At 52.4% G+C, this 142694-nt stretch overlaps 4 protein-coding genes and 2 long non-coding RNA genes across 14 annotated transcripts in view; 3 read left to right on the top strand and 3 right to left on the bottom strand.

Moving 5' to 3' along the window:
- Nucleotides 1–1435, top strand: part of LOC122373715 — a 4363-nt gene extending 2928 nt beyond the window's left edge. The window contains exon 2 of the long non-coding RNA XR_006255097.1: nucleotides 416–1435. This is a non-coding gene — a long non-coding RNA (uncharacterized LOC122373715). The remainder of the gene's footprint in view (nucleotides 1–415) is intronic.
- A 28475-nt stretch (nucleotides 1436–29910) lies between these two features.
- LOC122373718 lies at nucleotides 29911–79213 on the top strand. Of its 2 annotated transcripts, XM_043352056.1 has the most exons (9): nucleotides 29911–30152; nucleotides 35260–35317; nucleotides 66154–66710; nucleotides 74169–74308; nucleotides 75512–75608; nucleotides 75793–75927; nucleotides 76336–76438; nucleotides 76946–77084; nucleotides 77410–79213. In XM_043352056.1, the coding sequence occupies exons 3-9, from the start codon at nucleotides 66247–66249 to the stop codon at nucleotides 78642–78644; spliced, it is 2313 nt and encodes a 770-aa protein (XP_043207991.1). In that variant the 5' UTR covers nucleotides 29911–30152; nucleotides 35260–35317; nucleotides 66154–66246; the 3' UTR covers nucleotides 78645–79213. The 2 variants fall into 2 exon arrangements, with proteins under 2 accessions (XP_043207991.1, XP_043207990.1); XM_043352055.1 differs by lacking the exons at nucleotides 29911–30152; nucleotides 35260–35317 and adding an exon at nucleotides 63118–63319.
- Nucleotides 79214–84003: 4790 nt separating this feature from the next.
- LOC122373719 (PR domain zinc finger protein 8-like) lies at nucleotides 84004–86262 on the bottom strand. The gene is made up of 2 exons (XM_043352057.1): nucleotides 85712–86262; nucleotides 84004–85445 (listed from the first exon to the last, which is right to left on the bottom strand). The coding sequence occupies exon 2, from the start codon at nucleotides 85428–85430 to the stop codon at nucleotides 84840–84842; it is 591 nt and encodes a 196-aa protein (XP_043207992.1). The 5' UTR covers nucleotides 85431–85445; nucleotides 85712–86262; the 3' UTR covers nucleotides 84004–84839.
- A 13320-nt stretch (nucleotides 86263–99582) lies between these two features.
- Nucleotides 99583–101827, top strand: LOC122373717. Its single transcript, XR_006255098.1, has 4 exons — nucleotides 99583–99726; nucleotides 100984–101084; nucleotides 101329–101397; nucleotides 101580–101827. It is a non-coding gene; the product is annotated as an uncharacterized LOC122373717 (long non-coding RNA).
- A 201-nt stretch (nucleotides 101828–102028) lies between these two features.
- LOC122373716 (phosphatidylinositol-binding clathrin assembly protein LAP-like) lies at nucleotides 102029–120901 on the bottom strand. Of its 8 annotated transcripts, none has more exons than XM_043352047.1 (17): nucleotides 120633–120852; nucleotides 117109–117250; nucleotides 116530–116672; nucleotides 115756–115825; nucleotides 115379–115390; nucleotides 113372–113474; nucleotides 110877–111085; nucleotides 110204–110310; nucleotides 109409–109533; nucleotides 108161–108308; nucleotides 107633–107824; nucleotides 106893–107004; nucleotides 106224–106316; nucleotides 104463–104752; nucleotides 104084–104158; nucleotides 103644–103743; nucleotides 102029–103161 (listed from the first exon to the last, which is right to left on the bottom strand). In XM_043352047.1, the coding sequence occupies exons 2-16, from the start codon at nucleotides 117245–117247 to the stop codon at nucleotides 103684–103686; spliced, it is 1878 nt and encodes a 625-aa protein (XP_043207982.1). In that variant the 5' UTR covers nucleotides 117248–117250; nucleotides 120633–120852; the 3' UTR covers nucleotides 102029–103161; nucleotides 103644–103683. The 8 variants fall into 8 exon arrangements, with proteins under 8 accessions (XP_043207982.1, XP_043207984.1, XP_043207986.1 ...); XM_043352049.1 differs by having other exon boundaries at nucleotides 108176–108308; XM_043352051.1 differs by having other exon boundaries at nucleotides 108161–108251.
- A 551-nt stretch (nucleotides 120902–121452) lies between these two features.
- LOC122373720 (mucin-19-like) lies at nucleotides 121453–140759 on the bottom strand. Its single transcript, XM_043352058.1, has 13 exons — nucleotides 140612–140759; nucleotides 135563–135622; nucleotides 134500–134670; nucleotides 133950–134074; nucleotides 133254–133371; nucleotides 132426–132690; nucleotides 131968–132010; nucleotides 131508–131673; nucleotides 130309–131304; nucleotides 126031–130053; nucleotides 124210–125722; nucleotides 122313–123834; nucleotides 121453–122022 (listed from the first exon to the last, which is right to left on the bottom strand). Exons 2-13 carry the CDS (start codon nucleotides 135600–135602, stop codon nucleotides 121918–121920), a joined length of 9087 nt encoding a protein of 3028 aa, XP_043207993.1. The 5' UTR covers nucleotides 135603–135622; nucleotides 140612–140759; the 3' UTR covers nucleotides 121453–121917.
- Nucleotides 140760–142694: the final 1935 nt, after the last annotated feature.

Here is a 142694-nt window from a genome sequence, read left to right as displayed (position 1 = left end):
TGTTTGTTGGTTGATTGTGTGTTGAACCATATAAAGTTTTTTATCGTAAAAAACCAATAGTTTCTGAGTTATAGGCCGCCAAACATAGGGCTGCAGCGCGAACTCCAGGAATTGCCCGAGGCTATATCTCGGAAACCGTTGTTCGAAGAAAAAAATCCTTGCCACAGCTGGCTTCCCTGCCCATCACAACCCATTATACCAATTTTAAGCAAAAAATAAAATATGAGGGTGCAGGGCACTTGTCGATTTGTCGTGGAACGCCCCAATGCTGACGAGTTTTCATTTGAGACTAACTTGTAAATATGAGCTTACTTGTAAATAGTAAACTGACTAACCGGATACCTTATTGATAAGTCAATGTGATCAGGACAAACTACCAAAGCGAAAGGTGACCACCATTGGGCCAATGTTACAGCGCCACTGCCGACGACGAGATGTGCAATTTCTACATGATGTACTGGACCGAGCAGTCGCTGCTTTCCAAGGCCTACTGCTTCAGCTGGGGGCCGCCGCTCTCGTACTGGCACCGTGTGCCCATGGGCTTCTGGAAACTGTTCTCCTTCCCGTGGCTGACCGGGATCCCCGAGGACAAACGCGCCTCAGAGATCGACAAAAATGAACTGCGCTCCTACTTTTTCGCCAAAATGCGAAACACGTAACTTACTCAGCCTGAAACAGGAATTACGTCACTCTCAGGATCAGGATAAGAGTCATTTGATAATCACAGAAAAACACGGCAGACAAGGCGTAGTTTAAACATTAAAAAATGCGAAAAATGCGAATAAAAAAATGCGAAACATTAAACGCTTAGCAAGCTATGATGCATTTTCTGTGAAAATGATATCCATGCACGCTTCATTCACACTGTTATGATTTTTAATGTTTTTACTTTGGTTACCTATGCCGCGACTATGCTGAGTTGTTACAGTTTTGTTACATAATTGTTTTGTTGAGGTTTCTGCATGTTTTTTTGTGTTTAGTATGCGAGTGTTTAATGCCTATATATTTTATATATTTTCTAACGTATTACTCCTTTTGTGTTCTGTCAAATAACGAGTGAAACTCCTGATCACGTTTGTAACGACCATTCAGTGACGCGGACATTGAGTCATTGAGTCTGATAACTGACGCGCACGGGGCGGCGCCCGTTATTTGTTAGCCGCCCATGTTGCCGTCCATTGTCAGCCTCTCCTGTTTGCTGGCTTACATTGTTAACCACCCGAGTTGTTGCCCCGTTAACGTTGGCCGCCCCTGATGCTTCCTTTAAACGGAGGCAGTATTGTTACGGTTAGCTGTAAAGGTACCCCTTCCGCCGTTATGTAGTTGTAGTCGTTCCTGTTATCGCTTGGATATGGTGCAGGATTTATTAGTTTGGCATGCTGTCTGGTTATTTTGTGAAAATAAATTTCAATGTTCGTAGGGACACATGTTGACAGTGCTTTGTTTAATGAGTTAGATATCATATGTGGGTATATATGTTACAGGCAAAGTGAAAAACCAGGCATTTTGCAAAATGCCTAGGCAATTTGCAAAATGACTGACCCGTCAGGCATTTTGCAAAATGCCTGGGCAGTTTGCAAACTGCCTGGCCCACCAGGCATTTTGCAAACTGCCTGAAATTATTTTATCAGGCAGTTTGCAAAATGCCTGACATCGAACTCACACCAGCGACGATGCGTAAGCATCATTGTAAGTGCCGCTTACAGAGGTTTATCACAAGCGATGCGCACCAAGTGGGAGGACGTACAGTGAGACATTCTCCGGGTAGCGCTGCCGAGTTCAAGGTCACTGAGCCCCAGGCAGCGGCGGCCCGGCCTCCGCGCCGGCTGCCGGGCGCCCGGCGCGGTTTTATCGGCAAACACGCGTTAAACACGGTTCAGTGAGAGCCTTGATGATTTTTTGAAAATACTTTGGGTTGATATTAATCAGAAAAGAATGTGCTTCCGATGTATGGTAGATTGATTAGCGGGCCACACGTCTGCATTATCAATGCATTATGACCGTGTAATGATGAACATACCCGTTGCATGTAAAACTTATAATATGTAGGTAAGCGTCTTTTTATTATAAATGCACGGCGGTCGTGGACGACCAAAAACTTCATTTCTTGAAAAGACACATGCTCTTGAAGTCCATGGAATGCATTTCGTCTCATTACATTACAATGCATTGTTTTTAAATGCCAATGCTTTTCCTGAAATGCACCAAAAATTGCCGATTCCTCAAGATATAGAGACTATTTCTTTCCGCGTGACACGTGACTAACAAAAATGCTTATTGGATACGCTTATCTCTTCTATCGATCGGTGGCAACCCCGTGTCGCTGCAGCCCTCCGTTGCCGTGATGTAAGCACGGGAGGCGAGGAATGTCGGGTCAATATTCGGCCGGTCGCCGTTTTTCCATGTCCATGTTTCTCTGTGCTCTGCTCTGCGCCCTATCGCAGCTATACACACGGCTACAACTCCGTATACGAAAGGTAGGGAGACGTTGGCTCAATCTACACAGTCCATTCGGTACTAGCTCCATCTCGACGAAAGTGGCGCAAGACGTGGGTATATTCGTAAATATTGAATGTGTTTGGGGCTCAGGCACATGGGAACGTTTGTGGTCAACGCCTGCCGTCAACAAAAACGGTAAAATAAATCAATCAAAACTCGGACATTTTGCAAAATGCCTGACCCGCCAGGCATTTTGTAAACTGCCTAGGCAATTTGCAAAATGCCTGGTGGGTCAGGCAGTTTGCAAACTGCCTAGGCATTTTGCAAAATGCCTGGCCGGTCAGGCATTTTGCAAATTGCCTGGGCATTTTGCAAAATGCCTAGCCGGTCAGGCATTTTGCAAATTGCCTAGGCATTTTGCAAAATGCCCGAGTTTTTACTTTGCCTGTAACATATATACCATAGGTCGAAGCTTTTGTTATCAGCTTTGATAGTTCCCTGCTGATAGGCATGCTAGGACAGAGAGGAGACTTTTGTTCCAAGCTGCATGTTAGCTTTAGGTTTTATTTTTATGTGCTTTTACTCAAATACATGGGTACACTCCCCATCGTGCATGGTTTTGTTGTTTTCATATTATTTTTGCCGTTTTTGCTCATTTTTGTACCTTTTGTTGCTGCACGTATTACTTTTCAACCCCAAAGCGCTCTAAGCATAAACTATATGTAATGTATGTACGAGTATACCTGTTGCCGGCGGCTCGCTGCGCGCGAGAGAACGTGGACTGTATGTTAACGTCAGCAAAGAAGGTACAAGATACCTGTGTGGCTGTGCAGTTCTCGATATACCCCTGAACTGAAAGAATGTATACAAAATAGGTCTGTATTGTCTTTGACCTCGGGCATTCAAACGTGCGGGCAAAGAAACATGCGGGCAAAACGAACGAGCAATAATAAAATGAACGGTAAAATAATAACAGATGCTTAAAAACCCGGAGCGATATCCCAGGTTTTTAAAGGCAGAGGATAGCAGCCTTCATGGTACAAAATACCAATTCAGCCGTAACCTATCAGGTGGGTAGCGGTCGGGGATCGGCGGGAGGTGGTGTCCGAGTCAGTACTGAATACTAACTGACGCACCGTCCGGCGGGAGACCCTGACCTCTGCTCGGCCTAGCACGTGACAGCACACTCGTTTCACATACGCGGGCACCCGCAACGGTGGCCGCGCGGAGCGACCGCGCGAGCCGCGCTCAAATACAAGTGCACCCCGCCACAGCGCCGAGCGAAGTCGCAATCGCCGGACGGAGAGCGTTACATAACCGCAACAATACCCATGCCATGGATGAGATAACCTTCTCATCCATGCCCATGCATTACCTCATCCACTCGCTGCACAATTTACACATCAACAGTTCGACAAGCAATGAATATAAGTTGCGATGTTTATTTTCCCGCACATGACTGGGGAGGGGTCTAAAGAGCCTCTCAACTCACTTTTTCGCAATATCTTCTGAAATACTACACGTACAGGGTGATTTTTTTTACTTGTTAAAAAGTAATGAGGTTTAGTGGCGTTAAAATGCAAATATTTGGTAAAATTATATACCAGCATGACGAGCATTCTGGGACATTTTGATTTCATGCAGACACGATGTGAAGGAACGTCCATCGTGTATTTTACTTGTGCTTGAAGTTACCCCCTCTCTCATCGACACGAATCAGCCCGCCTGAGCACGTGTTAAACAGTACCATGGATTCCCATGCTCATTAGGCGGACTGAAAAGGCTCCTATCACCCATTTTCAGCTCTGCCAGATATTTCCAATGTTTTCTTGTTATACCTATCTGCCATACCTGGGTCCAAAAACTAGAAGTCTAGAAAAGGCAGGTCGAGGATTTTGCTACTGGCGGCCCTGGTGGTGTCTGATTCGCTGTTTTTTGTTTCTCCCTGAAGACTGATTCTTCAGAGGTTGCACATACGCCAGATGGACCGTTTGAAGGTCATTTATGACTACAAGCTTGTTCCTGCATTATTTAACGTCTTTCTGAGGTATCTCCTTGATGATCGTATGCTTCGAACTGCCTCAATGCTTCAAAATCATCGTTTTGTGTCGTTCCTTACTGAACGGCGGTGGACCATGCGTGCCCGATTGGTGGGACATTTTCAGGCTCCAATGGGGCCGAGGCCTTCGGTTAAAGGGACCCTCCCACCTTCAAAAAAGTTATTGAATTGGCATAAAAGTGATGTAGCGTGAATCACAAAGAGCGAAAATGAACATCTACCAAATTTTACCGGAAAATATTCACCCGTTTTCGAGATATAAGACTTTTATTTTTGTTTACTTTTTGGGAAATCCGCTGTTTCTATGACGTCACATAAAGGTTTTCTTTACGTCGGCATTTGGAAGCAACATGACATGACGTTTATTTGGGTAATGCCTTTGCAGCGGCCCCCACAAACACAACAGTTTTACATGACACGACCAACACGAACACGAACACATACTACAAAGTAGGTATCAAGTACCTATTATGACATTTTCAGTGATGTTTTTCTCGGTTTGTTTTGTTTCATGTTATTTCTATGTAGTTGGCTTTAATTGAAAATATTGTTTTGAAAATATTGTTTTCGTAATCTTTTTCTTTACATTCTTTGTCATCATTTCATAGTTTTAAATTTTCATAGTTGCACTGTTTTGCTGACACTTCACTGCCTCATCCTTTTTGTTCTTGCTTCCCACATCTTGTAAACACTATGTTTATTTTTCTCCATTTGCTTTTCATCATTATTAAATAAAAGGTTTGCCAATATTTCGGTGCTATCAATAGTTTGGTAGCAATAGTTTGGTATCAAAGTGCGACAAATATTGCGCGAATGATGCGTTTATTACGGAGCGAGCGAAGCGAGCGTAGTCTTTCCTTAGATTAACGGAAATTTCTGAGTATGAGCGGCCGGCCGGCCGGCCGGCCGGCCGTGGTCACGCTTTTGCGAGGCTTATATCTCAGCAACCACTTGACCGATTTACATGCGGTAAATTTTGTAGGTTAGCTTCATTCCTTCTACCAAGTATTGGACTATTCCCGATGCATGTGGGTGACCCCTTATGCACGTGCCACGTGCAAAACGAAGAGGTGTCAGTTTTGTAATTGTTGCAATATCTCGGTAACTACTTGGCCGATTGTGCTGAAAGTTGGCATGTAGGTAGGCACCCACTAGGCACTGCATATCCATGTGCCAGAGTTGGGGTGCTGCTGCACGTGCGCACGTGCAGGGGTCGTTTCCAGATCTCGAGAACGGCTCGACCGATTGCGCTCAAATTTGGTACACAGTTAGGGACCGGTTAGTAGGGTGCCGTGCACAAGTCAGTTGGAACCCATTTTGCACGTGCGCACGTGCAGGGTGCCGCTTCCAGATCTCGAGAACGGCTGGGCCGATTGTGCCCAAATTTGGCACATCGCTAGAGACCGGTTAGTAGGGTGCCGTGCACAAGTCAGTTGGAGGTACCCCCTCGCAATTTCGCACGTGCAAGGCCCACCCTCTCGCTCGCTCCGTTAGTCGCCCCAAAAGGCGTTATACTGGTCTTATCAAGGTCAATATATGATGGCCAATAAAGGATTCCAGGACAATTCTTATGGCATTTCTTCGTATCGCAATTCTTCGTCTGCAAATCTTCGTCAGGGCATTTATTCGTACCTATCGCATTACTTTGTCTCGCACCAGGGTATATGAAAATCGGCTCGCATTTCTTCTTCAACGCAAATATATGCAAGAGTAAGCATTGAGGGACAAATAAATGCACCGACGAAGATTTGTAGACGAAGAAATGCGGACGAAAAATTGTGCTACGAAGAAATGTCATGCGAGGATTCGTTCGGGTACCATGACATTTATGTGATTTCAAAGTCAAGGTTCACAGCTGATCTGCTAAATCAAGCCAAGAATCCAAACTATCAAAAACTATAAATATTTGTTTGTCTGTCACAGAGGTCTCAAGCAATATAAGGTTGACATATGTTGAATCAAAAATCTACTGCCACAACTCACATCTCCTGCCTTAGTTTATCATTGTTGTTTTAACTTGCTTTCAAGAGAAACAGAAGCCAGTATCTGATATCACTTCAGATGATTGTTTCAAGATCTGAGTTCAAATGGAACTAAAAGCAAGATCAAGATGAAACAGGGATTATTGCTGTTAAAGTAGTTTGGCCATGATACAACAAGCACATAAATCATTAGCCAAATCAAATACTGGTTGGTTTGTCAAGATGTTTGTTGTCTGTCGTCTGTCGAGCTGCTATGAACACTGAACGCTCTCACTCTTACTTTAAAGAGAGTAGTTTAAGTTGAATGGTAGTGAGCTGTAATTAGACAAAGCAGCTATTCAGTGCTCACATCAAGCCAGGCTAGGAAATGGCATCAACTGTGGTGGGAGGAAGCAGGTTCGGCAGCCCTATGTTGTAAACTTCTGTTATGTCTTGTCTTTGATCAACTGATGTTTTCTGCTCTGTTTTGTGCAGTGATAGTAGCAGGTAACTGCATGCTTGTCAAATTATGTGAATAAACGAATTCATAACATTGCATTTTTCTCTCCATGCAAGGAACAAGTAAGATGTTGTAGAAAATGTAATAGAGGGCTGCATTGCTGATTTTGCACTTTATCAGAGCTTTATTTAGAATTGCTTTCCTGAAAGCTACACACAGGCCACAGTGCTGAAATTCACAATGTCATAGCTTTTGGCAGAAAAAGAAAAGACTTACCTAGGTAAAATTGGCTGAAAGTATGGCAGAGCAGGTCTTGATGCGTATGCCCATCCGTGTGCTTGCCGAAGCCGAACTGACTGCAACACATTTAACTCTGACCCACCATGGTGGCTGGCATATCCTGAACTTTCACCACTCTAAACAAGACAACTTTCAGCCCTCAGCATTGTATTAAAACACTGTACAAAACACTCAAAATTTGTTTCAGTGCCATCCACGGACAACATCAGTTGCCATTCACCAGGCCAGTAAAAACAGAATAGATAATAGCTTCAAACCCATGTAGTCAGAGTTACTAGGTCTGCACCTCAAAACAAAATCCAGGTGACATTCACCACGCCAGTAAAAAACAGGTACTTAGGTAACGTAACAGCTTCAAATCTGGTAACATGTTGGTCGGACTTTACACTACCATATTTACATGGAATAATATGATACCAAACAATAGTGCAACCATTCTGGACAACAAAAGTGTATGATAAAATTAATTTAGAATACTCTGGCACTGGCAGCATGATTTACGAGCACAGGCAGGTGTTACCTACCAGCCTTCTCAATGCTCGTAAAACCAACATTGTAGTTTTGATTTTACCTTACATGATAACACACTTGGCTGCAATGGCACATTTAATTTAATACTGTGAAAAGACCAGTTATAACCACTTCACAAGCACAATTGCACCTCATGCCAACATCCTTTTCCAAAGACAGTCAGCAGCGTCTTTCGTCAAAACTGGAAGATAAATCCCCTTTCAACTGTTAACATCAAAAATATTTCTTCATGGTGTGACTGTGATCTCCATATGGAAACCTTGCAGGAAAAGAATTAATGTCAATTGTCAGCTCTTCAAATTTCTTTGGACTTTAACTTGCAGTACCATATCCAGTTTGCTTTGATATTTTGTTTTTTATTCCATGTTGAAGTTGAACACCAAGCTCCAGATATAGCAGGCAGCTTGATCATCTTCGGCCTTGGTATAATATCAGTCCAAGTTCCAGTGGTGGGTATCTTCTAATATTCAAATTAAAATGAAAAGCAATAGGCTTTCTCAGCGCCGACGACGGATTTCACGTTGATAAAAAAGGGAGCTCAAGGTCAGCAAAACTCGGGTTCAAGGAATGGCGGGCGTTGAAATGACTGCTGACGTCATCAAGAAACCGCTAATGGTTAAGAGATAGGGACTAAGCTGGTCCCACCCTGCAAGTAAAGGGAAGAAATTTCTTGAACACCATAAAGCTGCGGCAGTTGCGACCAGGATAAATGGTGGTTTCTGAGCCTGGCCGCAAACTTGGCTATCTCAACTCAAAACTAATGTTAAGGTGGGATGGTCCCTTTAAAATGGACAAATCATGACACCATACAAAATGTCCCAGATTTATCTATCACGTGCATTGCTTTTTTGCACAAGATTTTTCTATTTAGGGACCACCATTGACGTTTACTTTTTAACAGTTAAAAAAAATCACCCTGTACACCTAGCACGAAACTTCCAGCACATTTAACCCTCGCCGTGGCAGGGCATTTTTCATAACACGGCCTGGCAGGGGGGGGGGGGTCGATGCGACCCCCTCCCCTCGCGATTGGCTCCTATGCCACCTAGAAACACCAAATTTGGTAGGTATGTGGGCCCTCTGGAGTTCTCTTCCCTGTGCAAATTTGGTTGATCTAGGTCAATATTTTGGGGGTTTGGGGGGTATAATTGTAAAAATTTCGCTAAAAACAGGTCAAACGTTTTTCGCTTATAACATTTGATCTAATTAAGATAGAGAAAAAAGAAAAGCACCAGTGAACTCAGCACGTCAAGGCGCGTCGAATGATATACTTTTGCTTTCTTAAGTGTACTTAAAGTTTTTCTTCATTTTTAAGTAAACTTTAATTAATTAATTAATTAATTAAGTTCAAGTTAACCAAATTGCATCATATCGCATATCATTCGATTCGGCTGATCACCAGGAACACAATGACACCATTTTTTAAGCTCTAGCGTCATCATGTGCCAAGTTATTGGTAAAAAAGTCATTGGAGTTTGGACCTCAGTTGACCTCATTTGACCTGACCCATGGATAAGTACACCAAACAAAGAAGCACCAAGTGACCTGCTGTTAAGTACTGTGGTTTCAAAGCACAAAAGTGATAGAACGAAGCGGATATCTCCAGTATTTTCCGAATTTAGTATTTTCCCATAAGCTTAACATTACGACGTAATGACCTCTAACTGACCTCAGGTCAGTGATATAAAAAAAACGAACTATATGTTATACAACTCGGTGAACTTAGCACATCCTGAAAGTTTGAGGGAAATCAGTCCAAAACTGTGAGTTGGACAGGTGCAAAAAGAAAATCGAAATTTGACCATGACCTTGTACCGGTTTTTCTGACCTGGTGACCTGACCCAAGGTCACCCGGACCTGAAATTTTCAGGTCATATGTAAAAAGGCTGCCCCATAGGCTGTGCCAAATTTGGCTGCGCAGCGCCGCCGTTTTTACGCTATCTTCGAAAAACCTTAGGGGTGCGACCCCCCCCCCCCCTGCCAGGGCGAGGGATAACTCTATCTATTCGCCACCTTGTACCCAAATATTTTCTTTTTCTTTTAGAAACAAAACACGTCGGCCGGACATAACGTTATAATAGCGTACTTTAGAAGCCAGATACGTAAAAGTGAAAACATATTAGCCCTCGCCAGGCGAGGGCCTTTTTCACAACACGGACGGCACGGACGGTTGGTACGCCCCCCCCCCCCCCCCTGGCGATTGGCTCCTATTGGCACTTAGAAACGCCAAATTTACAGGGTAGGTGGGCCCATAGGAGATCTCGCCATCGTAAAAATTTGGTGACTCTAAGTCAATCTTTAGGGGGGTTTTGGGGGTATAAGTGCAAAAATTTCGCTAAAACATGTTAAAAGTTTTTCGCTTATAACTTTTTATCTAATAAAGATAGAGCAAAAATAAAGGCATCATTGAACATATTGCATATCATTCGAATCGCCTGCTCACAAGGAACACAATGACGCCATTTTTGAAGTTCTAGCCTCATTGTGTGCCAAGTTATTAGAAAAAAAAACGTAGTTTGACCTTAGTTGACCTCAGTTGACCCGACCCAAGCGTTCTTGCATCTTGTAAAGACCAACTAGATGTAAATCAAGGTAGTACAATACAAAAACGTTAAAATAGAGCACACATCTCTCATCTTTATACATTCGGGCAAATATCCTTAAAATTTGTGATGACCTCTAGATGACCTCAGGCACAGATAACAGTAGTACTGGATTGGAAACAGAATATTGGCAGTTGCAGTAAGAGGCCGAATGTTTTTATGCGACGGCGCCAAAATGAGATTCTCGCGTGCTGCTGGGTGGATAATTTGTGTGTTGTGTATTGCAAGAAATCGTCTTTTTTGCGTTTTGTCGTTTACGTTTAAAATCGAAGCTACCAAAATTACTTTCATTTGCTTGAAAATTAAAGTATTTCACTTTTAATTTGATCATTTAGAGGGCACAATGCGTGGTGTTTTCTTTTGAAAAAATTGTGGTGCAAAGCCTTACATACGTATAGGTACATCAACAATGGAGGAGGGGAATGAGTGGTAAAAACCTGCCGTTCTGGCTACAACCCAACGAACCAAGAGGAACAAAAGATTAGAACAGGAGATGTCTCACATGCCACCTATTCGCTTTTCTCACCGAAACATCTCTACGGGCTCAGTGGGTTGGCGCCATGGGTCACCGTGACCGGGCTGAGTGGGATCAGGACTATTCCGCTGTGTGTGAGCTGCATTTCAGAAAGGAAGATTTCGAAGAAGATCGGTCATTTCGCACCGGCATGCAGAGACAGCGCCGTCGGCTCAAGAGCGGCGCAGCCCTGTCAGTATTGACCAGCGTGGATTACGCGATGCCCCCTGTGCACGAGCGGCCAGCGAAACGCCATGGCATCCGCACGCCACTCACACCAGAAGCAGGTTATGAAGGGCCAGACCGATGCGTTTTTCACGAATGACAATATCAGCTATCAGGTGGCAACTACAACTGGTCGAGTGTCCGACAGTTCCTGGAGAATGAGGCGGTACTCCGGGTCACTGGTCACGTTTCAGCCCGACCGACGCCTCCGCCCGAATGGCACCATCACAGCAGGAGTGACAGCAGGATGGTGCTCTTGTCATCCAGGAGCTAGTGGCGGCGGTGGCGAAAGCCACTGAAATGGAGGACCTGGATGACAGCGCCAAGGCCTCCCTGGGACACAGCTCCGGCGCCTTGGCACGCTCGGCTCTGCGCTCGGCCACCAGGCGTAACAAGTACGGTGCCTCCGCCAGCCTGCTGATCTATCATGGGGCTACGCCGCTGGAGGTACGACTGGAGAAAGACAAGGGAGACATCGACCTCACCGTGAGGATCTGCCAGATTTGGAGGCAACTGCCGAAGACGGAAGCTAACAGGTACCAGCTGCTGGTCTGCGATCAACCAAGAAGTGACGCAGAAATGACGAAGATAGTCGTAAACCGAGATGTCGAACTGACCGGAAGTCGTTTACAATGATAGCCACGACGTCCTTAGGAGCCTCCTTCCAGAGATGTATGCGACGGTTTTCAATCTATTTGCTGGAAAGTGTGGAAACATGTTAACTGATAAGTGAGACAGGCATTCAAGACAGCGCTGTCCATCGAAAGTCAGGAAGCAGACACCCCAGCCACTGGTGCAACCCGATCGAGGACCGACAAGAGGCCAAAGCTCAGCAGGGTCAAGAAGATGTAAGGCGGGGAAGTAAGGTCGCTGACGAAATTGGGAGGGCAGGCGAAGCGAAGTGACACTTGAAGGGGTGTTTTGTGACGTTGGTTTGAATCGTGACGTTTGGATGGTTCGTTGTGACAGGACTGGTATCGATTAGCATGTAAATAAAGAGATCAAACTCCCATGTATGTACAAGTACTTTTTGTGGATGAGAGTGAGAAATCATTATAATCAAATCAGTGGCATACGTTCCCTCACCACGGTGAGGAAAGTGTAACCAGCAACGTTTAGTAAAATAAGTTGCCATTATGCAAAAATGCAGCAATAAACACAAGCACGGCTAGTCGATTGCTTCTTTGTTTCATTCACATAAACCAATATTTTTTGTTGCCTGTGAGAGGAGATATCGAAATATGGGCACGATATATTCGGTTCTGTTTTCGGCCTCTTACTGCAGCCACCGGAATCCTGTTTCCAATCCAGTACTACTGTTATCTGTGCCTCAGGTCAACCGAATTTGAAAAACTTGGGTGCATATGATGGCAATCGGTGAGCTAAGCATATTCTGCAAGGTTGAATCAAATCAATGAAGAACTCTAGTCTTCATGAACAAAATAGTGCATTTTTAGTGCTACTAGGGTTGACTATTAAATAATGGAAGTGCCCTTTGCATTGCAATGAAAAGTTTTTGTATGTGAATGCACTTTTTTTTAGTGCGAACACATGCGCCGATGTTTTGTCTTTCCATGATGTTTTGTCTCTTTGTCATATCTCACTAGCTCATACCTCATTGTCATATCGCGAATGTATGCCTAAGCGCCTATCGCCTATGATCATTTTCCCCACTTGGTCTCGCGCATGCGCCATGTGAACGCTCTTGGGTGCCCCCGGACGCTGCCTGTCCGCGATGTCGGCACCTCTCCCCCTTTTGAAATCGATGACACCACCTACATATCATTTGTAGACAGGCTACAGTCGCTCCTTACATTAATATGACATGTCCTATCTCGGCAGAACTTATTCCTACCACGAACTGACCTCTGAGGACCTCGCGCCGCGCTGGCACGCGCTTTTGTCCATTTTCAGGCTTCTTTTTTTATGGTGCGCCACAGGTTTAGGGGGTCTCTTGGAAAAACGGTGATAGCCGGTTGCATCAATCCCCTCGCTGGGCGAGGATTAGGAGAAACTCTTTAGAAGGTTTAAAACTGATATTTATCTTCAAAAATGAAAAAGTTATAACGTGTAATTAGTTAAACCTCGCGGGCCCGGAGTATCGCTTTTCGCTACCCCCCCCCCCCCCTCCCCTGGCGAATATTGGCGATGGCTCCAGGGGCGGTTCTCCCATATAGGCAAGGTAGGCAGTGCCTACGTCAATTGCCGTCTCCCCTGCGTCTAAATCATCCCTATATCGTGGCTTTTGTTTGCTTGATTGCTTTTGTTAAAAATCTTTTGTTTCTCGTTTTTCAAAATGCGTTGAAACGACAGAGAATTTCCTAAACTTTTCAAAAAACGTCACATAAAGATCGTACTACAAGAACATTGACGAAAACCTTTGCCTAAGTTGTGCCTACCTCGTCCTACTAGATTATCGACTATTGCCATGCTGAGGCTATTGAGCCTTTTGGTAGAAAAGGTCTAGATGGTCGGCACATCGACTAGGTGCTACCTTCTAACTCTCAAACCTAACTTTTTGATATGTCCATTTATCGTAAAATAAAGCACTTTTCACTTTATCAATTTTTATCATAAGTTCAGCGTACGTAGCGTTGTTATGCTTGTTGTGTTATTCTATTGTTCCTTAAAAATTATATTGAACGAACTAGACTCCTACTGAGAGACTAGTTTGCCTCTGGCGGCAGACGTGTAAGCTCTAGTTAAGTTGATGGTTTTTGTAGATGACGCTGCTGTCGCTGCTTGACGCATCCCGACTAAGCAATAAGGCTGTCTCCCCCTCCCCCTTTTACCTATTCCGTATTCAGCTTTTCTGCCTTACCTACCAAGTGCCTACCTACTTTCAATAGGTCAGCGCCGCCCCTGGATGGCTCTCGAAGTTTTAGGGATAGAAAAGCGAAACTTTTTTCAGTAAAGATCCTGAATAGCCAGACCGATCGTACGATAGAAGGTTTAGAAGTTAGATGGCCAACGTGAATGCCAAACCGATCGTACGATAAAAACGGATCGTACTTACGTCGACAGGAATACGGGCCAGGCCTACGAAACCAAACTAGATACCTGCATATTGATCATTTTCAAGAATACAAACAAAACTTAGTAAATTTATACGCTACACAAAAAAAACTAGCACAGTGGAGCTCCTGAGCTTAAACTGCATCAGATAGAAAACTTTTTGTTGATATTCCGCCATAAACGTTTGGCATTTTCGGACCTGGATGACCTTGAGGTCACGTGACTTGAGGGCAACCTTTGACCTTGACCTTTCGAGGCCAACATATATACATATGCTTCGATGCGGATTGACGAGAGGATCACGATGGTGCCATTAGTTTGCTCCTAGCTTGATTACTTCGAAAGTTATTTCAGAAAAACTCCCTGCATATCTAGCGCCGCTATTTTGACGTTTTTAGTTTTTACCCCTGTGACGTCTTTGACCTGACCTGAAAATGCCCTCAGTAAAAATTGTAGGCCTTGTCCGTGTTTACCCCATGCCGTTTACCGCTTGTCGCTATCTTGCTTCGTTCTCTATATCTCAGGGGGCGGATATCCGCCCTCCCACACCCCCCCCCCCCCCTCCTTCGGAACTAAGTTGGCGTGGACCCCCGTCGGTGCGCGCGCGGGTTAAATTTTCCGCGACCTTTTGTGACCTGAACTGGCCTGGGAAAGAGAGAGAGAGAGAGAGAGAGAGAGAGAGAGAGAGGGGGGGAAGATAGGGGACAGACAGAGACAGAGACAGAGACAGAGACAGAGACAGAGATAGAGACAGAGACAGATAGAGACAGATAGAGCCGGAGACGGACACGGATACAAAGAGAGATAGTATAGAGACGGAGTCAGACTTCAGAGACGGCTAAAGTGACGGCGACAAGATGGCGACAGAGACAGAGCCAGAGACAGACAGGCAGGCAGACAGACTGACACTAATATAGGAAGACTATGTGACACGGGGGTGAGGGATCGCACACAATCGGTCCATCGTCCATGCTTCCCCATATTCAACAGCTGCTTATCTTACCTCTGAGATTGACGTGTGACAGATCCTCGTTGCCAAACTAATTAGTGTCGTCAAGATAGCAACGAAAAAGCTTCGTAATACCGCGCTTTACGTTTGCGACAAGGCACTGCCAGGAAGCATGTACACCAGTACAGCAGTACCTAAAGCAGTACAGTAAAAGGATACGGTGCGTTCACATTACCACGATTCCTATCTCCAACCGACGACTGAGTCACTGACCCGCCTGTTCGGGTCGCCAGGCCACGCACTCACCCTCCTCCCCCCCCCCCCCCCCCCGCCAGCGCCCCAAGGCCCAGGCAGTAGGCTGAATGAACAAAAAATGCGTCTCAGTGCGACCCTGGATCAGATTTCAAATTTCAATACGTTACGTGGGCATCCAGGGACGGCGCCACGGATTTCGCCTTGCGGGGGCAGGTTTTCAGAAAAAGGGCCCAAACAAGATGGGGGCCCAAACTTTCCGAAATATCGTCAATACCACCAATACTGTGCAAGCCTTTATTTGTACCTTGACCCTTGACCTACCATTCCCACAACCGTTGCCTTCTACACAATAACTTTTGTGTTAAAAGACACACTCTTAACCCTCGCATGTGTAGGGGGGGGGGGGTCCATGGACCCCCACGGGTTTTCGCAAATAACTCGCGCAAAAAGCGGCCGATCAAGACGAAACTTTCAGTACCCTCGATTTGATCAATTTTACATCTACTCTTAAAATCTCATGACCCTGACCCAAGTGACCTTTGACCTGTGACCTATTTTCCGAGACCATGTTTGGCCGGAATCGCGATTCGGCGTATGTCGGCTCGCATTAGCCGCGCGTTTGCAAGCTGACCTGGAAGGTCAACCAATGACCTAGGACCTTAAAACTAGGTATCATCGGCTTCCTTTCGTCACGGGCAACACGCTCGTTTTTTTTCGCGAAGCTCTAGCTCGATCAGGGGCCAAACGGCAAAGGGGTCCAACCGACCCCCCCCCCCCCCCCCATACACATTAGAAGCTGGCAAGCGCTGCACACATGCGAAGGTTAACCCTCGCCCGTATTGGTGTTTTTCCAGCCACGAACGTATAGGGGGCGGGAGTCCGTTGGGCCCCCCTTGCCGTTTCGCCCCTGATCAAGCTAGACCTTCGCAGAAAAAAACGAGCGTGCTGCCCGTGACGAGTGGAAGCTGATGATACCCAATTTTAAAGGGACTATCCCACCTTCTAAAATGTTGTTAAAACCATTTAAATTGTGCCCGACTTTATAGATTGGATGACCAGGAACACGGTTCTGGCATTTATTTTTCATTAAACATCTTAGGCTTCCCATATTCCAAACACAAACTTTCGAATATGTGACGTCACAGCCCAAAATTACCTCCTTCCCCAGGCCACATTACTGTCATAAAGCTGATTCTTTTTACTCTGTAGGCACCACAACAAAGTTCAGACCAAGTTTTAAGCGATTTTTCAACGAACAAACCCATTTAAATCAGAATGACTAAACGAGGTGACGTCACACTAACGGTCGCTCCATGTTGAAGATAGGGCCTTGTACAAGGCCCATTTTCAAATGAAGGGAACGAATTTCTTCAACACCAAGAGGCCGCGGGGGTTGCAACCTAGATAGATAGTGGTTTCTGAACCTCGCCGCAAACTTGGCTATCTCAACTCAAACCCCATGTTAAAGGTGGGATAGTCCCTTTAAGGTCCTTGGTCATCGCTAACCTTCCAGGTCAGGTCAATGATCCAAAAGTCGGAAAATCGGGACATGTTAGAACGTCGTAAAGGGTGGCTGCTGTGAGGTTTTTCGCGGTGGTGATCACGAATCTCATGTTAGTTATGATCATAGATGATGTCTTCATGCATTTAGACCAGGTCGGGTCAGGTCAGGTCAGTTCAACCAGTAAGGGTTTTGCCGGGTATTCGTAGTAGAACTGTAGAAGGCAACCGCCTCTGACAGCTTCGTAGTTCGTAACATGTTATGAAGGCACCACAATTACTTCGTAAATGTTCAAATGGTTGCTAAATTCGAATTCAGCTCCAAAAACTAGCCTAGATACATGTAAAACTCGAAAAAAGTGAACCGAGGTCATCAAAGGTCAATGACCTGCCATGACCTTCCGGTGACCTTGACACCCACCCTAATGCATCTCGAATGGGCATTCGGAGACCTGTTACGCCCCATTAGGCCTATTGTGGACATGCTGAAGCTTGGTATAGGCACTCTGTGGCTTGATACGGGACTTCCGAGGTCTGTTACGGTCTATGCGGCCTGAAATTGACCTTCTGAGGCCTTGTAGGTGCCCTCTGCGGACTGGTCTGGGCCTTCGGAAACCTTTCAGGTCCCCATTAAGTCTATTATGAAACTTCTAAGACCTAGTAGAGGCCTCAGAGACCTGGCTTGGCCCGTTGAGACTTGATATGGTCCTTCTGAAGCCTGGTTTGGGCCCCTGAGGCCTGGTATGGGCCTTCTGGTGTTCGGTAGATCCTCAGTTTGTCATGGCCATTGGAGCCTGGCAAAGGCCCTTTCTTGACTGGTAGGGACCCTCAGAGGCTTGATATGGACCTTTTTTATACTACTAGGGGGCTTCTAAGGCCTGGTATGGACCCTCTCAGGCATGATACGGGCCCTCCCAGTTCTTGCAAAGGCCCTCTCAGTACTGCTGCAGGCCCTCATGGGCCCTCTCATGTATGGTACGGGCCCTCCTAGTCATTGCAATAGTCCTCTCAGTACTGCTGGGGCCCTTCCATGATTGCCATTGACATAACCCCCAGTAATATGTCAGGGTATGGGCCCTCACATAACTTGTGGTGGTCCCCTCAGTACTGTTATGGGCCCTGCTGTGGGCCCTCTCAGTACTGATATGGGCCCTGTCACGGCTGGTATGGGCCCTCTCAGGCATTTTACAGGCTCTCGCACTCCTTCCACGGGCCATCTCAGCACTGCTGCGGGTCCTGTCATGACTGATATGGACCCTCTCCTTCTCAGGCATAATATGGTACCTCCCAGACCTTGCCTGGGCCCTTTCATATATTGAATGGGTCCTCTCAGACGTGGCATGGGCCCTCTTTGACCCGGGCGGGCCCTTTCTACAGCCTGGAAAGATAGGACAGGACCACAATCACCCAAGATACAAAATAAATGATTTTCTTTCACCTTTTTTGCTATATTGGACCCTTTTCCAAAGACATGGGCCAAAGCCCGTAAGTTTCATCTTGGCGGCGGCACCTTGAGAAGGCCCCCTTTGGCTTGATTCCCCACTCCTGAAGTCATTTCTACAGCTCTGCCCAGAAGTCTTCTTTCTGCACAGCCAGAGAGTATTCCGTCCATACCTGACCTGCTGGCTGAAAGAGGGCCCCAGTGTTCAGAGTTGGGGGGGCGACTGCCCCCCCTGCCCCCCCTGTGGCGCCGTCCCAGGGCATCGTCGCCAGATCAGGCCATTTCAGAAATACTGTACTGTATTATTGGTCGGCGTTCATGTGATTGAAGAGTATCAGGGGATGCTTATTGTATATGATTGGCGGAAAACCACCGGCTGTGGAGTGAGGTAAGGTGCCAAAGTTCGGTCAGTTTTAAACACCAGTCCAGCCGCCTGACCATCTCCAGACTGAGACGAAGAGCTGATAGGTACGTCTTACACTTCACAATTCATAGCAATTTAATTATACTTACCGGTGGCCGTCCGAAGTCCGCCTTCGTTGGAGCAAAAGCAAGCAGGATTACTACATGCACATTGCACATCGCGCCATTGCAGCACGCGTGACGCGTCCTTTTCAATCACCGTCGCACCGACCACCGACCGCCCCTCGTTTCCATTGCAGCGACACCGGCCGCGACGAGATGTGCAACTTCTACGTGATGTACTGGACGAAAGATGGCGCTCTAAGCACCAACAACTGTTTCCGCGAGGGGCCGCCGCAGCTGTTCTGGACCGACATGGGCCTGGACAACATCCCCGACTACGAGGCGTCTCACCTGCCGGTGGAGATGGAGGAGCTGGCCAGGCAGCACCGGCACAGCCACCACGGCTAGCTCCGCCGAGCTGCTCGGTCCGGCAGACAGCTGACGGCTGCCGCTACGGGTCCGCCCGGCAGTGCGATACGTGCCTCTGCGGCACGCGGGCATGGGCGCCCAGTCCACTGCACGGTCTATCGGTCCACCACTGGGCTGGATATGTAGCACATAGTAGTCCGTTTTGTTGTCACAATTCGCATATTTAACTGTGCTCGCTGTCGCACGCGTCCTGTCGCTATATATCGTTGCGCCGGATAAGTAGGTAAACGTTCATTGTTGCGCTTATCTGAAAATAATTAGGTAAATATTCTTTAATATTTTGTCCCTCCCGTATTTCTACAATGTCGTATAAGCGCTTGGCGAGACATTGGCGAACTGGCCTCCAAAGTTGATAACATGTAATTTTGACCCTGGGCCTCACCGATCTGGCCCAGCTACCATACACTCAAGGGAAACTATTTGTGTTTATAAAAATATGTCTCGGTAAGAGTTATCGAGTGCTGTTTGCACTGGCTTTGGATTACCATCCGTTGGGAAATTAGACGGTGGAAAGACAGAATCGGTCCACGCCAGCGGAACGCGGGCTGCGTTCCTACAAAATGTTATGATCATTTGTTAGGAGCAGGTTGTAAGTGCACGCTTGGGTCAACGCCGACTGCCGAGATATACTTTGTACCATACAATGTTAAGAAAATGTGCAATTACCGACGTGGTGTAATTGCAAGCCGAGTCACTGACTAAATTAGCATAAAACTGTCTACTTTTCGCTTGAGTAAGCGATGTCTATCGTGTCAGCGTACATATTTACATGCCGACTATCGAGCTTATATGTCATAACATCGTAGCATATAACTACAGTGTGCACTGTGCATTGCATTGTGACTGCTTGTTACATCTGCTACGTAACCGAAATAATATTTTCATGAATATGAGCGCGAGTGATGTCTCAGCTAAACGCAGCTGTTGCGTTGGCCATGTATGTAACTACATATATACCACGGTGACTATATATACCTTCTACGTGCATAAATGTACCAGTGGGCGCACCAGGGTCCGTGGGCGCACCAAAAGTCATGCTGGTGGGCGCACCAAAAGTCGTCATGCTGATGTATCAATGAATGGATGATGTGGTCGATTCGAAGAGTCAACAGTCACAGTCCGGCGGGGAAGGAGCACAAAATGAACATGAAACGTAAAACGCGACTGACAACTGACTGTACCTATACTATGTTGCCCGGACGAGCATCATTAGTTCATGAAAACATGCATGAACTTTGATCAGACACATGTGTTTCTATGTACAATCAAACCTCATTTCCTTGGTCATTTGTCAACCGGGGAACAGGCATGTTTCGGACCTTGAACATTTTTTTGTGCCAGCGGCGCTGTAGTATACCTATGTAAAGGTTACTTCATGATCCCCTATGTATATTGCTGCGTCATGTAAACGGAACAGCCGACATAATAAAATCATATATGGTTTGCATGATGTACTTACCTTGAAGCATGGTTATTTTAAAGTCAGTGTCGGTCTCAATGGACATGGTGGACACCTATTAGTAGGATTGATACAGAATAAAATAGCCAAGCCTATTATCCTGGGAATGTTTTCAAGATCCGGCATCATTCAACCCTCGTCCGCATTGGTGTTATGCCATCCGCTAACCTGCATACAAGAGGGGCAGAGGGGGGGGGGGCGTCGTTGGACCCCGTCGTCTCTTTAATGTCATATGGGGTAGGTATTGGTTGACCTTCCAGGTCAGGTCGATGGCCCAAAAGTCGCGAAAATAATAACTTTCTAGTTTTCGAGGTCCTGATTCCGAATTGCATATTGTTTGAACAGTTCAAACAGTTCAAAACTAATTTCGTGCAATTGGGATGGGTCGGGTCAGGTCAGGTCCGGTTATAACCAGTAGGCGTTCCGCCGGCTATAGATAGATAGATAGATAGATAGATAATGTATTAGACCTTCCATGACATGGATTATATAGCGTCTACGGTCAGTACAAAAGTGATGGTTAAACGCACACCAATACAATACACTTCGTGTGATAAAAGGCGATAAATGAGACAGTAAAAAACGGCCCTTACTATAAAATCGCACCCAATCGGTGAGCTCCAGCTACATCGTAGCATTCAGAGCCTTCACCGCACGGTAGAGGAAACTGCGCTTGGCAAACTCAGTCCGTACTCGGGGTAGCTCAGCCTGCCCGCTCTCACTGGCGCGTGTGCGGCGAGAGGACACATCGGACCGCGCCAACACTCGGCGGCGCAGCATCTCAGGAGCGTCGGGGCAGGTGATGAGACGGCGCATGGTGGCAATGTCACTATCCGTAGTAGGTGTCAACCACCACTGACAGCTTGGCAACATGTTGCCTGTTTCATAGGCGTTTATATTTATTTCTCAAATGTTCAAATAGGCGCCAAATTTGAAATGCATAAGCTAATAAAATACGTATCTACGTTAAAGAAGACGTAAAACTTGAAAGAAAAAAGTCACCCTAGGTCACCAAAGTTCAATTCAAAGTTTCAGATTCAAAGTCTCCTATTCAAAGTTCGAGAATAGGAGGATGCACAAAATACCTAATTAGAAACATGCTTTCCGCCCGCCATAAAATCTTTCCTCCTTACCTTACCACCAAAGGTCCACTGCCTTGAACCGGCTTTCAAGTGACCTTGACATCCATCAAAGTTTTAGGGACAGGCATCCTTTCACATGTTAGCACATTCCTTTTACAAAAAGACTGGAAGTGGAACCGAATAATGTGCGCCCTACACCGAATCGCAATTCCGGCCTGACATGTCTCGAGAAACAGGTCATCAGTTCAAAGGTCATCTGCTTCAGAGTGATGAGATTTTCAGAGTATGTGCAAAATTGTTTAGCTCGAGGCTAGAAAAATTTGTCGTCAGCCGATTTTACCGTGAGTTATTCGTGAAAAACCGAGTGGGTCCATTCAACCCCAGGTGACAGGCACCTTTAGCATACCCTCGAGGGCAACCTTTTGGCACCTATCCTGAAAATAACTCTAGACTGACCGTATAGAAGACTACTAGACTAAACTAGTAGTCTTCTACGGTACGGTAACCGTAGAAGACTAGACTAAATTCTAACCGATAGAAGAAGGTGGCTGAGGTGCCAATCCGATGTCCTCCATCCAAAAACCACCTAATTTCTAAATGGTGGCCCTCCACAGGTCATCCGTCTGTGTGTCGAGTTAATTGGCGCGTCTGGCTCATTAGACTTTCGAGAATAGGAGGATGCATAAAATTATACTTTATTCACGCCTTCCCGTGAGTAAAGGATATTTGATGCACGAGTGGGATCATTTAAACACGAGTGTGTAAATTTCACGAGTGAAACGAGTGAAATTTACACACGAGTGTTTAAATGATCCCATGAGTGCATCAAATATCTTTTACTCACGGGAAGGCGTGAATAAAATCTATTTTAGTATGATTCCCTGTGTCGTTCAAGTTCTTAGCATTGAGTATTTCAGCGCTCCGGTCAGGATTGTTAAAGGGTTTTTTTTTTGGGGGGGGAGTTAAAGAAAAAAGGGGCTTGGCTTTTTGGGGGGAGCAAAAATTGATTCACGCGTCAATTAAACGTATGATTTAGCGTATATATTGGTCACTATTCCATCCAACTTCTTATGGCACCGATGTAAGAAAACTCATGCATTTGCGCCTGCCAAAGAATCGTGTATTGCATTAAACCTGCAGTAACAAACCTATGGAGAGAAATGCTACGTGGCATACTAAACGAAGGCAACTGAACGGCGCAGATCCCAGACAGCATTGTAGGCTCGACCTCACTCTTGTTGATATCAACTTTTCTTTTCGTCATCCAGTCTTCGAATTTTTTCAACGCCCATTTTGTTTGTCGGGCTGTTCCTTTCTGTTCAGCTTGTCGAACCATGTTTTCCAGCTCTTCTTCTCCCATCTCTGAGCTGCTCCCATCATCATTATCAATATCCATACAGCTAGCTGATCAGAAAAATAATATAAAGAAATTCACAAATATGTAGAGCAAAACCAGATAACAATCACTGGCTTTTGACGAGCAGCTTGAATGCGCTCGTCAACAAGAAGCAAAACCTGTCGAGAGTAAAACGAAAAAATTGACGCGTGATTTATTTTATTGACGCGTGCAGTCTTTTCTGCACTGGATCTCTTACTTTGATTGCAGTAAAAAAGCCGAGAACGCACGGGGAATCATATTAAAATATCTAATTAAAAACATGTTTTGCGCCCGCCATAAAATCTTTCCTCCTTACCTTACCTTGTAATCTTGTATGCATGTATGTAGGTATGTATTGACAGTTACATAAAACACTCTTCGATACAATACCGGCTATTCTGAGCGTCGCGTCACTTGTGTTGGTAAAAGGGAGAAAACATGCTAAATCGACGCGCGAAACAATCACGTCTCACACAAAAATCAGCTAAAATCACATAAAAGTGTCCACCGCATAGATAAATCATGAGAAAACCAATAAAAATGACGCTATGTGGCGTTTACAAGCACGCGGACATGTCGCGGAGATCAGGTGACAGAAAGTTGTATAGAGATGGACTGCATAAAACAAGAAGCGGTGCCTGCCTGCGTTAGTTCTCACGCGCGGGAGGGCCAGGGCAGCGTCCTGTCGAGTGTCGGGTGGATTTAGAGCGAAGCTCATGGTTTGCTGAAAGGCTTATCCTTAGTCCTTACCTTACGAATACAAAATGTTGAGGCCTGTAAGGCCTGATGGGGATCTGATCTCATCGAGCTGTTTATTGGAGACAGTCTTGAATTAAATTGGATGCCATGATTTGAATCTTGGACTCCTAGGTTTAACCCGTGTAGGGGGGGGAGGCTCGGATGGACCACCCAATAGTTTTTCGCGAATAGCTCGCGCAAAAAGCGGACGATCGCAACGAAACTTTCGGTACCCTAGAGGTGATTAATTATACACCTACTCTAAAACTGTCATAGCCCTGACCCAAGTGACCTTTGACCTGTGACCTATTTCTCGAGGCCATGTTTGGCTGGAACCGCGATTCGCACGGCATATTTTAACAAATTTTTACTGCATCCCAAAGTTGAGCAGAGGGCACGTGCTACGACTAAGGGCACAGAGCAAGGAACAGAGTAAGGTACTGACTACTGAGGAGGACAGAAAGTAGGGCACGGCAGGTTACAGGCATGACACAGGACATTTTAGAGGGAAGGGTACAGGTGAGGGCAGACAGCAGGGCACAGGTTAGGGAACCGGACAGGGCACAGTGCAGGGACGCAGTGGGTCAAATCAGCAGGGGCTACGTCCCAAGGTGAGTGAGCTGCGTCCCAAAATGGGACGCAGTAAGGTAAGTGCCTTAAAATATGCGCTGGCGATTCGGCGTATGTTGGCTCGCACTTAGCCACGCGTTTGCAGTCTTTTCGTGGTTTCAAACGTTCAAACATGTGATTTGATGCTGCTCCCATGCATTAGGGTGGATGTCAAAGTCATCTGAAGGTCAGGTCAGGTCATTGACCTTTGGTGAACTCGGTTCACTTTTTCGAGTTTTACATGTTTCTAGGCCAGTTTTTGGAGCTGAATTCGAATTAAGCAGCCATACGAACATTTGCGAAGTAGTTTTGGTGCCTTCGTAACATGTTACGAAGCTGTCAGAGGCGGTCGACAACTACACCTTTTTGCACTCAAAATAGGCATCTTTTCATTCAATTTCGGCGAATTGCATTCAATTTTAGCGATCTCTCATTTGCTTCGAATAGAGAGATCGCTAAAATTGAATGCAATTCGCCGAAATTGAATGAAAAGATGCCTATTTTGAGTGCAAAAAGGTGTAATACGAATACCCGGCACTGCAGGGCTGCGGAGTCGATGGATTTTCGGCGACTCCGACTCCGACTCCGACTCCGGCTTTCAAAAACCAGCTCCGACTCCGACTCCGACTCCGGGCAGAATTGTCGACTCCGACCGACTCCAACTCCCGACTCCGACTCCGCAGACCTAGCAGGGCTGCGGAGTCGACAGATTTTCGGTGACTCCGACTCCGACTCCGGCTCGGGTTTCTAAAATCGACTCCGACTCCGACTCCGACTCCGGTCACAAGTGTCGACTCCGACCGACTCCGACTCCGACTCCGACTCCGACTCCGCAGCCCTGCCCGGCAGGACCCCTACTGGTTGACCTGACCTGACCTGGCCTAAGTGCATGAAGACATCATCTGTGATCTAAACTAACATGATATTCGTGACCAGCACCCCGAAAAACCCCATGGCAGCCACACTTTAACCCGCGCCGGGTCGGGGGATGTTTGGACACCCCCCCCCTGCGGTTTTTCGTACCTAGATATCTCAAAAACGGAGGCGCTCCGCGCCGCCGTGATTGGCACACCTGTTTGTGCATCTTTTCCGCACATGTGAAAATTTCAGACCCAGGTCGCCTTAGGTCAGGTCACCAGGTCACGCCAAGTGACATCATCTCAGAAAAAATAAGAATGCTCGTCATAGCTACACCAACTGATCGATTGCCTTGAAACTTTCAGCGATGGATTAGAGCAGCCTTATCTATTAAATGTACCTATATCTCGGAATTTTGATATCGGTGACCTAAGGTCAGGTCAATTTTGCGGCCTCTCCTATAAGGTAAGGAGAAGATTGAAAAGCGTCTGTTTTGCACGAACGCTATTCTAGACACTCTCAAACATCGAGAAGTAGGTAAAATTGACACACTGAGCCGGAAAATGGCAACTGTGACCCCTCGTTATGTCCCCGAGGTCATCTCAGGTCACGAACAGAATCTAACAGTTTTCCGCTAATAACTTCTGATAGAGGCGTGCTAGAGCGCTGAAAACGCCTTAGATGTGTTCGTCTTGACGTTGCGGATCGACTGATATGCAACATGACCTTTTCCGGTCAGGTCATGACCTTGACCTGAGGTCAAATTTTCAAGTTGACCTTTCAAGGTCAAATTTTAGATCATTCGACGCGTCTTGACGAGAGGAACACGATGCTGATAAAAGTAATGTCATGGCTCTTTTGAGTCAAAAGTTATTGCCGAAAAAACGTTTTTCGTAAAAACGGCTTTTTTGGAGTTTTTGCCCTCTGGAGGCTAAACCGTTGACCTGAGGTCAAATCTGAGAACAATACTCAGAAAGGTCTGTAAAAGGGCTATCGAATACCTACACTTTTCCGCGGCGATGCAGCTCTATCGTTTCCCGAGATAGCCGTCGGCAGTTTCCAAAATGTTGAAATAGTCAACATTTTACCTCTGGTGACCTCTGGTGACCTGACCTTTGACCTGACCGAAAAAATGATCGAAGTGTTTTCGTCCTTATTTTGGACGTTCTTTCGATTGCCACTTACCGTGTGTCGCTACGTGGCCCAGGAGCCGAGTTAGAAGGGGGGTGTTCAGACACCCCCCGGCCCGGCGCGGAATCTCGGAGCACCGGCCCGGTGCGGGTTAACGACGTTCTAACAGGTCCCGATTTTCCGACTTTTGGGTCATTGACTTGACCTGATCAACCAATGACCTAGGACCTCAAAATTGGGGTCATCGGCTTCCTCTCGTCACGGGCAGCACGCTCGTTTTTTCCGCGAAGCTAGCTTGATCAGGGGACAAACGGCAGTGGGATCCAACCGACCCCCCAACCCAACCCCTACATGTTAGAACATGGCAAACGCCGCAAGTGAGTGCACATGCGACTATCGCGAGAGTGTCGGCAGAAGGTGCATTTTGCGACAACAGATGTACCTATATACCTGATGAAACCAATTGCATTTGAATGGTTATTGAGCATTGAAGGCTTGGATTGGAATATCAAGCCTTGACGCACCTTAAATTCGGTTTGGGATTTTTTAGGATATGGTGGTCAATTTCGAGATATTTTTGCAGCAATCTTGGGATTTTAGTGGTAGCGTCGCTAAATTCTAACTGGCAGCGCTGGGTGGCAGCCTTCAGCATTCGGCCTTCGATTAGCTGTGGCCAAGGCTATATAAACCAGGTAGAACGCTCCGGGAAAAAAGTTGGAAACAATAAATTAGTTGCGGCATTCCCTGATGACGCGAATGTGGGTCAGCGGCCGGCGGCCGGCGGCCGCTAACACTGTATGAGGATGAATGCACGGAACTTTTGCTTGTTGGAGATTGCGCTAGGCAGTTAAATGTTAATGTTAGGATATGTTTCGAAAGTAAATTGAACGACGCTTCGAACGCCGTCAATGAATTTGCGATACGACGACTATTTGTTTAGTTAGAGCCGGCGAACTTTTACCTTCCGACCGCGCGGGGAGGCGATATGGTGCCACATTGACGGTTTTTACGACAGCTCAAAATTCTTTTGAGCTAAAGAGCTGAAATTTGACATGTCCAATCTTTTGATCAAGCTGGATCTTCTGGTACAAGTCGCATATTTAAGGTACGTAAGGTTGTTGAGCTAAGTTGTCGCTCGTGAGCCTCTACATAGTCCAAAAACAACGCAATTTCTAAGCACTCAGTGCCAAGAAATCCTTCACAGAAAGATGATACTTGGCGGAAAGAATGGCTGTCGGTTTCTTACCGTTCGCATGTATCGTGTTTTCACAAGGTCAGGTCCCTCACGTCACCTCCCCTCATAACTCAATAGGACTAGGTGTACTATCATAGAAGCGTTTATCAATCGCCGGAAATCTTAGCCAATCCCACTGGACACTGGATCCATACCCACATGGGGCCCTCCTGACTGGCCACTCCCTCTGAAATCCACAATAACATTGGGCTGCGGCCATGGTTATGTATTAATGCTTTTTACTAACAGAAATACAACAACTTCAACCAGCACAATGCACGCCGCCACAACAGTCCGACCAACGTCCCTGATATCGACTAGCACTCGGCCGGATGCACATATGCGGAGCCAATTAGTCCGAATGTGACCTGCAGCTTACAATGGCTGTGTCGCATGGCGCATGGCACAGGACGATTCCTAGCAGCTGTCGGCTGGAGTGGAGAAACAGCACGTTGCGACACACCGCGCCGGCGACAGAGCTCAGCAGGGCTGGTTGGAGGCTGGAGACGGAGGTAAGGGCGGACACAGGCACAGACATTGCAGGACAAATAACAGGATGTCAGTTAGGGATATAATTCAAGACGAATGATTCAAGACGGACTGAAATAATGCACATTTTGCTCACTTGGATACCAACTGCAAACTTGACGTTTATAGCACCACGGAAACAATGGCCACACAGGAAAGAATCAAAAGATGAGGTGTTTTTAACTCAAAGTAAATAGAGGTTGCATATGATGGAACAGCCCGAAGTGCAGACAAGCACATATTTTTGGTAATAGTTATCAACTGTCCTACTCCTCTTCTCCCTTCATCAACTACTGGACACATCTGAGAAAGCACCAATGTCCATAACAAAAGCTTGCAAAGTAGTTTTATGAAGCCAAGGGAAATACCTATGCCTACATAATGCATGTAAACTCAAAATTACACATGCATGACAAAGAAAGCTTATGTAAAGAGAAGAGTTGGCAAAAGCATTTCATAGTTAAAATTATTCAAAACTGCACACAGGGCAAACATAAAAAGCAGCAAGTGTGCTGTTCTGTTATGCTAAGAAATAGTCCAAAACAAAATACATCTTTTCATGTTTGAACTGGTTGTTCTTCTATGCCACTTCATCCATATCTTGATTACAGATGGGCTGTTGCTGCAGGCTGATGAAGTGACACTTGATTGCCTTTGTGCGAGTTTCAGTTGCAGCCTCCTTGGGTACTGCACTGGAAAGCAGATTGAATTGAATGCCTCTGAAAGATAGGAATACAGGCACAGTTAGCTGTAGTAGTGTCAATGATAATAGACATGACATTTTTGTCCTTTGACATACATTTTGACATACATGAAGTACAAAAAGGTACAAAATAAATTGGTTGGTTTGTTTCAAGACACGCGCACTGCACAAAGCCGCACAGACATTACGCAGGGATATGAAATTGGTACACATAAAACTTGATGATTAAAAAGGTCAAAACTTGCAATAATAATTGAAGTAAAAGTTACAATCACAATCATTTGATTTAAAATGACTTGACAAGTCACAAGACGCAACGCTCCTATTCACTTAAGAAAGGTTTTTATGCTTTCATTATCCTCCACATATCAACCAGCTTGATACCAGGCTGTGCAATAGTGTGTACATAACCCCATGTTACCATTTTATTAGAGCAAGTGGGGTACAACAACAATGCTGATGTCAAACCCACATCTGCAACCCGTACTGCAGTTTCAATCACCTTACAAGCACACCTTCTGGCAGTTTAATAGGCAGAATGGTCATTACTACTTTCTCCTCATATTCAACACATATTCCCTTTATACAGATATAGTTTAGACCTGGTTATGGCAAGCATTTTCGAGAAAAGATATGATCAAAGTCCAAGACAAAGGTCGAGAGAAACAACACCAACATAAAACACCGACTATGTAGCACTAATACTGTCAAATTCATAAAAATATATACATGAATCGATCAGAAATTCACTGTAGATTTCGAAAATGGTGTCAAATGCCACTCAAATACCTCCATTCGCATGAACGAAGCAATAAAACACCGACCTTCAATTCCGCGTGCCATTCTCCATAGGCCACTGTGTATTAAATAACGCGTTCACTGATAGCAAAAAATGAGACCCACATATGACGCGTTTGCTACCAGCCAATCAGCGCTCGAGATGCCGAACGCTGATTGGTGGAAAGGGCCGTCGTTAGCAGTCCATTACACGTTGTTTTCCTTGAACATGTGCGTGAGCGCTGATGCTGCTCACGGGCTGTTGCCATTTTTCGTAATGCTGAAGGCACGGGAGCGAACCCCCCTGGCTGTGGCCTTGAAATACGTTTGACAGATTTGGCGCAGAGACGTGTGAGGTGCTATGCATTGGTGGATGTAAAATGATAATAATTAATACCTACAACACTTTCGACGTGATTCTCTGGTCTTAGTACTGGGAATTCATTTTGTCCTTTCTTTCATCAAGCTGATTCAGGTTCAAATTGACAGGAAGATTCAGACCAAGACAGGTGAGTCAGATAGTCTGATTTTGTCGTTTTTGTGCCTTTTATTTTTTAATTTCAATTTAGCTTTTTGGCTGAGATCACATTCACCTTGCATTCACTGTCATTGTGGCATTACAATCAGTTCAGCTGTGGAATTTGGAAATTTAGTATTGATATGGCCGTGGGCATTACCTAACCTACCTACCTACTTATTTTGTCAATTGAACTACGTACCAATGACCAATAGGTACCAATACTTTTTGAGGACATGCCAACGGCAAAATGATAGATACCTGGTGCGTAATATTAACGGGGTGTGGTATGCCCTCAGATACGACATCCCTCTAAGAGTGTGATGCTCTTGCAAAAATTTGTGACATCTGTATTCACTGCTGAGTGCTTCATAATGTTATATACCTCTAAGTGATGGATGGCACGACATGCCCATGGCCAGGTTGTAAACCATGGCAGTAGACTGTAGAGTCGATGAGCCACAGCAGCCAGAGTGGCAAGTGTGCACCAGGCACCAGCTCATATTAACCAAGCTAGAAATCCATACCAGCATGCACCAAATATAAAACAATACGTAAATTTTGCGATTTCATAACAAAAAATACTTGTTTCTGTTGTGGAAAACTGCAGTGATGCAATAAAAGGGTAATGATTCTCTGGTTGACCTGCTAAATGCTATCTCACATGAATATCATGTTCTTAGTAGTTGCATAGCACTGCACCCACATAGCAGTTCAGCACAGTGAAGATTTCAGACCTGCACTGCTCCAAACAAAATCTGCACTGTACCACAAATCTGTGCTTTTCTACAACCTGCTGAGTGCCCCCACATTGACAAGATGTTGTAAGATTGTGATGCTTTGCAGCTTGGACCCCATGGCCCATGGTTATGGAAACATTTTTGAAGAGATTGTAATTGTGAGGTTGGCCATATGCAACCCAGTTTGCATAACAGCCTTGGATTGGTATTTTTACTATGCAATGTGTGCCTAGGTGGAACTAGCTCACGTCATTTTTTCAACTTTCGCTTCAATATTTTTTTTGTACTTCATTTAAACATTACAGAACCAGAACTAAAGTGCATAGGAACTAAGAACTAGAAGGGTAAAAATGAAAGGATTCAAATAAGTTTGTGTGTAACATCCACACCAAATGGGACAGTTTTGGCTCCCCAAACAAGTGACATGTTTACAAAGTATGCCAATGAGCAATGGGCATGTCCTCTCTGATACCTAATGTGATGCCCCTTTTGGATGTTCCTGTTGTGATGCCTCTCAGGATTGTGATGCCATTGTTGTTGGTTGTGATGCTGATGCCCCATGGAGATCGTGGAGTGACTTTTTGCAGATGGATTGTTGGACCATGAAAAATTATGAGTAGTCAAAGTTAGCTTAAGCTACAAAAATGTTCTCATAGTTTAAAGCTTTGTGTTAACCCTCACCCGTAAACGGCGATCTGCCACCTTCGCCCATGCAGGGGGGGGGGTTGGTGCGACCCCCCCTTGGCGTTTGAAAACGGAGCGTCGTAGAGCTTAGCGGAAAAGACCAACGGATTGCTCTCGCCGAGATCTCGCGATTGGTGGTATATTTTTTGGTCCTAGGTCAACATTTGACCTACTTTTGACCGGTCAAAGGTCAAATTTTCGGAAAAATAGACTTTTTCAAATTTTCCGCGGCGATTGCGGCAAAACGGTGGGAGATATCGACTTGAAACCTTCACTTTCGTGTTCCTTGATCAATTCTCTATCGTTTGGTATGTATTTCGTTTCCCTAGCTCTAAAAATGGCGTGTTGGGAGCGCCGGAAGTCGGCAAGGTCACAGTCGGCGGCAGAAATTCAAAAAATCAAAATTTAAATTTTTGAAATCTGATTGTATTTTTGGATTTGGGATGTCCATTTGCTCCCTATAGAAGCTAATATTGCTGCATATTCCCATTGAGGTGACAAGAATTAGCAAAATAGTGGTTCGGGCGCTTTTCAAAAATAGTACCGGACGCTGTTCCTCTTGTGACGTCATAGCTCCGTGACCTGACCTGACCCGGTCAAGTTTCTTATACCATATGATAGCCAATACTTGCCCCAACATGCATGGGAAGTTTCATCACGATCCATCAACCGATGTCCGTACCACCGGCAGGAAACCTCGGGCGTTGGCACTCAGTTTGTGAAAATCCGGCCGGAGGCTGTTCCCTTTGTGACGTCATAACTCCGTGACCTGACATGACCCGGTCAATTTTTTTTTATCAAAAGATGCGCAAGGTTTGCCCCATAAGGTACCCAAAATTTGGCGGCGCTGCGCGCCGCCGTTTTTGCACTATTTCCGAAAAACCTCAGGGGGGGGGGGGGTTGCACCAACCCCCCCCCCTACATGGGCGAGGGTTAAAATTGTAGCATTTCGTTACACGTAACAAAATATTTTAAATGGCAAATCGATCTGAATCATTGACTGCAGCGACTGACATCTTTTTCTTACTTTATAGCATTAATATTGGCACAGAGGTATTTCAAGAAACAAAGCTATGCTTCAGACTTGATGCTGGATATTAGAGTATACACATTCATATTAAAGTTCATCAGTATGCTGCACCTGCATTATTAGATTAAATTTGTCGCCTTTGCCTATTGTTAGCATAAACTTATCTCTGTTTATGTTACATGTTGCCTATTTCAAATGCACCCCTGAATCCATTTGTGCAATTCTTACCCTCTAGCTTAGGTATCAAGGCAGAACGGCCGATGTTCTGTAGGTTGTCTTTGTTTGCTATTGTTTTTTTCCACGAGGAAGACTCAAGGAGTCACCGACGTGACTCAATTTTGTTTGATTGATTAGCCGTTAGGTCTCATCTAAAATGCTAAAACAGCACGTGCATCCCTTGCGTCCGGCAGTGCATGACTTGTGCTTTCTTCGCGGTCACTTTTTCCAGCCACCGGCGATTTCTAGTTCTCCTTGCAAGGACAGTGGCTGGTTTTCCTGGGTGGGAAGCGTGTGAGTCCCCGCGGTGCACCGCTCGCCACTGTGGGAGGGAGGCCGCACCGCCGTCCGTCACCCTGACCGCACCGCTGACCATGACCGGTGCGCCCCTCTCATCCGGGGGGGGGGGGGCGCACGGTCCGGCGCCCACGAACTGATGGCTGCCGGTGGGCAGACTCCCGAGTCGTGTCGGCCGCTGACGTGTATTCAAATGTATTGAATGCGGCGTGCATCGTATTTGTGGGAGATCGTGACTGCCGGAGTGGACAAGAGGATGTGCCGCGGGCCGGCGGCGCCGCGGCCCGGCCCGGCCGGCAGTGGGCCTGTGACCATTTGAGGAGCCTCGCAGAGCGGGGACGGCAGCCGTGCCAGAGATGCCTTTCACGATGCCGACAGTTCCTCGGCCAGATCGTTTGCCATGAATTCTATGGCCGACGCATGACCTTAAGGAGAGTTTTATTACCGGGCCCAAGTTCTCGGAGCTCCGTGTGCGTCCTTACCCGGAGTTTGTTCCGATATTAAATCACCATTACAATATAAAACCCATCTGGGCTGCATGGTGCCATAAGCATAAATCAGCCGAAGTTTAGATGGATATGCTAAGGAGCACATCGCCTGTATTTCTTCAACGTGCTTGCAATCACCTGGCAAATCCCGTGGCTTGAGTCGATAAATGCCGAGCGTTTTGTGATATGTCCACTTCTCTCGCAGGTGTGTCTGTTTGATGTGTCTGCTGACACCGTGTGATGTTGCGGTCAGTTTTGAATAACGTCCGTTCATGCATGCTATAAATCTTGGTTTTTGCGCAGAACTGTTCTGACCGCCAACGGGAGGATTCCGGCTGTTGGCTGTCGCGTCTTATGTTGATTGTGCCCGCCTGGGCCTCCCGGTATGACAAGCCTTGCGGATGCTCCAAAACGCCGCAGTAACCGAATATAATGATCAGTGGAGTGAGTCGTAGTAGGTAATAGGTTTGTGTCGTCTACGTCGGTTCTCGAATGCGTCTGGCATTTTGGTCAGTTTTTGTTCTGTCATACTGTGCTAACTGTCATACTGTGTTAGTTAAATGTGGTGTTATCCACTGCCTACGCACAATCGTGCTATGTCATGTCCCTCCTTCAGTGCCGTTGTCAATGAACACTTCGCTGTCATAATTGTCGTTTCTAGCTCTTTATGTCGTGATCTTGTGGTTTCTTGTCAATTTTCATATCGCTGTTATCCTGTTGTCTTATACAATATCCCGTATGACATTTCCCATCGTTCTCTGCCGTACCTTTCTATGTGGCATCCTCCGTGACTTGCCGTTCACTGTCGTTCGTTGCTGTGCCGTTGTTATGTGCCGTTCAATGTCGCTCGTTGCCTTGTCTTCGCGATGCACCGTTCCCTGCCGTTTATTATTGCTCGTTGCCGTGCCCTTCCATGTGGTGATATGCCGTTCCCCGTTGTTCACTGCTGTTCCCACCCGTTCACCGTCGTTCTTTGCCGTGTCGTGCTGCGCTGTTCCCTGCCGTTTACTATTGTTCGTGTTCGTGCTGTTCCATCCATTGATGCGCCAATATGTTCCGTACACTGCCGCTCGTTGCACGCAGCTTTATGCAGTAATGCGCCATTCCCTGTCGTCCCCTGTCGCTCGTTGCCGTGTCGTTGTGCTGCGTCGTTCCCTGCTGTTCCTTTCCGCTCGTTGACGTGTCGTTCTACGTGGTAGTACGCCATTCCCCGCCGTGCCCTATCGTTTTCTGCCGTGCCGTTCCATGCAGTGTTGCGCCGGTCCATGTGTGGTGTGCCGTTTACCGTCGCTCTTTGTTGCCGTTTGTCGTGATGTGCCGTTCCCTGCCATGTCATGTTGTGATTCACCGTTCCCTGTCGTTCACTGTAGTTTGTTTCCGTGCCGTTGTGATACACCAATATCTATTGTTCGTTGCCGTGTCATTGTGATGCGTCGTTCCCTGTCGTTCGTTGCTGTGTCGCTGTGATGTGCCGTTCCCCATCGTGTCGTTGTGCCCTGCCGCTCCCTGTCGTTCTTTGCCGTGCCGTTGTGATGCGCCGTTCCCGCCGTGTCGTGCCGTGGCCGTCGAAGCCGCGCCGCGCTGCCGGCACGACCGCCGTATGGCCACGTCACGTTCTGATGGCTGGCTTCTGTGTGGCCGCAGGCGCCTGGCGACTGCTGCAGCCGAGCGCCGGCCGCCGCGGGCGGCATGAGCCGCACAGGTAAGTGACATCAGCGAGCGTCGGCTGGTCGTGACGCGGCGCTCTGCACCCTACACGGCTCGGAGAGGAGCCCCGGGACTCTCTGTGGCTCCCGGACAGAGCTGACGGTCGCCGGGCGCGATTGATGGCTCACCTGTCCGCGCGGCTGAGCTGTGGCGGCTCCCGAGTCCGTGTCGTCCGCGGATGCCGTCCGCTGTGTGTCCCCACCTGGCTGCCACAGCAGCTGTGGGCGTGTCTCCTTTGCGGCCGGGCGGCGGCGCGTTGATGTGGTGCGGCGCCGTCGGCTGCTCGTCCCGGCCGGCCAGGTGGGCCCGTTCCGCGAACCGGCGGCGTACTGCGCACCGCGCCCTCCCAGAGACAGCCGGTAATTGGCGCCGGGTCGCCGCGGTCAGGGCCAGTTGCAGATGCTCCGGCGTGGCCATTGTTCTGACACCGGCCCGGCTGATGGGAGCGCCGCTCATGGCTGAAGGGTGGCGGAGAATATCGGCCTTACTCCCAGAGGTAGCCGCGCGGGGTGTTTATATTGTGGGAGGGAGACGGCGCTTGGTGTTTGTGAAATTATCGCATGGCTCAGAGAAGGCCGAGTTGGTACGAAGGTTGATGATAGGGCATAGGCGAGCACTGTGGTGTACGCTGGGAGCACGGTGTTCTATCGGGCTGAGTAATAGTGTTCGCTCCAGCTGCGACTGTGGGAGCGGGCTCGTCCCGGCGCCCGCCACAAGGCCGGTCCCTGGTCTCAGGCGGGGTCAGCTGCACAACTCAGGGTCAAGAGCGGCCCGGAGGCCGGGGCGTGGACACGGCTGAGAGTTGAGACTGAGGGACAGTCACCGTGTGGGGATGGACCGCCTACTGTGCAGTCTCCCCGGCTCACTGGCTGAGGGGAAGGGATTTCACGGGACTTCCTAACGGCTTCCGACACGGACTGCAGCCAGAGTCTCCATCTGGATGGTGTGCTTCCACGGTCTAGGATTGGATAGCGCTCGCCGTCATCCGGAGCTGAACGAAGGCGGAAGGGTCACGGGCTCTGAATTTCCAGGCTCAAAGAAGCAGATGCCGCATGGCAGCGAAATATTGTCTGGGTAACGTCCATTTTATCTTCTTGCATGATTCTTATGATATCAGAAAATAACAAATTTATCGGATTATGTTCATCTTTCGGTAGATATGTTGAAAAGTATGTTAGTTTCGGTCTGATCTTCATTGTAAAGGTTGGGGAAATGTTTCCTCTAATTTCACGCTTTTTTGGCCCGGTTTCAGAGCTGCCGACGCACTTGAGCAGTCTGTCAAAATCGTACGAATTTATATGTTACAGCCAGTACAGATTGCCTAAGTATCTAAGAAGAGATGGCATCGATTTTTTCCGTAGCTTAGCTACTTACCGGCGTAAAAGCCGGTCCGGGAGTGTCCCGTTCCTAGAGGTCGGTCGATCGTCCCCAGTGCTGCAGTCATCGGCCTCATCCAGTGGCCGGCGACACTGGCACCTTGGCGTCACGAGCCGATCGTCAACCGTGATGGCACACCCTTTCTCCTGGAAATTGGCCCAGGAACACTCGTTTTATCAGCTGATTAGTGATAGTAAAAAGTCGCACTACCGAGAAGAGGGGACCGCTCTCGTCATCGGTGCCGTTTACGGCCGGCGGCCGTGTTCATTTTTGTTGGCCGGTTAAGGTGAGCATCCAATTAGCGCCCGCGAATTGGCGGCCGGGACTGGCTGATTGGCCGACGGCTGGTCAATCGGCCGGGATTTTTCACTCGCTGCCGCCTTCACGCTGTGCCGACTGCAGACGCCACTGGAGGGGAATTTATTCTGTATTTGACCTTGATAAAGGCAAGTGGTCGTTTTCAGTTTTAGCATTCTTGACTAATGTCTTGGATGCTTGAATATTGCTAATTAGAGAACTGGTTTCTGAATTTGTAGTGACATATGCAGTATGCACTATGCAGTAACTTTGTATCTTGGTACGAATCTCATAATGCATTCGTGTCTGGCCTGACGTCCCCGATCCCATGACTTGCTGTCTGCTGACGTCACGGTTGTAGGTATTCCAACATGTGCGATCGGCGTGCCTGACGCGACTGGCGTCATTGCTAAAATAGCCGAATGTTTGGGGATGTTACTAATGTAAAGATTCTTATCAGCTATCATCACTATAAATGGAGCTCGGTGAGAGTGCCATTGTTCTTTGAAGCACATTATCAGTTGATGACTGGGCCAAGACTCTCCACTTCGAGATGGCTCGTGATTGAACTCGCGCTATCTGCAGAACAGTTCCTTTATTGGTCATATCTGTCGGGCCCACCGTGAATGTCGATGGGTTGACGTTTGCCTTGGACCAACAGCATTACGCTCTGCTAATCTGAGCCCCTCTCAGCAGTTGGCCCCATTGTGACCGTGACGCTCTCCCCTACGTCACACTTGTAACGTGCAGATAGTGCAGCCTTTCTCGAAGGCCGCTGCGTGGGCTGCGTCTGTTTCTGCCATCATGTGCGCTCTCGCCGAAACAACGGGCACCGCGGTGTGGGATAGCACGCGATGTGTCATTAGCGTCACGTCACTGTCTCGTCACGTCACGGCGTATTGGGCCGAGGTGCTACGTCACTGGCTGCTGTGACGTCACTGTCGCAGATGCGTCACTGCAGTGCGCGGCTGTCGGCGCCGTCCTTCTCACCCGGGCGGATACTGCTCGGCTGCTAATGACGGCCTTCAATATCGCTCTGAGACCCAGTGACGTCACGCACAGTCTGTGCGGCGGACGTTCACGTGTGCGTAATGCGTCACTGGGTCTTTAGGCTGTCTGGGTTCGACGGAGGGGCCCGGTGAAAAGGACCGAGATGACGGAGGCGAGAGGAGATGAGCTGGAGGCGACGCGATCGGCGGCTGAGTGGAGTGACTCATGGCGAGCGGAATATACGCTGGATGTGTCACATCCTTGCAGAATGTCAGTTGGACCAGATAAAACAGATGACATGTGTTGTACGAGCTCAGCTGGTGTTCCTGGGCACATGGTTCCGTTATTTGGTATAATAACCATCTTGCATCAGTTTATTAGCTGTGATTTGAAACATAGTTAACAAATCGGTATTGAACACATCTCCATCCAATATTTGCTTCCAATTAGCTATTGCCACGCGGTCGAGAACATTGTTGGCTGTTGCCTAAAATACCCGTGCGCTTATACTATAGCATTCAAGCTGTTTAAACCTGTTATTATTCTCCGTTCAATGTTGGGTGCAAACAAATGCTATATTCAAGATCGCGTCTCCAAGGTCCCCAAATGCCATCATTTTCTGGAAGCATCGCCAGCTGGCGCTGATGTCCTTGAATTGCTTACGCCACAGGTAATGCTCCATCAGATCCAGCCTGTTTGGTAGCAGCTGTCCCTGTCACGGCCGGCGGTGCTACAAGATTCTGGAGGAAGGGGTGTACCACGGGACCCGGTACCGGAGTGCCGGTCCGTGTGTCCAGTCGGGGAGACCGAGTGACCGGTCGGTGCCGAGCCGCCACTGATGTCACCGCAGGTGTCTGAGGAGAGGAGTTGGGGGGGGGGGGGGGGGGTTGCAGCGGCTCGGGCCCCGCTGAGAACACCGTCTGGTAATTCATAAGGCGCGCGGCGAGCCTCTTGGCTCTAAGCGCCATGAACCGATCTTAACAGCCGTCTGAGCGCAGGGAATACCGGTCTAGGCCGCGTCCAAGCCGGATGAATGACGCTGATGGCTTGTCTTTGTAATTAAGTCGCTTTAAATCTGGCCAAAGTCCATGTGGATGGGTCAGATATTAACCGCAAATCTGGGAAACTCCTGCACTGACTGTGCCCCCAGTCGGCTGGTTTGGAAATTAGCGTTCTCGGCCGGCCGATCCTTCTGCCATTGGCTCTGGTGTGTCTGATTGTGGCGCTGCCGCCGATGGTATCCGGCGCCGATGTTTGAGTGAATGACACCGGCCCACGATAGCGGCCTGAGCCGGCCGCCGCCGCCGCTAATATGGCGCTGCATACTTAGCGAACATCCGGGATGCACATTAGCGCCGCTGACAACGCTCGGTGATAGGGGCCGCCAACTGGCGACCCACTCCCATAAATTCTACTGTTTGCGCGATAAAGTTAGTCCCCATTGCAGGCATTTTTCCTGCGATCGAAGTGAATGTATATGGTGCACTTGCACCATATACTTTGGTGTAAGTACGATGACTCGTTTCACTTGTCTCTTGAGTATTCAGGAGTGGTCTGGTCATGTAGCAGTCATTTTGTTGCATTTCTTCCAATCAATATACACAAAGACAAAGAACGTGCTTGTGTAATTATATCGTGAAGTTTAACATGTTCGCTACATTTTCTGTTATTTTCTGCTTCGTTTGTTCAGTCCAAATGCATTCGTTTTTTACGTCGAGACAAAAAAGTCACGGCGAAGGAAGCGGTGCTACGGCTGAGGCTTTCGTTTCTGATCCCTCCTGCTGCCTCCGCTGTATCACCTTGGGGATCACTGGCTGCCAACTGCAAAAGTTACCTAAACTCGGCTGGTTGTTTTCCTGACTGTCATTTTAAATAATACATAGATCGTCTTTTTTCTTCTAATAACTAATTCAGCTCTATTGGACTTGTGCACACTACGACGAGAAGACCATCAAAGTGGTAGCGAAGTCTTGCTGATCCAGGTGTCTTGTAATGCTCCTACCGCTATGCTATTGATGCAGCAATAATATTACTATGAAGCAATTGAGAGGTGGCGGCTCTAGATAGATGCTGCCCCATCTCGTAAGCACGCATCAATTAAGCCAAATGATTTATGTATGTAATAGGAAGTCGGTGCAAAAAGACGTGACCTTCGCCCGAGCGGGTCCATGTGTTGGCTTTATGCCACGGGCGCTGCATTATTCGAGATCAACATTGCGCCCTCGGTTTCATTTTCTTATGTCGGTGATATCATGGAGGGTATTACCATAAACATGCGACTGACATCATCTCTGGCATACATCCGTGAAGCCTCTGTGGTTTTCTCTGGTGTACTGTAGGTACGACACACGCCAGTTGTCTGTTGAGGCTGTCATCCTGCCGGTGTGTCCGCACGTGCCGACCGGCCGGCGGTGACGGATGGCTCTGATCGCCGCCCGTCCGCGGTCGTGTCGCCGTGACTGGTGACGTCATCAGGTCGTGACCCGGTGACGTCACCGACGTGTCGCGTCCGCCGTCGACCTCAGGCCGGTGCGGGCACGGAGCCTGTTCGGGCTTCCCGGCGGCACTGATGGACCACTGGCTCCGTTGTGGGGATTGCCGCCCGTCGGGCTGTCATCACAAACTGCGGCGCTGGGACTTTCTCGTGGTATTTAAACGACAGACTGGTTTAGTTGTTGATTATGGGTCGAAGACTGACGGAACAGGCAGCATTTGAATTACAATTCAGCGGCAGAATATAATGCAGTTGTATGTTGATTCTAAAGCACGGTTAATGCGTTCGTTTGAAAACAAACGAATGTGTTTCAAGGAATAACGGTCCCGCGCTTATTTACGCATTCTGGAAACCGCTTCGATCCTACTTGTGCTTGGAGTCTGTGAATACCTATAAACTATTTGGTTGCATGTATTTTGCGCTTTGATTTCAAAGGGACATGTTCTGTTATACTTTGCTGGTTATACGTTTATTTATCAGATAAAATTTCACCACACGGATAAGGCAGTGACAGGCTTACCTTCATCTCTTGGCACAAAAACAGGGATATTTTGACTTAGCTTCCGAAGAATCTGTCTTCATCCTATTATCTGGGAAAGCCCAAAACTGCTGCGCAGTCCATTTTCTTTTCGGCTTTGACATCACGCTGTATGTAGCTCAGATCCCACTGCATTAGTTTGGGGGAGGGTGTCTAATCATGGCTTGAAGCTTTGCCAAGCAGCTTGTGTTCAATGGCCATGGCAGCAGGAAAGTGGCACGAAACATTTGTCTTTTTGCTTAGCCTTGACATTCAGCTTCTTTTAGGCATTTTGATGACGTTGTTCATGCCTCACTCCAGGGCGGTATGTGTTTCCCGCTGGAAAACCTGGAGATTGCGCTCAGCCAGCTTTACAATTTTGACTGAGCTGGGTTTAAAAATTGTTATGCAAGGTTCTTGTCGTGTCCTGACGTAGTCGCACTGCGGATGAACGATCTGGAATATTAGACACCACTTTTCTTATATGGGTTTTGCATTTTCATCACTGAAGCCGGTGACGCCTACGCGCTGTTTTCGTACTGCCGTGCCGGATGTTGCCGCTTCAGACGCTCGCTCCCAGTGGACCAAAATAAGCCGGGATGTCCTGTGAACTTCGTCGGAAATGCCTTGTGCGGCGCTAGTTTTTAGCCGGGCTTCTAAATGTGCTCTCAGGCCAGCGCTTTTAGTTCTCAAAGTTGTGACGAGCGCTCTCCCGTGAGGCACAGCCTCTGTCCTCTACCAAGCGTGCCCGCAGCAGTGCCGTCCTCAATCGAATCGAATTTATAACGCACCGACTGACTGGCTGGTTACTTATACCAATGCAATGCGCAGTTCCAAGTTGCAATGCTGATTTCTGATTAAGTGAGGTCAGGTTAGTTTTTTATTTATTAGACTTCTGTTTAGTCGTATTCGCCGCTGTATACAAGGTAGCGGTAAACATCGCGAAGTGACTTATCACTGCCAACGCTGAGCATAGGTATTGCCAAAGATACATTCATTGGCCAACACGAGTTGGCAATTACTGCAATAGTATGCTGGTGTATGATCCAAGGGAGTGCTCGAGTGAAATGAATGCTCTAACGCACCGATATTGTGTTTTAATGCACGCACATATTGAGTTGCTCGACATCCGCCACCCGCCATACTAATCAATCAGAACATCCCAATAGGACCGGCGATAATGTATGAGCTGCGAATGTACCACAGTCCGCTGACTGCGTGGTACGCGCGTTTCCGTCTCCCTATCCTGTTGCACGGTTTCGCTTAGGCCGGGGAGGGGCGCCACCGCGTCTGTAGCACAACCCCTTTGAAGGGACGTCACCCCGTCTGTGGGGCAGCACCCCTCCGCAGGGCCCGGCGCCTCCCCTCCTCGTCCGGTGTGAGCGTGACGTCACTCCAGGATGCACGGCGGCCGGATCGAGGCCGCTCTCGGCGGCGGCCGCCCGCGCCGATCCAGGTCACCAGGTGAGACTCTGGCCGGACGCGGCGCGCGCACCGTCCCCGGCCAGGGCCGCGCCGCGCCGGTTCCGGGTGCGTGTGTGCGCTCTCCACTACCGCCCTTCTCTCCCGGAGACGGTGGCCCATATGGTGTGTGTGCCGATATCACTGGGCGGACCGGCAGCGAGCTCGGATCGCCCGCGGCGGCGCCCGCCGTGTCCGCGGACCGGGTCGTGACTCGCTGCCCCGGCCCGCTCGCCGTATCCGATGTCCAGCCGGCGGCGTGGCGCTCGACGACAGACGCCCATATTGTGGCCGCGGGCGGCAATCGTGACCCCGCGACACGGATGCTGACCGCCGCGGCGGCGCTCCGATCGCGGAGCGGGCTCAGTAATGCTGCCGACAACAGTCGGACAGAGTGGCCGATGGCTCTCGAGAGGTAGCCGAGTCGCTGGTTCCCAGCTCTGCCGTGGCTGTGACGGCGCAGCCGAGCTCGTCGGCCGCACCCTCGCAGCCGCCGAGCGCGGGTACAAACTGGTTCCGACCGTGATTTAAACCGGCGCCGCGGCCATCCTGTGCGGTCGCCGTGTGTCCGACTCGGAGTGGCCTCCCCGAGTGGCGCACTCAGCGACCTGCCGGCACTGCGTACAGCCAGCGATTGGTGCTCCTGCCACGTGTCGAACGTGACGGGGGCTTTGCGCCGATCGCGCCGGTCTGAGCCTCCTCGCTGCACTCGCAGTATAATTCGTTCCGGAAGATGTGTGGTAATTGGTGAATCTAGCTAATGCTTGGTTGACTGCAGGCAAACTCATAGATGTAGCGTGCTAGAATACTACGTAAAAGGTGTCGATCAAGAGTGCAGCGACTCAATTGGATGGCTTTCTCCTCCCCCAGTGCACAGAAGGTATAAATATTGGTGAATATTTTCAGAAAATCTGCAGATTAGTTGTGCTTGCGGCTCTGACAGGCTCCAAGCATTCGAGGGAAAGTGATCTCGAACGTTTCGTAGGCCCACTATTGCGCAGTAGTTCTTCGATATTGTTCGTAGAATTGATGATTGCGGAAGACTATTTCATCAGATAAAACTGGATCCCATATTGATAGATTTCAACACAAGCCGTGCATTTCTCTCATCCGAACGCTAGATATCAGATATGATTCTAAAGCATAGTTTTTCTTTGTGAAAGATGAATGTTTCAGTCCACTGATGGAATATTCTAAATGTAATTGTTTTCTGTTCCGTGGAAAAGTAATGATAACACTCATTTTTGACACCCTGACTTCCATGACCCTACCAGTACGCCCTGGCCTGCGCCTGCACCCCACCTGGCCCTTACTTCTACCCAACCTGCCCCTTATTTCTACCGTGCTCTGTCAGCTCTGGAGATGTTGGTGCGCCAATTAGTACAGGACAACTCCACCATTGCTTGACATACGCTTACCTACATGATGATTGATGAATCTGACCGTCATTCCGAGCATGCTTACCTAGCACCACTGGCTACAGCTGCGTTTCTGACTTTTTAATATCTCGGCTAACATTAGTTTGCTTGGTAGCGTCGGGTTTCCTTGACGACCGTCCCGGTGCCGATTGCAAACGGCTTTGTTCTGTCAGGTGATAAATGCTATCACCAGACACTGGCGGATGTCATTACACGAGACTGCTGCGGGGATTCCTCCGCACATTTTTTAATTTCGTCATCCTTGTATCGAGTAACGCATTACCGCGAAAACTTGGTATTTTTCACCTGCAGCGCTGCCCTCATTGCCTGAAAATAGCGCGCCGGAAACATCCGGGAGATTCATATTCCAGAGTTCAACTGCTCGGCTTCGGTGTTTGACAGCTAATGGCTTTTATAATTATTATCGTCCCTTTGATGCAGGCTGCTTGACTACCCACTATTTTTGCTGTGCCCTACTGAACTATGAATTGAATCCCAGTGTGGGAGACGGTATGTGTTCTATTTAGTGGCTGTGTTCTACGAGGTCTGGCTTGATGACGGGACTTTGTTGCTGAACCCTTTCGTACGTTTGTAGAGCTTGCACTCGTTTTTCAGAACAGTGGCTTCTAAGTTCTAGTCCGATAAAACTGGCCACGAACGGAGATTGCTGAGATTGTTGGCCGTCTTGTTCAGACACTGGAGTGTTTCAGATGCCAGGGAGCATAGCCGTATTTTTCGGTATTTTAAGGAAGATTAAAGAATTGGGGCGCATTCAGCAAGGATTTGGCTTTCTTTCTAATCTCAGATTGAAACGCTCACACAAGCATGTATAACGGGCCGCCAGCCAGCGGCATCATGCAATATACAGATTGTGCGCCCCTCTGATCACATGAGCACTGTTAACTCTCCCGTTGCTGGGCAATATGTGGCTTGATATCACCGTGTGAACACTCGCCTGACTTAAATATCTAATAACGCTACCACGCTACTTTTCTTATAGAAACGCTGACACCTACGTGTGCCGTATTGCTGCTTCATATCTTATATGACCGATCTGCGGCTGTTGTCTATCGTTCATTCCATTGATATTGATATGTCACGATGAGTTGTGAACATCTTAAACACATTCGCTTATTCATAATTGTCTAGCCGTTCCATTGCCGTATTAAAATACCTCGCGTTTCTTTAGGTCAAATGGGGATGAAACTGCCACACGATAGTACTGCATAATCTCGTGTTCCGGCGACAAGGCCCGGCCATGGGCTTCAGCAGCCGCATCTGTCCGGTGGGTACGCTGACCACCGGAATGTGGCACCCCAGTGTCTAAGAAGCAGCGATGCAATATGCATACTAAACAGTCTGGGACATTATCTTACATGGAAAATGTCCTTATTAATAACCTGAATTGCTGATGAGAACCTCCGCACTGGTGTTGGCTTAAAGCCGCTTAATGGCAGTGATTTTACAGCTGGCCCTCCGGGGACCCATCCGTCAGCTCATAAACTGTGACAGTGGTGGCGGTTGTGTCACATTCCCCCGCCGTCGTGTCTGTTATGCCGCGGTCCTTTGTGGCTGGTCTGAGGCGCTGCGTGTCGGCGCGGCCGGTCCGTTCCCGGATCTGGGGCGCCCGCATCTGTCGGCGGCCGCCTCCGCCGCCGCACGCCAGTTCCGGTTGACATCGATCGCCCCCTGCCGTCGACCCTGCCCCTCCCGGCGGCGCCCACACCCTGGTCGGTCGGTGGAGCTGTCGGTAGGCACGGCACGGCGCCGGTGACCGGCCCGTGTTGTCCGGTGACACGGCTCCGCTCCTCCCCGGGGACACGCACGCACTGGACCGCCGCACGGACCGGCGGCCACCATTCCTACGTGCTCTGCGGTCCAGGGGCGCCCCGGCGAACGGGTGCGAACTGCGAGCTGCGTCGGCCGATCGGTGGGACTTCCCACGCCGGCTGCCGAGACGGGGTGTCGGCCGCCCGCCGCTCTCAGGGTCGGCGGCGCCGGTGACGCAGTCCAGGTGGGGCACGCCGATCGGCCCAGCTGCTCGCCGAGCGCAGCCGGACCTGCGTGACCTCGCTGCCGCTTAGCGCAGGACAGCCCGCGTACCTCAGACGAGGAGGCTGAACTGCTGGGTAAACCCACTCCCTCAGCGAGCTGCGCTAAATGTGAAGCAGGCTGGTATGCTCCTTTTTCAGATGACCGTTCCGTTCGCGGATCCTGTTTGCAGATCAGTACATTACTAAACGCTCTCAGACGACGATGACCGGTGAACCCGGCGTCTGTAAATCCCAAACATGATATCATGGGGCCGGTGTTACAATTTCAAAACATCACACTGCTAAATCACACAGTGAAAATAATGTTTGATGGGACCGTCTGAATTCATCCTGCTAGACTAGCCCCTCTGTGGTCGAGCTGGCGGTCTCGGTCGGCTCAGCTGCAGCTCGGCGCTGTCGTCTGACCGCCGCCGCCGCCGCGGCCGCCGTGTGTGGTCGTCACCAGTCGCTGACACGGGGTGTGGCCGGACAATGCACCGACGTCGATCGGCGCCGGCCGCCCGGCGATTTGTGGCCGGCCGCCGCCGCCCCAGGGTGAGGGATGGCCGCGCTCCGGACACCGCCCTGGCGTGACCGGAAGGCTGCCGCGGTGACCCTTCTCTGCGGGATGCGGCGGCCGGCCAATCCGACCACTCGCCAGCTCTCGTCATTGATTGATGTGGGAGACTCGGATAAAAGACAACGGTGATGAGTTTTGGGAGGCTGTTCGTTTGTTGCTCTTCGTATCACGTGTCAATTGAGTTAAGTTTAGTTACGATGTCTTTCGAGACGAATATTTTAAGTTCTGCGAAGCTTTTATGAATGTTTTAACCTCTGGGAAATACGTTCTGTGATTGCTGTAGGTAAAAATACGCGCTCATAAAATACGTGGAGCTGCTAGGGTGATACGGTTCAGCGATGTTTCAGGGTAATACCGCGACATAATCCGTTATGTTCTTGGTGCAGCCCTGCCTGGCTCAGGGAGAAGGTGCGGCCGGGCTCTATTTCGGATTCTAGAGGACGGTCATTCTGAAGGACAGATTGCGAGGTGGTTTGGCCGTAGTTCAAGCGTCATTCTGCGGATTACGGTCTGAATGTGACTGCTTTAGCCGCCCTTAGAGATAGTGAGATGGTACTGCTCTGATTTGAGACGGCGGCCTGTGAGGTTGTGTGGCTGTAGGTTTAGAGAGCGGCTTGTGATATGTTGCGGCCGTGGTTTCAGAGAGTAGCTTATGAGATGGTTTGACGGAGCGCTGAGATTAGAGGGCGGCCTGTGGGATGGCGTCGTACGGACGCCGCCCGGAGCAGGGTGAGGGTCAGAGCCGGCGGCTCAGACTCGGCGGATCCTCCGGCGCGTCTCAGTCCATCCGGCTGGGGGCTGCTTAGCGCGGTCACCGCCCGCCGCCACGGTTTGGGAGGCCTGGACTTTCCCAGTTCAAACAGCACCGCAGAAGGTCGGCGAGTTGTTCGTGGGTCACACAGTGCGCACGAAGAGCCGCTCCGCTTGGCTAAAGTAGCTGCTTCACCCCGAACAGCTGGCGAGCTTTGAGTGGTTCGTGGAATTAAACATGGAATGCGCGGCTGCTGGCAAGTCATTAGTTGCTGAAATGATAATTTAAGGTCTCGTTGGGCGTATTTGGAGGCTGGTTATCCAGGGTAGGTAAGTGAAAACCAAGTGGTCCGCAGCAGCTGTTGTCGTTTTGCTTACGCGCTCATTGCACGGCAGTCAGCCGGGAAGGGCTGCACCCGAGAAACGAATCCATCTCTGCAGAGAATGACACTAGAAGATCTACCTGGAAAAAGTTCAGCTCGTAGCGACATCCCCTTAGCTGACTGTCGGCACACCTGTCTCCAGTTGGCCAAGCCAGGGCTTATGCTTGTTTGGTGGTGTGCTGTATTTTTGTCGTTTCTGTCGCCTGGCCGCCTCGGTGGAAGCCGGATCGGCTCAGAGCGCCGGTGGAAAGCTGAGCCGCTCTGCCGCCTCTGCATCCGTCAGTGTCCCGGCCGGCGGCTCCGGGTCACCGGGCTGGAAACGGATCCTGGCTGGGAGAGCGGCCTGGATGGGCGACGGTGATACGCCTGGGACATCGAACTCTGCTCGTCCGACCCTGCTGGCGGGTATCTAAGGACTTGGGCGACGCACCTACCTGACACGATGTGATCGGTACCTTTTGTCTGAAGTCACTCGTCAGTCGTCACCACCTGCCGGTGGCCGGGACGTTCACGGGTCGATAGCAATACCAGTACCGACCTACGTTGCTGGAAAGAAGGACGTTGGAACCTTCGTGTGTAGCTATTCGGGTTCTGCATGAGGAACGAACGCGTCACCCTCGCGTGAAGAAATCAACACCATGTTCAAATGTGACCTATAGCATGCCACCTTCAAAGTCGAGGTGCAGGTAAACGGGCGGTTAATTACCTGATTCCTGGTAGGACGAGGTTTTCTTGGAGGATGGCACAGGACCTTGCTTTCTTCGCAAGTATTTTGTTTGTCAGCTACCTGTTCCATTGTTCGCGGGTTCCTGGTCGTCCTGCATATCTGCCAGGGTGAGCCGGTTAGCTTCGAAGGTGCCCCGTGACCACTGCTTGTCACGCCATCACTAGCCGCGCACATTGCCCCAACAGACGGTAAATAACTTTTGAAAATACCCGTCTCCAATTTTAGTGTTTTCTGGACCAAAATTTTGCGAGGAATCCGATGGTGTGGTCCCCGAAATCTGAAAAATTTCCTTTTTGGAGATAGCACCTATTTTTTGAAAAATAAATATTCGTCAGGCATAATAGTCAAATAAATTGGAAATATAATGAGTTAATTTTTGTAACAACACTAGAATGTGTCGAACATGAATTAGAGATATATTTTAGCTGAGATGATACTATATCTGCGCATACATGTACATGAACTAGTACATTAACCCTCGTCGGCCGAGAAGGGGTGGGGCGGGTGCCGCCTAATAGGGCTTTTCGCGATAGCTTAAAACTCGCTAAGGGTAGATAGCTGAAGCTTGGCATACCTAATCTTTTATTCAAGCTGGATCTTTTGACCTCAACTGCGTTTTCAGGTCAGGTCAGGTCACTGACCTATGACGTCATAAATGAGCCTCTGCGACGTCCTCAGATGTTGCAACTTTGCAACGCCCTCAGTGCCAGAGGAACTTTCACAGGAAGATGAAACTTACAGGACGTAGTATCCTTCAGAGGTCTCACAACTTGTATATCTCGGATTTAACCTAAATGTCACATGAGGTCAGGTCGGTCACGTGACCTCACCATTATAAGTCAATGGGGTTAATACGAAAACTGTTATTTTGGCGCCGGTAATGATCTAAAACTATCCCAAGCACATGAAATCGTGGTTTCATGATCGGACCTTACAAAGAGTACATGAAACCACGATTTCATGTGCTTGGGACAGTTTTAGATCATTTCCGGCGCCAAAATAACAGTTTTCATATTTCCCCCATTGACTTATTATGGTGAGGTCACGTGACCGAACTGACCTCATGTGACATTTGGGAAAAATCCAAGATATACAAGTTGTGAGACCTCTAAAGGATACTAGGTCCTGTAAGTTTCATCTTCCTGTGAAAGTTCATCTGGCACTGAGGGCGTTGCAAAGTTGCAACTTCTGTGGACCGTGCAGAGGTTCATTTATGACGTCATAGGTCAGTGACCTGACCTGACCTGAAAACGCAGTTGGCGTCAAAAGATCCAGCTTGAATAAAATATTAGGTATGCCAAGTTTCAGCTGTCTACCCTCAGCGAGTTTTGAGCTATCGCGAAAAACCCTATGAGGCGGCATCCGCCCCACCACTTCTCGGCCGGCGAGGGTTAATGTACTAATTTATGTACATGTATGCGCAGATATAGTATCATCTCAGCTAAAATATATCACTAATTCATGTTCGATACATTCTATAGTGTTGTTACAAATATTCACTCATTATATTTTCAATTTATTTGACTTTTGTGCATGACGAATATTTACTTTTCAAAAAATAGGTGCTATCTCCAAAATGGAAATTTTTCAGATTTCGGGGACCACACCATCGGATTCCTCGCAAAATTTTGGTTCAGAAAACACTAAAATTGGAGATGGGTATTTTCAAAAGTTATTTACCGTCTGTTGGGGCAATGTGCGCGGGCACACGCTACGTGTGCCTCATTTGCCACTCCAAGCACCACTGCTTTGACGCGCCTACTGGCACCGAGCGCAATTTGGTCGGATATTGCACGGTCTATTTGTGCTGGCTTTTGTGACGAAGGTGAAAAAACTATTGGTTTGCTGTAATGTTCGAATGTAGGAACCGGCAGGCATGATGATACGCCTGAGAGTGGGCGTATGAAGTTGGCAAGACAAAAAAAAAAATATTATATTGATGGGATTACAGGCTGGTCTTGACGCCTGGTTCTGGTTCTGGTATTTTGGCTTACGGGCCACCACAGCGTCCTGTATTTGGGCCCGGTTCTTTCGTCCGTCTTCGTTGTTGGTCCGTCCGTTGTCTTGCAGTGTCCGTCGTCTTCTTTGGCTCGTAAGGGTGGGGTGAGGGGTGGGTCAGGGTACCAGGCTAAATAGATTACTGTCATGAATGGGCGGGACCTCTCGAGCTCCCCGAATAGTTTGGTGATGTGTTGGCGCTGATCTGACTTTCTAGAATTACTGATAAGGCGCAATCAGATTGTGGTCCGGTATCCATATATTAGCCGACGTTCATCTCCAGGAACATTATGTTTTGATATTGGCCGCCATGTCCTGCTCCATGCGCGATGCACTCTCTGTCCCCAGACAAAGCCGCTCGCAATTGCCGGGCACGTGAGAGGTTCCGGCTAGTAACCGCCGCCCGCCGCCACCACAGAGTCACCATTGGGGTCAGCGCCGCGGGCGAGCCGGGTCACTTCCGCGTCCGGCGCCGGACTGAAGTGGTCCCTGTCTGGACACCGGGTCCATGCTGAGCGGCTGATGGTCACCGCCGTGTCAGGGGACGGGGTTCCGCGCCAGGGGTGACAGCGGGGAGGAGCCTCCACACCGGTTCGTGCGCCGTCTGCCTGAATCTGGCTCTGGTGAGCCCGGATCCGTGTCGGCGCGACTGTTCGGACATTACACATCCGTTTGGAGGTCTGGCCCGGGGAAACGCGGCTATATTTCTGCATAGTGGTCGTCTTATGTCGTCGAACGGCGACAGGCGGAGCATAACTTTGCTGGATGACTTTATAAGACGTCCGGGAAGCGAGCGCCGGCGGCGTTCTCAGCAGGGCGCCCATCACCCGAGGGCGGGCGGACCGAGCGATCCCCAGGCGCTGCGCGTCGGCCTGTCACGGCGAATCTCCTGGCCAATCCACCTGCGCCGTCGGGGAGCATGTACGATCACCTCCGTCGCTGGCAGGCACAGTTATGCAACGATGCTTATCATGAACGAGCAACAGACTGCATAGCCATCTGGCTCGGGGTTCTCGAAACTCATCATAAAAATGTCGTGTTTCTCTGACTGCGGAGCACGACTCGGAGGGTCTCCAAACGAGGCGCCACATGTCAGCTGTCCGACTCCGTGACGGCCGGGCACGCCGCGCGCGGCCGGCCGTGTCCGGCTGGTGACCGGCTATTGGCACACGGTCCGCTCCGACTGGGACACATCCGGCTGGCTGGTCGCCGCGCCGACTTTCCCTGCGGCCGGCGCGCGTGCCGCCGCCCCGCCCCCGCGCCGAAATCGGCCCGGCCCGGTCCGAGCGGCGGTCGGGTGAGATCGGCCCCTGGAATCCGTGGATGGACGGGTGGATGTCTCCTCTCGGCTCTCACAGCTGAGGAAGCGCCGCCGCCCGGGCGTCCTCTGCTGCGCGGCGCGAGCGAGCCTTTGTCTCCGGCGCCGGGGCACGTGGGAGCGCGACACGACGGCGTGCACGGGGCGCGAGGTGCACGGCGCTCACCGCTCTGTCTCACGTGTCCGGGTCGCCGGGTGGGCCGGGGTCAAGGCGCCGGCGTGCCGTGGAGGCGGTGGTGGTGCAGTTGGCGGCCCTGCCACGGTGACCGCGACCCTGCCCCGGCCCCGCCCTCGCCCCGGCTGAGGCAACCCCGGCTGACGGAACTGTCTGCGGTCGTTCCATGGATAGCTGGCTGACTCCATCCCGGAGCTTCTTGTCTAATGTCGACACACTGAACAGATGATCGGCCGCCGCGCCGCGCTGCCCGCACTGTCTGTCTGATTGTGGCAAAAGGATCTCACCATACCGGTACCGGAGCTCAGAGACTCGGGCGTCAGGTCATGTGCGTTGATCGGGAGATTTATTGGCGCTGCGGTGTCGAGAGGTGACTGATGACCGTGTGTGCTTTTATGTTGAGAGCTCGTTGAACTGCGACGATGAGCTGACGCATTTCGACGCGGTATGGTACTCAAGAGGACGCTACGATTTGGATTTGGATTGGAGAACTTGTTCATACTCAAGCGGCCTCTATATGCTGTGCAATCAAAGGGGACGAACCACCAATGCCCCCACTCCCATCCCTCGTGCTCGTATGGTATGGGGCTGGTATGCTGCAGTATGGAGCAGTGCCCGTTGATGGGCCGCTGTTAGTACGAAACTGTCGCTCTCTGACCGTTTCGGGCGGCACATTACACCAGTGAGGGGCTGCGACGATGGCGCTGCGGGACGCGCCGAACGAACATATGAAGCGGTAAAAGTTCTACCATCGCGTGCCGGCCGGGTATGTCATGTCATGGTATTGGCTGCACTATCCTTAAATAGCGCACCTAAGTGGTGGCGTCCGCTCCGCGCTCGGTCGTACCAGGCCGCAGCGCCAGGCAATTGTCTCCCGCTGTCACGTAAACAATATTTGCGCCAGACATTACCCCCGAGTGGCATTGCCAATGCTGTAAATGGCTGTTCCGGGACGTCGGTGGCCGCTGGTGCTGTGCGCGGATCAAGAGAAGCACGCGAGCGAGGCTTCTGCCCGTCGCGGAGAGGTTCCGGGAGTCAGACCTCACATTTGGCACGCTGATGGATGTATCGGGTATCCAGCCGCCGCGCTCCCGGTGACGCTTTTAGTCGAGTCCGTGGAAGTGGAGTCTCTGCTGAAGAGGGTTCACAGAGCCGGGAGTCCTCACCACGACTGTCTCTAGTTGCCGAGAACGACCCCAAGTTCGTCTCGCGTCGCTAATAGCGGGACCGATATTGTCTGCGGTCACGGGTCAACTCTCCGTGCAGCTCGCCCACCCGTCCCCGGTCCCGCCGTGTCGCGTGTGGGTAGGTCGTGTGGCGCCTCCCGTCAGACGGCCGGCGGTCGGCGCGGCCATCGATCGTGCGTGGGTCTCCCGGCCAGCTCGGACGCCGTGTTGTGCGGCTCGCTCTCCATCCCCTGGGTCTTACCGACGTCCTGGGCGTGGGCCGGCTGTTAACGCTCCGAGTCCCACCGGCACCTGGACGCCCCGTCGTGCTTTCTCAACCCTTCCGCTCCGCTGAACGTCCGCGGTGCCCTGGAGCACGGTACCACCAGCAGGATACCAGGGTAGTGATGGCGGCGGTTGGTGGCTGCGGCCGGCTCCCGGACTTCGAAGCTCCGACCGACTCGCTCGAGATCGGGGACTCACCCGAGATCCCCGGCCTCGGTCTCGCAGAAATCAATATCGCTGCACAAAAAGTGAAGTGCGTTCTCGAGTCAGCTATTATCGTAATGTCAGTAGGCAAAAAAGGTGGGACTCCTGCAATATCAGTAATGTTGTGCCTTGATATAATTAATAATATAGTGCATTTAGTCTTTACTGAAGTCCACCGCCACCGGCCATCTCGCAGTCTTTGAATGCGTCTGGGAAATACGCATTTAGTTCCAGTGTACAAAATGTGCTTGTACATGAGGTGTGGATCCCCGTGTGAGATTCCGGCTTTGGGTTGGATACTTTTCGCCCCATTTCATGATGCAATTGGCATGTATTGTAGATCAGTCGGCGCGTGATATTGGCGTGCTGTAATACCCATCCGGTTGGGTATTCAGTGCCCGGGTATTGCGGCCGATTACAGTACAGTCGGCACTCGGCAGTGTACCGGGGATGTTTGTGGTCTAAGCGGATTGGAGCTGCTCTTGACGTGACGACTGCAGAATGACGCTACAAATAAGCTCCCCTGATATGCCTGCTTGGAGATTGAAATGAGCTCCGGGATGGGGCTTTATGGGTTTATTTTTCCAGGCTAAGAATTGGAGAAAAAATGTCTCACTCCCGAAAATTTGCACCTTTGCGTTGATGGCATTACCTCTATGAATTAACCTATAGTGAGATGGGACATGGTGTTTTGTCTCAGTCTTCAGTAGCGTAGCCTATAGTGAGATGGGACATGGTGTTTTGTCTCAGTCTTCAGTAGCGTAGCTATCTTGTCATTGCCCTACTGTTGTTATGCATCAGCATCCTTGGCCGATGGGCCTAGGGGTTCGATGTGGATCGATGCCAGCTCTACATAGCTACTCGACTGGTCAGCGCCACCGATTGAGAAACGGTTGAGAAACTTTCCCGGCTGAGCAGCTATTGAGGCCCGGAATGTCGCATGCAGTACGTGCGCCTAAGAAACGTGGTTAGACTGGGCACGTACCTTGATGGGCTTTGCAATTAAGGTTCTCTATGGGAACCGTTGCAGAAGGGCGCGGGGAAGACCCATTGAGGAAAAATTATGTGTTGCTGTGCTGGCTGAGCTCCCACAGGGTCGGCGCACGGAGCTACGCCTATCGGCCGTGTAGGCAGTGTGCCTCGGGTATTGGTTACACTCCATCTTTGTTATTGAGTTCACCCCAGACCGAGACGTATAGGCTTCATCGTTCAGCCAGGGTTCAATGGTAAGTTTCCTGTAACTCTGCCAGTCAGTTGCTGTGGGAGAGTTGGAACGTACATGTATCGCAATGAAACGGTGAACCTCGAAGAATTACTGACCAGGTCGACTGAAACAGTTTTCAAGCACGTTCATTGGACTGTGCAATTTTTAATGACGTTAGCTAAGCTGTTTGCTCGGCAGATCGTTTTCTGTAAAGAAGCTTCTTATTACAACTACAGGGTGTCCCATAATTACCCGGACATTGTTAATTAGCGTATAAAATAAGGCAAACATGATTGCGCTTTTTTCTTTTTACCGTCCTATATAGTCAACTAGGGTGGCTGTGAAATAGCACATGCAATAGATACGCTTGTTACAAGATCAGCCGACAAGGATGGAAAATGCCAGCCATTGCTGGTCTCAGTTGTTTTACGGGTCTCCCGAAACTGGGTGTAGGCCTGTTTTCTTTGACCTCTTGCCGGAGGATAATACGATCATATAAGATAAACTTGACATCAAAGTGTTCCCAGGCCATAAGGTCCTCAAAAGGTCCCAAAGGTTGTAAGGTCCCCCAAAACAAAAATTTCTGCCTACGCCACTTTTGCTGCGTTTTTTACATCTGGAGTGGAGAAGCTCCATGTCTGAACATTGCGCAACCTTTGGCTTCCAACAGATTTGGTTTCCAAAACAAACCCGTTCATGGCCATTTGGTTCACGGCATCCAGTTTTCGCACTGGTAGAATATTACCGCAGTAGTACTCTGTGCTACGGTTGTCTTTGGGCCATCATATCAAGCCCAATGAGTGCACGGTGGCTCAAAATGTCTCACAATTTGATTTTCGACGGGTGCCTGTCCGTCTCTGCTGTTAGGGCGTTGTAGCCATCTGACGTTCACACAAGCCTTTTTCGGGCGGTTCAAATGACATAATACCTCCGTTAGACCACAAAGTGTGCCTCAATATACTGTTTTGTTGTATATGTTATGTTTTTGGGATGAATTGTAGTGATTTGAGCTGCTTTTCCCGTAGTTTTCGCATCTTTTTCTGGCGAAGGACCCCAAATTCCAAAATTTTGTCGAAGATAGTGGTGCAAAGTAGACTGATGTTTTGTAGATAATCCTGATCTATTGTTTAGCTAGTTTTTAGCTAGATCGGTGACGTTTGTTGTCTATGACAAGCAACCACTTGTTTGACAACTGGTGCATGGCCCTTTTTGGCCGAGCCCAAGCTTGTCAATCAGGTTTATCTCTTGCTCTCTCTGGCTTCGTTAGCTGATATAATTGCGCTTTGCTCAATCCTAACTGCTTGCAGATGAGCTGCTGAAGCTCTCCAGCAAAAACCATGCCGAAAGTCCGTTTACAAAGTTGAGAACGGGAGTTGATTCACCATGGTTGCCTATTAGTGGCTTAAGCTGAAAACGGAAAAGGACTACTCTTACTTGACTCTGGATAATAATTGATTCGAGTCGTTACCGGCCACCAAAAGCACACAGTCCCCAATCTCGATAGCTAGGGGATATCTTATAAAAGTATGACGCTTGTATATCATTAGAAGCGAGCGCAGTCGTACTTTTAGCCAGAAAATAAATGTCCGGGTAATTCTGGGACACCCTGTACATAGTCAGCTTATCACTGGGCTGGGTCTTACGACATGTCTGGAAACCCCGCGGCCGATTTTTCTCATGGAATCAGTTTATGGCTCAAGCCCGAGTGCATTTGTCTGCGACGTGATGAGATCGGGCGCACCTGGATAAAGAGCAGGATGTGTGAGGGGCTCAGTCGGTCGGTCGGGCGCTGTCCGTCGGACAGTTCGGCCTGTAAACGCTCCGGGCACCGTTAGACGCCGCTCTAAGCAGCATCTTCGGCCGAGCGCTAAAGCGATTGTGCTGGCCAAAAGTGCCATTCTGCTCCGCATAAGCGCTCAGGTATGAGAAGAGACGGCGATATTTAAGATAAGAAGATCATGTCCTATTAAAAAGTCTCATTACATACTTTGGCTGTTCTCTGGCTAAGCTGAGCTCTCCAGGCCGTGGCTCCGCCACTCGAGGCAGGCAAAGTCGCTGGGCGGCTTTACGGTCCGAGTGAAGGATAGCCCTATCACCAGGCTACCCTCTGATATCCGGCTTGTGGCGGTGATTTGCGATTCTTGGATGCGCCGCGGCCGCTATTCTCCCCATTAGCTGGAATCGCCCCCAGTGCCGTCGTTAAAGTCGCCGGGCTCGGCTCCGGCATCGTTCCAGTGTGGCCAGTCAGGCAGGCCGTCTGCAAACATCCTCGTCGATACCGAACTTTCTCCTGAGCAGGATAATAATATCGGAGCGGAGCTACTTACGGTGTCGTGTTGACGCTGTGCAATATTCATCTACGTAGGTGCCCTCGGGCCTCAAATATGCAGCGAAAACGGATGCAGCTACTGAGGCTGTAGGGATGCCGGTACTGAGGTTTAGGTAGCTGATAGAACAAGGACAGAGCGGATCATACGGTTCTGCCTGCGGTGTATTCGTGGCAACATTTTGTGGAGCATTGCCTAATGCGTATGGCTGCTGCTTGAACCTTCAGTGCGGACTGAAAGATTTTCATTGAATGTCCAAAGATGTAAGTACATCTTATAGTGTTTCACAAACATCTAGAACTTTCTAACGGATATGGCCATATAAGTTATCCGTTTGTTGAACTTGCACTGAGCAGGAAACTCCAGTCCTGAATGCAGTCAATTCGCAGGATTTGGCCCGGAGCACATAGGCGCAGATCTGCCTGTCCGTTTCAGGGAAACGTGACGTATCTTCTGATGGTATAGTGATTGCGCCGACCGGTATCAGAGTGAAACCCCAATATGGCGGGCTGCGGAGAGCATCCATCACAAATCCTGTGTGCTCTGCCGTTCGAATAAGCGCCGCGGAGCTATACCACCCCCGCCGTCCCCCTCCTGTCACCGGGGAGTGGTCCTGGATGACCGAATCGGGGAGTGGTGTTACTGATCCCGTTAATCAGTATAAAAATGCTGGCGCTGTGTTGGTGAATTATAGAAGCGGTCGGCCACTTGTCTACTTTCCCGTACCCACCTTTCTCTCTTCAAATCCGGCCTTGCCCTTTCAGTCATTAGTTAGTCCTGACTCCTGGCGTGTTCCCCTTTTGTTTTCCGCATGCCTAGAACTCTCGATCATGTTAGTTAATATAAAGAATAAAAAACTTGTTCTGAATCTTGCCTTGTATTGTCAAATTTAATTTTATGTTTGTATGACTTCACGCGGTGCAATTAAATCACCCATCAGTTCGTTAGTCTTTTGGTAATTGTATGTTATCTCCCCTTTTGTGTTTCTTTTACGTCCCATTAATACTTACTCGTATATTATTTTATTTGTTCATAGGAAGCGAAACGGTTACACATGGAAATGTACTTACGCTTTGCGAGTGGCTTGTCCTTGGAATTCTGCCGGCTTCCCCACATAATGCATTCACGGCGCACCTACAGCCATATTTATCCGCCACACCTTACTCCTCATTCTCATTCCATCGCCATCCTTTCTTTTAACGGTTTCGCCGTTATGTGCGGGGCTGTCACAAAGCTGCTGACGGCAACCCCTCGGTATGGGCAGGCGCAGTCGACACGTGTGACGTGCAATGGAATGGTACGATTGAAGTGCGCGACTGGGGCTGAGCGACGGGCAGCGGCTGTTCAGAGGTTAGTCAGCTCAGAGGTCAGTCGCTGGAGGTCACTGGTCATTGCTCAAAGGTCAGTTGCTGGAGGTCATTGGAGTCGGTGGCCACTGCTCAGAGGTCGATCATTGGAACCCATTGATCGTAGGTCAATCGCTGGAGGTCGCTGGCCAGTGCTCAGAAGTTAGTCACTGAAGGTCATTGCTGAGAGGTCACTTACTCAGTGGAGGTTGCTGGTCGGTGGTCGCCCTAACCGCGATGGTCCCGCCGCGTCGTCCGACCGGCAGTGAGTCGCGAAAACCCCAAGGTCGGCCACAGCCACAGCTCGCCGCCGGTCTGCTGTCGACATAGCTTCTTGATGCCGTGCCATTAGTGCTTTGTACCGTCGATGTACTGACGACTCTCTGGAGTGACCGTACTGACGGATGCCTTCGGGTACTTTATCCCAAGTTGACGGCTGCCTATTTCGTACCTACCATCAAGGCCCTACTACTGCTAAACTAACAATTGCCTCTCGACACCATTGCATTGCTATGCTGACAGCTTTGCCGTGTTGACGGCTGCTTCTCGCCACCACGCCGCCGCGAGGACGGAGCCACAACAGGTGGCCACAAATGCCGGTGCAATGAATACCACAGTCATGATGACATACGCTATCGGTGTGCTGATTGCGGCTGTTTGTGTTACCCCGAATAGTTGCGAATCTGATAAATGCATGCCGTTACATAAGCCGGGCTTCTGTGGTTTGATTCAATCCGTATGTTCTTTGTGTGTCTTTTTTTCTTTCATTTTTATGTTCTTTGCTTTCTTTATGTGCCACCTTCCTCCTTCCGTCGCTGCGAAGAATGGAGGCCGGGCGAGCACGGAAGTCTGGCACAGGCACAGCCGACCCTCTCTGCTACCGATGTCGGCCCTTAGCTCTGCCAGTGGAGGCCCTTCCTGCTGTCAGTGTCGGCCCTCGGCTCTGCCAGTGTCGGTCCTCAGTGCTGCTCATGTCGGCCCTCTACACTGTCCATCGCCGCCGGACCCTGTCCGCCCCTCAGCACTGTCCTCGGCGGCCGGACCAGCAGCGGCGGACGGCTCAGAACGGCGCAGCCTTGCCACTCTGAGCCGACGGCCGGCCGATAGCCATCCTAATCCGCCGCGGCGATCCTCTTAGCTGGATGCCGAGCTGACGTCAGCGCCGGTGAGGCCGGTGGGACGTGCATGGTCCGCGGCCGGCCGGGCCGTCCGTCTGTGCCGAGCGGCCGCAGCTCCTCCGGCGGCCGTGCTGCCATGAACCGCCGTGACCCTGGCGGCGGCGCCGTGCGTCACCGCAGCACGGCGCAGGTGGACCGGCCGCCAACCCAGCGGCTCGATGCATCTCCGATTCGCATTTGCATCGATAAGTTTGTCACGATTTTGGCGTGTGCAGAGGCGGCCGTGCACGACGGACCGACTGTTCGTCCGGCTCGGCAGCGCCCCGAGGGCAGGACCGACCGGAGCTCTCGGTGCGAACTGGCCCGTTCATTACACACTGGGTGGACATTTTTGCGCGTGTCTTTTCATTGTGTGAGGCTCATCTGGGGCTCGGTGTAACCGCAGCGTCGCCTGATGAGGCGCTCCGGGCTAGGTTTGACGTCATCTCGCGGCCATTGATGACGCAGTCGGGTGTCGGAGCGGGCTCTCGGCGCCGCGCTGCGGTTCCTGTGACCGCCGCGGTGGACGGTGGTGGACGCCATTCACCGGCGGCTCCGGGTGGGCGGATTGTTGCGCACGCACTGCGTCAGACCGGAGCTCGAGACGATACTATCGGCCGGTATACCCGAGAGGCCGTTCATGAGCGTCGGACCGGACCCGTCTGGTTCCGTCGCGGACCGACTGGTAATGGCGATGTGTCGGAGCGGCCTGCTCGGCGTCAACTCGACGCAGCGTGACGCTTCAAGTGGACAGGGCTGGTGGCCCATTATTGTGTACTTAGCTGTTTGAAGTGGTAGCCGCTAATGTTCATGGCATTCCTTCGCTCGGGACAGCTGCCTTCGTCTAGCCAATGGAAATGCTGAGGTGGAACATGCATACATTAGCGGCTGCTGAATGAATTATCTATGCCTGGCAAAGGAGCTGAACCTATGCAATGGAAAATAAAATGAAAAAGCAGCTTAGCCGGTTGGTGTTGTGTTGGTCTCATATACGTATGTTTTTTTTCTGATAATGTAATGTGGTGAACCGTGAGCAGGAATGTGCGACTGTTTGTGTAATCTGTCTCGACATACCACGGTATCATCAGACTGGAAGTGCACTCGCTGTGCGCATCGTGTACCAGATGGCTTGGACGGCGCTCAAACGGATTACGAACATGTTCTTGATTGATTGCTATTTTCAATGTCAATTTCTGGCATTTGAACACTCAGCTTTGAACACTCGAATGAACCCTCTCTGTACGCGGCAGAGTCATCCTGCTGATGGGTCTTCTCAGGATCGATGGACATCATCCCGACATCGTGGTGGGAGCGTTACACAGACAGGCCTTTGAAAGTCATTACCCATCAAGAGAGAGTGTGCATTTTGGTTGATAAACAATGAAAATTTATGGTAATAATTAATATAGTGCATCTTTTGTTGACATTTTTATTGTGAATTTGAAGACACGTTACACGAGTTACGAGAGTTATATGCTGGTGCTAAGATATGCGGTAAAACACAGTTCTCCCGGATTGGAAGCGATGATAATTGGATCTCCGCTGCTGGGGGCCCCTTTGTACCCCGTGCCATGAACTCTCGTCCCGGCGCAGTGATAACGGATTCGTGTGAGTGCACTCGCTGATCGTGCGCTTCCGGTTGCGTTTAACCTCTGTGGTTAACGTGTTAGGTGCTCTTTTTTCTGGTTGGTTGCAGGCGGGTACTTTCGAATGGAAAACACGTTCGGAGGGCGGCGGGTGGCGTGCTGCGGATCCCGGTGCGTGGCGCGCCGCTCCGGTCCGTGTTGAAACCGCCCCGGCCGACACCATATCCTGAGCACACACGAGGTGACTAAGAAATGCCGGCCGAGGGAGGGCGACCCGAGCAGTTCCGTTTCACACATGAGCCGGCCGAGCCGGATCCGCGGGTTTCACAACCGGGGCCGGCCGCGGCTTTGTCACCTGCAGACAGGCTCGAGGTTTAGCTCCGCCGCGGCTTAGTTTAGCTCCGGCTCAGCTCGGGCGCTGCTCTGAGCTCAGCTCCGGCTCGGCTCGGGCGCTGCTCTGGGCTCAGCTCCGGCTCGGCTTGGGTGCTGCTCTGGGCTCAGCTCCGGCTCGGCTCGGGCGCTGCTCTGGGCTCAGCTCCGGCTCGGCTTGGGTGCTGCTCTGGGCTCAGCTCGGGGATGGCTACGAGCTCAGCTCCGATGTAGTTTTGGGATCAGCTCCGAACTGAGTTACAAGCTGAATGTCTGGCTCAGTTCTTAGCTCAATGCTTTAACACGGCGATCAGGTCCGAGCTGAGCTGTGAGAGTTTCGGGCTCAGCTTTGAGCGCAGCCCCAGCGCAGCCCCAGCGCAGCCCCGCCCCGATCGCCCCCGTCCAAAGATCTCTCGGGGCTCGGCCCACCTGCCTGGCGCGGCGCTACCGGACAAAGGCAGCGGCGCGGCACCGGATGGGCCTCCCGGCGGCCGCGGCCGTCGTACATGGACCGCACACGGTGAGGAAATGGCCAAAACCTGTCCCGGCGACGTGATGCCGCCACCGCTGCCAAAAGCCGGCTGAGATCAGTGCTCTCAAGGTCCCCCTATCCCCCAGCCGCCTTATCCGGATTTTGTCAGATTTGTGGAAAAGAGAGAAAAGTGTTTGTAGTAACTGCATCTTCTTTCGACGTTTGAAACACATTTTCATCGGAAAGTTATGTGTAACATTACGCTGTTGCTAAACGGCTTCTCAAAGACAGTTGTGTTGTCCTGGGGACAGCGCCTTCAGATACACACTCGGCCTTTCGCAATTAGTTTCCAATATTGCCTTCTGCGCACCGGAGTGGCTACGTCAGACGGCCGTCAGGGCGATGCGGTGCGTTAAAGGCCACGGCAGGCGTGCCGATGCCGTGCCATGATGACGCTGATGACGTCACGCCAGCGCAGAGTGCCGCGGTGACGCCGCTGACCGCAGCCGATGAAGCGGCATGACGAGTCCGGACCGGCCGGTCGGGAGGTGCGCGAGAAGTCGACTTGGCCGGCCCCTCTGGCCTCCGCAGGCCGATAAGGTGCTGAGATCTTTGAAATGTGTGGCGCTTGGGATGTGAGTCAGAGAGGGCTGCTGGTCAGGCGCAAATAGCAATGCGTGTGGCTGCAGTTCCGGCGGGGTGTCTGAACAATATATATCATAAGGCTGAGAACCATATGGTGCTCGGGGGCTGCCCAGGGCACACTTCTAGTTAACTCGTTCTGCACAAGTGAGTCAGTCCAGACGCCTGATGTGCTGTCGGGATGTCCAATGTTCGTTCTGTGTAAAAGAGTGTTTGAGCTGTATGTCGGGCGGCGAGAGTGGTGGCCCGGGTCGGCCTGTCTGCGGAGCCGGCCGGATCTGGCCGGTCACCGCCGCGCCACCCGGATGTGCCACCACTGGGAGCTGTCGCCCGGCGGACAGTGAGCGCGCCTTTCGCCGCGTCCCGCGGGAAAGCGCGCGGCGCCCCGCCCGCCGCGCGGTCGGCACGCACTGAATCGGGTCGGCGTCGGCGGCCAGGTCCGGGTGGCGCTCCACTCGCCGGCCGGCCGGCCCGTGACGTCACCGGCCGGCGGCGGCCGTGGCCGCGCCGTGCGCCGCCGCAGTCGCTGCCGACCGTCCCGCTGGTGAGGAGGTGTGCGGTGCGCGCCGACCCCCGCTGCCGTCTGTGAGTGCCATGGCTGCTGGCCAGTGAGCGGTGCGGGAGCCGAGCGAGCCGTGTGTCCGTCCGTTCCTGCGCCACTCGTCACGCGTGTTCCTGTCTTTCTGTCGTCCGTCGGAACAGGATGATCGCCATGTCACAGGTACGGTGTGCGGGACAGGTGATTGTGAAGGGGAGCCAGGTGCGTACTGTGTAATAACAGCGTGCGCACGGAGAACAAATCCACGCAGATAGAACGCACTTTGCGGCTTTCGAGCACACACGTGTGGCTATGTTCTTTGTTTCCGTTCTATCGCATGTATTCTTCGTCTGTGGATGACGCTGTAAATACTGTTGTCATCACTTTTTCTCACCGACCGGTCATCGACTCGGCTGTTTCCGGTGCGTGTTCAACAACATCCACCCCGGCGCCCTGTTGGCGGCGGCAGGCCGGGGTGACTCGTCACTCCCGGTTCCTGGAACTTCACTCATGATGCAGGAAATCTGGCCGACCGGCCGACTGGTCACGGGGTGACGCGGCCCGCTCAGTCAGCCCACCCCATGTGTCAGCTGTCGTGTACCCGTTCCGGAGTCGGAACTCGACCCCAGCCTGTGTCACACGAGAGTCGACCTCAGTCGACCCAATCGGCGGCCTTGGGCGGCGCTCGCGGTCTGTTTCCTTAGCCGGACATTGAGCACATGCGGCTCACGTAGCTCGGTTACACAACTGGCGGCCATTGAGGCCGGCCGATTGCACCAGCGCGGCGGCTGCGGTCGACCGGAGGCGCCTTGGCTCGTTGTCCGCCGGCTGGCTCGGCTCACGGCCGGACGGCCACCGCGCACTGCCGTCCCGGACCTGCCGGAGCCGGCGGCGGCGCCGTAACCGCGGCCGCCCATTCATTGGCGGAGTTGGCAGCCGGTCCGCGCGCCGTGTGTGTGCAACTCGGGCTGCCGCTGCTGCTGCGGTGCGGCGGCGCGATGGTGGGGTGGCCGATAATGGTACCGAGCGGGGGAGGGCCGAGGCAGGTGTGTTTGTCGGGCCGTGTTTGTCGGGCCGTGTTTGTCAGGCCGGATGTCCTAGGGTGCGATCCCGGTGCACGGTACCGTTCCATGTAGCTTAATCGGTAGTCGATAAACGTCAACATCTAATGTGTGTATCCATTAGTAATGTAAACGGCATTCCGCGGGGTCGCCTGTCCGCGTCCATTGGTCATTCACCCATTCACTGACAGCACCTCGCTGAGCTGTTGGGGCCGTCCAGTGGGTAAGGTCCGTCACACTCACTCTCGAGTGGTATCCGTGTGTCTGATTGACGGCCGGACATTGTGTCGGGTGACAGACGGATACGCTGCGGACCTCCCCTGACCCCTGAATGACGCGGACATCCGGGAGCGGACACCTCACAGCACGGCGACGCCGCAACTCCCCGAACCGGACGGCCCGGGTACGGAACCTTTTCAGCTGTCGGCCGGAACGTGATCGGGTGCGATCTGAGCGGCGCTGCAGCGCTGCACAAAACTTCGGTGTATGACGTAAAGGTTGCCAAAATGAATGGGGAGGTGGGGAGGTGTTTGAAATGTTTGATCACCCTAGTCGATTTAGTGTACCCTGAGTGACTGATTTGAAAGAGAAGAGAGCGGTGGCGACGGCGCGATTCGGTGTCTGCTTTCTCCCGCCCCCGCCTATCTTCTAGTCTGCAGCGGTGATCGACAGGTCAGCGACTCTCTCCCTCTCCCTCCTTCCATCCCCCTCCCTTTCTCCCTCCTTTCCCTCTGGCCCTGCGTTCCTCTAGGAAAGCGGACCGGATCCGCTCGCACCCTCCGCTCGTTTCTCGGTGTCCGCCGCCGGCTGTGTGGCCCGGTTACCCAACTGAGCTATTGCACGTCGCGAACAAAGACGGGAAGGCCGCGCTCTCGTCACCGGGCGGTGGATTCGGTAGTGGCAGCAATCCCTGGTCCGGTCAGCTGTTTCGAGAGTAGACTGTCTGCCCGGCCCGACCCGACTGGGTTTCCCGAGAAGTTTCCCGGACCCGCCTGATGTTCACGCGCGCTCAGCGGCGCAGTAAGCGTCTTAACACTGATACATTCCTTTTGGCCGGCTTGCGGTGCTTGCCCCGTTAGCCGACGGCGCTTGCATGAGCGGCTGGTCCCGGGGAGACTGGCGTGGCGTGCCGGCGGGTCGGCGCGGCCTTCGCCGCCGGCCGGCCGGCCGGTGGCGCGGAGTGGGTCACGGGCCGTCTCCGCCGTCCCGGATGTGTTCTATGTGGGTCGGAGACGCGCTGGCCGGATCTGGTCCACGCCAGACGCCCTCGGCCACAATGGCAGTCCTCAGGTGTCAAATACGCCACTTTGTGTGATAGCTCACCTCAGCCGGAACACAAAGGCGGTGCGCTCTAATGACCATGGCGGGCGCGACTCTCATGTGTCGGCGAAATCCGGATTTGTTTGGATGGCCATCGTTGGCGGCACGATATCGATTTCCGCCTTATGTAACGTGTTTGGTCGGCGCCCGTGTCTCCGGCGCTGGTCATTCACGTGTGTTCTCAGTGTGCCGCGGGCAGTGCGCGTCTGTGCAGCGCCGGGGATGCTCGGCCCGCTCGGTATGCCGGCCGCGGCGCGGCGCGGCACTGCGCTGTTTGTACTGCCGTCTGTTATTGTCCCCGCCGGTCGCCCTCGCCGGCTCCCGGACACGTTTGTGACATATCCGGCGGGTGCCGGCGCGATCTGCCCGCAGCGGGATGCCGATCATGCCTCGGGGTGGCGTCACTTTTCAAAGGGAGAGGTGAACCATGTGGTGGGCGGTCAATTGCCGGAGGCTGTTCGTGCTAATGATCTCGGCCGTCGCTGTAATAGGTGGTCGTCCCGTATTGACTGGCTGGCTCGCTGGGCGGGTAGCGCAGGTCGCCAGGTGTATCATGTAGTGTGATTGTGACTCTGACTGTGACTGACTGTGACTGACTGTGACTGTGACTGACGGTGTGTCTCTCTGTGTCCGCAGGAGGGGTGCCGGCGTCTGGTGCCGCTGGCGCGCTGCTACCAGCCAGTGTCGCCGGCCGCGCCGGGCCCGGCCCGTGACGGCCGCCGGCTGGTCATGTCCTCGCGGCTGCCGGCCCAGTCGGCGCTCGACGAGCCGCCGCGCAAACTCAAACTGGAGGCCGAGGACAGCAGCTACGACAGCGACTCGGAGGCGGCGCCGGCGCCCGAGCACGAGGATGTGTCGCGCACCGTGAGCGACACACTGGGCGCCGAGTTCGCCGAGTATGTGACCGCCGGCGCCTCCGAGACCGCCGACTACGCCAACAAGGTCGAGTTCGCCTGCAAACTCGGCTACACCGAGGAGCATGTGCAGCGGGCGCTGCGCAAGCTCGGCGCCCACCCGGGAAACAACGACTTCCTCGAGGAGCTCATCCGTGTCGGCAAGGACGGCAAGGGGGCTGTCGCTGATGTGGAAGAGCTCGATGAGCGCACGGCGCGTCTGCGAATCTCGCGCGAGTCTCGCGAGGAGCCCTCCAACCTCCGTCACATCGTACTCGACGGCAGCAACGTCGCCATGAGGTGAGTAACGCGCCGAGACCGGCGGGGAGAGCCTGGGGCGTTACTGATCAGACGAACGGGGTGATATTTACGGGAGAGTTATACCAATGGGAGTGGCGGATGTTGACAGCTGAATGTGCTCTGGTGTTCCCCGTGGCGACCTTGTAGCTATGACTAATCTAGATTGCAAACGAAACCACGTGCTGAGCTGAGCCGTATAAATAAGCGCTGTACCGTGTTTCAACAAGTTGCTGTGTCAGTGTTTCACTACCGAGTAAACTGTCGCTCCCACGCGACGAGCGTCTCGGCCGGCGCTGAATCGTAACCGGCGAAAGGGGAGATTCTGTGGCGGTGCCAGCGCGGAGAGACGGGCGGAGCGCCGCCGGCGGACGCGCCGCTGCCAAAGTGAAACTGGCCCGGCCCGGCCGCCGCCGCGGGTCACCGACTCGGGGTTTTCCCTAGGGTGACGGCGGAAGGCTGTGGATAGATCGGGAAACCATCTGGGTGGAGCAGAGTCAGCTGCTGTGTACGATGAGTGCCTGGACCAACCGGTTGCATCACTCCCGACTGTGTCACGTGTTGTGGGGACCTTTTCGGGCGGCAGAATGCTGTTTCTGTCTGTTGTTGTGTTGTAGTGCGAGGCGCGGTCTGTCGGGCACCTCGTCGTCTCCTAAGCTGGCTCGGTGTGAGTGACAGCGGAGTGCCCGGACGGCCCCGGAGCCGGGCCGTGCCGCGTGACCGATCTGCCGGATACCACCGACGGCCAATTGGCGCCGGACAATATCTCCCGACATCCACCGCCGGAGCCGCTCGGACGGCAATGTCAAAATGATTGTATCGCGCGCCGCCTCCTTTATGGCCCGACGGCCGGCTCAGATCCGGGAGTGCGCTGCTGCTCTCCAGATTGTCGTCTGATCTGCCCGTGGCGTATTCCTAATGACGGCTGCAGCCGCAGCGGGATGTCTTCATTCCAATCGGGAGCCGGTGCTGCCGTCAAACGCGGCGGCGACACGGCGCTGCGACCGGACCTTCTGCGGCCGGCCGGCGGCGGTGATCAATGTGCACCCGCCGGGCCGGCGGTTTTATTGCATTCCGCCCGCTGCCCGTTGCCGTGTGCCGCCGCGGTGACCCGGATGTGGCCATCAGGTCGCGGCTGCCTCCGTGCCGTCCACTGACCAGGCCGGGACGGTGGCCGCACCGGCGCCGGTCGCCGGGGCCGCTCGGCTGACCCCGTCAGCTGGTCGGCCGCTCGCCGACCCGGATGCGGCCGCCGGTCGCTCCTTTCGCTCGCCTCACGATTTCACCTTGAGCCCGAGGAGCGGCGCTGGCAGCTGGTGAGACTCTGCGCCGCCGGGGCGCCGCCGGGTCACCGGGCGACCCGGAGCGCCGCCGGCGCGGGCGGCGGGACGGCGCCGGGCCGGGTCACGGCGGACCGACGGGCCTGTTGCGTCAGTCGGCTCCGGTTTGGTAATTCCGCGACAGAGAGTCGCTGTTGGACCGTCCGACAGACGGGAGACAGGAGCCCCCGCCGCTGCCGGTACCAGCGCTGTCCGCCGGCCATTGTTCGGCGCTGAGCTCCGGTCAGCGCGCGGCGGACCGGTCGCCGGTGGGGGGCCGAGTGCAGCTGCTGCCGCTAGCCTTTATCGTGTCAGTGTATGAATCCATGTCGTGGGGACTGGCGAGACATGTTAACACCGTACTTAAATCAGCACGGTTTTGTCGAGAGCGGCCGGCCGCCGCTACCAGATCTGTTCTCGCGGACAATGGATGCGGATGTGAGGAGAACTGGGTAACGTTTTCGCTGTAACTGTTCAGCCGGTGAATGAGGCACGGACCGCGTATTCCGGCACGGTGTTGGTAGGTGCGGCGACGGTCGTGCCGACGGCGGTGGGGTAGGTTCCTCCTTCAGAACCGCTCGGAGCCGACCCTCCAGGAAAACGGACGCGGACTGACCGGAGGATCATCCCCGAATCGTGACACGGAAAGCACGGTTGACGTTCCCGGTGCGTCCGCCTGACGGTCGGCCGAGGACGGACGTTTCTGGGCGATACTAGCCGATGGAAAACCCCGCGCGGCTGTCGAGCTGCTGGCTGCAGCTGCGTCAGAGTCGCAGGAAGGGTCAGCGCGGCTGCCCGCGCGGCCTTGGTGCGCCGTCCTCCACCCAGCGGCTGGCTCGCAACAGAGCGCAGGTGCCGCCCGCGGCACCCCAGGCAGCCGCTGCAGCGCGCATTCAGCTGCTCCCGGGCTACAACGACGCATCGCCAGAGCCGCGCGGGCGATTCCATGCATCGCGACCCTTACTGCCGCCGGCCGCCGCGGCGCGATACCTAATGGCCTAATGGACGACGGTGCGGCTGCGGCGGCATCCGGGTTGGTCCGGCCTCTGGCGGCCCGCGCGGCGGCGCTTTGTACACTCTCGGGCAGCGGTGCGGGCGGGCGGTATATCGACGGCGGCGGCGGCGGCGCACCGTATGGTCGGTCAGTGATGCCGTCACTCTCCGCCGGATGCTGGTGCCCGCGCACCTGCAATTGGTCGCCGCCGCACCGTGGGGACTTTTGCGATCCTAGCACGACATAAGTGGCAAATGCGAGTACTTTGATTTCCACTTTCTTTATGCTCTTTCTACGCAGAATTGTCCAGTGTATCCGAATCCGACTTTAAATCGCTTTAAAAATGATGACTTACACATCAAAATACGTCACAAAGTGAAGGGTTGAGCTCACTAGCACCGTGCTCCTAGGATAGGGCGAAAAATTACATGACAACGGAACGCCTGCTCACTCGTTTAATCAAGCACCAATCCGATGTTGCGACATGTTTTTATAATCTGTATTTAATGAGGAATACGAGCATATGCATGAAAAGTTCGAAAAATAATCCAAAGGTACGATTTTTGAATGAAATACAAAAAATGTTAATATGTCACTTGTCTCGGAGATTTGACTCGGCAAATCATAGCCTTACAAAGTGAGTTACGCGGTGTTACGTGTGGAAACACATATCAAAATATTCTCCCATAAATTCTGCATTGGAATCAACTCTTATCTTTTGCCCAATTTTGCCCAAACAGCTACTACGAGACATTAAAGCAGAAGATGTCGCGTGGCTCCCACCGCTCCGCCGCGCTGCCCGGCGCCGCGGCGGTCAGCTGACTGCGGCGTACCGCCGCAGGAGTTACGCGTGGAAACACATATCAAAATATTCTCCCATAAATTCTGCATTGGAATCAACTCTTATCTTTTGCCCAATTTTGCCCAAACAGCTACTACGAGACATCAAAGCAGAAGATGTCGCGCGGCTCCCAGCGCTCCGCCGCGCTGCCCGGCGCCGCGGCGGTCAGTGACTGCGGCGTACCGCCGCAGGAGTAGTGTCGTGCTAGGAGGGGCAAAGACCCCACAGTGCGCCGGCCGCCCACACTCTCGGCTCGGCTCCCGAGAACAGCTGGCCTGGACGGAGTGGGGGCGGCTCTCCAAGGGGACGGTGACCGGTGACACCTCGGGAGGGGTCGAGTTGGTGGGGATTCGAGGGAGTGCCCACGGTCCATTGAATGAGCGTTGAATGGAGTTCCAGATGGCAGCGCCCAGTCTCTAGGGGAGGGGCTGTTCTGACCGCTCCAGGTCGGTGCGATGCGGTGGGTGTCTATCGGATTACGCCTACGGCCGCAGGATGAGCGCCGAGGCTGCGGAGGTCGTTCTGTTCCGTCCTGCCGGCCGGTAGGGCTCGTACATCCCTCCCTCGCCGGCCTTGAGTACCGGCCGCCGCGCCGGAGAGCCGTCTCAGCTCGACTGCGGTGATGGAAGTGCCGGGATGATCGGGACTTGCCCGGCGTTTCCCCGACTGGTCGCTGGCGTTACTCCGCAGTCCCAGGCCGATTTATGTCGTCACCGGAGGGCCGTGGGCTCGACTGTCCGTCCAACTCTCGGCAGCGACTAATAGCAGCCGGGGAGGCGCGGTGCCGCCGGCCACACGCCGGCTGAGCCGTTGATGGATGCTTTCCGGCAACGTTCCCTGTATCGGCATGAGCCAGGGCATTTGATGTATTGCTGGACTGACCGCGCGGAGTGGGTGCGACCGACTCCATCGGCATTCTTGTGAGTCCGTGAGTCCCACGGTGACAGCGGCGATATTGCCAAGGTGCCTTTGACCGTGTGGTGTAGTGCAGGGTCCTTGTCGCCATAGTGCCTCTGTAGGTACTTGCGAAGTATGCATGATGTACGATGTGCCTGGGAACTTCGTGCGACCAGCGACTATAAGTGGCTAGCAGCAGCAATTACAAGCGCATACAAACACCGTAAGCAGCAATCAGATACACATGCCAGGCTCTCAGCGAAATTAATATGGTCCGTGCATCGTCCGGTCGTTCATCATCGCCCTGCTGCCGTGTTTATTCCGTGGATCCGGCCCTGCGATGTTAAGCGTTACGTCACACTTGCTCTGGGATTTCGCTATCGACTGCGGAAGCTGGCTATTTGATGACGTAGAAAAGTTGCGTCACTCGCGCGGGTGTTAATCGTGAATCACCCGTCACTCACCCGTCTTTGTAGTTGACGCGACCTCGACGGTGAAGGAGGTCGCGTCCTTGTCCTGTTATGCTACACCTCAATCGCAAACTTGCCACCTGCATCCTGATTCCTCACAAGTGCCAGGCGTTGTATTGAGTCCGTTCCGTGAGGCGCTATCAGCGTCTGTTTGGAGATGTGTCAGCCGGTCAGCTGGCGCGGCGAATCGACTCGCCGGCGCCGGTGGGCCGGACACCGGACGGAGTTGTTTACCTGTCGCTATCGCAGATCCGGGTCACGACGGAGTGCCCCCGCTCCGCCCCGCCCCGCCCCGGTGCTCGGCCGTCGCGTGCCGGCCGGGGGCAGGGGTGTTGCCTTCTGCCCTCCATCGCCTTGGCGACAAGTTGCATAGCCCTTCGGGAGTTATCGTTGTTGTGCTGCGTGGATTTCCCTGAATTTGTTATAGTAGATATCCCCATTTGCAGTTTGGTGATTCCCCATGTGTGTGAGACAACGCTCAAGCTATTTTGAGCGAACCTTTAAATGAACTAAGTTATGCGAGCCATTTATTTGGTTTGGCCGTTCAGATAGCTCGTCTGTAGACTGTTCACGGCCGGCAAAGTATGCATCAGGTGATGTGTTTGTTCGGTCACGCTCAATATTCATAAAGCAAGATACATGACTTACTGCTTACGTGGTTAGTGGAATATATGCAGGTTTCATATAATCGTGTTCCTACATAATCCTGTATGACCTCATCCAACGTACTGTGATGAACGAGATAGCAAGCGTGTCTAACGAGAATGACCTCATGTAATTGACCACAATCGCGCCGGTGCTGCGCGCGGTAGTGTTCCATATTTGAGCGGCTCGCATGGCGTTTGAGGCTGTAAACCATTTGCGCCAGCGCCCAGGGGCTCACGCTGCTTGGGCCCGCCTTTGCATGATCCGCCGCCTCTGTCCGATGTGTGTCTGGCGCCGAGACACGACCTCACAGACGGTCGGCCGTGCTTGGGGAACGTAGGCCGTAGCGTGGGACGTGCGTGAGAGCTGAACCGGCGCCGTGGTGAGATAGTGTGCACGGGAGGAGTGTCACGGGGTCTGACAGATCGCCGAGAAAGGCTGATCGAAGAGCACTGGTCCTATGGTCGTACCCTGGCGGACGCCGTAAGAACCCGGCAGTACAGCACTGAGGGCTGATGTCTCACAGCTGGGCCGCGGCGCGCTCACCGACCACAGCGAGCACAATCGACGGAAACCGGCGAACAAAGCCGAGCGGATCGTCCCTGGCACCGGCGACGACACCGCGAACTGACTACCAGTTCCGAGCACCACAAGGACAGACGCTTCATTGGACAGACAATTTTTATTGACTGTTCTTTGTAGCCGGTGCGCCCAGTTGCCGGCGATTGTGTCCAGGGTTCCTGTGTGCAGTTTGACCGCTGGCCGTGTGTCGTTAATGAGATGCGGCGCGTGGCTCGTCAGCTTCCTGGTGGCTCTGGCGGCCTTGTGTGCGGCTGATCACGGCCAGTGACGTCATGTGCTAGCCGTGACGTCAGCAGACTGACGGCGACCGACAGCCGACGACAAAACCCGATATATTGCGCAGAAATGCTGCTAATGCGCGTCAGTAAAAATAGAGACCAGAGTATTTGCGTCTGGAGGTACTGGATCACTTATGTTGTTATCTACTCGGAAATTAGTCGAACATAGAGCAGCGTCGAATATTGATGTTTCCGCTGCGCGCTAGATGACTCGGCTCGGTCTCTGCCCAGTCTCCGATCTGTTTAGTCGCTGATCAGGCTGTGTGTTGGTGGATGGTGCGCGCCGCGCGGTCGTCGGCGCAGGCCGCTATTATTGGCGCTGGGGCGGTTAGAGCCGTCGCTCCCGGATGTTGTACACGGCGGGCTCGGCTCCGATCGGCTCGGCGGCAGTCACCGCCCCCGTCACTCGCTCTGGGGGCGGCGAATGATAATCACCCGGGCAACGGGGAACGACCAGATAAAAGCGTCAGCGGGCACGGCGGGATCGGGTTCAGTCATCGGCTTTGCGCCGCGGTTTGGCGGTGCTCGGATGGGACAGACGCGTGCTCGTTATGACGCTAGAGTTTTGTCAGATTGTCGTGGAGCGTAGATTTGAATTCCACGCCGCTCGTTTGTGTCATTCGGTTGTCGGTGGATTGATTTATGGGCTCGTGTGACAGCGCTTGTCATATCGCTGAATAGTGGAAATAAGTCAGGTCTGAGTGCTGAATGGCTGAAGAGCTGGGGTAGATGCGGGTCGCCCCGAATGCCACTGTGAAACGGCGGCCGTCGGTGGAGACTGCGCCGGCCGGACGCGGACAGCTCCGTGGGCCCGGCGGCGGCTCGGTTCGAGACTGATCTCGGGAGAGGCGCCGCTCTCGTGGGAAGCCGCGTGGCCGCCGGCGGCCGAGCGCGTCACAGACGGTTCGCTGGCGCCAGTCGTGAAAGGCGGCGAAAGTGGCGCTGGCTGGCATCGCGGTGCGGCCTTTGGGGTGGCCCGCGGCGGGGACGGGACGACCCGATCGTCGTCAGGTCGTGCACCAGCACACTGTCGGCCGTCTTTGTTGTGGTCAGAGGTTTTTTCTTGGCTAATGATGGGAATCGGGAAGATGGAGCTGTCAACAAACAAATGAGCCCTGGACACCGATCTGAAAAAGAGCTTGTGAATGACTGAGGGATTTATGAGAGAACCGACCTGTCTTGGAGACCGGTGTGTGAGAGGCCAGTGATACTATTTGTGGAACGAAAACTATTTGCAATTTATGTGCTTTGGATAATGAATTACTCCGTGCACCTCTAGTTGGTTTAATGTCGACAACACATAAACAACAAAACTAGGACCGTTTCTGGCCACCAGCAGCCGGCCATTTGTCGCGACTCTCCGTCTGGGCGGTGTCTGTGCCGGGGTTCGTCGGGGCCGTGCCCTCTAACCATGTCCCGTCTGTCTGACCCGCAGTCACGGCAACAAGGAGCGCTTCTCGTGTCGCGGCATCCGTCTGGCGGTCGAGTACTTCCGGGCGCGCGGCCACCAGGGTATCACCGTGTTCGTACCCATGTGGAGGAAGGAGGCGCCGCGGCCCGACACGCCCATTACAGGTGAGAGGGAGCGGAGAGAGAGAGAGAGAGAGAGAGAGAGAGAGAGAGGGAGAGAGAGAGAGAGAGAGGGAGAGAGAGAGAGAGAGAGAGAGAGAGAGAGAGAGAGAGAGAGGGAGAGAGAGAGAGAGAGAGAGAGAGAGAGAGAGAGAGAGAGAGAGAGAGAGAGAGACCGACTGCGCCGAGCACGCTTCAGCGCGCACGAGCGCCGCTTTCGTGTCTGTGGCGCCGCTGCCTGAAAGGCGCCAGGGAAACCTGTGCAGGGTTTTCAGGGAGGATGGGAGAAACATGGCGCCGATTGCCGGTTGCCTGGGAAGCGGCGCCGGGCGGGGTGGGAACCTGAGGTCTGATGGTGGTGCCGGCAGCGGTGCGATTCCCGGGCGGCTGTGCGCGCCGCTGCCGCCGCCGAGTGACCGGGGTCGTGTCCGGCGCATCTCGCGGCGCATCTCGTGGTGCATCTGCCGACGGGGAGTGTCACGCCGCACGACGCCGCAGATGGAGCGGCGTCGTGACGCGCCGGCTGCTGGACGCGCGATGAAGGCGACCGCCGCCGCCGCCGCTGACGTCAGCGCCGGACCGGTCTGGCCGACCGACCGGCCGACCCGCCAGCCCGCCGGAAGTGAAGGGCTGTCCACTCGGTGCGTCGAGTTCTCACAGCTGTGGAAGGGAATTCGGCTATAGACCGCTCTCCCCGTGGGGCTCGTTGTGACGGTGTCCTCGGTCGCCCCGGAGGTAGTGTCTCTCTCTCGGAGACAGTGCGACTCCCGGCCGGCGCTCCAGGGGTCTCCTCGGCGCACCACCTGCCGCTCCGTGAGGCCTCCAAATATGGTGGGCGCCGCCGCGCGGCCGCGTCACGACCCGGCCGGCTGCGAGGCCTTTAAAGGCGGCCGCCGCTGGCTGCCGTCGCTGCTGCGTACCGGCTGTCACAAATTATGAATCCTCCCCTGCCGTGCATAATGTCGACTGCGGGAGCGGATCAGCTGAGCCGGCGGCGGGTGGCCTCTGACCGTTGTGCCGCTATCAGTACGGCGCCGGCCAACTTGGCACTGCCGGGTGATGTAAGCCAACTGCGCTGGTGGCTGCCGGGGCGCGCTCGCCAGGCAGATGGACCGTTGAGATGGCGAGCCGGAGTTTCGCTGGCCGGGGGGCGATTTTCGCCGGCAACTGGGAGAGCGCCACTGACTGGGACCTTCTGCGTCTTCACAGATCAGGATGTGCTGCTGGAACTGGAGAGAGAGGGCATCCTGGTGTTCACGCCATCTCGGGTGGTGGACGGAAAGCGGATCACGTGCTATGATGACAGGTGAGCACAGAAGTTTGCGGGTTCGTGAGTTTGGTGGGGTGCATTCTCACGGTATTGCTGTTGTTTGAAACGGGTTCTGTACAAGCCGGACCTGGCCTGGCTCGGATGTTATGTTTGGGTGAATGCGTCGTGTCTGGCGGAGCCCTTGATCAATGTGTCACGTGCTGCGTCTCCGTCTCGCCAGGTATATTCTCCAGACAGCGCTCGACGAGGATGGAGTCGTCGTCTCGAATGATAACTACCGTGATCTGCACAAAGAGAAACAGTTCAAAAAGATCATCGAAGAGCGCATCCTCATGTATTCCTTCGCCAATGACAGGTGAGTTAATGCTGCTTTACTGCTTGTCCATAATGTCCTTCCATTGCTGCTATCCGGTTTAAAGTAAATGCATTTTTTAAGGATTTGCTTTGGTGAATGCTCAATGACAATGTTTTAGTAGTAGCGAGGCCCCTCGGCTTCCATAGCCCGTTTTGGTGCGGTGGTACATACATGATGCTATCTATCGGCCGAACGACTATAGCCTATCAATAGGTGGGCTCGGCCGGGACAATGCCGACCGCTCGTTTTCCTCACTGTTCCGAGACACAGCGGCATTTCGCTGGGCCAAGGACACGCGCAGCTGTGTGGTATTTGTCCTCGCCAACTTGTGGGAGGTGTTTTCAGAGCACCGCCGATCGGGCGCACGCTCTCGGCCTCTCGCTGACCGGCTGTCTCTCCTGTTCGCAGGTTTATGCCGCCTGACGACCCGCTCGGCAGGAACGGACCGACGCTGGACAACTTCCTGCGCAAGAGTCCGCGCCCGTCCGAGTCGCTGTGTCCGTACGGCAAGGTGAGAGTCGTCGCCACTTTCCTGTCGGCCGAGGCCGCTCGACAGGACATAACGTCCGTGCAGGCGCGACAAAAAGCACCCGGTGCCGGTCGGCCGGCGATTTTTACGCGGTCGCGCTCCTACTGTGGTGGTACCGATAAGCCGAATGTGTGCCTGGCGGCGGCCCGGTTTTTGCGCGGCCAGGTCCGGGTTGGCGCCGCCAATGACTAAGGAAGCTCCATTGTTTGGTGCCAGGCGCCGATCGCGGGCAGGGGGGGGGGGGCGCTGACCGGTCGCCGACTGACGGACGTGACATTTGCCGTGTCCGGGCCACGTTATCGGCTCGCGGCGATTGCCGGACGCTGCGCACGGAAGTATGACCCAATGCCGCCCCCGGCATGTCGAGCTGACATGTTAGTACTCACAACCCGGATAGGCGCTGTGTCCGCCATGTGATTCATTGCGTCGTGCGGCCCGACTCGTTTGCCTAGAGACTTTGTTTAACTCTATGTCTCTTACCTGTTACAGAAATGTACATATGGGAACAAGTGCAAATACTACCATCCGGAGCGTGGCAACCAGCCGCAGAAGTCTGTGACTGAGAAGCTGGCCGAGCACGCTCAGCGCAGCCTGCAGGGCCGGCGCGGCCTGGGAGACGGCCTGTCAGGTGAGCGAACAGGACAGGTCGGCGGCGCGCGGCCGGACCCTCCCGGATGCGGCCGATCGTGCATGTCATGGCCAGCCGTTTTTCCGTTACGGGGAAGGAATGCAGTTCGTGTCGGCGGCCGCTCACTGGCTGCCCGCTGGTCTGTTTAGTGCATCACATCGATCTTTTACTGATGGCTTGCGGATATCGTTGATGGATGCCATACCGGGCCCCACAGCGACGACAGGCTTTCATAACTGGATCCTGCTTGCATGGCACGCAGGTGAACCGGACTGAGCCTTCTGTCGATGCTGACCGTGTGTGTGTCTGTCTGTCTGTCCACCAGGTGGCGGTCGCAGCGTGCGCGACAAGACGCTGAGTCTGCCGCCGAGCGAGGCGCGGCAGCCCGGCGGCCAGCCGCGGAAACAGCCCGTGAGCCGGACCCGGTCGCTGGTGCCTGGCTCGGTGCCGGCCGACTCGCGGCCCGCACCGCCCGACGACACGCACCTGCGCGCCTCCGCCAAGAGCCGCAGCATGGAGAACGTAGCCAGCGCATCGCGGCTACGCTCGTTCCCCATCGACCCGGCGTCTTACGACCCGGGCGCGGCGGCCGGCGGGGCGGCTGGTGGCGACTGGCAGCAGCAGCAGCAGCAACAGCAACAACAGCAGCAGTGGGCCGCCCACCAGCAGCCGCACGTGCACACCAAGGGCGTGCGCCAGCACCTGGACCTGTGCCGAAAGTCGTCCGACCCCAGCTACCAGAGCAGCCAGGAGCAGCGCGCGCACAAGCCTCTGGTGCGCCAGCTGACGCTCAATCCGACGTACGACCCGCGGCTGGCGCAGCGCGAGCAGTACGTGCGCGAACTGGAGGCGCAGCTGGGCCGGCAGCAGATGATGGCCAACCGTAACCTGTTGTCGCCTCACTGGGACGGCGGCCACAGCCACGGCGGCCAGCACCCCCAGCACGCCAGCGTGACGCGCATCGCGTCCGCGCCGGACTCGTGCCGCCAGCTGGGCATGGCGCCGCCGCCGCCCCACGAGTACACCATGCAGCGTCTGAGCAGCACCTCGGACCCGCAGCTGAACGTGAACGCGTACGCGGCCGGTCTGCCCGATCAGCAGCAGCAGCACTACGGCGCGTACGGCGGCGGCGAGCAGCTGGTGGAGCGCTCGGCGCCCTGGCACCGGCCCGTCACCTCCAGCCCGGGCAGCGGCTGGCCCAGCGTCGCCGCCTCGCGGGCGCCCGCCTTCAACCCATTCCAGCCGAACCCCCTGACGGCCAGCCTGTCGACGCCGCCGCTCGGTGGCGCCGGCAGCCAGTCGCCGGGCGGCGCGGCGGTGGCGCCGGCCGCCGCCGCACCGTTCGGGGTGCTCGGCTTCGGCGCCGGGACCGGCTACAACCCGGACCCGGTGGGCACGCAGCCCTCGTCCCCGCGACAGAGCAAGGACGAGCTGCGCAGGAACATTTACTGGCACCTCTGCGCTCTCTTCCCCGAAGAGAAGGTACGAGTGGCCATGAACCTTATGCCCGATGAGACGGACGCTGCGAAAATATGCGCCGAAATAGTGCAACCCAAGTGACGTGCGGCGCCGATGTGCATTGTTTGCGCGCGTATTTGTGTCGTTATTGTGGATGTGTTGTGATGAGCGGGCGCTGGGCAATCTGGGCACAGCGCGGGGCCGGGGACTCTTGTGTGAGCTATGTGAGTGGCCGGAGCGCCGTATGAATGGACTCAGAGTGAGTGTGAGAGAGATGGCGGGGCAGCGCCCCAGCAGACACCCGACAATCGCGCTGGGCGCGGCGGCGCGCAGCCTGCTTCTCGTAGTTGACTGTTGTGATAACATGGCTGCCAAACGGTCAGCTGCCGGCGGCCAGGGCCGTCGCTGAGTAGGCGGAATCCGCTGACAGCATCGCCGACAATACCATGTATTGGGCGACTCGAGCCGGGCGCGGTACCATCGCCCGGCCTGCCGTATTGCTGGTTATCAGCAGTTTTTTTACGTAGCCATCTTCAGGAGTTTTCTTTTTTGTTGTTGCTTCACTAACCCATGGTTGTAGAATGACGTGGTTAGAGGGCTGTAGATAATATTCATTCTTCCGATGTTATTTTGTATAATTCTTGTAAAATAAACTGTACTACTGATCGTCACAGATGCGTGTTACCAACTCCAGCCAGGTTGTTGTGCGATTACCCGGTCACTCGAAGGTCGGATCCGTGTAATCGAGGGCCGTTTAACGCAGCCGGCGTCGGTGCTGTTCGTAAAGCAAGGACGACTAGGACGTGCATTTTATGGATGGTATCGCGATACAAGGCCGTTGGCCGCACCTCGCCATGTGAAGGTGAAATTCCGGGAAGGCGTGACTGTCGGCTCTAGGTAAATCCGGTACCATCAGTCGGCTGAGGCCCAGCTCGATTTCTGGCTGTATTGATGGAAGAGGAAGAACGGGGTATCGTGCACAGCCGTGCCTCGATATATTTACGGCCGATGGTTAGATTTCCTTATCCGCATAATGAGGTGGTGGTGTGAGCAGGGCAGGCTAGAACCAATTTTCAAACCGAGCTCTACCAAGCCAAAACGAATGTATCAGATGCCTACAATCGAAGAGAAGATAATAGCAGCCATTGGGAAAAAGAGAAGCACATACAGAGAAAGTTGTATGATCTAACGTGCTCAGCTCACTGAGCCCAGCGATACGGAACAAGTCGATTTCTGGAGCCTGGTACAGCTCGATGAATTTCTGACGAATAACCACAGGGATGGGTCGTATACCTTAACCCGCGCCCTGCTGGGGGTCCTGGATTTCCACGCCCTGCTGGGGGGGGGGGGGTGTTTGAACACCCCCCCCCCCTTGTAACTCGGCTCCTGGGCCACGTAGCGATACGCGGAAGGCGGCGTTCGAAAGAGCGTCAAAAATAATGACGAAATCACTTCGGTCAATTTTTTGATCAGGTCAAAGGTCAGGTCACCAGAGGTCATTGAAGGCAAAATTTCGCCGATTTCCAGGTCGAATGTCGAAAATTTCCAAGAAGCCAACGCATAACTCGGGAACCAATAGAGCTACAGCGCCGCGGAAAAGCGCATTTGATAGCCCTATTAACGCCCTTTCTGAGTAATTCTCTCAGATTTGACCTAACGTCAACGGTTTTGCCTGCAGGGGGCAAAAACTGCATAAATAGCCGATTTTTTTCGAAAACAGTTTTTCTGCAATAACGTTTGACCCAAGCCTTGTACGAGCTTACTTTTACCGGCATCGTGTTCCTCTCGTCAAGACGCATCGAATGAACTATGACTTGACCTTGAAAGGTCAACTTGAAAATTTGACCTCAGGTCAAGGTCATGACCTGACCGGAAAGGGTCATGTTGCATATCAGTCGATCCGTATCGTCGAGCTGAACACATCTAAGGCGTTTTCAGCGCTCTAGCATGCCTCTATCAAAAGTTATTTGCGAAAAATTGTTAGATACCATTCGTGACCTAAGATGACCTCAGGGCATAAACAAGGGTCACGGACACCATTTTCAAGTTCAGTGTGTCTAAACCACTTGTAATTCGGTGTTTGGGAGTGTTTATAATGTCTTTCATCCAAAGGAGGCGCATTTCAATTTTCTTCCATTGACTTATAATGGGGAGGTCGCAAAATTGACCTGACCTTAGGTCATCGATATCAAAATTCTGAGATATACATTTTGTACATGCTATTGCTCTTAGCAATCGCTGAAAGTTTCAAAGCGATCGGTCACTCGGTGTAGCTATGACAGACATTGAAAGTTTTTATGAGGTGAGGTCACTTCAAGTGACCTGGTGACCTGACCTTGAATGACCTTGGTCTGAAATTTTCACAACATGTGTAGAATTGATGTATGATAAGGTGTATAAAAAACGGCGGCGCTCCGCGCCGCCGTTTTTGAGATATTCGCGAAAAACCACAAGGGGGGGTGTTCAAACACCCCCCCAGCAGGGCGCGGGTTAACCCTAGAACGCCTAGGGGGGGTTGTATCAACCCCCCCCCTGAGGTTTTTTCGAAGTGCACGCTAAACGGCTTGTCGTAGCGGGCTGAAATTTTCAATACCCTCTGGGACAACCTTTGCGCATCTTTTGCCGAAAAAAATTGATCGGGTCATGTCAGGTCACGGAGTTATGACGTCATAAGAGGTACAGCCTCCGGCCGGATTTTCACAAACTGAGTGCCAACGCCCGAGGTTTCCTGCCGGTGGTACGGAGATCGGTTGATGGATCGTGATGAAACTTCCCATGCATGTTGGGGCAAGTATTGGCTATCATATGGTATAAGAAATTGGACCGGGTCAGGTCAGGTCACGGAGCTATGACGTCACAAGAGGAACAGCGTCCGGTATTATTTTTGAAAAGCGCCCGAACCACTATTTTGCTAATTCTTGTCACCTCAATGGGAATATGCAGCAATATTAGCTTCTATAGGGAGCAAATGGACCTCCCAAATCCAAAAATACAATCAGATTTCAAAAATTTAAATTTTGATTTTTCGAATTTCTGCCGCCGACTGTGACCTTGCCGACTTCCGGCGCTCCCAACGCGCCATTTTTAGAGCTAGGGAAACGAAATACATACCAAACGATAGAGAATTGATCAAGAAACACGATAGTGAAGGTTTCAAGTCGATATCTCCCACCGTTTTGCCGCAATTGCCGCCGAAAGTTGAAAAAGCTATTTTTCCGAAAATTTGACCTTTGACCGGTCAAAAGTAGGTCAAATGTTGACCTAGGACCAAAAAATATACCACCAATCGCGAGATCTCGTTGAGAGCAATCCGTTGGTTTTTTCCGCTAAGCTCTACGACCTTCCGTTTCGAAACGCCAGGGGGGGGTCGTAACAACCCCCCCCCCCTGGTCGTTTGTGTTATGAGAAATGGCCTGGTCGTGCGAGGGTTAAAGGTAAACCAGCAGCTGATTATGACCACATCAAAGTTTATTTTAGAAAATCAAACAATGTATGTACATAGAAATAGTGAAATCAAATCAAAGACCTCGTACCGCAGCGTATAGTTACTCGCTCATTACCTGCATTGTAAGCATGACTTTACCCTGCCTATCTCCTCGTACTCAGCACTGCAGCTACTGGCTGGATAACAGTGAGCTGCGGGCGGGCCTGGGGTCGGTGGCTGGCCTGAGACCGTGTGGTGTGTACACAAAATATACGGTATGGGCTTCTGATATGTTAGCGAGCGGCTATTACAACTTATCAATTCAACGAAATTAGCGTTATTTGTTATAAGCGATTTTTCTTATTTGCGATATATGTTATTATTTGAGAAGTCTGGAATGCGAGTATAAATGCATATGTTGTTCAGGGAGTCGGGAGATTTGTTCGAACGTTTCAGCCGGCTAGTTCGATATCTTGTCATAAGCTGAGCGCCTCGCAGCCTTCTGATTCCGGTTCTCTATATGCATTCCGAAATCCCAAAGTGCCAGATATGCCGTTCCACCGCCGGAGCTACGGTCACCCGATGCCAAATATGCAGACCCTCCACAGTCTTTTTGGAATCCCTAATCCGACTGAGAACAATCTGGGCCAAGAAATTTGTGTATATTTGCATAATTTACACGGTAGCCGGCCTCTATTTATCACGCGATATGTTAGATGGCGCGTAAAGCTTTTGTGCTGCGACCCCTCGTCTTTTCGCCGGGATAATCTATCTGCCCGCGTGAGAATATGCTGACAGAAAAATCAGCTGCTCGCGACGCCAGCCAAGTTGCTCTCTGCATATTCGTAAACTCAAGTACACAAAGTTACTTGAAGCACTTATGCTGAGGAAGGAGCCTGTCGAGCATCGTGGTCATTGCTGACTGCAGCTTTTCAGACGTGAAACACGCACAAAAATATTGGGTGAACGATATAAACTGATAATAAATTGGCCGTCTATAGATGTGGCAGTTGTGCCGGTTAGTCATCAAGTTAGCATTTTTATTATCCATTCGCGTTGTTTTGGTCGCAGTGATTTTCGCCCCTAAAATATTAAACAAATGGCCCTGAGGCCTTGTAGCTCCACTTTCATATTCAAACGATAGATGGCTCTGCCGGTCAAACGCCTGAGAGGTATACTGTACCGCCTTACCATGGTCGTTCCTCTGCCGCTTTTCTGTTGGAAGTGCTGCCTTTTTTAGACCGAATACGACTATGCTGGTGCATAACTGCGTCCAAGGCCCTAAAACTGCGTCAATATATCACCGGTGGGTTACCTATTCCTTGATTTCACTGAACCACAGTTCGCGTAGTAGGGGCCTACCTACCATCATTTGTTGATGCTACATAGACGTGGGTGACAAACAAATCCGTAACCAGACAGTATACATATATTGGAGCGTTGCGTTATCAATAGTTCTTTATTGCTAGCGAGAGGAACAATCAAAATTGCGATTCTTTGCAATCATGGTTGCAATTCGGTTGAATCACGCCCCCGGTGTTGCGTCCATGACGTACAACACCGCCGATTGAGAGTGCACTCTGTTGAGTAGCCCCATCGGGCTGTTGTCGACTACCGAGTGGGTGACGTTATCGCTGTTATGTGACTCTCAGTTGAGCCCCACGACAGGCTCAGTGTGGTGTCCGCCCGCACTCTGTATGCATGAAACACTCTCCTTTCGGCGCCGCTGATCTGATTTGGCTGTATTGTTTTCTGATTCGATCAGCGTCAATCCAAAAATCTCCGGAAAATCTCCCCCAGTCCCCTCGATGTGGGTGCAGCTTAATTAATCATGTATTGGCAGTCGGCTTTGTGCGGCCGAGGGCACTCGCATCGGGACGTGCCAAACCGTTTGCAGCGGGGAAAAAGCAGCTACCACAAGTATCCTAGCCTAAAAGTATATAGTTATATACTATACATCCTATACATCCCGGCAATTATCGTTTATAGGTGACTTCAGATGATTTACCTACTTTTCAATCAAGTGAAACGTGGAGATAACTCTTTTCATTTATTGTCAGAACACCTTTGAATCCATTACCAAAGGCATCACAAATTATTGCAATTGTTCTTTGTTTCAATGAGGCTTATAAACCAACATAGAAAGTCGACATTTTACACGGTAATAGTATTGTAAATCTAAACGTTCTACAAGTCTTTTTAAGACTAATCTAATCTATTACATTTATTCATATAGGTGCCACCTATGGTCTGTTAGCTTGTGCGTGGTATAATAGTATATGCAGGCAGTCAAAGTGTGAAAATGAATGCAACATTTGCAATAAAGGGCAGCACGTATATTGCGACGGTTGTAAATTTAGGCATCGAAAAACCTACACACTGCAATCACCAAAAAAGCTTCACTTTTTGTGTAAGACGTTACTTAGTACACTGTCCTACATACATCGATATCATCTGACTAGTTGAAACTGCTTTATAAGACCGAAGCAGGATGCATTGTCATACGGAAGTACATAACAAACATCATCAAATGTTTGCTCTACATATCTTAGTTCGCAGCAATCTTCGTTGGCTGCATCATCCGCATATGCCATACCACAGAGTTTCGTGCGTAACAAGTGCCGAATAGTTTCTTCGGCTGACGTGGGGCTGACGTGGACGTAGAGGGACCCACTTTCTAGGAAGGTGGGTGGCGACGTGACGAGAGCTGCATATCTTGCATATAGAGCCACGGATTCACGACATCAAGCAATCAGTCGCAAGTCCAGTGTCCACCTCCCCTCGGGGTTATCACTCCGTGTCGCTCTGACTTCTCTTCGCGTGTGTTCTCGCCTCACCCGATAGTCCCTTCATCTTATCCCTGGGTTCGGTCCTCATCTGGTTTCGCCGTCTCGCTCCGTGTGCGCCGTCATGTGTCGGGTCAGGTGGTGTCGCTCGCGGAACGTCTCGCCACAGACGGAGCAGCGCAGCTTCTCCTCGCGCGCGCGCCGCTGGCCGTCCTCCTGCCGCCGGTGGTGCGAGCGCATGTGGTACACCAGGTCGGACGTCATCCGGAAGCTGATGCGGCAGAGCGCACACACGTTCTGGCCGGGCAGGATGGCGCTGAGCGCGCCTGCCGGCAGCGGCGGCAGCAGCGGCTTGTGTAGCAGCTCCAGCCCGGTCTGCAGCGGGAACGGCAGCGGCAGCCGCGGCGGCAGCGACAGCTTGGCGGCCAGCAGGGCGCGCGGCTGCAGCGGCACGGTGCGCTCCTCCTCAGAGACGGCCGGCAGCGCGGCCGATACCGGCGGGCTGGCCGGCGCCGGCCGCCAGACCCGCGTGAACGCGCTGCTCGCCTTGGCCGGCGGCGGACTGCAGCGAGACGCCGGCTCGCTGGCCGAGGACACTAAGAATGCCACGTCGAAACTGCGTTTGGTGCCACACGGCGACGGCCGGGGCGGAGCAGAGGCGGATGGCTCGGCAGCCATCTCCGCTGGACCGACCTGAGGGATAGGGAGCAGCCGGGACCGGTTAGGTCCAACGCCAAACACAAATGTAGTGAAGAACACAATCGGATAATATTTCCGAGGCGACGGACATTCACTTGACAGAAAGAAACATAAATACTACTGATTCCAAGTTAACTCGTGTACAAAATCCTCGCAATCAAGCAGCCACAAAAAACGTCGGTGAAAACGAGCCAGCTCTGTTCATAGTTCGTACTTTTGATGCATTGTTCACACATTGTTCCACAAACGGCAAGACTCACCTCTTCCCGAAAACGTTTCTGGCTGCCTGCTGTCCAGCTGAGGCTTATGTTGCGAGTTTCTCTCTCCGGTGACTTGGTTTACTTGTCTAATCAGTGTCGGGGTCAGTACGGATTACGATGGCTCTGACCGGGGCTTTCAAGTTTCAACCCTCGGTCTTCGATCTCCAGTTGTTCACAGTCTGAAGTCGATAAAGTGTCCGGCTCCTGCAACCGTATCTCGTCTTCCCCTGTTCGTAACGGTCCACCGGCTCTGTGTGATCCGCAGTTATTCGTCACCGTCGTCGTCTGGTGCAGTTGGACGTCTCTTCGTCCTACAACACTTATCTCAACAAGCTGCGGCCGAGTCAGCAGCTGCTCTCCACCGGTTATGTCGCCGTCCTGACCACCTCCTGTGTCACCGTTTTTCCACCGCCTGTCCCTCGCACCACTCTCCCCGTCGCTGCCGCGCCGCCGTCTGTGCCGCCGTCTGTGCGACCGTCGGACAGACTGGCTCGTCGGTGGCGACAGCGTCGGTCGCAGCTGCTCCCCTCCCGGCCGCCGGCCGCCCGTCTGGCCGCCGCCGACAAAGGCCGCCGCGCCGGCACCGCCGATTATTCCGCTCCGACGGGGCCCCTCTCGGCGCGCGCTCCCCGCTCAGATCTGACCGGCGCCCCGCTGACGCCGCACGAGACCCGCGCCGCGTCGCGTCGGTATCGGCGGCGGCAGCGCAGTCTCGCCGCGGAGGGACGGACGCGCCCCGCGGCCCATATGTCAGACGGTGGAAGTTGTGGCCGGCACCAGCCGTCATGAATCGGCAACCAGCTGGAGTGAGCGAACAACATGATGGGCGCTGTCAAGGGCGCCGCGGGTCGAGCTGGGAGCGCCAGGGCCGGGGTCGAGCTGGTAGAGACGTGGGTCGTGCTGCGAGCGATTCGGGTCGAGCTGCGATCGTCGTAGAGAAAAGTCCGCTCATTTCTGATTCTCTGGAGTCCCTACTCAAACTACCGACAGTGGAGGTGACTTTCCTCTGATGTGCTAATATACTGAAGCAGCGGGCTACGTCAGAACCGACGGCAGAAGTTCGGGGACACGTCAGCGAAGTTCAGAGTTCAGAACGTGATATGCATATTGCATATGGTGTGATTTACAGATATCTCCGATAAGAGACAAAAGCATATGACTTCAATATTACTGAGTAAACAGCTAAATAAGACATGCATCTCAATCGGCCGATTATTATTCGTTTCAGATTAACAAGCTCAGGCGCTTTTACATTTATCAAAAAAGAGACATCAATAATGCTAGTGTCATGCAAACAATTGTTGCATTCTTTTCAGGAAAGCTCTACTTGTGACAATCTTGGCCGTGGTCCATGGCTGGCCACTCGCCGGGCGGTGACCGTAAATCCCCATGGAATCCCTCCGGCCGACCCCGAGTGGTGAAGACTGTTAACACTGGCGGCCTCTCAACCTGGTGCGGCTTGTAATGTCGATCCATCAGGCGTGCCGCTGCCGGCGCTCCACTACGGCCCTCGACAGCCATCACGGGAGCGGGCCGCGACCCGCGAGCGGCCCACCAGCCGCCGCCGCAGTTATCGGCGCACTCCATTTGAGAGCTACTCTCAACCAAGATTAATATTGCCGGTCGGAATGGCTCGGCGAATATAACGACAATACAGTGGCGAGCTCTCGGCTCCTGCTTTCAGGATCTGTCGGGCTGCATCGGCACAAAAACGTCGGCGCTGTGCCGCGAACCCGACACTGAGGTGAGGGTGAGATGAGACTGCTAACGTGACCCGGCGTCTCCGAAATTCGATGGGAGCTTGTGAGATTCGTAGGGATGTATGCAGAGAAGCACTTCTAGTACTCATAAGTCATATGCCGTTACTAATGGCGTAATTCAGCAATCTTTGCATTTACCTACCGTTATACATATTTACTCAATACATTATCTCATATTCATACGTCATTTGTATTCCATAAAAACAATTGCCTGACGTTCTGTTGCTCATTTATGTACTTGTCGTCGCTCCCATCCCTGCTCAAAATCACCGTCGAACACAGATCAGTTCTGGCTAATGACGCGTCGGTCTGCCGCGGCAGCCCCGCGATCATCTCCGCCGACACAGGAATGGCAAACACGGCGGCCAGCCATCAGTGCCGATCGCATTAGCGGTGCCGCATGGACATCACATTCTCGAGCGCGTCCCCGTCTGACGAGACAACAAAAGAGCGGCCGGATACGCGAGCGCAGATCGGTATTATACAGAGCGCCGCTCCATAAACATAAGGCTGGGGCCGGGTCAGAGGGGAGAGGGACGGAGGGGAGGGAGGGGAGGGGAGTGCAGAGTGGACGCGGGACGGGACACCCCCACAGCAGCTGGCCACAGGTCGCGCCGTCTGCCCAGCCGGCCAAGAAGCTGCTCCTTCCGAGCCGAGCTCCCATATGATGTAGATAGATGGACGACGCCGGTGGTTATTTAGCGCGGCCAATTTGGCGGAACGGCGGACGCGCATCTGCATAATGCGCCCATAGTGCACCCGTGATGAGGACTCTGCGGCGGCGGAGGGACGGCCATGGAGCGAGGAGCAGAGCTCGGGCCGGCGGCGAGCCGATCCCCCTAACCGCACAGCAAAAAAAGATGCTACCGTTATTTGTATCATTGGTAGCACTTATTGTTCAACGACCACAAAGAGCCACAAATACCACACATACAACGGCTATAAATATAAAAACTATAAGATGTCCTGGGACAAGTGTCACCAAGGCGTCACCCGGCTGGTCATCACTGCTCCAAGTTCGCGCCGCTCGCCGGCCGATGGCGCCGGATGGAGCCCACTAAAAATGCCGCCCATACGGCCGCCGTTGGTGCAACCTTGCGCGCCGGCGGCTCCATCCATTTCGGTCGGCGGCAACGCGATGGATGGCCAGACAAAAACGGCGCGGCTGAGCGCCGCTTTCGCCTCGATCGCTCAGTTGACTCGGCCGGCCGCGGCCAATTACTACATCTATCTGTCGGCGGCGGGCAGAGCGGGGGCGGGGGCGGCGGAAGAGGAGTCTTTCGGGCGGCCAATCTGTCAGTCGGTTATGGATGCAGCTCGCTGTGATCGGATTAGCGCACTGCGCCTCTCATCAGCCGCTGTCGGCACGAGGCGCGGGCCGCCGCCGGCACGGTCGGCCCCGCTCGGGCTGATTGACCTGTCAGTGGGTACAGTGGTCTGTCTGTGGGCGCAATGCGGTCTGTCAGTGAGTACAGTGGCTGTCAGCGGGCGCAGTGGTGTCAGTCAATGGGCACTACGGTCCGTCTGCGGCCGTCGGTGCCTGGCTGTGGTGTGGTATACCGCAGGGGAGTTCCATGGGGCCAACAGGATGTACGGGGCAAAATAAGGGAGCTTCGGTGCTATAATTGTTAGGGCTTGGTATCGTCTATTCTACACATAGTCGAATGGTCACTCAGAGGGCATAAAAGTATATCTGACGCGTAAACAGTGCAATGCAATTAGCAAATAGTATGGCATCAGAAGTTACACCATTATGCATGCAACAGCAACATTTATTCGAAATTTCATACTTTATCTCACACATACGGTTAGGCAGAAGATGTGGTCGGTCATTTATGCTTCAGTGAGCATTGTCATATGACCTTCCTCTGATGGTGCGGCCGCATCGCCACTGCCGCTGCCATTTCTATTTTCTGCCGCCACTGCCGTTGCAACTGCGGCTGGGCCGACATCAAAACAAGTCGGTGGCGGCGCGGCGGTCGGCTTTATTCGCACCCTATCTCGAGACGCCGCCGCCGATGATAACCATAAACAGCTTACAGCGAGTCATAAAGCGGCGGCGACGGCATATCGGCGCCGCCGCCATCGGTCGCTCCCAGCCGAGCGCCATCGGTCGTCGGCCGATGACGAGCGCGACTCGTTCCGCCAGCACCGAAGATAGCATCTCGATTTAGATTGTGGCAACGGCCGTCTGTCTACTCCGCCAGAGCTGTCGTCTGGTTGGTGGAGAATGCATTTGGGAGATCTGCTGTGACGGATGTAAAGTTTTTTGTTGTTTTGTTTTTCGTCAAGCCTTGGGATGGCTTGGATCCACAAACAGGAAGGACCTCGTTTTGTCATTCGTAACGCGATCTGCAGAACTTGCGTCTTCAAAGCGGTAATAAAATGACACCGTTAGGTATAGGTAAGCACGTAAAAGAATCGAGCATCAAATGTCCCTTTTTATTCTTAAAAACGTTTTAAAGTGGAGATTTATGCCTCTGTAGCTTGTCAGCTGTCACCTGGCCTATCGGTTTAATAAGTGACAAATAACAGTTGCGGCAACAGTCAGCTTCTCTACGACAGTTTTTTGTGTCTTTCGATTCTCGTGCATGGACCTGTTGTGGCTGACTCTAGCCCGATCTCAGACCGACCTTTTCTCGTGTCCAGTCTCCAGACCTCGCTGCCGGTCTGCGCTGTCGCGAGGCGCGGCCGCCGGCCGTATCAGTCCCCGGGAGCGGCGGCGGCACGTCGGTCTCCGCCGCCCCTATCTGCCGCGCTGGATCGTCGGCCGCGACGGACGATGAAGTGGCGGCCGTCCTGTTTGCGATGCCGGCAGTGATTGGCGGCGGTGATGTACAGCAGGCGGTGCATCACGGACCGCCGGGGACGGGAGGCGCTACCAGCCGCCGGGGACGACAGGCGCTACCAACCACCGGGGACGGGTGTATCACCAGCCGCCTGGGACGGGTGTATCACCAACCACCGGGGACGGGTGTATCACCAGCCGCCTGGGACGGGTGTATCACCAACCGCCGGGGACGGGTGTATCACCAGCCTACGGGGACGGGTGCGCGGGGGGGTCGAGGCGCTTCGGAGTAAACAATGGCCCCAGTTGAGGAGAGAAGCGACAGACAGCGCAGTCGGCCTGAAATGTTGATGAAGTAGTGAAGATCATGGAAGGTATCTTAGCTGCTTCCACTTATAGGATATTTTCTTATTCCTTCCGGATAGATGGAGCTGGAGCGGGTGGAACTGGATACCTGTACGATTAAAATGATCATTGATCATATATGCCTCTGTATACCGTATACAGAGGTCTATGAAATGATAGGTATGCCTATTCATAAGAGCCAACTTTGACATGGAAACTGAAGATGGTGCCCTATGTTGATGTTGTTTCATCGAAACAATTTTACTTACGTGGCCTTATTTAGCTTGTTCTTGATTGTAAAATTCTTAGCAGTCGTTACATGGGGAGTTTATGCGATTTTAAGCGGATAATAGATAAGGCGTTTAGTGCAGGTTCACAAAAATGAAAGATTAACATTGCTTGGTCAATTCAAAATCATTATCTAAAATTCGGCTAAGCTAGGTAATAATTCTGGGTGCTCAAACCTAAAGACCTCATATCAAATGTCTATATATGGAGCAGCCGCGGCGGGAGTAACAGGGCCCGCGTGGAGCGTCGCAGTATGATTGAACGGGTCAGGTCAGCCAGCCGCGGGGCGGCAGCGCGGCGCCGGCGCCATTTCGCCCGATGATAGATCGCTTTATTGCCTTCTGGCTGAGCATCAAACCCGAGTGGCACATTCCAAATATGAAGCGCCGCCAACGGAACGATATAGCGCGCCCAGTAGCAGATTTATACACATCAAAACCGGCTGCGAGAAAAGATTTTCTGGCACGGGTGCTTTCATATCATATAATTTGGGTGGGATGTTGCACATAGATATGATTTTCCCGGTATATGACAAATTAGGTCAGTCATCACTAGGTAAAATAAGAAATCTTAAAAAACTTTATTCAAATACCAATTACACCTTTGAAGTATACTTTTTATTATAGAGGTACATGGAGGCATGGGCGGCGCCACCGGGGGGGACGGGGGGGACAGGTCCCCCGCTATCGAAAGTTAGGGGGTACAGTACCCCCCTATCGGCGAGGCCCGTTCAATAGTTGATAATAACGCATTGTAGAGTTATCCGTCGCATTTAATGCATCGTTGGTTAATCAAGGCAGGTTCTGAATAAAAATTGCTGTTGGGATGTATTGCAGGGGGTCCTGGCCATCTGCAAAAGGTGTGGAGCTGTGATGCCTGTAGTTATAAGGTGATCGGTAGCGGGGATCGTGCCCCTCCCTTTTTTGGGGCGCCAGGCACAGGGTTATTACCTCCCCACCCCACTGCCAGACCCCATTGCCGACAAAACCAAGTCTACTGAAATTCAATAGATTTCCGTTACTCTATGGATATTGTCCATTCCTAATATGTAAGTCAAATTCAAGCATGGCAGTTCTACCACAGGAACCATTTGAAATCTATGCCATTTAACCCCAGCACTTGGGGAGAAGTGTTCGGATAGATTACAGGCAGGACCAAAAAGCACGCAGTAGCCCAAGACCTTATAATTGGGTAGCATCGGCTCCCTCTCGTCAAGGGGTTCGATAGCACTCTTTTTTTCTTCAAAACTAAGTTCGGTGGGCGGCCGAACGGCTGGGGGTCTAATCGAGCCCCCCTCCCCTTCTTACGTCAGCGGCTGTGAAAATGCCATTACCAGCTGTTGAAACATGGCAGTTGCTTTTGCATGAGTGCACGAAAGGGTTTTAGGTACGTGATACGTGAAAGGTTCTACATGAAAATTGAGATACCTACACCAGCTTATCAAATTGTGCTCACTGTGGTGCGCTCGGTTTTACCTTGACTAGTCTTTGAATTCTGGGGTGAAACAGACCAGCCAAGAGACCTGTTCCATAAGGAGAGCCACTAATGCTAAAGAGATGAGGGATGAGGTTTCCAGAGACCTTCATTACCTCCCAAAGGGGGTGCCCCGCCATTTGCCAATCCCTGCTGTAGTTGTTACGATTGGAGGGTGAATATGAGAACGATGCAGGTCGTGCCAGCTCGATCATGACGAACACAATGGTGCCGACATCACAGCTCTACTGCCATTTTTGACGAAGTTAATCAACAAGGACCGGAATCCAACCTGGGGCATTTCACCTGCAGAGGTCGTCGGACCTGAGACCCTTTCACTCAATTTTTTTTTTTCAACGGTGCATGCGCTCGTTTTTTCCGCGAAGCTCTTGGTAAGAAAATCCATCAGAAAGTGTGATCAAATAACGGCTGGTGACCTTCCATGACCTAGCATGACCTTTTGAGTGACCACCGATGACATGACCACTGACGGCTAGCCATTAGCTGCACCCTGCCCGTTGCATATGGATCAGGTGGTGATGTCATGATTCTGAAATTATATAGCAGTTTTGGCGCACTTGTCAGAGCAGAAGACATTCCCACTTTTCCTCCATGACTATTTGATGGTGAAGCCATAAAGCTGACCAGACGTAAGATCGAAAATTTGAAAGTACGAAACGTAAGAATAGTTGGCACTGCTACTCATACCTAAGCAATTCGCAGCTTGTAGGAAACCAGCTTTGAGTTGGCAAGACTGCAAATTTTGATTTAGACTTTAGAGGCAAGGATGCTTGAAAAGGTGATCGATCTTAGGTGTCCTAGGATAAGTTTGGAAACGGGATGCACCATTCGATGTGTTTTGGGCTTTGCCAAGTTTCGCGGCGTTACGTGCCTCGTTTTTTTTTTTTGCATACACGATCAGTATCTACTTTTGGGATTTTCGGTCAGGCAAGGTCCCCGTCCCCCCCTATCGAAAACCCGTGGCGCCGCCCCTGCATGGAGGTACTATATACACAATTCATATGCCCGTTCTGGTTAGAATTGACATAAATGAGGCAACGCCAACTATCCAACATCATTTTGACCAGCGGCCAAAATCAGTTGGGAGAATGTTTTCCTCGCCAATATTACTGCAGGGAAGTCTTGTTCACATGACACATGAACTCCGTGGCTTTGTTTCATTTAGGTACTGCTGCAACATAGCTTTGAAACGGTGCCAATTTATTTACTTTTGTAAATGCAGCCAGAACGTTAACCCAACGCTTCTGTTTGGCACCAGTAGGGGAGACCCGGGAGGTATGGGCCGGTTTTGTGAAAAGGCAATTTTCTTCCAGTGGGCAGTGGCTAGACCCGGTTTTTCACTCTGTGCACGTGAAATTGCATTTCGCCTGCAAAGTGTGCCTGATATTAGGCATCTGGGATCAACTATTTTGTCTCGAGATAACTTTCAATAAATAATGTGCTTTTTCGATCCATCAAAATACACCGGGAGGTATGGGCCATGGCCCGGGAGGTATGGGCCGGTGCCATGTTTCCTATTCTTTTCTCGACAATGAGAACAATACTCGTAGCTGGTATCTACCCTGATATCTCTTAGAGCCCAGGAACCGCATAAGCGGCCAGCAGCTTACTTCATGGATGTTTCTTGGGCACATATGTATTTTGGTAAACTCAATCATGCGCCATGAAATAAAATAAATAATATTTTTCTGTTCGAATGAAATTTGAAGTTAAATTTTCAACCTTGCGCGACAAAAATAAAACTTATTGAAGATGACACTCAATGAAAGCATCTTTTTATTGATTTGGTATCGACGGGGGTGGGTGGCCCGAACCTCCCGGTTAGGACGCCAGAATTTGCATAGCATCTTAGCGCATAATCTTGCAAGAAAGCTTCAAATTGTCTATCCAGTCTTAATTTGCATGTTTTAAACTTTATGTTAGCATTCGTCTGACATCATAAAACGAGTCTGGTTCAAATTTATCACGAATTTTCTGTATGTACAGTATTCTACTCGAAGAGGGCAAAAACGCTTTATCACCGCTCATTGCCAAAGAAGACTGAGGAAGATTTTGAAAATCACGTGGGTTGTATAACGGAATGGCTGCTACCAGTTTACGCTGTCAAATGTGTAAAAATACGCAACACTTCTTCAAAACTGCGATGGCCCATACCTCCAGGGGGCCCATACCTCCCGGGTCTCCCCTACATCATTGCAGTCCACTGAGCACGGGGCAGCCACGACAGCTTAAAACAGACTCCGCTCCCCTCCCTCTCGGCCGGAGTGCGATCCAATCCTGCCCCTTGGGCCGGATGAGAAAGAGCTTGTCTCTCGCTCCGCGCCGGCCGGCCGCGGCGCGCGCTCTTATCAAAGCAATTTGTTACAGCGTGTTCCCACCGATTGAATCGATCCACTGAGCAGGCGGGCCGCGGCGCCGAACGAGTCTCTGCGGTCCGTGCCGACAATGGGCGGGTCGCGCTGCCGCTGCCGGCTGCAACAGCTGCTGCAGAGCTGCCACAGCCGCCTCAGCGACCCGCCACCGGGCAGCCGTCCGTCACCGGGCGAGCAGAGAGGCACCGCAGACACGCCGCAGGAGAGCGCCGAAATGCGAGCGGCGGGTGGGTAGGCTGTGCCGCACGACAGCGGTGTTCAGCGGCACAGCATACCAATCAGCTTCTGTGCGTGTGCCGGAAAAGATGAGATCTGAATTTTTGTAGGCATTTAAAGGGACCCTCCCACCTTAACATTAGATTTGAGTTGAGATAGCCAAAATGGGGTCCCTGGCTCACAATTACCGGTTTCGGCACTCACAACATCGAGAAATGCCTTAACTCGGAAATATTGAATTTCAAAATTGCAGCATTTTGATTCAGAGGGGCTAATGCATGGGAATACCCCTCTGAATGTGTGACGTCAGCGCAGATATCTAACGATTTTTAAATGTTTGACTAAAACGTTTTGTAGCACGCGGTGGTATATGCTGCGTTGCGCGCAACAAATGCCGCACTTTTAAATAAAGTCGCTAGGAACAGCGGAGATCCCAAAAAGTAAACAAAAGTAAAAGTCTAATATCTTGAAAACCGGTGAATATTTTTCGATGAAATTTGGTAGATATTCGTTTTCGCTCTTTCTGAACCGAGCGACATCACTTTCATGCCAATTCATAAACTTTTTTGAAGGTGGGAGGGTTCCTTTAAAAGTAATTTACTATTTGAATACAATACCGATACGGTGAGTGAGCAATGTTTTACTAACGGGTGACAGACAGTGCCGCTTGACGCAGCAATCCTTTCAGAGCTCAGATAACATGTGCTCTTGTTGGCAAAATATGCTACAGCAGTTGATGGGTGACGGACAAACTTAGAATTAAAGGCAGTTGAATTGAATTAATAAAATTGATGCGTTATGCATTAGCATAAAAATGGCGTTAGTGACACCAAACAAAGGAGCAGAACAGCGCATGTTTCGCTTTTATCTCCTCCGCAAGATAAATTTCCGCTAAGAGCATTAGCCTCGGCGGACTCTGAACAAGAATAGTGAGCTGAGCGGAGGGGACGGATCTGCCTCTCAGCGTTGGACAGCTGTGGAGTTCACCTAACAGATTGCTGCAGACGCCATCGACAGCCGACCGAACGGCGTCGTCCTCAGCGGCCCGGCCGACGCGAGTTTCGCTATGGGCTCGGTCCCGGCGCCTGAGCCATCGTCCGCCGGCATCCATTGAGCACCGACTCTCCGACGCAAAGCATCCGGTCGATAGAATTGGCCTCATCTGTGGCGCCTCCGCCGGGCGGGCCGGGCCGGGTCAGCGGCGGGTCGGCCGGGCTGCACAGCTGGACACATGACCCACCCCCGGACCGGCGGCGGCCAACGGTCGGTGGCCGTCAGCCGGCCGGCCGCCGCCAGTGATTGAAGTCCATATTTGATACATTTCTCCGGCGGCCATATTCTACGGTGTTATCATCCATATGTACGGGCTCAGTGGCCATTCGTCACCATTTAATCTGCTAAAAGGCCGCCTGTCCGGCGAGATAGCGACGCGACGTTGGCAGAACGGTCCGCCGGGTGTCGGAGGACGGGGAGAGGGGCGACAGGGACGGGGAGAGGGGCGACGGGGGCGGGGAGAGGGGAGACAGGGGCGGAGAGAGGGACGACAGGGACGGGGAGAGGGGCGACAGGGACGGGGAGAGGGACAACAGGGACGAGGAGAGGGGCGACAGAGGTGGGCGAGACGGGACAAGGGACGACAGGGGATTGAGATAGAGGCTAAGGGACAAGAGACGGGAGACCGGAGACGGGAGGTAGGCGACAGAGGACGGGCGAGAGGAGCGAGGAAGACAGGGACCGGGGATGGGAGGCACGACTGCGGACTGGGGACAAGAATTAGAGAATGAAGGAGAAGGGGAGGGAGGGAGGGAGGGAGGGAGAGGGAGAGAGAGAGAGAGAGAGAGAGAGAGAGAGAGAGAGAGAGAGAGAGAGAGAGAGAGAGAGAGAGAGAGAGAGAGAGAGAGAGAGAGAGAGAGAGAGAGAGAGAGAGAGAGAGAGAGAGAGAGAGAGAGAGAGAGAGAGAGAGAGAGAGAGAGAGAGAATCAGTTAAATAGGTACGGGAATAACGGAGTTGGTCGTTTTACTATGTTCGATTAACCCGCGCCCTGCTGGGGGGGGGGGGTGTTTGAACACCCCTCTTGTGGTTTTTCGCGAGGTACACCTTATCATACATCAATTCTACACATGTTGTGAAAATTTCAGACCAAGGTCATTCAAGGTCAGGTCACCAGGTCACTTGAAGTGACCTCACCTCATAAAAAGTTTCGATGTCTGTCATAGCTACACCGAGTGACTGATCGCTTTGAAACTTTCAGCGATTGCTAAGAGCAATAGCATGTACAAAATGTATATCTCAGAATTTTGATATCGATGACCTAAGGTCAGGTCAATTTTGCGACCTCCCCATTATAAGTCAATGGGAGAAAATTGAAATGCGCCTCTTTTGGACGAAAGACATTATAAACACTCCCAAACACCGAATTACAAGTGGTTTAGACACACAGAACATGAAAATGGTGTCCGTGACCCTTGTTTATGCCCTGAGGTCATCTTAGGTCACGAATGGTATCTAACAGTTTTTCGCAAATAACTTTTGATAGAGGCATGCTAGAGCGATGAAAACGACTTAGATGTGTTCAGCTCGACGATACGGATCGACTGATATGCAACATGACCCTTTCCGGTCAGGTCATGACCTTGACCTGAGGTCAAATTTTCAAGTTGACCTTTCAAGGTCAAGTTATAGTTAATTCGATGCGTCTTGACGAGAGGAACACGATGCCGGTAAAAGTAAGCTCGAACAAGGCTTGGGTCAAAAGTTATTGCAGAAAAACTGTTTCCGAAAAAATCGGCTATTTTTGCAGTTTTTGCCCCCTGCAGGCAAAACCGTTGACGTTAGGTCAAATCTGAGAGAATTATTCAGAAAGGGCGTTAATAGGGCTATCGAATGCGCTTTTCCGCGGCGCTGTAGCTCTATTGGTTCCCGAGTTATGCGTTGGCTTCTTGGAAATTTTCGACATTCGACCTGGAAATCGGCGAAATTTTGCCTTCAATGACCTCTGGTGACCTGACCTTTGACCTGACCAAAAAATTGACCGAAGTGATTTCGTCATTATTTTTGACGCTCTCTCGAACGCCGCCTTCCGCGTATCGCTACGTGGCCCAGGAGCCGAGTTACAAGGGGGGGGGGTGTTCAAACACCCCCCCCCCCAGCAGGGCGTGGAAATCCAGGACCCCCAGCCGGGCGCGGGTTAAAAACGTGGAGTCGTGGAGTTTTTATTTTACTCGCAGGTCACATTATTTTCACAGAGAGAACACAAGCAGATCTATTTTAGGGCCGTATAGAAATATATCTGTGAGCGTTTTACCGAACAATTTCTACCTCGCAGTTTATCCACCGGTGGGACGGAAATGGCAACGTGTTGAAAAGCCCTTTCAATATTCACAGGCAAATTCAATTGGGCTGCGGTCTGATCAGTAGCGGGAATCGCCCGGCTGGCCGCCGCGTATTTTTACGTTTGGCACCGGCGCGGCGCGATTTGGAGCTCATTATTATGCTCGCTCGAGGCGGGCCGTTAACATTTCAGTGTGCGGGCTAATTTCTGTCGGCTTTGTGCTGATGATTTGATTTTCGGGTCGGTTGGGTTGATGAATTGGCAATAGTGCACCGACCGCTGCAGGTCGATGTCTGGCTGTGGGAACGGTATGATTTCAGGCACAACGTGGGTGAAATCCAGACGAATGAAGATAGCCGCAATGATGTAAGCAACTACCTATACCCGATACCGGAGTACAAGAGCAAAAAATAATCGTATCTAAGTTCGTCACTGAATACCGAACGATCCAAAGGTCAATGCATGCCTAATGGTATAAAGCGCCGCTAATTCCAAATTCGGCCGTGCAGTGTAGTCCATCAGGCTTGGCGGGAAGGGGGCGGGGGCAGGGGCGGGGGCGGGGGCGGCTGCTGTTGATCGGACTCGGACGCCCCCCAGGGAGCCACTGCTCAGATTGGACTGGAAACAATTTCGGCCGATATTGACCAACAGTTCCGATCGGCCCGCTGGGACGACCCCGACTGGCCGGTCGGCCGACCCTGCCGATCTGCACGGTCGACGCCGAGATATATACATGGAGGAGAGCGACACCCATTCCAGGCCTCGCCAAAATACAAACATTCAAACCACCGTGACGTTAACCGCTGGTCGCCGATACGCAAACCTCGGCGGAATAACGAGCGATGGCTACCCCATTTTCGACCTTTTCAGCTGTGCTGAGCTGATCGGTGAGGTGATAACCGATAGCTCAGCTCTTCAGACTGCAATCCACTGACGAGACCGATAACACACAATTTGCTTTTGCCCTCGACATCTGGGCATTCTTTAAAAGTATATCCAAATGCATCGGAGCAGTAAATAAATACATTATTTGAATGGAAAGTCGAAAATTTATTTCTTCTATGAAGTAAAATATTCTTTGAACGAAGCTACCATATTTTAAGGCTTCCATATTTTAGGTCTTTTACAGCGCAACTGCTACATTCCTGAAGCAGTCCATGGTGTTCTAGTTTTGCAAATTTCATCCTAAGCTCCTACACGAACCAATTGCTTTGCAAATATTCTGCCCGCGTCTGCTGATCCTGCTCTCAATAGCCAGATCAACAGGAAAGGTCCTTGTTACGAACATTATCCTTGAGTCATTTCACGCGTGATAGTGTCCATTGATCTGTTTAGGATAGGATTCAATTTCCCCAGGACTTTTTCACTTTTTCTAAATTTAGCTTTATTTTCCTTCGGTCTGAACCTATAGAAATATCAGGTATGTATATCTTATGTCATTGTCAAGTTTATATTGCTGACAAGGTGCCTATTTTTGGGATCATTGCTTTTTTCACCCTCATCATTGCACAGTAACTTTTAAATTTCAGTCATCAAAAATGCCCGAATAGTATGCCCAAGGTATTGTTTTCTAGTAATGGTGAAGAGGATGTTTAAAAGATTATCCAATTATATGTAATTTGCACTTTGATGTGAAAATGAACCTGTTAAAACACATTCAATTGATACCTAATTATACGATAGGGACCAACACATTTGGATTGATATTTCCTGACAAAGAAGAACTGAAAACTGTGACATATAATAACCCTTATTTTTACACATTTTAACAGAAAAAAAAACACATCCTTTTAAATCCTACCATTTTCCCATGTCACTGACTGATGACAATAGTGATTAGTTAGTGAATGAACTGATTGTCATGTAACATGAATTGCCTTACACTTCCATGTTCCTGGCTTTACTCTTCATATTTAAGCAGAATTAAGGCTTAACAGAGGCATTAAGGCTTGGCAGAGTTATTAGTCATAGTGAGCCAGAACAACAATATTTTGCACACAGGCTCAATGTCTGAAATATCACATCCAATTACAGATAAATGCTAATATAGAGGTGAATGTAGGTACAGCCCACCACTAAAGTAATGTAGGGTTTTACCAATCTCAACGGTTGGCTTTGACTGGCGATTGTTTAATGCGGAGTGATCGAAAAGAAGATGCCAATAGCTAAAGTTGCAGCTGCAAGGGTGACGATACATATAAGCTACATTCAAAGTTTCATTGTAGTCTTCTGGTTAATCGTTCCTAAGTTTCAGAAGCAGAACATACCCATGACTGAAACCGCACATTACTTCTGCTGTGGACTGTACCTACATGGTCCTAAATAACCCAATTACTAAACCAGGAAAAATGTTTATAATATGTATCCAATTGTTTATTTATCCTTGTTAATTTAATATTTATTGGAACAAGCAGCCAATCCGTGGGACTTTTACACATATGCGGGCTATGCCCCTGCTTCAGTTTCCAGATTTGATTAAATTGTGTTTGCACTATGTAATGAAAACAAAATGGATTTAACAGATAAGTATGTTTCAAATTGCTCTGCGAGACAAAAGGAAACAATATCTGAGGAGTTTTTGGATTTTTTTGTGGTTTTGCTCTTCAGCCCCTGTAGCATGCCATCCCAAAACACCTTCACTGGATTCACAAATGACAGGAGCTATTTGACATTCTAGTCATGGATGGTGGCAGCAGAATCACTGGGGCTCAGCGAGATGAAATAATGGAGCAAGTAAAACAGCAGATTGCTGTTGCAAATGCCCAGGAGCTTCTAACTGTAAGTTATCATTTCATTTCATTATTTATCATTATCATTTCATGTTGGATTCACAATAGATTCAGTAATTGCCTAGGTGATGCCATTCTAGTTAGAATTATCAAACATTTAGTGTATTTGTTGAATAATAATGTTTTTATTGGATCGTGATTGAAGCACTCACGTTCGTTCAGCATTGTATCTTAATTTTCGACCGACTCGTATTTATAATATTGCACAAACCATAAAACAATGTCTGTTTCAGAAAATGACAGAGAAATGCTTTGCGAAGTGTATATCCAAGCCTGGTGCTGCACTTGATAGCTCTGAACAGGTGAGTTGAATGCCATGAAATGCTGGCAACACTTTGAGGTCACTTGCAACGATACCCTTCACCCACATGCTTTCTATCATTATCACTTTCGCCTTTCATGGAAATAGCTTCAGCTCGTTCTCCGTTGCCTGCCCCGTACACTGCAGTGTGACTCGTATGGCGTTCTTTGTCCCTCTCCGCAGAAATGCGTCGCCATGTGCATGGATCGCTACATCGACGCGTGGAACACGGTATCGCAGGCCTACAGCTCCCGGTTGAAGCGGGAACAGCAGCGGTTATAGGGCCGCGCCGCCCCGTCCCCGATACCCCCATAGTTTCCGATGTCTTTTCTCGTATCGCTGACTGGATTTTTACATATGACCGAGTCATGGACTAAGCGTCGTCTGATTCGGTATACTTGTCGGTGTACAATACATGATGTAGAAATCGAGTAAGTTGCTTTCAGCATGCATACCCGATCGCTGCATTAGTGTACCGAGACTAGTCAATGTAGTCATGCCCTTTATCTAATGAGACAAGGTCAACCGTTCGTTAGTTACACAATAAATGCGATAAAGACACAAAAATCGCCCAGAAAATATCCATTAGCAATCCGTCAGTTTTCCTTCCGCTCGATCGAAGAAACAAGCAATGCTGATACAGCGAATAGCAGTTTATTGACTCTATGCGTGTGCTAAAACACCACTTCTTATGCAATGAATCGGACAGAATGATAGTAACTTCATATGGCCATACCAATTGATTAATTCAACCGCGACTAACGCACGACGTTTTCATGCAGATTGCTGTAACAAACAGGGCTCCGAAGGGAAATAAACGACGGCTTGCTGTGTGGGTCCATTGACGTAACAACCATACTCGACAACGCTACTACCACGATCAGAAATAATGTATGTATATAATGCATCTGCCTCCGGCCGAGCACTCCGCCGCCGCCTAGACACCTCAGATCTGGGGCGCGGCCGGCCACTGCCGCCTAGACACCCGCGCGCGCCCCCTATATCACCAGCGCCGCGGTCAGGGCAGGGAAGAGCTAGTCGGTTCGTCCTAAGTAGAGCTCGGTGTATCGGCGAGTCGAGACGGAGCGCGCGCGCGTCCGGCCGAAAAACATGCTGTACCGCGGCGGCGCGCAGCTCTGGAATGTTGGGGCCACTCGACCAGAGACCATACCAACGACAAAACATGCCCAGCGGCTCACAGAGTACACACTAGATACGGCTGAAATGCACAACAACACGTATTATATTCCGTAGTATTGCGGACTGGGGCCTCGGCCAATTTTAGATTACTTTAGTATAACAACTGTAGGGGCATGCACTGGCTGTTCGCAGCTGCTGGTTTGGTGGCAGTTGTTCGTCATTTGGCGCCTCTGGCGTTTGGCCGGCGGGCGAGGGTGGGCCGGTCGGGGCGGGCCGGGCCGCCGGGCGCGACTGCACCGGACACGGTACATTCACTCTCTGCAGCCGACCGGAGCCCGGCGGACCGGCCCGCCCGGCCGGCCCCGCCGACAGGCCCTCCACACCGTGCTATTCTCGACTGGCACCACCGGCCGGGCCGCGGGAGCCGCCGACCGCCGCTACCGCACCGCTCGGCGACCGTCACACTACGGGGACGGCGCAGACGGCGCCTCTGCACCCGCCGGGGCAGCTACCGGGGCACACACACGGCTGACAGACAACACTGAGAGGCGGCGCCGGCCCGACAACACGCGCACAACAACCTAGACGGCGGCGGCGGCGGCGACGGCCGCGCCTCGTCCTGTCCCTGCCGGACACACGGGCGGCCGACGGTCAGCGGGACCTGCACACAGGCGAAGAGGGGAGTGCTGGTGACGATACAAAGGATGGGGGACGTGGAACAAACGAAGACGCATGTAAGCTAGAATACAGATCGATGATAGGTCCACCAGAACGCCTCGATAACTTTCATCGAAAATAGAAACAAATGGGCGCAAAATGACCTTTGCAGTCGACGCGCCCTAAAGCCCCAATAAACAAACAAAACAAAGAAAATAGAAACAAACTCGATCGAACTCGATCTAGAGAATCCACTTTACGACGCTTCATCAAACCAAATGACACACCCTCCAACGAGTAACGAATTCATGAATTATCAGATGAAATAGCTATAAAAATGATAATGACGTATATTATAAATACGTCAAACACCCGTCACGGAATGTCAAAATGTAACCGATTATCCGTAACCCCAGCTACACATTTAGCGGTGGCCCCGCGGGTACTGACCTTCGCCGTTCTGTTCCATCTACCTCTGCGGGCTACCCGCTTACAAATGCCCGAACGGATCGAAGGCGCCGGCCGCCTGCGGGTTGGCGGCCGGCACACCCTGAAAAAGGAGGACGTGTCAATCAGGCAGTGCGCACTGCATGACGGGGAGAGCGGACGAACTGTAGATGCGGCTCATATCACAGCAGCTCGTGCAGCGAGCAACACTGACTGATGTATGTACTTCGGGGGGACTTGGCAATAATGTCTCTGCTACTCACTTGAAGTTCAATTCCTCGTCCATACTTTCATAAACCGGGCCCAACTGTCCAATTAATGATACTAATCACGCTGGTTATTTGTACCGCTGCAGAGCTGAACGCTCTGGTACAGCCCCCACCCCAACTGTTCTGCCATTAGAATTGGACCCACCACCGCCTCTTCCATCCGCCGACACTTACCACGGGCGCCGGCTGCGGGGCACCGTACATGCCGAACGGAGTCTGACCCTGCTGCGGCGGCATGGCGCCGGGACCCTGCGGAGCATGGACACACGGCAGGTCACACACTGTTACAGGGTGAGGTAGGGGACAGCCACTGCTGTGGTGGCATAGCCGATCCAGGGTGATAGAGGGGTGCCTGTGGAACAAAAAAAGGGCATCCGTCTCTGCGAAACCCTGGACTACTGGCTGTTTGTGAAAGTTGCACGATGCAACATTCAGGCAACAGCTCCTACCTCTCAAGAGTTTCGCTACAATGGCTTATGCTCTTAGATTGCAGCATCAGCACCGATTCCCAGCCCTCCCAGACAGTGCACCCGCCCGCCCTCTGGCGCCGTACCATGGGGCGCGGTGGCGCGCCGGTCAGCCCGGAGGCGGCCGGCACGGTCCAGTTCTGTCCGCCGGTCCTGGTCGTGTTCTTGGAAGGCGAGCCCCAGCTCGGCTTCTGCGCAGTGTGGGCACCGCCGCCGCCCGAGATGCCCAGGTTCTGCACCAGACTCTGCAGACTCATGTCCAGGTCGCTGCTGATGAGTTTCGGCTGCGGCTGCGGCCGCTGCGCCTGCGGAGCGCCCATGGCCGGCGCCGGCGCGCGGCCCGTCGGCTGCAGCACGTCGCCGAACACGCTCGGGCCTGGCGGTGGGTGGGAAGGCGGGGTGTCAGAAGGGTAGCTCCCACGGCCATGGAAGACGAACTGCAAATACAGCTGGCAGTCTGGGGCACACCATCAAGTAGCTCTACACACATAAATTCATAACAACGCACAGACACAAGCCTCCAAAGAACTGACAGACACATAATATCTTTCCAAATGTCACGAAAATAAACCGAGACACGTTTCCAAATGTCACGAAAATAAACCGATACCTATTTCCAAATGCAACGGAACTGAAACGACCACGACTAATAGCTACGATCAATCGCATTCACACACCGACGATGGTGTCTTCGCCGCAGTCGCTCACACTCCTTCACCTGTGGAACAGTCGTGCATCACTGACGTTTCAACACCGCCATGCAGTCTTCAGTCGCCATTCCTCGCCATTCCTACCAACACCAGTGCCGACGAACATCTCCCTCGACCGTCTTTGAACACATCACAACACCGAGAGACGCGCCGCGGCCTCGCCCTCGCCGCATGCAGAGTGACCGGGCGGGCGGCGGGCCGAGTGCGGCGTCCGTTACCTGTGCTCGTCTCGCCAGCCGGCGGCGGGGCCGAGGCGGCGGCGGCTGCAGCGGCCGGGGGCTCGGCGCCGGCCGCCGGCTGACCTTCCTCAGCTGCGTGTAACGACACCACCACCGCTCAGCGGAGCGAGACGACGGCGCGGCAGGGTATAAGGGAGGCAAAGGACCGGCGCTAGTGCCCTGTAGGGACCAGCGTACTCATGCGCAGCGCCGCACACTACTTAAACCAGAAACCAGTGCTGAACGGCTAGCCGACCAGAATCTTGAGCCGACCCGCGTGTCACGGGCACAGTTAGCAGGGCGCGCTAATTTACTTGTGGATTATTTTATCAGCCGGCCATCTCCATTAGGACCAAGCAGTACAATATGATATACATATATGGTGCTAATTGCTCTTGAATTCACTTACTGATCGATGAATGCGTACTTCGTATGCGCTTGAAACGTGCACATACTGCATTTGAATCCGCACACACAATTAACAGATGCATTTGCATTTAGCACCTCAGTGAGTGACGGAATCTCGCATGGCCAAAGGACATACTGCGACGCTTCAATATGACAGCAACATGCCATTCTTTCAATATGGCATGTTGATGCCATATTGAAGCGTCGCATGGCCAAAGGACATACTGCGGCGCTTCAAAATGGCATCAACATGCCATTCTGACATTTGCAGCTCAAAATAAATGTTTATGTAACGGTTATAGTCCCCAACTGGCATCCTCAATCCGAATGTAACTACATTATGTATTACCAGAAATGTATTACCAGAAAGCCGAGCTGCTTTTTCCATGATAAAAAAAAAAAATGGAAAGTGAAGCTTACCTCCACCATCACGGGCAATCGAAAATACTCTATCTGGTTACCGATCGGTAAGTCGGTGACAATTGATTGGTAACTTAAGGTTCGCTCTTACCTCTGTATCCCTGCGACGGCTGGATCATGTCGAAGTTGGCGAACCCGGCGCTCGGTGCCGAGTCAAACAGGTTGAAGCTGTTAGCACCGGCACCTAGAACAAAGAACATTCGGGCGGCGTAACCTACCCACGTCAAACAGCATCGAGTCATTGTTTGTTTATTAGGGTTTACGGGCGCGTCGACTGCGGTGGTCATTTTGCGCCCATAACGCTGTACTGGTAAAGGGGATTTGTCAACAGAGAACTGACGAACTGAAGAAAGATAGAACTAGTTGAGATACGTTATACTAGTAAAACGAGTATATCACAGGAAAACTGCTGGACTGAATGTAAGAAAAGATGCTGCCGGATGAAACCCAGGGTGACTCGTCACCCAACAGGTGGCGGATGGTGGTGCCTGGGGATCATTGCGTATCGCAGTGGTAGGTGTAACGAAGAACGCTTATATCAATCCGCAATTGGTATCACATGGAAGCATTCCAAACAACGAGCCATGCCCAACCTCAAAGGAGTTCATAACTAAGAAAAACTTTGGCAATCAGTGAGCAGCCTATTTCACCAAACAACTACTAACAGCTTACAGCATACTCCAAAATATCCCGGTACACGCAGCCTATCACGCCATCTTTAGTCTCACTCTCGCTATCGCCACCCCGCACCCTCCCTTACCGTTCATGGCGGCTAGCGGCGGCGGCGGCGGCCCGGTCGGCTGCGAGGCTGCCATGATGTCGGCGAACGGGTTGCCGGTCAGCTGGAGTAGGTCATCAGACGCCTTGGACGGCTGTCGAGATGCGAGACACGAGGAGCGTCAGTGGCGCCAGTGGGCAGAGACTCGCGTGCGGAGCCGGACAATGTGACAGGCACGTTCGTCAGATATGTAAATGAAGTTGTTGATGTGATTTAAAGGTAAAAACGTGGGTGATTTTGCACACAATTCAATTGGCATTTATGTAACATATGCTAAGGGTATTATGTAAATCCGGGCAATGCCGAAATCGACTATTCAATTAAGCATTCCTGGAGCTGGCCAGCGTGGGTCAGCGACAGGATTAGGTTTCCGGCCGGCCCTGTGGCCGCCCACGGGTCTCCAGCGGGGGCGGGCTGTGCGCCTGCCTCACCGAGGGGGCGGCGGCCGGCGCCGGGGCCGGGCAGTGACGGCAGTCTTACTGATGGTGACCTGGGCGGGCTGCTCTACTGGACGTGGGGAGGCGGGGGAAGGCTGTCTCATTGGGGACCGGGAGCTGGAGGTCTCACTGCTACGGGACCAGGGAGGGATCGGATTGTCTCACCGCGGGGGCGGGGGCCGGCGCCGGGCGGGCTGTCTCACTGCTGGGGACGGGGACGGACTGTCTCAGTGCTAGGGGCCGGGGAAGGGCGTCTTACCGCGGGGGCGGGGAAGGGTGTCTTACCGCGGCGGGGGCGGCCGGCGCCGGGGCCGCCGAGCTGCCGAACAGGTCGATGATGGAGGCCGCCTGACTGGAACTGCCGTTGGTCGAGCTGGCGGCCGGAGCGGCCGTGGTGGCCGCGGCGGCGCTGGTGGCCGCCGGAGCCGCCTCCGACACCGGCGAGCTCAGGAACGGGTTGGTCTTCTGATGCTCCTCCTGCACCGGTGGCGAACGGGGGTGGAGGAGGGCGGTTAGTGGCAATCAGCGGCGCGCAGTGGGCGAGTGATCAACGACAGACTGGCAGCACTGCACACGGAGATAGCGGTACTGATGGACATGCTCATAAATCTCACGAATGGCACGATCGATGGATGGCCAACACTAGAAAAGACACGCTCTAAAAGGCACAAACAGTGATGACAAACGCTACACGTAAATCACCAACCACCATACAACCGCAATTGTGATTAATCAAAGCGACATTTCCACCCAGCCTCCTCTAATGTAGGCAGCTCTCGCCTCTGCGGCGGCGCCGCCCCGTCCCGTTCTTACGGTTTGGTGTCCCACCTTGAGGTGCTCGAGGGCAGCCTCCTCATCTGCCAGCGCCTGCCAGCGTATCGCCTCGTCGACGCCGGTGGCAGAGCTGTCGAACGCAGAGCTGGTCGACGTCAGCGCCGTCACCGCCGACGAAATGTTGATCCTGTGACCGCACCGGCGCCGGGGGGCATGCAGCACACGCGCACACACACCGGTCAGTCATGCAGGGGGAGGGGGTGAGCGCCGGCCAGGGGTGAGCAGGCAGACGGGGCGTGCCGGGGCGAGGGGAGGGGGTGACACTGAGGAAACACTGGCGGCCCCGGACGGAGACGCGGAACCAGCCAGCAGTCCCTGAGCGTACCGAACGGAACGGGTGGTCGTTATCGAGGATACAACACATGGCGGTAAGGACAAAAAACAACGTTATCGAACTGATACCGCTGTAATACCGCTGTGAAGGCTGGCTGATTCCATAAATGGCACACGGCTAGCTATCTACAAATTATGCAAAAAACACCAGGTCACTACCCTGTTATTCCATGACACTAAATAACAAAATACGAACAAATAAGGTAGTGAGCTGCAAAAAATGGCTAGCCAACGCTACCGCCTGAAAGCGTACACAAAAGCACTAACGAGTAACGCCAATTAATGCTAGTTGATATTGCCGGAACCGAGACACCAAGACGAACGACGCATCAAAAACAAAAATCGTGCTCCAAACAAAAAGAAAATCTAAACGTAAACCAATAACAAAACAGACGTTACTTGAAGCGCATGCAAGGCGCCTTTGAAATGTGCGGTCACAGGAGCAATATGGAACAAAACCTGTCTGCCCTTCTGAAGGAACTATTGGGCAGTCTCTCCACTCAACGGATGCATTATGAGGTGATGATTTCGGAGAATTTCGATCAATCGCAAGATAAATTACTGACGTTAACGAGCATTGAACGTGAAAAGTTTCTCGGAACCTCGTAGTACTTATCCTAATAGACAGCTGGCAATTATTATTCCGAGTTGGCGCTCAAAAGTGAGCGATTTCGAGCTAAAAATATATCAATCTGCACACTGGACTATCGGGCTACCTTCAAACCAAACCAATAACCCCCAGTTTACTGCAATGCTAAACAAAAATACCAAGTCGTGGTGGAAATAGTGCGATAAAGAAGAAACCCCTGAGCGAGAGCTTTAGGTCAAGTGGGTGTCGGTGACCCGACCGGAGGTCAGACACAGGTCAGAGGTCACGCCAGACGGGACGCTGACCTGCTGGTGTTGGCAGTGCCCGCCTTCTTGCCCTCCAGGTGACCTAGGTGCTGCTCCAGCGCGTCCAGAAGGCTGCTCGGCGCCTTGGCCAGGTCAGGAATCTCACCCTTATCGACACCGATACGCTGCCGGGAAACAAGATAATACAATCACGACCGTCACAAGATCGCATCGATAAAATCAAGAGTTCTGGGTTATAGCGGTGAAAGTTCATTGGAATCGACAAAGAATGAGCTGATTGCCACCGATGTATGTAACGATGCTGTAACTCGTATGCTGTTGGTATGAAAACGAAACGATATGAACAGATTGGAATTATATACCGCAAGATGTAATATGCCCGATACTTGCGCAACATTTTCACTCTCAGGCCACAGCCAGTCTGTGGCCAGCAGGCCACAGACTTTGCGTAGGGCGCCAGGATGCGGCCGCGGACCTTAGTCCCCGACTGACCGGTGGGTGAGGGCGGTTCGGACGGTCCCAGACGGACGAAAGGGCCAGAGGGACGCGGCGCAGCCGAGCGGACACCGACGGAGCGGAGGACGGTGGATGGAACCGACCAGGGCGCCAGCGACGCCGGCACCGCCGCCACACAGACACAGACACGCAAAGGATGTGCAAAATCACATATTTGTAAGGAAAGGATGCGATGGACTATTGAGACGTCGTGATAACGATTTAAAGCGGTCTTAACAGATAATGAAAAGAGAGGAGTTGAGTCAGATCAGATATCACGATAGTGACAGGTAGGTGTTGCAAACGCCGGCAGTGGCCGGCCGGGGACGTCGGACTCACCTCCGCCACCTTCAGGAACTCGGCCACCTTGTCCATCCGAATCAAAAACTTCTTATACAGGTCCAGACCTTCCCGACACTGCTTCTTGTTCATCTCGAAATATTTCTCTGAAAAAAACAGTGCGGGGTAAAATAAAAAAAGAAAGAAAGAAAAAGTCCGTAGGTCACTCTGAGGTGATTTATTTCTAATCAATAACTCAGGTGACCTGCGGTCCCTTCTTGCCTTTTACGGGAACACACTTTGGCGAAGAAATTGGGCGCCGATCTCCAGCCAACAAGCTGAACGGATCGCATAAAAGACGGACGTGCTAAAGCGCGTCGGCGGCGGCTGGGCTGATATTCATGGGCGGCCGTCCCGCCTACCACCGCTCGATACCGACGGCTCCTGAGATATGGCACGTAGTGCCATGCCCTTATTAGACCAACATCAACGAGTGCATCCCGATTAGATCTGAAAGTGTGCATCATTCTAAGCTATACAGTCAAAGTAACGCTATCTCCGTTCAAAAGTTACAACCCTCCCACCACTACAAACTCGCTCTCTTCATCCGTTCACTTCAAACCATATCCCCCGTACTGTCCACCCCAATCTCATCTCTAATTTCACACCGCTAAGCTATCTCTCCCTCCCAATCACTGCTCTCCTACAGTCCCACCGCCGGCCCGGACCCTACCGAGCAGGTTGATGATGCCGTCGTTGTAGCAGGCGAACAGCCGGATCAGGTCGCGGAACAGGAACATGAAGGCCGTGTTCATGACGCCGTTGGTCAGCTCGTTGGGCGAGCAGTCGAACTCCAGCAGCGCGTCGATCTGGTTCTGCAGCACGGGCAGCGTCTTAAGCAGCTTCTCCGCCGCCATGCTGCGCAGAGTACCCTCCTCTTTTCTGCGGAACACAGGGAAACGCGCTGCTCAGTGAGCCGTGTGTCGTATTTGGCCGGTATCGAGGCGCCCGAGAAAGACGGGCTTGAGAGATCCGTGTGAAAGATGCGCACTTTCATGGATCCCTCAGTTTTCACAGCCTTTAGACGGTTCGTAAAATTAATTGCATGTTACGGAAAATAGCTCCTAAAAGCGATAAGAAAGAGTGACTTGCCGTATATGGATGCCAGCTAATTATCATACTTTTTATTCTGTGAACGATAAATCAATCAATCCATAGAATAAAACTCAATCAGCAGACAGCTTTTTGTCACAATTTTTAGTCGCTTCAGTGCGTGGCAACTGGCAACAGAAATGGAAAGGTCATGTTTCACTCAGGCGCAGAAGCTTCACCGTGACGGCAGTTGATTTCGCAAAGGGAGCGAACGGTTCACCGGCCACGTATGACGTAACTGGTCACGGCAGTGAGCGAGGAGCGGACTGGGGCACCCACGGGCCGAGCGGTTGGCCCGGGCCTGACCGTGAAACTGGGCCGCACGTCTACCTGGGATTGACACCACGGTACCCAGTAGCTGGCGCTCGCAGGTATAACATTCTGGCAGGTGTCATCGCATCACTCTCAGCAGTGCGACCAATGAAATGATCTAAAGAAAGAGTCTAAAGAAAACGCATGAAAACATTCTGAGGATAAATTTGAATGTTCTCGTGTTTAGAGGCTGTTACCCGAATCAGGCACAACTTGCATACCTGTTCAATATGTTCGCTTCTAAAAATATGTATGTTGAGCATTGAGCACACCTAAGCAGGCTTCCTAAAATTATGTATCGCGTTAGATCTTACTTTCATTTTCACACTCTGTGGCTCGCACAATACGTAGTGCAATGAATCAAGGCCGCCATTCAACACACCATCACAATGCCGAAAATGAGGAAACTTGTCGCAACAAACGTGTTACAATTGCGTTCCGATTCCTCAGCGGCGCCTTACTACACTCAAACGCAGCCGGTGCCTGCATTGTTGTGGTTACGATACGGCGCCCGTGCCGGTGACAGCGGCCACCGTTACCCGCTCGACCTTGTCGGGCCGGACTGGACCGGTCAGGCATTTACCGGCCGCTCGCGATGTCGGGGCGACACGGAGCACCGTCCCGACTGGGCTAATGGACGGCCCAAGTCGCGCCGACTCCGGCGGGTGTTGCGCAATCAGCTGCCAGCTGCGCGTCATACATCGGTCGACAGCGACGGCTCTGAACAGAAGGCGCGGGCACGGTCCGACGCACCAGCTGACTGGCCGAGTTCACGGACCCGCACATGGGGACCGAGTTTGTCGAACGGCCTTGCTGGGGACCAGAGTTCGACGAGCCGGCACTCCAGCACCCTCTCGGGTCCGTCCCAGCGTGCAGAGTCCAGGGCGACGGCGACACGGCGGTGCAGCCGTCCGGCCGTCTTTTTAATCGGGTCCGGGCGGCCGCTGCGCCACGGCCTGTTGCCGCGGCTGTCCGTCTGTCTGGCGGCGCCGGCCGGACAGCGGCTGCTGGCCGCGGCCAGTGCCGCCCCCCGCTCGACGCCGTAACGCGACCGGACACGCCGCGGCCCGGGCGGGGAGAGGAGAGCGAACCCGTGCGCCGGCCGGCCCCGGCTGAACAGTAACGACCGGCACCGCCAGACACGACGACCATTGAGCCATCCTGCACGGGAGAGGACCGGACACATCCCCTGACTGTGACCGGCCGGCGCGGCACGGCCGGACTGCGGCATCACAGCCACGGAGCTTTTGTTGACAGTTGGGCTGCACTTTAAAGTAAATGTTAGGGAATCTAGATCACCGATGCCGGATTTATCAACTTGTCATGAGAAACAACCATAGGCTACGTTGTAACTCGTAAGACCGTGAAAATATGCATGATAATTTGCCTCCGTTTTCTATTAAACGTGAGGTGGAGTAGAAAAGAAATCCTAGTTAAAGAATGAGGGTAACGTGCCCACTGCCCAGTGTACCGCCAACACAAACATCACTGGCCCGGTGATGACGCACATACACAATGCAGCCATTTCAGCGAAACGGCACAGTCCGCCCCCACCAGCAGCGGAGCCCATTCAAACACTGACCAGTTTCCCTTCTGTGGAACCATCAATCGAAGTTCTACTTCACACAGCTGACTCAGTTCCCGGCGACAAAACTTGAACGGCCAGACGGAAAAGACATCCACCATAAAAACTGCATATCACGGTACAGGAAACGACAATCCAGCGTAGTCAGCGACCGCGCCACGCAGCGCCCAATGACTTACCCGCGTTTGACTTTGCAGAAGTCGAAGGCGACAGCGCGATAGCTCATGGCCTTCTCGTTCAGGTACTTGGCGTATCGCCTAATGTAGGTGGACATGTCATAGCCTGGGGGCAGGGTTGGGGAGAGTGACCATCGGGAAGGGGTGCTCGCTCAATAAGACAGAAGAGGAAGACACGTAACAGGCACATTGGACACGTCTCGGCATCGAGTGTATTAACTTTTCAGTTCAGTCGTGGTCCAGTCAGGTCCGGTCCAACGTCAGGCCGGTCCATCGGAGTTGGAAGTGACCGAAATGGAAGCCAGCTGGAAGCTCCATTGTCGCGCTCCGAGACCGTCTGTGGTGGGTATCGATCCCTGATGAGCCCCCGCTGGCCGGGAAGGGAGGTCGGGGGAGGGGAGGGTCCACCCACCCACATCTCAGCGACTCAGCGCCGCCAGGCACGCATACAAACAACATTATTTCCCGGTCCGGTCCGGTCAGTACACCCTGGACCGAATGGTGCGGTGGACAGGGGGAGACGGGTTAGGACTGGCCGGAGACCAGTTTCAGGGGCCCGATTGAGGGTTACAGACAATAATGACGAGCAGCTGCAACGAGACCACGCTACCGTACAGACGACACTACCGAACAGACGACACGGGAGTTTGGGATAAGATCGCACACAGACAATTATAAGAGATCATGCTTACAAATATGACGTAATACAAAGGTGCCTGGTCATTACGGAATTATCTATTACAAAATAAATCGCCGCAAATGTACGTGAAGCAGAAAACATGTTTTTTTCAGAACTTCAGCGATGATGGCTGCAGTTACCCTCTAATAGGCCTAACAACAGTGTCCGTGCATTCTAACAGCTATAAACCAAATGCACTGTGAGTTCGGGTGGCCATCATTTTAATTTCGCACAGTAAGGTGCTCGTCAAAGAGGGCTAAATCCAGCCTCATCGACTTTCTTCCCAGTGCCGGCCAAGGCCACGTCTCCTTCCGTGACCCAAGTGCTGAGACTGAGAGCACCCGTCGCTCTGCCACCGGCCTCCCAGTCCCGACCGAGCCCGAGCCACCCCTCCCCTCCCCCCCTCCCTCCCCCTGTCGGTCACCAGGCCGGTATCGATAACACCGACACCGGACATTTCGAGCCGCGAATATGCACACGGCGGCCGAGGTAGGCCGTCCGGACCGGGTAAACTAGCCGCGGAGGACGGACGGCACTAACTTTCCTCCCCAACGACACGGAGGGGAGGGGAGGGGAGGTCTACGAGCGGGAATGCAGGTAGGGTTCAGGTGGGGGACCTTTCCTCCCCACTGACACGGAGGGGAGGAGGGGAGGGGAGGGGTGAGCTACGAACGGGAAGTTGTTGTGGGTGTGAGTCAGACCGCCCAGACGGCATAAGGATCGTTATTTTTAGGGAATGTCTTACTAGACATTAGACAAGGGTCAGACAGGCAATTCAAAGTGAAATGAGTGAAACCTCATTCAATAGCAAGGAACGTCAGTGGATGCAAGTGTGATGTAATTACTGATAAGTGAGTCAGTGCGATGCATGGAAAAACACAAGGCATGCAAAGTAATATGTGTGGATATCATTTCAACGAGGCAACTAGCTTCACGTACTAAAAATCGTAACCGGGGTTGAACCTGTAGTTGACAATTATAGCGTCTAGACGGAAATGGCCAGGTATTAACACCACACAAACGACAAAAACAACTGAGACAAATACCAACACGAGCAATAAACAGAGCTCGACTACCACTCGACAAGTACTCCACATACGCCGTAACTAATTCCACGGCTAAAACGACCTCGCAGTCACGACACGTTCGCGCCACTGCCATCACTTTCCTCGATTGCTCATGCTCATTTCTCTGCGCGAATATCGGTGCGTTATGTGCAAAAAAGAAAGACTGAAAGAGAGGAGCTGGGGCTGACAAGCACATGCTGATAGCTGCGTCCGAGAGCGGCGCTCAGCCCCGTTGACAGGCGGAAGGTAGCGAGAGGCTCTTACTTTGGCTGGCGTCTGAGATTGTGTGCGGACAGAAGCGGTTTCTGATCAGTTCACTGGTTATCGCAGCGCGCAGCAGAGCGCCACATCAACCGAGTGAAGCCAGGCAACTCAAACAAAGCCAGAATCCCCGCCACAAGAAACGGAAACCTGAGCTCAGCAAAAGCAGCTGTAGCCAAAAATAACAGTTGCGTTAGAAAGCCGTGTTGGTTAAGTGAACGGTGAGTCTAGGTTTGAGCTATTGGATACTAATTAATGTGCACCTTAGTTAGTCTTCTATTTAATTTGATCCACCCAGCGAGACCCTATAACCAGCGACTCTCGGCGTAACTCGCTACTTTTACAGTGTCAACTATGTAAGATAGACATTGTTTACTCACCGCCAGTTTTGTCCAGGAAAGAGCCGAGTTGGAAGTTACAGTTGCTGGATGCCAAGTACTGAGTAAACCTCTGTGGAACAGAAACAACACGAGTTTACAACACCAAATTCGACACATATCCGTGAGACAAGACATTCTTGTTCACAACCCCCGCGTAGTTTGTAAACCTTTGTAAACCCGGAGTTGCTGCTAACACGTCCAGGACATATTACATCCCAGTTTATGACTCCGCCGTTGTGGAAGTTGCCGCTGACGGAACATATTACATTCCGGCATATATAACTCCGACAAAGAGCTGTCCAGGCGGTCCATCAGATGCCTAAACACGACCCATTAAACAACAGACATTTCACTATGCACTCGGGTGTCGGAGCGAGAGGGGCACCCGGCTACCACCACGTGTCTGAGAGCTGTTACAGTAATCCACTATCATCCGGCTCATTTCCCGAACTAATCGGCATTTGCGCCAGGATATTGACAGCTTATCTTGTAACAACGAACTGATAAGATAACACGAGCTACTACTTCGGCATTGAAATAATAATTGCATGAGACCGACACAAAGATCGAATAAAGGACGGGCTAATCCGCACACCCATGACAACAAACATAACTCATAAGCAACGATTCAATCCTCTTTTAACACCCCAAAGCCTGACATAAAACAGCACAACGCAACCATTTCCGTCACGGACCGAAACAAAGCAGTGTTCAGCGAACACCTGCACGGCTAGCAGCTTGGCTAGCAGCTCGGCCGGCCGGCGTCGTACCCACCTCGTTTCCGTAGCACATGAGGTGGTGAACGGTGATGAGCGACTTGAACACCACCACCCAGGAGGAGTTTTGCGTGCGCTCGATCAGCAGGTTGGCCATCTGCGGTATGGAGACGTTCGGCTCGTTGGTGCAGTGCAGGAGATCTGAAACACAGGGGGAACGCGTCACTGGACTGGGGAAGAGTGGTCGCCAATCGGTCCCCGAGGTGGGTGAGATTCAAACTGGTTAGGCAGCCGGCTGCACTGAATTACCACCAGCCCGCGGTTACAGACTACCAATGCTGGGGAGTTCAGCCCATTCAGCACAAAGCCAGCGGCATCAAACAAGATGATCATAAAAGTAATGGCCATGCGCTTAACTCATCTCCGAAAATAGCATCAAATGCATCAGCTAAACGATTAACAAAACGAGTAAATCTCTCATAAACTTCTCTGCAGACTGGTGCTATGATGTTAAACTAATCCCACTCGGCCGGAAGCAGGCCGTCGACCGGCGTATGAATGATTAGCCTCCGGACGGCGGCGCTTCTTCACGGCAGCTCGGCCGGCGGACTGCAGCGCCGACCCCGGGTCTACTCACAGTCGAGGTGTTTCTTTTTGGGTCCGAGCAGCTCCTCTGTGGTAGCCTTGCAGACGGCCTTGGCCAGCCCCTGGCCGGCGAGGCTGTGTCGGGCAGCATTGAGCCGGTCGGCGATCGTCTGTCCCTGCGCCGCGGACATCACCTGAAGGGGACGGGGGGGGGGAGAGGGAGCGGTCAGCGGGGTCACGGTCCCTCGCCTGGAGGGGTGAGCGGACGGGAGCGGTCAGTGGGACACGGGTCGCTAAGTGGCAGTCGTGAGGTCACTGAGCGCCGGCCGGAGGTTATCGGATGTCGAAAGTGAGGTACATGGAATGGCAGATCACGGCACACGTGGAGACGGCATGCAATGAGTCTAACAACATGACACCGCATATAATCTTCTCTGTTTACATGAAAATCATCAGCTTCCGCTTCATACAACCATACCGTAACTTCTGGATAACAGAAAGAACCAACCACTACAGCTCATGTATATTCACCGTACAACGGCGATAGTGGCAATCAGGCCCGAACAAAGCTCACAATTTGCCCACCAACGGTAGCAAACCGCCCATTCCCTTCCAGAGGAGCTTTGGCCATCACATGTGCACATAGTTTTGCATTATCTGTGTCAGAAAACTCAACGTCCACTCATAAGTGTGCAAATTGTGAGCGGCTGCCGCCCGGTCCGCCGGGCAGTGGAGCGTTTATGGAGCGACTGTGAGTCACGCCTGAGTGGGGAGGGGTGGGGGTGAGGGTGTCTCGGGAGGGGAGGGAGTAGGCAGGGGAGGGATTGGACTGCATCACACTGATCAATGACACGACTTTCGACTCGGCTAGCTCGGAGCGGGGTGGGGCAGGGCGGGGCGGCGGCGACCCGAGCCGAACTGACATCGGATATAATTCCGAGCATTTAGTTTCTAGCATTGGGCTTACTGATCCTTAACAAGTCCTGCAGTTACAGAACTGAGCAAATATCATGTGTCACTCTTCTAACACAACTGTATACAAATATGACCTCCACCCAAGGTGTGTACCTACTACCTAGCTACCTGTTTGATATGAGTCTTGTCATACCTACATAACTAAATGTTAAGAGGACATTTTCAGTAGTCTGAAACACAATCAGATGTAGAGTAGGTGAACATTCAATTACACATGTCACATTTTCCTTCAAAATACATGCACAATATATAAGCTGAGCAGCCAAGCATGTCACAAGAAGTGGAATAGAAACAATGAATAGAGAGCCCCTGCCCCCTTATGCATGCACATGTGATTCAGGATTGATTTCATGTATAAGAATAGGATGGATTGGCAAGGCAATTACATAGCTATCAGAACAAAAATAAAAAATGCAGTGTCACATCTAAAAATACTTAAAAACATGTTAGTAGAGGGGTTATTGATCTATTTACATATACCATAAAATCTCAGCTTGGACTTCAATGATCTAGTTGCTTTGAATGAGTATCTGATGTCAAACTAAGATGCACACTGTACACTGTCTAGCATTGCAAATAGAAAGAATTCATTTGAAAGTTGTTAAGAGATAGAAAACAAACCAGAGCTGCGACCTAAAAGTTATACAAACACTAAATGCTTAATTGAATCATGAGAAATAAATATCTCCATAAAGGGGCAAGGGGAGTTTATTGTGATCTATAGTGGTGAGTGAGCAGGAATTCTATCAAAAATCTTTCATCAGGGCCACCTTTGTAGCAACATTTTAAGCTACACAAACTCCAATGCACCATATGATACACAAATGCAACCAACCAGGGATGCGGAGCCGTGGAAATTTCAGACGGCTCCGGCTCCGGCTCCGGCTCCGGAGAAAAAAATCGGCTCCGGCTCCGGCTCCGGCTCCGGGTGAAATGTTATGGCGGCTCCGGCTCCGGCTCCGGCTCCGAGTAAAATGGTCCGGCTCCGGCGGCTCCGGCTCCGGCGGCTCCGGCTCCGACTCAGTAAATCCCCTACGCAATCAATTAAATACGGGTGGAAGAAAAATTGGATTGGTTATACGCGTTACTCTTTGCCATGACCGGCTCACCGCGTCCCCGCGCAAACGCACCTCGGAGAGAACTGGCAGAACAAAGGGCTAGGAAGCGATGGCATTGGAAACGCAGTCGCCGCGAATCGGAGTTCAGTGAACCATCGTAAGCTGACACCCGTCTCGGCTGCATTGGGGGGGGGGGAGGGGTGGGGGGGGTGTGGGATGAGACGGTGCTGGGAGTCGCAGTCCACTGCACTGGTTTGAAAACAATGGCCGTCACCTGATGACTGGTCCTCATGTTCTGGGGATGCAGTAGACGTGGGGGGGGGGGGGAAGAGCAAACAGGAAGTTGTTTGCGTACTGTGGGATACTGGGGATATTCGGATTTTTTCATTCACTTGATGGCCCATGACGTAAGTACCATATGTTTTACTGCCTTGTACTGTCAAACCGAACTAGGTCAATTATTTTTTTTCCTCTTCAAAAAATAAAAAGGAGCCGGAGTCGCCCCCTTTTTTGGCGGCTCCGGCTCCGGCTCCGGCTCCGGGCTATATTGTTTCACGGCTCCGGCTCCGGCTCCGGCTCCGGGCAAAATATGCCGGCTCCGGCGGCTCCGGCTCCGACTCCGGCTCCGGCTCCGCATCCCTGCAACCAACACTATAAAGTTGATCAGAAGAAATCCTAATCTAGTAAAATTAAAAAAGGATATGATTCATGAAGCAAAAGAATTAGCCAGTCATTATTTTGTGAACAAAGAACATTATACCTTTCTTACACATTGTGCACAACCATCTTTAGCCCAATACAATTACCAAAATGTCTTTTTAACAGGACAGCAATTAAGTGACAAACACTGTTCCAAAATTCACACTACACTCAGCACATCTTAGAATTACATAGAAGCCAAGTAGTAACTTAACATTCTGCTATTGATTAGAAATCTGACTCAGCCCACTTTTTATCCATTCAGTCAAGAAGGTCCAAGCAGCACCTGAAGGTCTACTTGTAATTTATAGGCACATCATTGGGACAAACCATGTTCAGGATTTTTACGTGGGACTGGTGGGGACTGGAAAGGCAGTAACTTTCAATGTCAATTTTCAAATGTAATAAAAATTCAAATATAATTTGCATTTTACTTATTTATCAAAACAGCAAGTCAAGGTATGGTATAGCAACTTCCTTAAAAACTTAATATTATGCATAAAATATTAAAACAAAGAACTTATTTTTAACTTTCTGACATCTGCCAAACTTTCTTATTCCATCATACCTAGCCATTACAATTGGATGGGTTTGGATTAAGTCAAACAAAACAAAGAACAGCACAAAACATTTAACACATAATTGCAGCCCATTGCACAGCACACCCAACAACCACACAAATACACTGCACAGTGCACACATTCCGATTCATGTCATCACATGCCGAGATGCCAGTGAACCCTTGAGGCCAGAGCAGCCTTATTTTTTTGTTAGCTCTTCAAACTAGCAAAATAAAATAAAATAAAACTGCAATATCCCCACTAAAAAGTACCTACCCACTCACCTTAGTTGTTTGGTGACTTGCGCTCAGAAATTCTTGAAATTATCCAGCCGCTTACATGTATAAAGCAAGCAGTAAAAAAGTTGAAACTTCTCGCTAATTTCCACTAGACTTCAAGGTGATCAGCTGTAGAGTCTCTCAGTGTCATTTGGGGGAAAAACAATTAATTATTCCACCCCGCACTTCACCCAGCAACCGCAACGTCACCATCCAAGTGTGCAAAGACCGCAAGAAAAATGCATTATGCGACAAAGGCGACGTCTGCGCCATTAACGCCGCAGGTCGTACCGTTCACGGTAGAATCGACACCGCTTCAGCTAGATACTACCGATCAGCTGACTACATTAGTAAACGCTCGGCTAGCTACTTATAAATATCTACCAGTTTCCAAGGACTTCATCTACTCCGTCCGCTCTTCGCCCCTAAACAACGTCAATAAAAGCGCCTAAATAAATGCCCATTACATGCACCATCCAAGTGACTTTTATATCTGACTCGGATAACCTGATGGTCCGATCTCTTTCCATGGCCATCCTCAGAATGCGCACATTACGGTCCTTCCAACCGTTTCATGCCCCCGTACAGTGGAGTGACCCGCTTGCGCTGCTTCGTGCCAGTCTCCTGTCCCCGGGATTAGTGGCCGCACCGGCACATCATGGCGCCTAACGCCTCCCGACGTTGTCTCGTGTCTCCAACGGATGGGTCTATCCTGCCGATATTTTTCTCGTGTCATTACGAGCCATGAGGTGCATTAATCCCAAGATCGATACACCAACACTTCTGCATGGCACGTAGCAGGCCTGGTCGACCGGAAAGCCACATAAAGAGATGCATAAACTTGTATTAGACAAGCGAGATCTGGTGGCAACACACTCATCGCACTCATGACTGACGGCAGACGAACATACAATTGGAGACAGTGGTACTAGCTCACTAAGTAGTCGGTACATGTAGCATCGTCGAAGTCGAGAAGGCACTGAAGACGGGACATAACCGCGTGATCGCCCCGACGAGGAAGCAATGAGCTGAGAGCGATGATATATAAAACAGGATGACGCTGTACACTTCATTTCAACGATAACACTACACGTTTGTACGAGGCGACAGCTATGCCCAGGACACTGTTTCTATGTTTACAATCGCACACTGATATGCCCCACACTATTTGACTGCGCACGGTTAAAACCACTGGATGTGAGTGAACACTGGGTGCATTGGTCCTTCTCGAAGAAAGCTACTCCGGAATTCTAACAGAAAGTGGCCTCTGCCCGGCCAGTAAAATGACACTCTACTGATGTATCTTATCCAGGAATGATGCGATGTTGCAGTTTCCCAGCAGTTTCCTGGCATCAATTCCGGACGAAGCGCGCTTGCGCTTGGAATCATTGGACTCCTGAAAAAATGCAACAGGTTATGAACAGCAAAGACGACACACCAAATAGGCCAAGTGAATTCAAAGGAGACTGAAAACAAAACTAACACATTACCGATTCGGTTCTGGAGTGCTGTGAATAATTCGTCAGACACAAGTGCAAAATCGGCCAGACCAATAACGATCTCATCATTCGATGGCCACATATTCAGGTAATCCTCCTCCCCCCCCCCCCCACACACACGCCATAACATCCGTGGCTGCTACACACTATCTAGTGACCTTTACGGCCAACGCGGCGTCGGGCTCACCTGGTCCGAAGATCCGGAGTCGTGGCGAACCCTCTTCCCCCGAGACGCCGCCGAGTCCCTGGCGCCTCCCTCTGGCGCATCCTGTCGAGGACGGCCGGCGCGACTGCCCTCGTCCGGCTCCCCGCGCTGCCCTCCGCTCTTCTCACGGTTCTCCTTGGCACCCTTCTCCCTCCGGCTGTGAGACGGCACGGCCGACTCGTCAGCACGGCTGACCTTCCTCGGTCTCTCCCGATCTTCGTCCGAGCGCTGACCCTTACGCCCGCCGCGGTCCGGCTCGCCGTCGTCAGGAGTGCCACCCGTCCTCTGATCACGCGGGTTTCTGCTCCAGTGCCACCGGTCGTCTCTGAAGGCGTCACCAGAGTCACCGCCGCCCTGTGCAGCCCGGTCCTTTCGACGCTTTGCCTCACTCCGACCGGCGCCGTTCGCCGCCCTGTGATCAGCCGGCCCGCGGGTGGAACGCTCGTCAAACTCACCCCGGCCGTTGGTCCGCTCGAAATCCCTGCCGCCCTGCCTCTTGTTACCCAACCGAGAGAACACACTCGAGCCTCCCCTGTCGGCACTGGCGGGTGGACCTCGCCGCCTGTCGGCCTCCTCCCAGTCCCGTCCCCTTCGGTGAGCGTCCATTGTCCGCGCTCCGTCCCGGCGGTACCTCCCGGCCCTGTTATCGCTCAGCTCACTGCCACTGTCCACGCTCCTGTGACCCTGACTGCCGCTGCCACTGCTGTGTCGCCGCCTCCGGTCAGTAGCTCTGACGTGGGGAGCGTCACCGCCAGCCCAGTCTCCACGCCGCGCGCCGTCACCCGGCGGCCGGCGCGGCCTACCAGGTCCGTCAGCGGGTCTTCCCGACCGCTCGGGCGACGTGTCGCTCCTGCTGTTCCGGCGGCCCCCGCCACTGTGTCGCCGTCCGGGCCTGTCGCCGCCCGAATCACGTCTCCCCTGCTCTCTGGCGGAAGAAGGCGGTCCCCCACGGCCGCTGTCCAGCTCCCCTTCCTCAGCCGAGGACTCCCGAGTACGGTCGGGGTTCTGCTTCTGCTTACTCCATCCCTCCACCAGCGCTGTCTGGTGATTTCCCACATCTTCTGTCGGTACGGGGCGGCGACTTTTGCTGGCCTGGCCCGGCGCCTTGTCGGTGCGACTGTCGTCTCTCCTCCCATCGCTTCTGGACGGCGCTGGTCTCTCGCCGCTGCCGTCACCCTCCGTACGTCCCTCCCCGGTCGACTGCGTCCTGGGCCGGTCCAGTTCAAAGCTTTTCCTGCGGTCGGGGCCGTCGCCGGCGCCGCCAGAGTCGCGGCGCACCCAGCGGTGCACTGTCGACACCCCTGCGGAGGAGGATGTCGGCGGCGCGCCGGCCGGCGCCGCGGCTGAGGGTGGCGGCCCGTCCAGCTGCGTGCTGAGACTGCGTTTGACTGACGCCAGACTCTTGTCGCCAGGGACAGGAGCGGCCGGGGGCGGCCCGCCGCGGACTCTCGCTGGACTGGGGTTGCCCACACCCAGGGCGTTGTCCATCAGGTCTGAAGACGTACTGTGGAAACAGATAGAAGACACGGAACGAATGGGTCAAAGCAAATACTAGAGGTGGGGACAGTATCACATACGCACACTTGTAGATCGGCAAATGTTCGCAGCACACACCTCTCTCCATAAAGGTTCCGCTGACACATATAACTTGTCGATGCAAAGCAATTTAGTGTTTTACCGAAAAGATGTGCAATGAAGTTTGCCACTATAGCATACTGCATATACAGTTACTTTGTTAAGTTACATAAAATGGACAGAATTGAAGCTCAACATACGAACTTTTAAGCTGCTAGAAGGCCAAAAACTGATACTAAGGTACGGTACGAAGCTGCCACTATAAATTTGGACGTCAGGCAGTAAATCAGGCAGCTCTACTTACCTGACAGCCGTCTTTTGCAGCACTCCTTTGAAGGAGAGCGGCTGCTGCCTCTCGCCGTCAGCGGAGCGCCGGCCGGCCGATCGGCGCCGCTCCAGCTGGGCCAGGAACTCGCCGGCGTCCACGTCATCGCCCCAGCCGCCCGGCGGAGGCAGGTCCACTAGCACATAGTACGGCGAGATGGTCAGCCGGCTCATCGGGTCGTCCTCCTCCTCGGTGTCTTCCTCCGACTCCTCCGGCTCCGCAGCCGCCGCGGGAGGCGGCTGGGTGCGGACCGAGGGGCGCCCAGCGGAGGGAGCGGCCGTCTGGGTCGCCGGAACCTCAGCTGCTGGCGGTCGGGCGGCACCAGCCTGAGGGATAGACCCCGTCTGGCTGGCCGGCGGGTCAGGCCGTCGCTGGTGGTCGGGGTCAACCTTCTCCGTTTCTCTGCCGTTCGCCATGTCACCGCCACTAGCTCTGCCCTGGTCACTTCTGGAGATAGTGGTTCGGTCACCAGCCCGCCCATTAGGTCTGCTTCGGCCGGCTTCGCCATCATTTCCGTGGTTGTTCTTCCCTGTACTACCGACATCTATCTTCCCTTTTTGGTCGTCATCTAGTCTACTGCCTGGCTTCTTTCTTCCTTCTTCTTTACTTTCACTCTTCACATCACTGTCACGGCTCCTGTTCCCACTGGGTTTTCTGTCACTACCTTTCTCACGGTCTTCGGTGCGGAGCGGCGCTTTCCGTTTTCTATCTGCATCGGACATCACGCTACTCGCCACAGACTTAGGTTTTCCATCACTGCCCGACCTTGCACCATCACGGTCTGACTTCGTTTGATCACGGTCTGATTTCGAGCGATCACGGTCCGACTTTGAGCCACCACGGTCCGACTTCGACTGACCACGGTCCGATTTCGACCGATCACGGTCCGATTCTGAGCCAGGACGGTCAGACTTTGAGACAGCACGGTCTGACTTCGACTGATCACGGTCCGCTTTCGACCGATCACGGTCCGATTCTGAGCCAGGACGGTCAGACTTTGAAGCAGCACGATCCGACTTCGACTGGTCACGGTCCGATTTCGAGCGATCACGGTCCGATTTCGACCGATCACGGTCCGATTCTGAGTCAGGACGGTCCGACTTTGAGCCGGCGCGATCAGAAGCTGATTTATCACGGTTCGATTTTGACCGACCACGGTCCGACTCTGAAGCGGGACAATCCGACTTTGAAGCAGCGCGGCCCGACTTAGACCCATCACGACCAGACTTAGGGTCATCACGGCTTGATTTTGAGGCATCTCGGCCTAGTTTTGCGGCATCACGGTCCGACTTTGAGCTGGCACGGCCCGAGTCTGACCGATTTCGGTCCAATTGTCCCCGTCGACCAGGACTCTGCGGTCTGGTTTTGCCGCTCCTTCCCAGCACCGGCGAATCATCTATTTCTGCAGCGGCGGAGACTGACGACTTCCTGTCTCGAGCACCGGCCATGCTTCGCTTGGGTTGACCCCGACCAAGGCCTGCCCGAGAAAAGTCTGTGGGGGAGAGGTGACCGTTAATGCCCTTTAACGCATAGCAGAATAGGCGGTACGAACTGCTTAAAATTTGGCGGATTATATAAGATCGAGTAATCTAGCAATTCTAGCAAAGATATCTCTCATTCAAGGTCACAAGTTTCTTAACTTTCAAGGTTAGCTACCAAGGCAAAATGTATGACTTTGTCCCTAAAAAGAATCAAAGAGTACCAACCGCCCGCATCTAAAGCCCACCTAACGACTAGATGAAACAGCACCATTACACAATCGGAACATGCAGGACTCGCTCGCCTCCAGCATTGACCCACCTGTCGGCTGTGTGTCCGGCTCGTCCTGACCGTGGACATCCCGCAGCGCGGCCATCAGAGAGTCCTCCGGCAGCATCTCCAGGTGGTCGGGCCCAGCCGCCTCCGGCGCCGCCTCCGGCGAGCACGCCGCCCGCTCGGACCGCCCGCCATCCAGCGGAGTGGCTGCTCCGTCCGTGTCGTCCGTCTCGATCACCAGACGACCCAGACCCGGCGAGGCGGTCGTGACGCTGGAGGCCAGCGGCGAGGCGGCAGCGGCGACGGCCGCCGACACGGCGCCCGCGTCGCTGCTGTCCTCACTGGCGGGCGGCAGGCCGGCCTTGCGGAGTATCTCGGCCTGCGTCGGGCGGGCCGGCTCCGCTGGGTCGACGCCGGGGTTGGAGACGGACGCAGGCGGGTTGGGCGAGTCGACGACCACCGTCTCGTCCAAGGAGCTCCCACTGCTACTACTGTCGGGACGCACGGCGACCATGGTCGTGTCGACGACGGGCTCGGTGCCGACGTCCAGCTCAGAGTCGGAGTCGCCGCCGCTGTCCGCGGCAGCAGTCGGCTCGGCGGCGGGCGCGTCACTGCCCGACGACACCGACGGGTCCACGTGCACGTCCACCACCACCTCGCCGTCACTGTCCACCAGTGTCTCTGTGACGCCGACTTCACAGTCCGCAGGGACTGCGGAGGGGGCGGTCACAGACACCGCCGTCCCGTCCGCTGGGGCGGCACTGACCGAGGGTGCAGTGGTGACCACGCTGACGGCAGAACTGACCGTCACCGCCGGCGAATCGGCAGGTATGATGGGCCGCTCCTCGATTGGGTCCTCATCAGTCGAAGACTCGTAAGGGACGCTCTCCAGTCCCCAGCTCAAACCCATCTCCCTAGCCACCGACTCCAGGGTGTCCTCTACTTCATCCTCAGATTCGTCTGAGCTAGAGGGCAGTGGCCGAGTTTCTCGGCGTCGCTTAGAGTCAGGCTTCGCCGCAGGTGACCCCTTTTTCGCCGGTGGCTGACGCTTCACAGGCGTCCTTCGCCTCGCTAATTTTGTCTGCTTCACAAGAGACTGCTGCTTTGCGGGGGTTCGAGACTTGGCCGGTGACTTTTTCTTTGCCGGCTTTTCACCCTTTAGCGGTGACCGTCTAGCGGCTGATGCTAGCCTCTTCGCTGGTGATCGCTTCTTTGGCGAGCGCGACACCTCGGTTGGCTGGCCGCCCTCCGCGCCCGGGTAGCTGTTCGCACGCAGGGGAGGGACATATGTGTCGTCCGGCGAGTCCGAGGAATCCTCCGACGAACTCGAGGAGCCGGACGACGATGACGATGACGAAGACGAGCTCGAGTTAGACGAGTCAGAGCCGTCCGAAGAGGAGCTGCTAGAACTGTCCGACGCTGCGCTACCGCTGAGCGAGCTACGGGATAGGTTCTGACCCGCCAGTCCCTGGGCACCGCTCGGATCCAACGGAGGAGCAACTGTGCCCGGTTGTGACGGAGCCGCAGAAGGCGCCGAACCTAGGAGCGTCGCTGACTTCTGGTCCGGGGTCCCGGCGGTGTGCTGCAGGATCGGCGTCTGGGTGACCGCAACGTCCCCCTCGCGGGCGACACGCTTTCGCGGCGGGCTCTTCCGGGGAGACTTCCGTCCGTTCGCGGCGCGCTGTAAAGCCGCAGGCAGAACCTGCTGGCTAGAGACATCGGACACTGATCTTTGTAAAACGGCTGGAGAGGCCCACCGTCCGCCGGCAGATCCGCAGACGCCTGTGACAGTGGCAGCCCCCGCCGGCGCGGCGACCATGGTGGTGGCGGCCGTCGAGGGGGGCGCAGTAGGCAAGCAAGCTGCAGCAGCAGCCCCCGATGTAGCCGTCACGGCGGCGGAGCTGACAGAGGAGCCAGAGATAGTGACCACAGGAACCCAGAACATTCGAGGCGCGGATCCAGGCGCCTTGGGGTCGCCCCCTCCATGATGCATTAACAGCAAGTGCGGGACTTGCTTGACACTAGTGCTACTTGTCGTTGTCGGCGTTGCTAGTTCAGGTGCCTGGGTGGACGGCGCGGATCCCGAAGGTGCTGGCTTCACTGGTGACGATGGTTTAATCGGTGAAGATGGTTTTTCACGTGATGGCGGTTCCGTTGGTGATGAGGATTTTGCTGGCGAGGCTGGTTTAGCTGGTGATGCAGATTTCGCATCAGCCGGATCTTCACAAGCCTTATCGATATTTTCTTCCGTTTTTACTGGACTTTTAGACTGTTGCGTATTTTTTGTAGGTGCCGCAGTTCGCTTGGGGCTTTTCCCGGCGTTCTTTATGGCTTCTGCCCTCTTCAAGGCTTTCTGGCGCTCCATGCGTCGCACGGCAGCTCGCGTTATCCGACGCTCCGCAGGCGATGAGGCCGCGATGGAGGGTATCCAGCGTTTCTTTTTGGCAAGAACAGACGCCGCTGCCGCAGCCTTGCCTGCGGAGGGCGGGGAACGAGCGAAGATCGGGGGAGAGGCCGGCGCCGGTTCGCTCGGCGGTGCTTCGGGCGACTCTGGCGCGGTCGGCTCCAGCTCGTCTGGCGCGGTCGGCTCCAGCTCGTCTGGCGCGGGCGGCGGCGCCGCTGAGGCGGTCGGCGGTGGCTCGGGGCCTGCTCTGGCCGGCGAAATGGCCGGGAAGCGCGCCTCCAGCTGCCGCTCAATCTCCTCACCGAGCTGGCGCCGCGTCGGCCCCACCGGCCGCGGCTGGCCGAGCGAGGGCGGCGTGCGCGGAGTGCGTGGGGTGCGCGGCGTGCCCGGTGACGCCGTGCGGGGAGAGGCGGGGGACCCTTCAGCGGCCGACGGCGCTGGTGCGCCCGCCGCGGGCCGCGGCTGTCCGCTCGGCGAGCTCTCAGAGGGCCGCCGGCGCACGGTCGGTGTCTGTATCGGGGGCCAGTCTTCCACGCGCACACCGCCGCCCGCCTTGTCCGGTGTGACCAGCTCCAGCTCGAAGGCCGACGCTGAGCTCACGCGGTCTGAGAGTCGAGTGGGCGCCAGGCGGCGCGGTCCGCCGCTGCGGCGCCGCGGGCTCGGTGGCGGGGGAGCGGGCGCTGACTCTGACTCCGCCGGTGCCGGTGTCGGAGCGGCAGGCGGCGTCGCGCTGCCAGAGGTCTCTGCCAAGGTGGGCAGGTCTGGCGATCCCTTCAGCCGGCGACGGATGGCCTTCAGGTGACGCAGGTCAAGTCGCTGCTGCCGCGGCGGTGTGCTGAAGTCGAGCGCGCGCACATGGCTGCGCCGGCGCGGCGTGCTGGCGCTCTGCCGGCGGCCGGCGCGCGTCGGGCTCGGCCGGCCGCGCGGCTGCGTCGAGGGGGCCGCCACCGAGGCACGCTCCGCCGACGAGGAGGCCACGATCTTGAGCAGGCTGGCGAGCCGCGGACTGATGACCGGGCGCTGCTGGGACGGTCCCGGAGACGGCGAGCCGGGCGCCGGATCGGAGGGAGGCGCCGCCGCCGCCGTCCCGCTGGGAGCCGCGTCATCAGCCGCCGCCGGCGGAGACTCGGTGGCCGGCAGAGCAGGCGCTCCCGCAGTGGGAGGAGAAGCGGCGTCTGGCGACTGGCCGGGAGACGGCGCGTCGTCGTTCGCCGGGCCCGGGGAGGACGGCGGCGAGGGGGTGTCCGCTGGCGCCGGCTCGCTCGGCATTGGGCTCGGAGTCAGGTCGGGCAGCACAGGCTCGCTGGGCGCCGGCGACGGAGTGCCCGTCAGCGGCATGCTGGGCATATGGCCAGCCGACGCTGGCGGCGTGGCCGGGGCAGCGGCGGGACTCTTGCTCGACGCGGGCGACGCGGATGACGCAGCGGTAGGACTTTTGCTCGCAGTGGGGCTTTTGCTCGCAGTGGGGCTTTTGCTCGCGGTGGGGCTTTTGCTCGCAGTGGGGCTTTTGCTTGCGGTGGGGCTTTTGCTAGAAGCTGGCGACTTGGCCGGTGCCTCGGCTGGGCTCTTGTTAGCTGCTGGCGAGCCAGCTGGCGCAGTGGTGGGACTCTTGTCTGACGCCGGTCCACCATCCTCCGAATCACCACCGCTCGCTCCTTTTGATTCTGTGGGGTAAAAACAAAGCGGCGTGTTTAATGCAAAATGCTCAGATTTATTCACTTAACTAAGCAATTATGCTGAGAGGCGAGAGTTAAAGTCAAATATTCGCGCATATTTTGAGACTTAGGAGCATGTTATCTTTCAGCAACGACAACAAAAAAGCTACGATGAGTACTTAAAACGTCTCAGCCGCCGGCGTTTGACGAAAACGCGACACATTTGTGAAACATGACAAGGGATATTCCATATTTGAGACTCACCTTCCGCCTTTTTCAACTCTTCCGCCTTTTTCAACTCTTCGGCAAGACGCTTCTGCTCATCGGAGCGCTTGACCGATTCTTTCCGCATGGCGGCGTAGTGCGACCTGCTCATCGGCTTGCCGAACATGGTGTAGGCATGCAGCGGCACGCCGCCCACCTCGCCCACCATGAACCCAAAGGTGGGCCGCGTGGACGGCGGCGGACACGTGCTGCCCTGCTGCTGCACCAGCAAGCTGGAGCGCGGCGCCGAGTCGGCGGCAGCGCCCTTCGCCGAATCGCCAGCGCCACCACCCTTTGCTGAGTCAGCCGCGCCGCCGCTCTTCGATGGATCATCAGCGCCGCCGTCCTTAGCTGGGGCGCTGGCGTCAGCCTTTGCTCGATCGCCAGCTCCTTCGCCCTTTGCCGGACCACCAGCTCCTTTCGCAGAACGCTTCGGCCGCCCGGTCACCGGTTTCGCGGGCTCTGCCACCTTCTCTGCCTTCTCCGCCCCAGACTCCGAGCCCGAATCCGACATCAAGTCGAGGTCCGGCTCCGTGTCCGGCTCCTCCCCAGACAACGACACCGACACCGGCTCCGACTCAGTGGAGGGCTCCTCCGGTGCCGGCTCCGACGCTCGCTCCGGCGGTGGCTTCTGCACTGGCGGCGGCGCCGGCTCCGACGGCGGAGAGAAACGCCACGGGCGCGGGGCGGCGGCCGGCGGCTTTGTGCACCAGCTCAGGCCGTCGGCCACATTCGCCGGCAGCACGACACCCGGTCCGAGACGCGGCACGCCCGGCACCGACCGCTGCGAGGTGGGCGAGCTGACCTTGACGCCGAGCAGGTGCACCTCCGTGTCGCTCACCTGGGCCACGTTCGCCGTCAGACCCGTGTCGAACACGATCGACGGCGCGTCGCCGGAGGCAGACGGACCGGACAGGTCGTCAGCAAAGTGAACGCGCCGCGGTGGCGGGCAGGTCGGCGCCTCCTCGGCAGGCAGCGCCGCTCCATCGCCGGACCCTGGCGACAGGACAGAGCGCGGTCAGCGGGCGCGGCGCGACACAGAATAACAACAGCTGCAACGAGCTACCGCCAGGGGCAGCGCCCGTCACCGATACACCTGATCAATACTAGGAACATATTAAGCACGAGTACGCCAACTAAGAACCATGACCTGATTGATATTCACAACTGCAGAGCCAGAACAGAAGCGTGCCGCTCACCTCTGAGTGCCTGGCAGAAGGAGGGGTCGGCCGTCGTCTGGTCGACCATCTTCCTGATGGCCTCGTCCAGATTGGGCTCCTTCTGTGCCGACGACACGGCGCGGTTGATGTTGTCCGCTATCCGCGTCTGCAGGTCCTCGTTGGAGAGCATTTCGTCGAGAAAAGACTGAAACGGCCACACAACACTCTGACGCCAAGGAAGGGACAGAAAAGATCGTACACCATAGCTTCTTGGTGAAGGATACTGGCATACTTTTACATGCAGTTCCTATGCGAGAAAAGTGTTATGATGCGGTCGATTAGAGGCCGTCAACATGGTATGGCCTGGCTGTTACCAAAAACTGTTATTCTGATCAGGATTTATAACGAATTGCGATAACAATCTGACCATACTAATCACTGACTAGGCTAAAAGGAAGAACAGGCCTCTTGTCAGTGTTCTGTATGACGAACAACTGACCTGCAAATGCGCATCTGCTTCAGCGACAGCGACATCGTCACATCTGAAAAGGCAAGCAACATACTGATGAGCTTTGGGAGCGATGGTAGTATTTCAATAAATGACATATTTGCCAAAACAAGGAAGATTGATAAGCATATCTGAAATGAATGGTAAAGCAAGAACATACTGAAATTTGAAACAGATTCTGCTGACTTAAAAGAGTGCCCCCCCCCCCCACTCGACCCTCCGCCCCTCATGCAGCTGGTCAAAAAAGTAGTGCCTAAACAGTCAGATTTTACCAGAATATTTTAAAATATTCTAACGCAGTTCGAATATCCGAGGAACGTGCGGGGGACGTCAACACTGAAACCGGCCACGGTGAACAATGAACAATGGACGTTATGTACATAAAAACCAGCGCGCACATTAGAGCCGCCCTGGACCGCCGTTCGCTCTCCCCTCCATCGCCAACTCACGCTCTGCCTTTGGCGGCGGCCGGTGGCGGAGGCGGCGGCGGCCGGCGCGGCTGTCCCTTCCTCCGCCAGCGCCGGTCGGGACTGGCGCCGCACCCCGGCTCCGGCTCCGGCTCCGGGTGGCCCGACTCCGGCGGCGGTACATCGTCCGCCGCCTCGTCGTGCGCGCCCAGGTCGTCGTCGGCTGGCTGGTGCACGTCGCGCACGCGCGGAAAACCCATCATCATCTCCTCGGGCCCGAGCGAGATGAGCGGGCCGCCGGGCGTCACTGGCGGCACACCGGACGGACCCGGTCAGCTCCGCAGTGCCGCGGCCATACGCCTGGGGACCCGGCCAGTCCAAAACGGACACCGACACAACAACTACAAGCGCCGAATCATGTCGACACTGCGTCGAATGTGTAGCTAAGTAAGTGCAATGCAAGGCAAATGATAACTATGAAAGTGGTATCAACATCAATATGAAATTATATCAACGAGGATGAAACGATCGCAACAATGGAAGCGACATAGCATCAATGAAAAGGCAGTACCATTTAAATCTTACAAAACATTACTGAATTGCGTCCCGTGTCTCCTCGTGTGTTATTACGTCCCCGCATGTTTTTGTATGCATGTCGACCCCGCATGTCGTCCGCTCAAATGGGATCCCCTGGCCTAGGGGACCCCAATATTTGTGTGGGCGACCCAGGGCCCCTGAACTAAGCAGTGTCCTCGCGTCCGACCCCGTCTGTCTCCGTGCACTCTCGTCTCGTCAGTCTCTGCCCCGCTCGGCAGTCCCCTGCTCCCCCTTTCGTACGTCTCCTGCACCTCCCGTGAGTGCGGCTCTCACCGATGGGCGCCGTCGGTCCCGGCGCCAGGTGGGAGATGTCCTGCAGCCGCTCCTGCTGCTTCTGGCGCCGCGTCGAGCGCAGGCTGATCGTCCGTTTGCGGTTCGGCGGTGGAGGTTCCTGCGGACGGAGCGAGGTCGGCGGACGTCACTTGGCGATACCCGTATCAGTGCGTGCCCAGGGGAGCTGGAGTAGGTGGTTCAGCTGTTGACGCACTGGGCACTGGGCAAGCTATTTCAAAGCAACTTTGCAGACAAAGAAAACAAGCGGGTACGGGCGAAGGGTTTGTTTGTTTGTTTGTTTATTTATTGGGGTCTTTGGGCGCGCCGACAGCAAAGGTCATTTTGTGCCAGGTGGAGACGAAGGAGCAGCACAAGATATTAATTAGCATAATGCACAATGTGAAACATGTAAGTCCCGTAGAAATTGATTTAAACAAATGTGAGTAGAATTAACACAAATAAAAAAATGTATAGTTCAGCGGTCAATAACAAAATAGTAGACATGCAGCTTATAGTAGGCGTGCAACTTCTAGGATAAATAACGGTTTACGATTCACAACACGTATGAGGTGTGAGGTATGAGTTTGTAGACGCAAATAACAATTACACGGTATATTTTTACATAATTAATATGATTTTTTGTTCAGTGAACATCAAACTGTTGAATAATTACAGGAAATGTAGCCCGGTACGAACCTGGGGAACCGCCTTGAGCCGCTCCAGCGATGCGAGCACGATGAGATGTCGCAGCTTCTCCAGGAAGGAGGTGGGCGGCGGCGACGGATCCGATGGACCACCACTCCCCAAACGGGCATCTTGCACTGGGGGATACAATGCACATTGGTGAGCGCTGCACTAGATAAGCAATGCGATATATTTTACGAGCTAAACCCTTTGAAGTCCGAGAAGAAAAAAACACTGTGATGTGGCTGAGAAGCAAAATGTGAATTTGAAGTGAAAAATCCATTTCAACGGGACATTTGCACAATTTGACCACAATGCAAGGACAAACTACTAGAAAACGCACCAACTGCATTCTACTTCGTCGAACGCAGTGTGACTGATAACACAGCCAATGCTAAATAGGCATCTGAATAACCTAGAGTCAGCACTGCCTCTTCTGAAATACCAGCTAAAATTTCAATGAAATGCCATCTGTCTCTTCTCCTCAGAATATCGTGAAATTAAATATTAATGATGAAGGACGAAATGATTCGTTAAGGCTGAGCGTCATCCGGGTACATACCGAGCGAACGGGCTGTTGAGTACTGTTCCAGTGTCTGGAGCAGTGACAGGCCCTGCACGCCGCAGGGCACCGCTCGGCCGCGCGCCTGCAGGCTCCGCACCTCCGCCAGGTCGGCCGACTCGTTCAAAAAGGACCGCCATGCAGTCTCGCAGCCAGCCTCCTTCAGATAGCCTGCCCAACAGCACAATCGCAGCCAGCTGGTGTCATCTTCCACTCTAAAAGCGCACACAGTATGAGTACCAGGGTTGTGCTCGACTCAAAAAAATTTGCCGACTCGACTCATCATTCAACTTCGGAATGCCCTGACTCAACTCTGACTCAAACAAGGAGCTGATTTTTTCCCTTGACTCGACTCATGACTCAAGCGGCTCAATGAAAATATGAGTTGACTCAAACTTGACTCAAATTTTTTGTTGAGTCAAATGTGTTGACTCAAAATTGACTCAGATAAAAAATTGTTGAGCGGGGGGGGGGGGGGTAAAAAAATATGGCAGCAGGGCCAGGCCTAAGTTGTTAAGCGGGGGGAGAATGAAAAACTTATACTATATTTTGTTTCTAAAAAGTTGAGTCAGCTGACTCATGTTCCTAAATGTTCTTGACTCAACTCAATGTCAAAAGTTATTTTACTGACTCAACTCTGACTCAACTCAACACCTTAATATTTTTGTCCGACTCAACTCTGACTCAACTCAACAGCTCAACATTTTATCCGACTCGACTCAAATCTGACTCATTTGAGTCAGAGTTGAGTCAAGTTTCTGACTCGACTCATGAGTCAAGCACAACCCTGATGAGTACACCAGTCAAACAACATAAAGTCATGAGTTTTCAATGCACCTATGTCGAGACTGAATAAGGGCAAGTAAACCTGACTCGGGTACATGTTTAGGAGACACTGAGAACTCAATCAATGTACTCCCAGACAGTTCCCCAACTTCTGCTTCCAGAGATCTCGTAATCACCTTACAAACTTACCTTACAAATATGCAGTTTCTATCAATGTCTTTCAAAACATCTGAAAGTAACAACTACAAGACAACTTAAAAAGTAAGAAGCATCTTACCTAGCACTAGGCGCGCGACCTCAGATGGCATCAAATCCATATTTGTTTAAACCGGACTCCCTGAAAGAGAATTGAGACACCAAATGAAAATTAAACTGCATCTGGAGCGATCACTGGACGAGTATGGAATGTACATAAAACAACACTGGAGAAACTGTAATCACCTGTAGAACCCTGGTATTGCATGGCATTTGTCAAAAAAGTGCGAGGGTTTTGCTACGTCACCGCCCTATGTTCCTTTTATCTTCAAAGTCTTTTTAAAGAAATTTTGTCCAAATGGTTGGATGGGTGGCTGTGGGCCAGGGTGCCCCGCTAGCCAGTACTTGTTGCGAATGACTTGCAGCAGGTAGATGGCGGCCCGGTCCTCCCGGGTCTAGCGTGGCCAGAGTACAGGGTGGGGCAGCATAATCGGGAATGCTTTTTGGGCTCTGATCATGAGTAGGCATGGCATTATTTTTATAAATTATATTATGGCAATGAAACGCCCAAAAGTTGTGCATCATCTGACATGACTACATCCATGAGCATGCAACTTCCTGGAAAAGAGCAGCAAAATAGTTCGACGGTGCTCCAAGTGCTTTGCGCGCGCCCATAGACACTAATGTTAAACAAGTAAAACAAGAACATTTTGTTTAAAACCCTGCAATTCCACGTAAAGGTTGCTGGGCAGGTCAACGTGTTATCACGGACGATAAGGATTGTGTGGGGATACTTAGGACAACAGGTTAACGTAATCGTCGTAAAATAACTCTTAGCAGAGGACATACAAGATGACTCACTTGAATATAAGGAAGAAGCACTTGAGCATATTAAAAAGAAACAATGTTCAAAACTTCAGCGACAAAAAATCTTATCACCGACTGGAATACGATAAAAAAGAATGGCATGCCATATAGGGGATTGTATCGAGAATATTCCAGCGGTCATGCAAAGTAAACATCCTGTTGGGGTGATGGACCTATGGGTGGTCTTCAAGGGAGGTGCACGTGGTGCACCCTACTTCATCGAGCCCGGATAAAATGAGCACCTCTGGTAAATACAACCGCACTCTGGCAGACTCACGTGGAGCCGTCGGAAGAGAGGATCACTGACGGTCCAAATCACGTCTTACGAGGACTCTGTCCGTGCTGGTACTGCAGTGAGGACGACATGTTATTGTGTAGGGCACCTCCACCTGAGATGAACCAAAAACTTCTGGTCCTTCAACTCCGCCGATTTAAATCCGACCAAATTCTTTACATGGAGCGTTTTTTGGTAGAAGTTTAATGAACAACTTATCATCAGTAAAAACAGTCTTCAGTGCAAGGTACGAAGCTGATGGGCGATCATGGACAAGCAGGAGGTTGCACGTGCATGCGCGTGCTTTTGGACCCGCCTTGAGAAGGTCATCGACGCCGAGGGCGGTCAAATAGGATGAGGGATAGGTAAAAGGTGACCGATTGATAGGATGTTGCTAAAATAGTGCTTGGAGCTATATTTTTAGATTCATGACCAAATAATCCCGTTTGATATTTATTCCCGATTATGCTGCCCCACCCTGTATATAGAACATCAGCATGGCCCTCTCTCGCCGACCGTTCCGTCATTTCCATCCTCAGGAAATTCAGCTCCTTCTCCTCTACACCTTAAACTCCTGTTTAGGGCTGGACGGGCAACTTTATCCCATGGGTATTTCCCGTAAGAGAACGCCCGTAGACGGGTGCGGTGAGTGCTTGGGGGCTGGTCGGCCTCTCCTCTGGACGGGCTCAGCCCCGGCGACTCACCAGGCCGCTCGCCCAGACCTTCCTATCATCCTTCTGGCGCTGAAATGGTCTCGTCAGACCGAAGGGCCTAACCCAACAAAATAAAAACGCGGAGCTCCCTGGCCGCGAACTCGCTGCCACCCATTTAGGAGATGATGGACGCCTTATCTACTAAGCCATAGGTGGTGGTAAGGCCACGGGAAGTTGAAGCCTTGCTGTTTGATTATTGGGGTTTTAGGGCATACCCTAAATCTCCTTGGATCTGTATCATTCTTAAAGGTGACACTTTTTCACAAAGGGAGCCAAATATGATCCGAGCGATTACCGCCCAGTTAGCCTCACCGCTGCGACAAGCAAAGTTCTTGAATTCGTCATACGTGACAGACTTCTCCAACTTGACAATACTCATCTCCTGTCTGACAACGAACATGGATTTCGGTTGAGGAACTCGTGCATTGCGACGGACTCACAAGAGACCACACGCGGCTTTACGTTCTCCGTAAGGATTATAAACGACTGGAACAGCCTGCAATCAGAAGTTGTCGACGCCAGTACACTCAACCAATTCAAGAATCGCCTAGGCACCCACTGGTCGGACTTCGTGCACTCAATACCGTACGGCGTATACAGACCAGTAAAATTTATAAAGCAGCTTGGCTGAGACAGACATAAAGACCAAGTGGCCATCAAAATTCGGTAAAGGTAAGGCAGACGTCGCACAAGCGGGCATATGTTATGGCGTAGATCAAACCGCGCCCAACGGGGGGGGGGGGACAATGTTGGAATTGTCATTTTCGGTCCTGGTCCCGGATAATAAAATCGGTCCGGAGAACCAGCCAGCGTTTACAACAGCCAACAGGAAAATCAAATGTTTGGCCTGCTAAATGTAATAGCCGATTAACTGTGTTCCTCTCGATGCTATTTCTGCATATTCTAAGTGTAATAATAGCAGTTTTTCATCACAAAGGCTGGGAAATTCAGAAGATATCAGGTGCCTGAGTATAAATTTCTAGAGGAGGACAAAATCTTTTGAACCCGACGGGGACCAGCAAAGGGTCTTATTTCCAACATTGGGGGGGGGGGGGGGAGCTATTCATTCATAGCCCCCTCTCGTTTTTCTGCAATAATTTATAAACCGCTAGACGTATGGACCATCGTGTTCCTGAACTTAAACTGCATCCGATAGACACTTTTTTTGTTGAAAAATAACTTTAAAAGTTGACCTTTTTGACCTGAAAGTGGCCTGACCTAAGCTAAATTCAACTCCAAATGACCTCAAATGGCATGGGCATCCCCGCCCCGGTCGTCGCGTGCTCGAACTGGCAAGCCGCCCTGAGTCTACTCAGCGGAGGAAGGGCCGCCCAGGTGAGGCCTCAACCTTCGGTGAGATAGGTATGGAAAACCTTGTTGAACGTCACCAAGCGTCGTTAAGCAATAGCAGTGGGTTCCTGCCCACTGCAGTACATCGAGGGGAATGAGAGCGCGGACGACCTGGCAAAACTGGCGGCTGCCCTGCCCTCAAACGCCCGATCGCTGACCAGAGCGGTTCATTGTGCGGCCTCGCATCAGTGGCGCGACAACTGCTCAGAATCACTATTCAAGCCACTCCTCGGGAGCACGCCGCCGCTCCCTATTTCCGGAGAGGACCGAGAGGATGCCATTTCGGTGCACCAGATGAGGGCGGGCCACAGGGGTCGCTCGCTCCAGTACAGCACCGAATCGGCTGTCTCCACTCCGCCGCGTGCCAGCAGTGCCCATACAAGCAGTGCCGAGCGGCGCTCTGCACCGTGAGCCGAGAAGAGGCTGATGTGCCGGAGCACGTGCTGCTCCGCTGCCCGGCCCTCGCTGGCTCCCGCCGAGGTATTGGGTTTACAATTTACAATTGACATGGAACAATGTCAATACAATTGATATGGAAATAAAAACTCATTAGGACGCTCAAACATGGGAGAGCGTACAAAGCCCCGAAACACTAGTCTAGTCTAGTTGATAAAAACTTGATCAGTAGATGTGCACATGTGCTTTATACAGGGTCTTTCATAATGAATGTTACTTTTGATTTCGAACAATTAATTAGGAGCTCTTAATTTATTACCTGCGCACAAATTTTATTTGTGTATTGTGGCAAATTGAATAGGGTTTTGTCCCAAAAAATAAAAATACACAACACAAATTTTCCTTCACGCAAAAGCAGAGTATGTCGACAGTGACACCACCAAAACGCATTACGGATTACGGTCGACGTACAAGTCTTCATCCATTGGCTTTCCCCTGGGTCAACACTGAATGGGGTGGTTTACCTTTAGGCTGCTCAAGGAATGCTTCTGGCCTCAGGCACAAGGTCCGAAGAGACGACCTGTGGTTCCAGCAGGATGGTGCCACAGTGCACACCACGGCAGCTGTGCGCCAGTGGCTGATCGAAAATTTCGAAGAGCGCGTTATCAGCCGCCTCACCGAGCGACTATGGCCATGAAATCTCCCCGCTGTACTACTGGTTTTGGGGAGTCGCATTGGCAGATCCGAGACAAAACCCACCTGCAACCATCCACTGTGAACCATAGTGGAGAGGTTTGCTGGAAGCCTGGACCCAGACGTTGTGAGGCGCGGGGTGCGACACTTTCGTCAGAGGGCCGAAACGTGTGCCTTAAGAAAAGGTGATACAGTGGAATATCCCCGAGGAGCATTAAAATGAAAGTTGTGTGTGCAAAAACGCTAAAGTGTTCCTGTTTCATGTGATGGTACATATTACATGAGGAATATATATGTCCTGAGAATAGGTCTTTAAGAAGTAACATTCATTATGAAAGACCCTGTATGAAAAGGGCTTCATTTTCGCACAAATAGGCACCTAATTTTTGGCGCAAATCATGCAGAAATTTCAGCGCAAAATCGCTTGCGCCGAATTTCGGAGCAGGCTGGTCTCACGGGCGTACAGAGTAGTGTATGGATGTTTTCCAGTCTGGTTCTAAGGGGCTAATGGATTGGAATGCCCCCTTAGAATTTGTGATGTCAGCACAGATCTAACAATTTTTTATCTTTTACTAAAACGTTTGGTAGCACACGGTGGTACATGCCGCTTTGCTTGCAACAAGAGCCGCACTTTCAAACAAAGTCGCTAGGAACAGCAAAGATCAAGATAACAAAAAGTAAAAAGTAAAAGTCTAATATCTTGAAAACCGGTGAATATTTTTCGATGAAATTTGGTAGATATTCGTTTTCGCTCTTTCTGAACCGAGCGACATCGCTTTCATGCCAATTCATGAACTTTTTTGAAGGTGGGAGGGTCCCTTTAATCATGGATACAAACCTTTCTTAGACGTCAATCGGGAAAACCATTATAATTTTCACTTCTGGGCCTGGCATTTATCCTAATCCAAGTCCTATTTTTCCATTCAGATTCTCCCAACACTGACGTTTTTTATAGGCATCTTGCTGACACTGACCACACACTGACACGGCCGACACGGCCAATTCAGCAGCAGATGCAAGCCGCAAGCAAAATGTATACAAACGCGTGCGCGCCAATTCTCAGCGAATAAAGATTCTGTTTCGTATCCCAAATTATCGTAGTTTAAAAAAAAAAAAAACTCGTATACTTACTTTGATAAAATATATTTGATGGATTCTGCAAAACAATAATGGTTGGTAACGCCTATAGAATCTCAAATGCTCCCTTTATCTGTTATTTACGTCATCAAATCAACAAAAATGTTATTTTGTATCAAGTTATTGGACTTTTATTACTAGCATCGTTAACTTAGTGATAGATTTAAATATGTAACACTAACTTCAATTTCCTGGGACCTCCCTTACATTCCCACTCTGCAATCTCGTTTTCTACATATCCTACCATGTTTTTAATTTCAGTGGTAAGAAGGAAAATTAGATATAATCGCACCTTTAAGATACACAGTTTCACTGCTGACTACTACACAGAGCTTGGTTTGGTACTAAGCCCTCTCTATCCCGCTCACGCGTTCTACCCTGGTTGCTCCACGTTCTACTGCCAGCCTACAAAAAATGGCCACATTTGCTGTTGCAATCCCCTATAAGCATTCATTTTGCCATAACCTTACTAGTGGTGGCCCGAACCAACCCGCAGTCCTTTCCCTGTCGTAAAAGCATGGCCATGCCCATGCCCGAAGTGTCCGAACCCCAGTGCTCCCGGTCCCGCCTTTCCGGCGTATGGGTCCCCTACGCAACTAGGCGTGGATTATAACTACTGAGTGGCCTAAAACAGCAATTCGTTACACCTAATAAGCCTGAGTAATACAACGCCTGGCCATTGTAGTGCAGATCGCCACCGATCAGAAATGCAATAATGCTTATTACTCTTCAGTGGAAAATAGTTCGATCGACCAACGGCACGGCCGAACCGAGGAAATAAGATTATGCAGAGTTTATTGCATCCGATAGTCACAAAGTTCACGTTGCATTTGACAAATAAACGATGGCGCATGTAGGTATAGCATAAGGAGCGAGCAAGAGCATCGGATAGAAACCTATCACCCACACCGCCCTGTCACACGGCTTGCATCATTGGACAATGGCACACAGACGAGATAACCCTGTATATTATGAACAAATGGTGTCACAATCGCACTGGCCATTTGATCTACACCTCCACCATTGATCCATAAGCGTAATTAAATGACAAGTAACATGGCCTTGATGTTATCACTGACGACACGTGCATGTGGCCCACGCCAAGGGCGAGGTAGCATTACAATGGAAAAGGGTCATAGAGGAACTTATGGATAACTTCAGGATAAACTTAAGGCCCGTGTACATATAGCTTATCGGCAGTCTGGTTCTATCAAACAAGGTGGGAAAATCAAAAATAGCTGCCATTTAAGATATATAAAAGAATAAAACAACGGGATAAAAATCACGCAAATGCTGTTGACGCAAAATCACAATGATCACTACTCATTAACTGACCACGCGGGCAGACCTCAATTACGGATGAATCTATTAGAAACATATGTCACACAAAACACGTGTCAAAAGAAACGACGAGTTTCGGGTGAAACGCGGTCCGCATACACCAGTAATTCAGGATAAACTTAGGGCCCGTGTAGGTACATATCGCTTATCAGACTGGCTCTATCAAGCAAGGTGGGAAAATCAAAATGCTGCCATTAAGATGTAAAAGCATAAAACAACGCAGTAAAAATCACGTAAATGCTGTTGACGCAAAATCACAATAATCACTGCTCAGCAACTGATCAACGCGGGTGGACCCTAATCACACAAGGGAGGTTAATAGAAATATGCATAACGTACACACAAAACACATGTCAAAATGGACGAAACGAGTTCCGGGTGAAATACGGTCCCTATACATCAACAACCACGTCCAGACTAGCTGCAGACTAGTAGCTGTCACT

This window comes from Amphibalanus amphitrite, unplaced genomic scaffold (assembly GCF_019059575.1).
Source record: "Amphibalanus amphitrite isolate SeventyFive unplaced genomic scaffold, NRLGWU_Aamphi_draft 001541F_arrow, whole genome shotgun sequence".
In the NCBI taxonomy this organism is placed as follows: Eukaryota; Metazoa; Arthropoda; class Thecostraca; order Balanomorpha; family Balanidae; genus Amphibalanus; species Amphibalanus amphitrite.
Note: the sequence above shows the minus strand (reverse complement) of the source record. Positions and strands in the feature narration are given on the sequence as shown.

Coding starts and splice junctions, on each gene's coding strand:
- LOC122373718 (XM_043352055.1), top strand. Junction 75,928..76,335: donor TATTCCTTCGCCAATGACAG/GTGAGTTAATGC, acceptor TCCTGTTCGCAG/GTTTATGCCGCCTGACGACC. Junction 76,439..76,945: donor CGCTGTGTCCGTACGGCAAG/GTGAGAGTCGTC, acceptor TACCTGTTACAG/AAATGTACATATGGGAACAA.
- LOC122373719 (XM_043352057.1), bottom strand. CDS start 85,430: ATGGCTGCCGAGCCATCCGCCTCTGCTCCGCCCCGGCCGTCGCCGTGT.
- LOC122373716 (XM_043352047.1), bottom strand. CDS start 117,247: ATGTCCGCGGCGCAGGGACAGACGATCGCCGACCGGCTCAATGCTGCC. Junction 115,826..116,529: donor TCATGTGCTACGGAAACGAG/GTGGGTACGACG, acceptor TCTGTTCCACAG/AGGTTTACTCAGTACTTGGC. Junction 110,311..110,876: donor CGGCATCATCAACCTGCTCG/GTAGGGTCCGGG, acceptor TGTTTTTTTCAG/AGAAATATTTCGAGATGAAC.
- LOC122373720 (XM_043352058.1), bottom strand. CDS start 135,602: ATGGATTTGATGCCATCTGAGGTCGCGCGCCTAGTGCTAG. Junction 133,372..133,949: donor GGCTCAAGGCGGTTCCCCAG/GTTCGTACCGGG, acceptor CTCCGTCCGCAG/GAACCTCCACCGCCGAACCG. Junction 131,674..131,967: donor AAGCAGATGCGCATTTGCAG/GTCAGTTGTTCG, acceptor TGGCCGTTTCAG/TCTTTTCTCGACGAAATGCT.